At 43.0% G+C, this 143,735-nt stretch overlaps 3 protein-coding genes across 4 annotated transcripts; all 3 read left to right on the plus strand.

Moving 5' to 3' along the window:
• Positions 1–16,221: 16,221 nt before the first annotated feature.
• On the plus strand, positions 16,222–57,817 carry CPEB4 (cytoplasmic polyadenylation element binding protein 4). Its single transcript, XM_027643138.1, has 8 exons — positions 16,222–17,931; positions 27,794–27,875; positions 46,081–46,254; positions 48,592–48,681; positions 49,175–49,293; positions 50,156–50,270; positions 50,460–50,641; positions 53,406–57,817. Exons 1-8 carry the CDS (start codon positions 16,810–16,812, stop codon positions 53,631–53,633), a joined length of 2,112 nt encoding a protein of 703 aa, XP_027498939.1. The 5' UTR covers positions 16,222–16,809; the 3' UTR covers positions 53,634–57,817.
• Positions 57,818–65,898: 8,081 nt separating this feature from the next.
• CUNH5orf47 (chromosome unknown C5orf47 homolog) lies at positions 65,899–72,590 on the plus strand. 2 transcript variants are annotated; one of them, XM_027643723.1, is made up of 5 exons: positions 65,899–66,159; positions 67,510–67,601; positions 69,044–69,146; positions 71,334–71,380; positions 71,747–72,590. In XM_027643723.1, exons 1-5 carry the CDS (start codon positions 65,985–65,987, stop codon positions 71,771–71,773), a joined length of 444 nt encoding a protein of 147 aa, XP_027499524.1. In that variant the 5' UTR covers positions 65,899–65,984; the 3' UTR covers positions 71,774–72,590. The 2 variants fall into 2 exon arrangements, with proteins under 2 accessions (XP_027499524.1, XP_027499523.1); XM_027643722.1 differs by lacking the exon at positions 65,899–66,159 and adding an exon at positions 66,524–66,818.
• Positions 72,591–82,298: 9,708 nt separating this feature from the next.
• Positions 82,299–118,022, plus strand: NSG2 (neuronal vesicle trafficking associated 2). The gene is made up of 5 exons (XM_027643553.1): positions 82,299–82,429; positions 83,039–83,189; positions 96,273–96,392; positions 114,423–114,533; positions 116,086–118,022. Exons 2-5 carry the CDS (start codon positions 83,061–83,063, stop codon positions 116,275–116,277), a joined length of 552 nt encoding a protein of 183 aa, XP_027499354.1. The 5' UTR covers positions 82,299–82,429; positions 83,039–83,060; the 3' UTR covers positions 116,278–118,022.
• Positions 118,023–143,735: the final 25,713 nt, after the last annotated feature.

The raw sequence follows: 143,735 nt of genomic DNA on the forward strand, positions 1-143,735 counted from the left end.
AACGTTGCACAAGAAGAAATAAGCCAGTGGATTTTTACCGACCTGACAGGTCACATGTAACACCTTTACTGTTCTGAAGAACCATTTATAACTCTCCCCAACCATCACAGCTTGTTATTTTGGGTGCTGGCAGATGACCCGGGGACACTCGAATTGCTTTGCTACAGATTTATTGGGTGAACTGTGTCCAAGTCAATTGGGTCAAGGTACTAAAAGATGTTTAGATGCTTGAATACTGTTGATACCAAGACAAATTAGATTCCCAGATCCTTTTTAGGTGCTCACCTAATCTGCCTCCATTCTAGCTTGTCAAATACATCCTACTTCATTTCCTTGCTCGTTTTTCATAGGGTGCCAGGGATAAAAGACTGTGAGGCACCTGCTTCAGGGGTAAACAGTCATTTAGAAGATGTGTGTAGGAAAGTAGGTCTGATAAGTCTAAATTGATACAGCAGGAGATGATAAAACCACAGGTTAAACTGGGCTGGCTTAAAGTAGATTGGGACATAGATATTTTTCCTTACTAGTGTTGTTTTGTACTGTATAATCTGTTGCTTTATTTTTCTTTCTTTTTTTTTTTTAAATTATGCTTTCAATGTCATGATTAAAAGATTATTTTCAGAAGGCAGATTAATTATATGCAGTGCAGTTGGCCTGGGTATTGTGAGAACTGGAAAAACATCTCAGAGACATGCCTATGGAATAGAGTGTACATGCAAAAAGTACCAGAACACCCATCTCAAGGATGGTGCAAGTACCCTGCAAGAGAGGACCTGCCTGTAATATATAAAATCTTGTTGACACTGAAGCTTAGCAAAGGTATTTGTAAACCTGTCAGCGTGGTCAGGCTCATACGATTAACTACTTGTCAGTGTGTCCTGCTGTCACCTCGCTAAACTTCGGCATTTACTGATAATTATTGATTTCCATATATTGTTGAATTAACTATATTCTGCAGCTGACAAGGTGGATAAAAGTGGAGGAATGATTCAGATGCAAGAAGTCAGCAGAGTCAGCTGTTCGTAATATAACCTGGAAACACAATACAGCTCAGAAATGGACTCGTGTGGCCCGAAGGATATAGATAGAATCTTTCATCTCTGTCAGATATAGGCCAGAGCAGCAAAGTTCAGATCTAGTTATGGATCACTGAACTAGTTCAATAATATCCAGCAGGAACTTGACCCCACCAGATACCCTGTCTGTTTTGGGAGTTTTGGAGATCTGCTTCCCTTGCACCCTCCTTAGGCCAAGCTACATCCATGTAAAGCCTAAAACTGGGTCTAGATCTGCCATCCACAGAACCAGCGGACACAAAAGAGAAAACTACAGGGAACATCTGCTGCCTTTTTAGTAAGTGGAGTTTAGACTGCAGTGATGGAAGACTCAGTTCTGTCAGTGAAAGATTTAATCATTGCATTTCTGTTTATTGCTAGTGGCTTTTAGGACATCTATGTTGTGGGTTATGTAGAAATATAGGGGAAGAAATGGTCTGGAGAAAGCAGAGGGGAAAGAAGGGTTAGAATGAGTTTAAAGCTCCTCCAAGGTAGAGAGGACACCATGGTTTGCAGGATGGGTGATTAGTTTGAGAAATGCATGACACTGTGGTGGAGGACACTTGAAATTCCAAACTCTAGGACTGCAGATACTGGACATTTCATGTTTCTGATTTTTTTTTTTTGTTCCTCTCCTTTTACATGGCACGTCTTCCATTTGTTTTTCAGAATTTCAATTGTAAACTTCTAATTTTCCTCCTCATCCTGCCTTTATCTTATTTACATCCCAGAAGATTCTGTGCTTCTCTGAGAGCTGACATGCCCTGGCTTAAACTGGAGCTGCCCTGAGGATGATTTTATATTTAGTAGCTCTTTATGAGCTGCTCTCATTTGAAGCAGCCCAGACTGCCTGATACAATATTTACTGCAGAAATCTCTCTCACCTCTCCTGATTGCAATGCAATGATAAGGCTGAGCTTGAGAAGGGGCCAGGGCCTTACCCACAGTATGCCAGGGTAGCAGAGCCTTGCAGGGCACAGTGTCTACCCCCTTTATGCCTTCAGAGTAACCCACAAGATCTGAGGTAAGAGATGAAATTCTGTCCCACAAAAACTGCTGCCAGGAATGCACAGCTATCACCTTTTATCATTCAGATTACACATGTAGGAAAGGCCTAACAAGTGCAACCTCTGATATTCCCCCCTCATAGGCTGATTTTTTTTCAGCATTTATTACAAGTTGGCCCCTTCTTAGAGTGGCATATTAATTCAAAGGGCTTAAGATAAAGATGTCTTCTGCAGGAGTGGTACAAACATGAAGTCACCTGGCTTCTCCCATCCTTCAGGTGCCAACTTTTTAACAGAGAGCTTTCAGGAATCCATTTCTCAATTTTTATACAAAGCTCCTGGCCTTAGGATCCAGATATGACTATTGCCAAGTCCTTGTGATAGCGACGGAGTGAAGCTCTGACCTGCAGCTTTCCTCTTTCCAATGGAAAAGTCAACACTGAAGGTTCACGGGACTGTGAAAGACCCTCAGCTCTCTCCAAACACCCCACTGGGCTCCAGGCTGCAGCAGACAGGGCAGACCCTTTTAAAATGGTCCCTATTTCGAGCCTATGATGCTTTAAGTATGAGGGCATGGGTGGGAAGTGATGTATCAGATGGAGCACTGCCTCAGCTCTGATATTGTGAGCCTGTGGAATAAAGGAACAGCACAATATTGCCTCTGGAGAACAGCCTTTCCTGGAACAGTTGACTGAAGCAGCAAGGTGGTAGCACAGACTCTGGTCTCTCTCGATTGTGTTCCTGGAAAAGCTGTTCAATTATTGATAAGGGTCGCACTGACATCGCCAAAAGACAACGAGGTTCTTGCTTGCCTTCAATAATTTCTTACACTGCAGATCTTTCCCTTCCAGCTCAGCAAAATCAGCATTGCAGGCACATCAGCTGAAACACAATATCCATGCTGGAAAGACAGACAGGAGACTGCCTGGCTGTTTCATCTGCAAACTAGAAGGGAATACAGAGCTGGCACCCCGGGCCGACCCTGCTCTGCACAGGGAGAGCTGCCATTGTGCAGTTGGCACTACCAGGTTTTCTTTCCTGCTGATAACGTTTGGTCCTTGTTCATTGTTCACAGCTGCTCCTGAGTTCCTCCTCCCCCACTTATCACTCATGCTGGAAAGGAGGATTTCCCAATAAAGGTAAAGGGAAGGCATTGATACTAATGTTCCAGATGTAATTCAATTTAACAAGCACTACTCTAGCTAGTAAATCTGCTGCTGTTTTGTTCACAGTATAGTGCTGACAGCTAATGCAGGGAGGAGCATTAACCCCATCTGTTCCTTGTAGGAGGTTTAGTATTCCAAAAGAACTTTTTTAATTAAAGAGGAAGCTTTAAGCCTAAAAGCCCCTTTGAGACTCAGGACTGTCCGGAGTTTGTTTCTGTGAATGCGCCCTACAGGATCAGCACCAAGTGGGAAGCAAGGGGAAGTTTTGGAGGGCCCTCATGAGATTCTGGTACCATAACCTAAGCCCATAGTAAGTTTGGGTCAGAAGTTGAACTGCCACCTAAGATAAACGCATATGAAGAGTTTCTTTTTTAATCTGTTCTTTTGTTCCTAGACATTTCTGAGTGTCCTGGTGGCTGCCATTCACCTAATTAATGGGATCAGTAGCTGCCTGTGACATAAGGAGGCTAATGATCGAGGCTCATTAGAAAATGGAAGAGAGAGGCTCTTGTATCAGCAGATCTGAATGTCAAGTAGGGCTTCCCATCACTTTAAAAACGTGAGACCTGTAACTTCCCAGAAATTTCAGGTGGTGCTGCAAAATCAAAACCGTGCACCAGCGTCACGCCCAGGGGAAACATCAGCCTGGCCATGGAATTTCACTTCAACACTTCCACTTTGTCTGAGGTCTCTGCAGCCCCAGGAGCTGCAGAAGATCAAACCACCAGTTTTTCCACTTCCACACAGTTTTAACGGTACATGGGTGTTTAAGGAACCTATTTACTCCGCACAGGTGAAGTGTCGGGTTCCATTTCCACAATTACCCCTGTGCTGGAGGTAGATGCAAACACTGGGTTGCCAGCGCTTCTGCGTCACAGATGCAAACAATTTTCATCAGGGTGAAAGCCCGGATGATACCACCATGGCAACCAATTTTAAATAGAAACAATAGGCCAGCTCCTTCACTGAAATAAAGGCACAGGACCCAAGGATCTGGTTCCATATTCCTACAACAGCAATACAATTTTTGAGCATTCATATATTCTGTGTTTTTATTGCTTTTTTCCTCGGAGCATCTCAACATGCTGTTTGCAATTTATATGCAGTAAATACTAATGGAATGAAGCCATCTCTGTGAGGCTAGAAGTAGTCAGAGAACAGCATGGTGGATAAAGCAAGTTCTTGCCAACTTCTTTATCTTTCCAGTTACAGAATCTCTAAGTCCCATGCAGAGAAGTCAGTCCAGTTTTTCCCTTGAAAATCTTCAAAAAAATAAACAATAAATCATTAATGCTGAAAAGTTGAAATGCTGAATCATGTCTCCCACATTTTAGAACCTGTGTTCCACTGAGTCTAACTATTTCTCACTTGCTACCTCAATCTTTGAGCAGTCTCTTCCAAGAATATTCACGATGAGGGCTGGAAAAGAAAAAAGTTCTGATGAACAGTCTAACATGGGGACAATAGTTCTGGTCAAGCTCCCTGGAACCTAATGTTGGCTTAACTCATAGCAATGGGATTTTATTTGGCCCAAACAACCTCAAGCAAACTTGAAACTGTAGTGAGGACAGTACAGTCAATGTGCAGCTGATTGAGTGAACAGAAACTGCAAGGAAATGTTGAACATATTTTTAAGCATTTTAACCAGTGTCGTTTGAGTATCTGAAATGAGGTGAAAATACATTAAAATCTAACCAGATCTCTCTCTATCCCTTGTTGCAGCCAGCACATCCTTAACAGAGTCAGTGGGTGCAGAAATAAACAAAACTACCTTTTGGTTTTGCTTGGGCATTGGGGATTTACTATTTAAAAGATAAAAATAAAAAAATCACTAACCTACAGCACATTCAGGAAGGGCATGTATCAAGTATCCTCAGCTCTTAATCTAAGAAGGAACTTCAGTGCTCTGGCACTGTTCTCCCCTGTGCCATTCTTATCTGACATGTAGCATCAGCTGCCAGAAACTATATAGGTTTATTCTGTACTTTGTATTCTAATATAAATGGAGCTGAATACTTGTCATAGTCCTTTGGGCAGGGCTCCTTGCTGCTGCAGAGTTTAATACTGAGATTGGCAGCACTAAGGTAGCTGATGTAATCTGTTCCATTACAGATATTTACGGTCCAACATATTATAATACAAAGGCAGAGGTTTAGAGACTAGGAAGATGTGACAAGCCAAAAAAGCCAACCCATTCAAAACCGAGGCTGACTCTGCAGGGGTCAATTCCCCTCATGGGATGTTCACAGAAATTTCTTCTAATGTCTTTAGGAGCACGTGTGATGCAAAATTCAGATCAGGCATAAACCAGAGGGCAGTTTCACTGATGGCAAAGTCCCTGTTTCACACAGCACATCTGACTGCAGGTCTGCCTTTAACATTAGCCAGTGACTCAGGATCACCAGCATGTGTTGTCCAAAGTTGCTCTGGGGTTTTGCCACTCTTTGGCCAAACATCACAAGCCTTGGAGTATTGTAGGGCAGGGGGAAGGGGCAGCACAGAGGACTGTTTGTTCCTCTTTCTAGCAGCCTCCTTGTACTCCTGCAGTAACCCAGGAGCTGATACAGTGAGTTATTACAAGTCAGAAAACTGTGCAGCTTATTTATGCTTTCAAAGTCCAGGATATTTCCTCCTTCAATTTCTTGCTCACCTCCAAGTTTCATCAAACCTACAATTTCCTCATGAGGGGCAGCAGAGGGGCAGCACCGATCTCTGCTCTCTGTGACCAGTGACAGGACTCGAGGGGCTGAGCTGTGTCAGGGGAGGGTTAGGTTGGATATTAGGAAAAGGTTCTTCCCCCAGAGGATGGCTGGCCACTGAACAGGCTCTCCAGAGCAGTGGTCACAGTCCCAAACCTGCCAGAGCTCAAGGAAGATTTGGACAACACTCTCAGGTACATGGTGGGATTGTTGGGGTGTCCTGTGCAGAGCCACAGGTTGGATTGGATGATTCTTGTGGGTCCCATCCAACTCAGGATATTCTACGATTCTATGAAAACTCCTCAAGCAGCTCTTTCAGATTCAAGGGTGGAAGCTGAGTGACTCCCTACGTGTTTAAGAGCCCATTTCTCTCCTACAGCTCTCCTGGAGGATCTGCAGCATCTCTCATGCAGAATCAGCACTTCATTAGTCTTAATGGAGACACTTCTTGTGGAAGACACTGGAGAGGTTTCATATGTAACAGAGGAATTTCTATTCCAGACTGTTGAGGACATAATGCACCCCCCACTGCCTGGTACTTGTGATTTGATGTAAAAATAATACTGATAGTGTGGTATGACTGCAGTGTGGAGTTTCCAACACAGACGGGTCCAACCCAAGAGCTTGTTTCCCCGAATTTCTTAAAGTTCAAGAGAGGTTGGAGCCAACTGAGCAGTCTAATTTTGTGTTTTATTTGCCATGGAAGTGGTAAAAATTGACTTTATTAAACAAATGTTGTTTGCCATACCATTAAATCAGTTTCTTGCCTTTTGCAATGGCTTCTCAGTGCTATTGGTAAAAATAATGTTTCTTTTCCAGTATATCATGTAAAGTGATTTCAGCTGTGTTTTTTCCACTCCTGACCTCTGCAATGCTTGCATTTTAGACAGTTTTATACACTTATTGATTACATGAGGTACTGTTCTAATTTCTAGGAAGTAAGAACATAGCCCTTAAATCATCCAAACTCTGAAATGTTTTAATTTCCTCAAGTAAATACAGCATATTTTGCCAGGAATCTTAAATGTATGATACATGGATCTGATTCCACTTTTACCCAGGTCTTGTATAACTCCCTTCACTTCAGTGAAATTACTCCTGATTAGCATCGAGAAACAGGTCCAGAATACAGGGAGGAGAGTGGGTTAATGCTGTTTTTTCTGACATTGAGTGCTTTAAAAGCACTCTGAGACTGTAAACCATTACCATTTCTCAGTAAGTGCCCTTTGAGAGGACTGGGAAGGACTGAAGAGTTTTTAACCAGTAAGTCACCTCAGTTCTTTCACAAAAGAGTAGAGATTTAGCCATTTATAGTTCCTGGCTGTTTGGTGGTTATATATAGGTGGAAAGTCGGTGGTTTCAGTCAGTGGTGGACAAGTGTCCATCCACAACTCCTGCTATCAAATTAGTTCCCTTCCTGGCAGTCTGCTTCTCTTCCCAGTCTTTGCAACTTTTCCTGTCAACCGGGAAGGAAAAGAGTTTTATAAAAATGCTTTCAAAAGCGTCTTTTTGCCTCATCCAGGGTTGTCATGCTTCAGCGCCCAAACACCAAGGCTGTTATTCTCCAACAACGCCGTCAAACTCCCACACTTCGATGACTGCTACAAGTTATAAGCACTCCCAAAATAGGGCTGGATTTTCACAGTGATAATTGAGAGCCATAACTTTCCATCAGAGAGGCTCTGTAGGTGGGAGCACCAGCGGAGACAGTATCTACAGAGTCAAGGCTTTTTACCAGGATGTTATTTAATTTTATTACAGTGTATGCCCCATAATCCTATCAATGTATAACCTTTCTTTAAGGGATGTCTCCTGTACACAGTTTTGGAACCATCTTTTGCCTGTGTGAGAAGAACCCCATGGGAGCTAAAAAAAAAAAAAAATCTTTGTCCATATGACTGCCCTAAACCCTGGTTCAGGAAAATGTTCATATTCAGGATTGGGCTTATGGAGACTGTTGAATAGTTCTGGATTCCGTGAACTGATGACTAGAAAAAAATGTTCATGCAGGGTTTTGTTTTCCTTCAAAAGAACTTCCACTGCTAAGTTAGCTCAGTTCTGATGCAAATATCAGGATATTTAAACGCAAGATAAATAACAAAAAGCTAAACAGAGCAATATTCTCAGTCACTGTAAGAAATGATTGTTCCTCTTTTTGGGCTATGTGGCCAGAAAGACTGAATCAAAGAACACTTGTGGGTCACATTCTAACCTGGTTCACTGCCACCTCAATCAAATAACGCCAGAGATGCACTGCGGCAGTTGCTGTTGAGATCAGAATCTGCATATAGATATAAATATTCTGTCTCTCAAGTTCTAAAAGTACTGTTATATTTCAAGTCAAAGAGAAAAGAGAGAACAAATAACACAATTTATTGCTGCAGATTATTTTTATGCCTGTGTGCTCCACTTAAGAGAATACTCTGTAAATGACTTATTATCTAGAAAAGTTATTTGTTTGCACTAATCAAGCCTTAAACTTGGAGGCATAATATGGAACTAATTATTTTTAACTAACTAATCAACATGTTTCATTCATAAGTTGGGATTTATCAATATAGCACATGAAAGGAGAGAACATATTATTATTTCAATTTAGATAATATGCAAAAAGCACTGTGTTTGTAATGACCTGCTTTCACTGAATATAATCAAGCTCCAAAGCTCTATTACAGGCTGGAAATAGCAGCAGCTTACTTTAATGAGATTTCTGGCTCTGGGCCCCAGCTGTTCTACGCAAGGCTCTCCCTTTGCTCTATGACCTACCAATATGTGCTGTCACCAGTAATGAGACAGGACCTATTTCCTAACATGGGGAAAAACTGGAAAGCATGAGTTCATTCTACTCTGCTGGTGGAAACACACCCTCTTTCACCCTGCAAGGCAGGAGGAGGGGAACATGGAATATGCAACATTCCCCCCTCCCTTGCCAGTGGAAATATGACATGGAAGCCATCAGGTGTGGAACTCAAAGGAAAAACTGGAAGTCTCTTCTGAATTTGTTCCCTCAGCACACTGAAACCCAATATTCATTAAGCAGATGCACAATATCTCTCTTCCCTGCAAAGACCCCAACAGAGGACTCCCCATTATCTGCAAGGCACGGGAAGGGGGAACAGTAGCAGACTTGGGCTCTGAATTCTATGGATTTTGTGGAATTATACTCATCTCAAAGCCGCGCTGGGAATGTGCCAGGAGCCAAAGAGCTGCACTTAATTTACCTAAAATGGAGCAGATTGCCACTGTTCTCCTTTTTAATAATGGAGATGCAGCCTGGAGACTACAGATTCCATCAAGCAATGCTCCAAAAGGATCCAACTGCTTCAGGTGCTGGGGGTACTGTGGCTCCCAAGTGGAAAAAAAGACCTACCTCATTTTGGTCACTCTGAATTGGAATCTTAATATTGTTCACTTTGCTTTTTCTGTTGTATATTCCACACTTCTCAGAAATTCCGTTCTAGAAAATGTTTGATTAGCTAACTTTGGGGGGTGAGGGTTATGCTATATTTATCCTTAAGCTGTCACTTGGGCTCATTAACACTTTGCACGTGAATCTGTTTTTTTTTTTTTTTTTAGGACAAGAAGCCAGTGTTTTTCTCCCCTTAATAGCATTGTTAAGTATTTCAGGAATCTAAAATCCATAAACTATTTCTGTGCCCTGAATACAAACCTCTTTGGAAAAAGCCAACGAACATTTTAGTCAGAAAATTGGAAGGCGTGTGCTTAATGCACTTTCAAATTAAATGACTTGATGCTTTTCAATTTGTCTTTTTGCCCTTCCCAAATACCCAAAGGCACTAGCCCACTTTATAAATGAACGGGCTATGAAATCTTACTTTGAGAAATGAAGGTGTCACCGAATTGCAGTAAAAATTATACTCGGCACCAAGTATACTTTGCAAGCCCTGACTAATTGCCCCCTGCAACAGCCCAGCATTCCTCCTTTATTAACAGGAATTAAATAAGCAGTTATTTATCTTCAAAGTGGGAAAAACTTCCTAAACCCCAAGAGATTAAAAAGCTAAGTCTCCATAACATAAAAGGCCTCTTTCACTGAAGACCACTGAGTGGCCATTGCTTTCCAGATGCCTTTTGGACAACGGGTGGTGCCCCTGGACAGGCTGTCCTGGCACGTCTGAGGATGGCTCATCCACTGGGTTCAGGTTCAGCCTCTCAGATTTTAAGCAGCCTGGCTCAAAATTTAGGAACTTCTAGCTCCAGGAATCCCATCACAGCACAGAGATATGCCAGGCTCTCTGTGAAAGGCTACAGTGGGCAGGCAAATACCTCCCCGTGTGCTTTTTTCCTTCTACAATTTCAGAAAGAAAATTATAAAGTGAGCCTTCAAATTGGCCTTTTAAAACTCCGTGTCTGTGTGGAATTTCTTTTGTCCATCTTGAGGAAGCAGTATCCTTAAATGGAAAAATTAAAACGGGTTTGCAAAGGTCACATTAGCGGATTTTGAAGCACAGTGGTAAGAATGCCTCTGCCTTTGCAACACCACCTATTTCCTCTTCTAAATTATTTACGTATTTATTGTATTTTACATGAGCCATGGAAGCTAGAGGCATTTTTGCAGTGTCAGGTCATTCTGAAGTACATTCCATACAAAGAATAGGCCTAGAAAAAAATTGTATGTAATACTGTTCATTAATATTACATAATTACTGCACACAAAATAGTTCTCTGGGCAGTGATAAGGGTTTTTTCATAAAGACTAAAGACTCCAAGGCAATGTATTCCATTAAGGGGTTGCTTAACATACGAGGGTATATCAATATATAGTACCTTCACCCAGCTGCAGCAAAATGACGAAGCCAGCTTAGTCAAATGAATCCATTAGCATGTATAGTGTGTTTTACACAAGAGTTAAAAGGTTTATAAAATCATACTTTGATATTGCAATGACCAAGCTGAGATATGATCTAGCAAACAGCAGTTGCAGCTGCATCAGCACAAAAATGAACTGTCGGATTTTCTCTGCAGCCTAGAGAACATTTTCTGCAGTCTTTGAAAATTGCTCTGAAATTAAAAATTTTTCTGTACGTGTAGGCTAATATTAGCTACTGACAGCTTGCCTGAAGTTTTTAGCTCAGCCTTCCTGGAGCAATTGTTTAGGATAAAATGTTGATGCAGCTTTTCAGATCTGTTGGCTGTTTTATTACCACTGACTGTGAGCAAGTCCTGTGTCTTCTGTGATACACTAGACCTAAAGTAATGTAGAGGAACATCTAAGTGACTAACAATCCCATAAATGATCCCTTTGAATTGCAGCATATCCCACTGCACTCTTCCTAAAGTCCCTGTGCTGTAAGTGTAGTGTTAATTTTGAATTCAAATTTGATTTACTAAACTGTGTTAATATGCCATAGACCATTGTGTGGGCAAGACACAGCAACGATTTTTAGTATAAAACTGGAGATCTGAACATCCTAATAGGCCTTTTGACATTCAAGAAAACAGCAGTTACGGTTTTTAATAAATAAGATACAGCTGATAATGCTGCCCCTATAAAAGAGATTCTCATTCTCTTTCTGCTCCCTTTTTTTAAGGCATATGACTTTAACTGCACAGCAGTTAACTGAGACTTGAATTCTCAGTTTCCCCACCAACAGTGCAAAACAGGTGCATCAATGTGATGTTCCTCCAGTGTGTGCAGTGCTAATGTTTGACGTTCGTGTGTTGAGTCACCGAGGGCTCACCTTTCTCTCTGGATGACACTGTGACAGCTGCAATCAGCAGATGCATGAGAGCTGACGGTACTTTGATTTAAAAAAAAAAAAAAAAAAAAGAGGGTTGCTGGCAAGGCATTTCCATAAGGAGTTCTTCTCAGCTCTGCAAGTCCTTTCACTTCTTAGCTCAATGGGACCTTGATTTGATAACATTCAGAGTGTTATCACAAACGGCACATCTGCTCTCCTAGATTCTCCCAGGATGAGTCGTGTGACTGAGCTGGAGAGGCTTCTTGGGGATTCCATTTGCTTTCAGGTTTAGTTTATCTGTGAGCCAATCTATTAAATTATCATTAGCAATTCCACATCTCATGGGGTATATGACCTTACCAAGACTATGCAGCACACCTGACAAAATTGAATACGTTCCCCTTTGCTGTGTTTCACTGTATGTAACACTGAAAGACAGAGCAGGCCCTGCACCAGACCCCAGCAAATCACATCTCAAGATTATTTCTGACTGAGCAAAAGTGAGCACACAGATTTTTCTACACCAGTTCAGCCATCCTCAATCTTTCCTGTGACCTGAGTCACAGTCAAGAACTTATTGCACGATGTGTTATGGTGATATTGTCAGAATAAAAGCAGGCTAAGAAATCTAATCCTCAGAGGAGAGCAATATGTTCTCACTTGTGATTTAGTCTCACAGTGAAGAGGTTGTTAAGGGTTTTGTGACCCTGGAGATTGATTCTGGGGGAGCCTGCTTAGTGCACAGAGCCATTGGCAGTCATCAGCTAAAGCTGCCTAATGATGTCAGCTGGAGTGGCCAGAGGAATCCTCTCCTCTAAGGTACCCAGAAGAGTTGAAGTGCTTCCAGGAATGAATCCATTAAATGCTGGTAGTGATTAGTGGAAGGTACCATGATGATTTAAAGCACTTCAAGTGTCATTCATTCTGAAACCTCTTTCAGGTGAAAAGTGTTGGATACATCAGGACTGAGCTGCAGGGACCTACTCGGTAGATGTGGCAGCAAATCTGGGCATGAATCTCATCACTGTGTGTAAGTAAATGCTACCGAGAAAACTCTGCCCTTTCCTTCCCACTGAAAAATAGTCTTGGATATTTATTGTTGTGGTAAAGGGAAATTTAAGATTAAATTTCTAAATTAGCTAGATTCACATTACTTCGATGCCCAATGATTTGGGGTTTTCTAATTATTTGGATCTCATGTTTCAAGTTTCATCCAAAAGTTAGGTCAAGGCATAAGCTACAGGAAAATCAGTGTGTAACTCACTATGTGATAAAGGGTTAATTTGACTCTACAAGGGCTCAAGCTTATGGCTTGAGTGATTAAAAAAATTGGAGCAACCTGGTCTAGTGGAAGGTGTCCCTGCCCATGGCAGGTGACTGGAATGAGATGATCTTTAAGGTCCTTTCCAACCCAAACCATTCTGTGATTCTATGACACTGTCATGCTTTGCATTCTTTGAGACTCTAGTTACATCATCCAGCCACCAAAGTGGCAACTCCCTCACAGGTTGTCTTATTTATAGACAGTTCTGACTTTCTTTGGTGATTTATTCTTCTGTGTAACTATTACAGTGGCTGCAATCCCTGCACACTGTTCAGGCACTTTTTCTCAGAGGTTGAATAAATTGACACAAATGCTGCTGGGCAGTGATACCATCCCAGTGTGGAGCTGTTAAGAAACCTCCCATGGTTTGAGCAAACCATGTTTGTCAAGCGAAGTGATTACAGTCAGATTTTGGAAGTTGTTCTGCTCGTATCACTCTAGTGGATCTGCATCTACCCTAATGCATTGCAAGGGTGTGTCTGAAATTAAATTAAGGCCATCTACTCAGTCTTTCCCAAACTATTCATGGAATAGCAATCTGCTGCTAGAGACAAGTTCATGGCATCCTGACAGAAGTGCCTGTTAACCCTGAATCTGATGATAATGATGATAATAACAGTATGACTAGAAAAATACAGAGAAAATAATACTTAGTATCAGATGGGCTCACATAGGTTGCAAGCAGTAAACAAAAGGGGAAATTATAACCCAGTAATTATATTTTCACAATGATGTTTTCACCATATGTAAACAAGTCCATTTTCACACAATAAAACAAGGTATCTACGATTGCAAACAAAAAGCTTATTTAATAAAATTGTTGGGAAATACTTGGTTTGGTAAAAGATGCAAAAAAAAAAAGACACATCATCCAAACCTACGAGATGACTGAGTGGGCAGAAATGTCTTGGAGCAAGTAGTAGTGGACACCCCACTACTAAATGAAAACTATTGAGGGAAATTTTCTGCATGTTTCCTTTTACAGTTCATTTTTCTACTGATGTATCTACATATAGTTATTTTAATTTCACTAGATCTTGTTACTTATTTTGAACTATATTTTTATTAGCATATTTTAATTTGCAAATGTGCAAAAAGAGCGCCCATCCCCAAAATGAACTCTTGTATAAACTGGACCTGCAGTAGATGGAACAATATGGGCTTTAGGGTCCCTTCCAACCCAAGCCATTGCAGGGGCTGCAGTCCAGGGGTGCTGAAGGATGTTACAAAAAGGCAGCCTTTCATGGAGTATTCAGTTTTAATATTAGCCATGAGACTGAGAGCAGCCCTGAAGAGAAGGACTTGGGTGTATCCTGGGTTGATCCCACAGTGTGGGCAGCAGGGGAGGGGATCCTGCCTCTCTGCCCCGCTCAGGTGAGACCCCCCCCGCAGAGCTGCCTCCAGCTCTGGGGACCCAGCTGGGACACGGGCTTGGAGTGAGTCCAGAGGAGGCACCGAGATGATCAGAGGGATGGAGCACCTCTGCTATGAGAAAGGGCTGAGGGAATTGTGATTGTTCAGCCTGGAGAAGAGAAGGTTGTGTGGAGGCCTCACAGCCCCCTCCAGTATCTGATAGGGCTACAAAGAAACCAGAGAGGGACTCTGCATCAGGAACTGGAGTGACAGGACAAAGGGGAACGGCCATTCCCTCTGAAAAGGGAAAATTTAGGCTGGATATAGGGACAAATTCTTCCCAGTGAGGGTGTTCAGGCTCTAGCACAGGTCACCCAGAGAAGCTGTGAGTGCCCTATCCCTGTAAGTGTTAAAAGACCAGGATGGATGGGGCTCTGAGCAACCTGGTCTGGTGACAGGTGTCCCTGCCCATGGCAGGGGGGTGGAATTTGATGATCTTTAATGTCCCTTTCCAACCCAGACCCGTCTATATCACACCACTGTCAGCGCGGTGACAGGTGACGCCCTGCCCTGCACAAACATGGCGGGCGCTGCGCTCCTCACTCCAAGATGGCGGCCCTGCCGGCATCCGCCTGACCTCTTGCCCACACTCAACATGGCGGCCGCGCTGCGGGCGGGCGCACCGAGTGCCGGGGCGGCCGCCCCAGCCGGGGTGTTCCTGCCCTTACCAAACATGGCGGCGCGCAGCGGACCCCGGGCGGGCGGAGCCGGGGCCGGGGGCGGGCCGGGGGCGCGGCCGCCACCGCCCCGGAAGCGCCGCGCGGCCCCCGCCAGCTGGTTGTCATTTGGTGCGGCCGCTCGGTCCAGGCGGCACGGGCTGGGCAGCGGCCGCGCGGGGACCAGCGAGGCACCGGCTGCGGCGGACGCCGGGGGGGTGGGGGGCGGGGGAGGCGGCAGCAAACACACGGAAAAAAAGACGCGAAACGAGGCGGTGGCAGCGGAGGCTCCGCGCCGGGGACACGTCGCCGGCTACCGAAGGCTGTCGGTCTTCTGGTCCTTGCAGATCTTCGCAGCAGCGTCCCCGCGGAGAACACCCCCCCCCGGTGCGGCCGGTCCATGAGGGGCACGGCCCGCCCGCAGCCGAGCCGAGCAGCCGCAGGGCAGCGAGCGCCCCGAGCAGCCGCCGCCGGAGCCCCGAGCGCTGCGCCCCGACACAGAGCCCGCCCCGACCCCGCCGGGCGATCCGGGAGAGCCGCTTAAACACCTTCCATGGGGGAGAGAGGAGCCCGGCCGGCCGCGCCTTCCCCTCCCTGCCGGAGGCTGCTGCGCTGCTGAGGTAAAACCCCTCCTGCCTCCCCCGGCTCGAGCGAGGGCGGGGGGACACGCGGGGCACCCACGGCCCGGCCCCGCTGGACGCCGAGAGCCTGAGGAGGGAGCGCGTCTCCAGGGGCTCGCTGGGCTGCGGGAAAGCCGCGATTCCCGGGGAAGGAGGCGAGCCCCGCACCACAAAACACCCTCCCGGCAGCAGAGAGCGAGAAAAACCTCCTTCCCCTTCCTCCTGCGCTGTCCCCTCCCTTCCCTTCCCCGAACGGTGAATGCTGATTTCTGAGATGAAAACCTCCCTCCTCGGACAGCCAGGACTCTTATGAAGGACACGCAAATATTGGATCATAAATAAGAAGCGAGTCTGGCGAGCTCTGAAACCCAGCCCAGAAGGAGCAGCATCAAGAATCCACCCTTCTGCACAACTCACTCCCCACCCAGCACACATAGAATACTGATTTCCTGAGATAAGATCTTACCCCTTTAAACAACCACACACACACACATAGACACACACGGTGTATATTATTGCTAAATATAATAGGTTAAACCCAGCAGCACGGGGAAAAGCCTCTTCTGCAACTCACTTACCCTTTTCACCCTCTGAATGCTGAGATCCTGAGGTAAATTTTTCCCTTGTCCACAGCAAAGACTCTTTTTAAACAGGACACAAATATATATTAGATTATAGAGATGTATTAAATTATTCCAGATTTAAATCTATTTTTTGCTGCCAAGGGGTTGAGGGACCAGACGTCATTGTATTTTTTTTCTTCCCTCTTAACTCATTTATGGGCGAGTCAAGGCTGCTGAGGAGGAAAAAAACAGCATAGTTAGAATCTCTTTATCCTTATTCACCAGAAGCTTTTTCTCTCATTGCTGTGCATTTCCTTTCGAAAAAGGAAACCTCTTATTTTGTGAACCAAAGATTTATTTTTCCCTTCCTTCTGCCCAAAGGAAGGAAACGGACACAAATTGACACATTGAAATAGTTGAAGAAATCTATCTTTTGCAAAAAGTAAACATCTTTATCCAAATCTGAAACAAATAGCGTGGAGGGAGAAACTGGAATATCTAGTGAAAAACAGGATACTTGCTAATCTTGCCTCAGTAGAGGACAAGCTAAACACTAAACATCAACTTGTTCTTACAGGGAGGATTCAAACCCTAAATATAATAAATGGGGGATTACGGGTTTGGAGTGTTAGTGCAAAACAACACTGGAAATAAGTCAGCTTTTCCAGTCAGATTTCATCCACATCTGCAGCCTCCACACCATCATCAAAATGCAACCCCCAGCCCTGCTGCTTTTATAAATAATAACACAGCTGCCAATGGCAGTAGTGCTGGGTCAGCTTGGCTCTTTCCTGCTCCAGCTGCCCATAATATTCAGGATGAGATTCTGGGGTCAGAAAAATCTAAAACTCAGCAACAGGAAAAGCAAGAGTCCCTAGAAAAACAGCAGCTTTCCCCTGGTCAAAGTCAGGAAGCAGGCATGCTCTCTGAACCCGAGAAAGCTAAAACTGAAGAAAATCAGGGTGATAATTCTTCAGAGAATGGCAATGGAAAGGAGAAAATCAGAATAGAATCGCCGGTGTTAACAGGATTTGATTATCAAGAGGCTTCGGGGCTCGGTACTTCAACACAGCCCTTGACATCCACTGCATCTTCTCTGACTGGTTTTAGTAACTGGTCTGCAGCTATTCCTCCTTCTTCTTCTACAATAATCAATGAAGATGCAAGTTTTTTCCATCAGGGAGGGGTCCCTACTGCCTCAGCTAATAATGGTGCTCTGCTGTTTCAGAATTTTCCACATCACGTCAGCCCTGGCTTTGGTGGTAGCTTTTCCCCCCAGATCGGACCCCTCTCTCAGCACCACCCTCATCACCCCCATTTTCAGCATCATCACAATCAGCATCAGCAACAGAGGAGGTCTCCTGCAAGTCCTCACCCACCTCCATTCACACACAGAAATGCTGCTTTTAATCAGTTGCCTCATTTGGCTAATAATCTTAACAAGCCACCTTCTCCATGGAGCAGCTACCAAAGCCCTTCTCCCACACCATCCTCATGGAGCCCCGGCGGCGGCGGATACGGCGGGTGGGGAGGGTCCCAAGGTCGAGACCACCGCCGGGGACTGAACGGAGGGATAACACCCTTGAACTCCATCTCGCCCTTGAAGAAGAATTTTGCAAGTAATCATATCCAGCTGCAGAAGTACGCCCGGCCCAGCTCGGCCTTCGCTCCAAAATCGTGGATGGAAGACAGTTTGAACAGAGCTGACAACATTTTTCCCTTTCAGGTGAGCACACTCTGTTCTGTCCATAAGAAAAATGACCCCAAAGTGCATTAAAATGCTCTGGGAAGTGCAGTGTGTTGGAACAGCACAGCCTGGTTGTAGGATTTCTGTGCTTGCAACTTAAAAAAACAAACATATTGAACTTGAAATGTCATAATGGGAATGATCCTCCAAGCTGTGATTCATGTTGGTTTTTAATAGTGATGGTGATAAATATCTCTTGCCTACCAGCCACCTGTATTAGCCACTTTTCTTCAGTTTAATACTAACACACAGACAGAAATAGCCAATGAAGAAATTTAGTTACCAGCAGCAAGTATCTACAAAAAGGAATAAGGAAAAAAAGTGTCAGAGTATGAAACATCTGAGGCCTTTTAAAATACTCAAGAATGTACCACATGTGAGAAAAGTGTATTTTGTTTTTGAGTATCACATGGACTTGCAGTGCAACATAGTTTGTGTAGCTTTTTTTTTTTTTTTAAACTTTGATTTTTTTATACAGGATGGTAATTGGTGCAGTTTGCTCTCCTCAGTAATGGCAGCAAATTCTGGTTAAAAGCCATTAAATCATCACTAAAATTAGATCTGGACCAGTGTCAGTTGGTGGTCTCCTATATTTTTGCTATGGCCTTCTCCTGGCAGGAGGCAGTGGCAGTTCAGCCTCTCCTTCGGGGCTGACTTGTTATGAATTTGAAAAGAATTGTATAATGTTGAACCTAATTTACAGTAGAAATTAAACCAGAAGTACTCTTCTTTTCATCTGACCACTAGTTAAACCGAGCTTTTATGTGTGTGTGTGCCTTTTGTAAACTCCTTTAGGGTGAATTAAACAACCCAAGAGCTCTATTACATTTCCAGGGTTGTTTTTCAAGCTCTTCAAATGAGGGCAAAAGTAAAAATCTCAACGTGATTGCAGTATTTCTGGCCATGCTGCAAGACACCCAGGGTGACCTACTTTAAAATAATTTTGAAGATAAAAGCTGTGCAATATGTCTCATGGTGTAAAGAAACAGAAATACGTTTAATAATGACTGTGGGTTTGTGGATAGTTGGGTTCTTTGCAAACTGTCTTTTTTTGGTGCTGTGCAGGGCCTGCTGACAGCACAGCAGCTCTGGCAGTAACTTTCCTTTAGGGCCCTTTTTTCTACTGCAGAGCTGTTGGCTGGTTCAGTATCAGGTAGAGCCCTTCTAAATTTAGAATGCCTATAGTAATAATTGATTTTAATGTCGGGATTTGTAATGAATATAATCAACCTGTATCCAGCATATGGAATTTATACACTGAAACCATCAGAAAAAGGGCACAGCTGGAGCTGGTCTTTTTTCAGCCTCACTGCAGCGAGACTTGGCTCAGGGTTTGATTCACTCTGTACCCTGACACGTAGCTGATGTTCAGAGTGACAGAATGAGATCAAGTGTGTCCTTGCTGCTGTGTATGAGCCCCAAATATATACACAGGGATAGAAACGTGCTTGGATCGGCATCAAGGAAATTAGAGAAAACTGGCAACGTCTACCTTGACTTGTGGATGGTGTTCCAGACACAGAATAGCAGACACATGTAGTTTGATCATGGTAAAGAAATGATTTTTGTTTAGCATGTTGGTGTCTGTTTACATAAACACTCAGATGAAGCTGTACATGTCAAGACCAAGTCTGACACTCCTTCGTGCCAAGAAAAGGAAAGTGTGGAGTGAAGTGCTTTCCAGTCCAGTACTGTCACTTCTGTGAGGAAAAGGGCAGGGTAGCAAAACAGGACTTCAGCACTGCAGCCCTAGAAAGATGCTGATTAATTTTGAAACCGTCATGGACAACTGCTTTTTATAACTTTCTTTTTTTTTTGTATAAAATCTTTAGCTCCTTTGGTCACTTAGCTGAGTGTTGAAAGCACACTGAATTCTTGAGTTACTGGAAACAAATGATGTAAAATTTGACCTTTGATGTCTTTTTATTTTTTTTCTTGATTATGCTGATTCTATGCCTGCCTCAAAGCAGAATAAGGACTTTAGCATATTATATATTTGTGTTTATGCATCTGTCTATCTTTTTATGAAGTATGCTTCATGTACTAGACGAGGTAGCAATCATGTACTGGACAAGGCTATTTTGTTACTGGAATATTCTTAGATTCCTGTTTAGGAAATAGTTGAAAGCTGTCTTTGCTGCAGCAACATAATGGAGTAATTTGATACAACTATCCCTTTCATTTAATATTTATGTTTTGCTGCTTAAATCATTAACGAGTGTTGCTGCAATCTAGTGAAAATTAGTTTCTTTGGAAGGCAAAACGCAAACCAGCAACTGCAAATATTTGGGGATCACTTTCTTTTTTTTCACAGAGGTTGTCTCTACTCCAGAGCTTGCTGACACACAGAATTCTGTCTGTTTTGATGCAAATCTTAGGGTAACCAGGAGTAAATGCTCGTTTCCTCTTTGAAGAGGATGATGTTGCATAATATCCCTGTAAGCCACTAATGTGAATTCCTGCTCACTTCAAACATTTCTGCCCGTGGCCCTTCGATTCTTGGGATGAAGTGGGTGCTCCAAATGGTTCAGATGAAAGGAAAATACTGTGGTGATCTGTTAGATAACCTTGCAATTTGATGATGCCGTGCTTAGTATGGAGGACTGCATGCAAACCCTGTGCTTTCTGTCCTAAGTGTTTTCCATTTGGAATTCTGTCTCCTAATGTTTCAGAAGTAGCATGTCTGTAGGAATGCCTTGGAACTGAAAGCAAGGTCAGAGAAGACTTAACCAGATCTGTTAATGAAATTAAGTTTTGATGTTGTGCTTTAGCCACTGGGCAGGCTTCCCCCTTCAAAGGTCTTTTGAAAAGAGAAAAGCCATTGTTCTTTGTGTGTTCGTTTGAAAAGGAAATGGTCTCCAAATGAAAAAATGGTTCCTGAATTAAAATTAAAAAGAAAAAAAATGGAGTCTTTTGGCTCTGACAGGCTTCCTTGAGATTTAATACATGAAAGTGCTTTGACTGTGACTATTGCATCTTTCAAAGTTACTGATTTTTAAAATAATTCCTTCTACTTGTCTCCCAGCAGCACTGACAAACTGGGTGCTCAGTAATTGTGTTTTAGGGCAGCACTGCCTTCGAGATTGTTTTGGCTTTCCTTTTGCTGTGTACTTGCACTTCCTCATGAGTGGAACATCCTGCCTGTTATGCAATGCATAAATCTTGCTTTGATAGGCATTTCCAGGTTTCCAGATCTCATCTTCAATGTGTGACGATGTTTTTTAAATTGGTCTCTGAAGACACAAGCAAGTGAAGCAATAGTGTTCTGTAAAAATGCTTAAAAATAATTTGTGTTTCTTCCCGGAATCAGGCTCGAAAATAACTGCCCATTTCAAAGAATTTTGTACATGAGAGCAGTTCATTATATCCACTTGTTCAAAATGTTTTTTCCTTTCTTCTGCAGTGGCTGGTTTCCAGGTATATAACCCCTTCCAAATCCATCCAGGGGCTGTGCCAGAGAGACTTGCTCTTCCCCCAGGCAGATATGGAATGTTTGAGAAAACACATACGTGATTACAAAATGTGTTTGAATTCTGAGCTGTACGTCAGCAGTTGTTTGCCCACAGAAATGGGTTGGTTTAATAAGTGCATTAAGCAAATTCACGGGGAACTGGAATTAAAAAATAACCTCTTGAATGCATTTGCTAAACTCTCCTCTTGAAAAGATTTTGCAAGTAAATTTCTTTACCATGCCCCTTTATTTTAATAGTTGGTTTTGAGGAACCTTTTCATAACTCACGAGAGCTGGTTGCATAAAAAGAGGTTATTTGTTTTGCAGAATTCCATTTTTATTCTAGCAACAGCAATTATTCCAAGAAATCTCAAGCTATCATTTGAAAATAGAACAAATACTTAAAGTTGGATTTTTAAACCTGTTCACCCATTTTTCTATAACTACATCAGTTGTGTAGTAATTAGTGTTTTGTGTGCTGTTCCCCACAGCTACTGATCTGTGGGATTAGCAGCACTCTAATGTGGTATGACATGCACAAGTTAAGTGCTGTGGAAGTTAACACTGTTCTTGTTTTATAAACTTACTACTGACGTTAATACTTGGGCTTTGGCCCTCCTGTGTGTTTTTGACCTCAGGGTTTCTGTTTAAAGAGAGCTTTTGTTAGAAGCTATTTGAATTATGTTTGTCTTTTCCTAAGATTAAAAGGAGTACTCTTATTAAGCATTTTGCTTTGAAAGTTGCAGACTTAGCAGCCCAGCATAAGGAGTGAGAACACAAGATATTATGGGAAGTATTTTCTAGAAGATACATAGAAAACTTAATTTGTGGCTAAAATAGAATCAGACACGTTACTGGAAATGTATATAAAGGTCTGTCATTTCTAACACTTTAAAAGTTCAAGTTTGGCTAAACCAGAACTGTGCCCTCCCCAAAAAAACTCCTGTCTGATGTGCCACTTAACTTTTCCAGCTCCTTCTTATTGTTCCCTGCTGAAGCTATAAAAGATGATCCGGGCAGAATACAGCAACATCCTTTCAGGAAAAACCTGTTTATTCAAAGCTTTTAATTCACTGGATACTGAACTGGAAGCTGGAATACAGCATTTGCAGGGTGGTGGGAAGGAGGAGAAGCTTACCCAGAAGCATAATCAAGTCCAAATTTGCTTTGCAGTTAAAAGAAAAATGTGGAACTTGTATTTATGATGATAAATATGATGATATTGCCTCGCCCTGTACACCTTACTGTGCCTGAGACACACAGCTTTTGAGTTATGGGAAACAGGAACAAGGTTTCAGAAAGTTTCAGGCTTCTTGTGCTATAATGAGAGTACAAATGTAGTTGTGAGTTTTTTGATTTGCACAAATAATGTGGTTTGACAAATATTCAAATGTATGAAACAAGCCCCACTTGCAGCTACTCCATAAATACTCCTTAGTCCCCTTCAGTAAATCACTTGGTGCAGTGGCATCTCTGGCATTATTATTGATGCCCTGGACTTCAGATAAACCTTATTTTAAGAGATCAGGCCCAGACTTAGCTACCAGCAAGAGCTCATACCTTGCCAGGCTTGACTTTTTGTACCTTTTGGGATTTAGCCCTGGGAGGCCCTTCATGAGAAGTGCTGAATAGAAACTCTCAGGTTCTGGAATCTTAATTGTTCAGGTGATGGTAGTGCTGTGGGTGCAGATTAAACATAATAAATCTGCACTTTCATAGTTAAGTTGAATGTACATCTTTCTGACATGCAAGAGAATTTAGGCATGAGCTTTTAAAGTGCAAAGTATAGTCTTCCTGTGCATGAAAAATTCATTTAATTTCTTTTGCATGGGAGGATGTCCCAGTATATCTTGTGTGTGCTTTGCACCAAGTGACTTTCTTTTTGGAATGAAATGTTTTTTGGGTTGGAAAAATAAAATTGGAATAGGGATTAGATTTCAGTGATTTCCTCTGTACCAGTGGCTCCATTTCTTACAAGGTCTCTAAACATAAAATAATCTGGGTGCCGGGGGGAGATCACTGTAGTCACAGAGGTGAAGTGGTTTGCCCAGGCTGCAGGAGCCCAAGGACAAAGTCATGACATGAAAGTCCTGAATTCTTCTCTTTTTGCAGTGAGGTTGCATTATTAGGAACAGTCTACGCACTTAGAAATTATTTCTAGACAGTAGAAGAATCAGAATAATTTTATTTTTCTGTAGAAAGAGATGGCCAGTTTATTGTCCAGAAGTGTTTTGTTTGTTGTTGTAGAACATTCAGAGTCTCAGTAGCTCGTTCTTAACCAGATCTGCTGGCTGTCACTTCTTGTATATTGTGAAAACAGCACTGTTTGTTCAAAATGATGTGTAATGAATGTCTTTTGAAATGTTGGCTGAAATTTTAAACACAGTCATGTATTAAGACTGCAGGTTTCTTTCTTCTTGTTGCTCGGAGGTGATGGTATTTGTTTGATTGGTTTGTTGTATGTTTGGTTTGGTTTTTTTTCTTTTTTTCTTTTTTTTTATTTTTTAGTGGCCTTGCATTTAACACGATGTCTTTCTGCCTCAGTTCTGTTTCCCAGGTCTAAATGTGAGTGTCCTTTGAGCCCTCTGATAAAGCAAAATTTTAGATGCCCTAAACAAACTTGTGTAAAGCCCAACTTACTGTGATCAAGCCAGGGAAATAATACCAGGCCTGTGGTAGCCACATTTTGTTACTGAAGTTTGCACACTCTGCTTTAGCCCAGGGTAGTCATTACCCCTGTTTATTTTCTAAATAAATAAATAAGTATCCAGTGAGCAGTTCAGCTCCATGGAAAGCACTGTAATTTTGTGAACTGATTCATTAAAACCACCACCATGTTGTTATTAATTCTCTCTGCATGAAGTCTTTTAAAGAAAACATCAGGTTTTTTCCTGGGCACAGTATGGTTTATGTGCTTTATAACTCATAAATAAAATGTATCACATCTAGTTACCAGTTCATGATCAGTATCTTGACTGTTACAGCTATTTTTGATGTTGTGGAGTGAAATGTAGAGTTAGGCATTTCTTCAGTGATATGGCCACTACCATTAGCCTTTACCAGCCTTTAATTTTACTTCAGGTATATAATACATGGATAGATTTCAGATGTGTTTCTCATAAAATGCACTGGCCATCTTGGAAGTTAAGACTGATGAAATCTGGGCTACTGTTTTCAAAACATTTTTGCTATAAAAGGACTTGAATTTGTATAAAAATTCTAAAAACTACCAATGGTGACTTTCAATATCTGGGCAAGTAATCAAATAAATTAATGGATTTTTTTTTATAAGCACGGTGCAAACCTCTGACCCAATTGATCTTAGTGTTTTGGCTGGTCTTAATTTAGGACTGACATCTTTTCATTGCCTAGATGTACACAGGGTTACTGACATACCAAATTCTTGAATTTCTCTGCATTTCCAGAGAGGGGAACTGCTGCATTACTTTCAGGAATATGTCAAAATTCAGCAGTTGTGTTTAACATGGTTTGCTCTCTCCTGATTGATAAGCAAAGACACGGAGGAGCAAACTCCAACAAGCCAAGACTAAGGCCGATGTTCCCAGGGGCCATTCAGCACCGTGCATTGATAATGATGATTAGAAATGGAAAGTTGGAAAAATAGGCAAGAGACAGTAACATGGCAGCATTTTGGGGGTGCTCCAGCCTCTGGAAATCTCCAGTGCTGTGACAAGTGACTGGAACCACCAGAGAGTGTAAGTGTGGGCCATATTTTAGCTGTTCCTCCTCTTATGGGATTGCCAATAGCTGCTGACCAGTTAATCTTTTGTATTGGTGCACAGGGTCATGTTTTAAAGTGTTTGCAGTGTGATTTTGCAGCTTATGGACCTTACACTGAAAAAGTGACACCTTGCTGCTTCCCTCAGAAAGGGAAAACTGTAAACTCCTCACCACAAAAAACTTCTACTGGAGAACGTGATGTCCCTGTTAGCTAACCAGTTCAATTCCATTTTCTCCCCTCAAATATTTAAATTCTCTGTTCTCAGTGTTGAAAACTTACCATTGCAGCAAAGCCTTTGTTTACAGCTCAAGCCAACACAGACGTTTTAGGGAGAAGAGACTCGCTTTGGCTCACGTGTTCCAGCACATACACGGCACAGTAAACTGGAAATTACTTGGCCTGGAGTACTCCCTTCATGTCTCTCAGACAACTGAAATGTCAAGTGCCACAATTCCACAAAGACATGGGAATACTTAGGTTCTGCACTTTGTGAAATAAGAATTTTGTAGCTGTTCACGGGGTGCACTTGATGTTAATACGATGCACTGAAAGCCAGAATGCAGGAAGGAGAAGCTACTGAGGGATGTCAGGTTTTTTCCAACCTGTGTTTTAGGCTATTTTCTGTTGTCCTGTTGTGAGGACTACTGGAAATGCAGATATTGTCTTCTAGTGCCCGTTCCTGAGTTTCCCAGCTGTTGAATCCTAATGGATCCAAGACCCCAGGACTTGTACTCAATCCTGCTAAAGGATTTTAATGTAACTAGAGTGTGAAATAAGTTATGAACTACAAGAAGTCAAACCAATAAACTAAATACTGCTTATAAAGGAAGAAATGTGTAAAACACTGAGTTTTAGAATTTAAATGCTCGCGATGGTTTCTCTAAGGTGCCTCAATTATCTTGTAATAGAAATGACCACGGAAATAAATACTGAGGAGAGACAGGGCAGTGCTTTGCTTTTTATAGTAAATTTGATATTTGCTAGACTAATAAAGCAACTGGTTCCAAACCCTGGGCCTTCTAATGCTATTTGAAATGCAGCACATCCGGGTTGAAATACGTCGCCTGTTCTGTCTCAGTAATAAACTGTTCTGAAGAGAGGAAAAATACCAGGAAATTTAATTGAAAACCAGTGGTTTTTTTAGTGGTCAGAATGTAACTTACAACTTGGAAATGGATCAGGACTCTAGGAGCTGGTGTGTCATTGCTCTTCAAACAGTATGAGATATTTAAAGCCCAGAATGACTGATCATTTTGGGTCTGATCTGTGTGGTATCAAGAACCCCCCTTGCCACACGCAGTCGCTGCTGCTTCAGCCCTGGAGTAAAGGCCATTATAACCTGATACACAACAGCCTGTGCAATACCCTTTTTCACTTCACCACTGCTTTTTAAAAATGTTCCAAGCGGGATCTGTGTGCTTTGGAGAAATTTCAGCTTCACAGCCAGTGATAGGGACAAAAAACATTATTTGGAGCTGTAATAACAATAGTTGTGGAGAAGCAGCTTAAAGCAAAAAATGTCTGTTTTGAACTACTCGCATTTTGTTAGAACAGATACTTCCTAATGCTTGATCTTGGTTCAGAGGGGATTCCTTAGAACAGGAATGAAATAAAATCTTTAGAATTGATGTTAGAGTGCTTCTTGGACAGAGAAGAACTAAATTAAAGTTGGATTAATATAATTGTATAAATTTTTTTTCCAAATCCAAATGTATAAATACACAGATAACATGGATAAGTGAATAATTTTGGGAACTATGGTGACTTTTTGCCTCCCTTTCTTGACCTTATGTGGTACCGTAAAGATTTCAGACTTTACAAGAAATTTCAGTTATTCTGAATTTGCCAATTAAAATAAGGCAGTGCCAGGATGTTTTATGTTGCTGTGACATCAGATTTATAGGATGTGAAATTTGTTGTTTGATTGAGAAAGTGTGACCCATGTGTTAAATGATGCCTTTGGTTAATAGGAAGCAGAAATATGTGGTAATACACTTCAGGTGGCTGGAGGTAATGAAACAGTAAAGTACAGGAGACATTGTGCCTCCCATCTGTTGAGTCCTCCTTTAATTTTAGAAATGCTTGGAATACCAAACTTGTGAATTCACAGAATTAAAAATCAAAGCAAAGTTGTCACCCAGTAAATGAGACTATTTGGAACACTCCTGCTTGTGTAGAATACCTTAGAATTATGTAGAATTTGAACTGACTGCACAGAATTCAACTATTTCAGGTGTCGAGATAGTTGTTAAGGTGGAGGAAATTCTACACGTTTCTGGAATTTAAAATTTCTTAAATTTGGACTGAAATACCTGTTTTATGATTTGTCCTTGCAATTCTGTCTCCCAGGATATGATCTTTACTTCCTAACTGTGAAATGACTTTTAACAAAATTTTGCTGTGTAGAAAGGAATGCAAACTAAATATTGAATTGGGTTCTTAAATGATTGGTTACAATAACTATAGATCAGATTTTTATTTAAGAATATTCTAATTTTTAATATTCCTGTATCAGCCTGCCTTTGGTGTATGGTTTTTGCTTCATTCTGCTGTAGTAATGTAGAAGAAAACTGAAGGTTTTATGTTTCAGATGGTCTCGTTTAACGCTGTGTGTTGCCTAAACTGGCTCTGTTTGTGTTTGCTTGCAGGATCGCACGAGGACTTTCGACATGCATTCACTGGAGAACTCACTAATTGACATAATGAGGGCTGAAAATGATTCACTGAAAGGTAAATTTAGAAAGAGACTATTTCCTGCAGTAAATAATTGGGAAGAGGTGCTGACTTAGAATAAGAAACTTTGGTTTTGATGAGGAAAGGTCACGTTGTGCACCTGTTGCATGGTCAGCTGGGGTGGGCACCCTCTTTCAGTTGTCTGTGGATGAAGCTGTTGCAACACAGGTACATTTTTTTTTTCAGTTCTGTGCTTGCAGATTTTTTTGGTACCATTGAGAAAGGAAAAGGGAGGTCGAACTGACATGCATTTGGAATTTCTCTCTTTGTATTTTTTTTTAGTTTTTTTGGCAAAGGTAATCTTGCTTTGGAAATACCTCAACTTACAAAGTATTCAAAGTATTGTCTGTGTATAATTTTGTCTGAATAGAAACTGCTTGTGGTCTTACAATTCAGAACTCTAGTTTCTTGTTCTGTAGAATGAGTAATCCATTTCAGTTCAGTGGTTCCTTGTATGAGTAGAGAAGTCAAACTCTCACACACACTTCTTATCTAAGATTCAGTTTTGTTACCAGTCATGAGACCACTAAAAAAACAAACCTGCACTTGTGGTTTCTGCAAGTAAATTTCTTTTGCTATCAGGGCTTGTGGTGATAATGAAATCTGACTTGTTTTAATACTGATTCTTGCTCAGAAGACCAACCTCTGATAAACTGGCAATAACTTGTGTTTGTTGCCTTTGCTGTGGTCTGGAAAGGCAGCTTGAGTTTCCCATCCCCAGTGCTGTGCAGCCATTCAGGGTGATGAGAAGCACCACAAAATACTCTTTCCCATTGAAAGACAAGGGGAGCCTGCTGTACATAAAAGTAATGCCAAATGAATTAAAACCCCAAAATACATTCCCTCCTTACGTAGTGGGAACCAGGATTTTATAAGTGACACGTATTAATAGCTTTCATTTGGTTTATATGCTGTCTTGGCAGCATCCTATGCCTCCAGCATTGTACAGAGAACCAAGAATCAGGTGCCCTTCCTTGACTGCAGCACCTGGGATTTGCCCCAAGACCTTCTATTCAACTGCCAGGCCATCCCAAACCAGGTTACAGCTGCTGAAATCTGGCCCAAGGTGACATGGCCATAGAACAAATAAAATTTCCCTTTAAATTTGAATTTAACAAAGTCAGCTCCACGTGTATTTATATTCAGCAACTAAGCAAGGGGAGTTCTGTAAGCAGTATGACTTTTCGTTTAAGTGCTTTGAAAGGATTCTTTGCATTGGAAATTTTTTTTTTTTGAGTGCTTAACATGTTTTGAGAATGATGGAATAAGTGTGTCAGCAAAGAATACAAATAGTTCTGATACTCGTTAATTCCTGCTTTAGCTTGGTTGTTAATCCCCTCTGCAGAGTCATCTGTGGCTTGGCCAAAGTTTTCTATGTGTTGTCTCAGACTGACTGAAACACAGTGATATCAACTAGGTCCTGTTCTGGGAATTATTTCTTAGGTTTCTTGCAAATTACTCTGTATCAAGGTTAATAGTTATATAACTATGTAGAAAAAAGTCTCAAAACTGAGATGAGACATCTAAGTGATCCTACGTGAAATACTTTGTTGTGAAGCCTCATTTTCAAGAGTCTCCTGGGCAAGAACATGAAGTTTGCTTATAGTGAAATGTGCAGTACACTGAATTTGACTGCTGCTGCTCTGGCAGAGCTCACAGTGCCTTAGTTCCTGTAATATATTTAGGAATGGATCTTTATTCAAACCAGCATCCGCTGTGCCGTGGTAATGCTGCAGAGATCATCCCTAAGTAGGGTGGGGTTTGTAAGGAGAGGAAATACCTTTAGTTAAACCAACTGATACAGCTGGAAAAAAATCGTGACTTGCTGGTACAAAACATTCCACATCAAGCCTGAAGTGGGGCTCGTGATCACAAGCCTTTTGTGTTTATTTTCCATCTGTGTCAGTGGCTGTATGATTTGGTCTTAACACAGATCCTGTCTCTCCTGTTTTCGCTTTTCTTGCCCCATCTTTATTTAAACCTTGGCTCTAGAAATCTTAAAATAGGACAAATGATGGTTGTCAGCTAAATCTTGCTTGCCATTTCAAACACCTGCATTTAAATAAGCAGAGCCATAAGAAGTTTTTCGCTTTGCGTTTTAAATGGCTTAATCAGTGCATGCAGTGCTTTGAACTAAAGTTGGATACTCTCAGAAAGGAAAAGCTTCTGGGTTTGAGACTTTAAAAATAGCCTGGGCAAGACACTAATAAAACATACTGGAGAGAGCGATCTCAGAATGGCATGGAAATAATTTAGATGATCTAATAGGTCTCACTGCTATCTTGTGAGTCTGTGAGAGGCTTTAATACTGGCTTGAGATGAGTTTAGTGTGCAGCACTGACAGCACCCCCTTCATGCTGTAATGGACTTCAAGAGAAAGAGGTACTATGTTAAAATGTGGCTTCAAAACAAGCCAGAGTATGGACATGATCATAGACATCAGTCACAGTTTGGAACCCGCTGTCTCTTGGAAATAATTTCTGTCTTTCAGTGATATGTTCAGAGCAGCAGGTTCTGAAATAAAATCATAAATAGGAATTCTTCAAAATGTAACAAAAACCATTTGCGGTGTGTTCCTTATGGCTGAGGTGATTAAGCTGTGCTATAGCCTTGGATTTGTTTAGGACAGTAATAGTTATGTTCTTGGGTTGTCTTGTTTTATGAAATAAATAGCATTTCCTGTGCGAGGCTAAAAGGTGAATCTTAAGTATCAGTGATTCACTACATTCACTATTACCTCTTAATGCTTTGGATAGGCATTTTACCATTTTTTCCCTCCCTCTTTTAAGGTATATTTTTATCCCTGCTCAAATCCTCTTCCTTTGCTGAGCAGCTGCCATTTCAATATGTTATTTTTATCCACCCGAGTGAGTGTGCTGAGTGCTGCACAGCCAACGTCAGCCTGCAGAAGCCCTTCCCCGGAGACTAATTGCATCTTCTTTACAATGTATTCGGCCTTCGTGAGCTGAGCCTGCAATCCAGAGACTGATTTTTGAATCTGGGTCTTCCAGATGGCAATTTGAGCATTACTGTAATAGTAGTAGATTGACTAAATATTTCCTTGTTAAGTGACACTGAAATGTCTTTAAATACTTTATGACCGCAGGCTGCTTTGTGACTGAAATATCCTATGTTTCAGTTGAGAATATAAGGTTATTGCCTGGAAATGATGCAAGGTGGAATGGATTAAAGCAGCAGGCCAGTCCATCTGCTTCTAGCACTGCAAAGCACTCCTGTAAAAATGTGGGTGTGAACAGCTCAGTGTCTGCATGAGTGCTGAGAGTGTGACAGAGTCTTAAAAACTAAACATACTTGTGCACAAAAGGAAATGTTTTACAAGCAGACTAAGGTCAGAGTTATACACACAGACACTGAGAGAGAGGGTCAAACAGCATTTTTAACTTTTTTTAGCTTTTGTTCTAGCTCTAAATTTTGGAGCTGGAAAGCTAGAATGATGAGAACCATTCAGGATTTCTCCAAGCAAGTGTATAGTCTGAGCTGTATTTTTAAAGCATTCATCAGCCCCTTAATATGGATCTGAAAAACTATGTCAAAATTGAAGGAAGTATGTAAACCTCATAAAGTGTTCTTGGATGACAGGAATCCAAATAGTTTTGAGAGCATTTTCTGAATGGTGTTTAAGAATCTGAACTAGTTGCTTCTTTTCTAGTCATATGGATTAGGCAGCGTGTTCATATTATTTGAGTAGAACAGACCATTTGGTTTTCTGTATTATCCAGAAAATTAATGAGAATCTGATGAGAATCAGTCCCAATTTTTGCCAATGGACAAATAACATTCTCTTTAGGGAAGTGATCCTTAATATATGCACAGGACAAAATCTGACCTACTTTAAAATGTAATTCAATATATTTTGGGGTTTATCATAGGCTGCTGTGGTGGTTGTACCTCAGACTTTAGGGAGCAGCATCAGTGGTTGTTCTGACCAAGAAGGTCAGTCTTATCTAAGGGTTCTTCATCTGCAGCTTTTTAATGTGTAATGTTTTAATCCAGCTTCAAATAAAATGCACAAAAACTTTCCTTTCTCCTGCACCAGGCTGCAGACAGTTCAGGTTTGCCCTAATTGTCTTTGGAAGCTGTCATGAATTACTGTGCGAATGTTTCCTGCTCAGGATCTTCCTGAATTTTACCTCCTATGCCAGGAAAGGCTAATGGGATTTGCAGACTTGAGTGCATATTAATTAAGAGGAAAACCAATTGTTCTGCTATCTCAAAATATTGCTGAACTGGGTCTAATAGCACTAAACTGCAACCCAGGCTGAGGGAGCCAGGATGGGGGAAACAGTCAGTGTGTGTTTTATTTGAAATCAGCAGCTCCCACTCCTATTGCTGTCCACTGTTTTCAGGTGGATTAGAGTAGATGTATTATAATTTCTACTATTCTATATCCTAGAATATTAACAAGCGAGGGCACTCTTTTTTCCAAATGTAGCCAATGCTCAAAATTTTGGGGCAATACTCAACATTTTAATTTTTTGATCTTTTATGTTTTTCCCTTCCCAGTCCTCTTGTGGCAATTGAAGTGTTTGTTGAGTTATCCCTGCCTTTCCAATATTTGGGGTTTATCAGAGCTTTTGTTTAGAAACAGCCAACAATCTTGTAAGAAAACAAAATCACCTGGGCAACAGGAAGAAACACTGAGATCAGATTCATAGATTGGATTCTACCCTGACACAGAAGTAATGGACACAAGCCATATATAATGTATGATTTTACACTCATTAGCCTTTACCTCATAAACTGCCAGCTTTCTCATTTAAATGGATATGTGGGTTTGTGGCTTGAACTAAATTCTTTGGAAGAGATGCAGAATTTGGAAAATTCAACCCCCCTTCCCCCCAGCTCTTCCTGCCAGGGCACACGTTTTCCAGCCGGTCCCTCCCAATTCCCAGCTCACCTGTGGTGCTCAGGGACCTCAGCTGGTTTTGGGACCAGTGGAGCTGACAGGACTTATGTTGTAGGTGGGAGTGGGGAGAGGAGAACACCCCCAGGTACAGTGAGTTTATTTGGAACATGCCATCCCTGAGCTGGGATGGAAGGGTCACCAGGAGTGTTGTGCTTCCCAGAGCTGGCGTGTTCCTCTCGGTCTGGTGTTAAACTGCGATGGAGAGACTTTGCCATTAGTGGAGAGTGTCCAGCAGAGGCCACAAAGAGGGTGAGGGGTCTGGAGCAACTCTCTGATGAGGAGAGACAGCAGGAGCTGGGCCTGGTTGGTCTGGAGAAGAGGAGACTGGGGGGGGATCTCATCAGTGCATACAAATATCTGCAGGACGGGTGTCGAGAGGATGGTGCCAGACTTTCTCAAGGACAAGGAGCAATAGCCATAAACACAAGAAGCTCCACCTCAAATAAGGAAGAACTTTTTTCTATGGAGGGTGGCAGAGCACTGGAACAGCTGCTCAGGGAAGTCGTTCTCCCTCTCTGGACACATTCCAAACCCACCTGGATGTGTTCCTGTGTCATCTGCTCTGGGTGCCCCTGCCTTGGTGGGGGTGTTGGACTGGATGATCTCCAGAGGCCCGTCCCAACCCCAACCATTCCGTGATTCTGTGATTCATAAGGCTGTGTTAAAACCCCAGGCACCTCCCCTTTCCATAATTCAGGCTTCTGATTCCTTACCTACAACCCCCCACTGGCAGTGTGAGCTCTGGGTGTGGGTTCTGTGTGTAGCCAGAGAAGGAATGTGGAGCTACAAAGGGTATTTTTGGCAGTGAAAGCCTTGGAACTAGACTGACTGCTAAGTTATCCAGTGATGGGCTGGGTTTGTGGTGCTGTATGCCATAAGAAAATGGGGTCAATTAAAAAAAAAAGTCTTAAAATTTATAGCAGTCTGGAATTTTAAGTGGATATAAATGAAATGAGAATTTGCTGGTTCTTTGGAAAACATATGGACTGAGATACAGGTTACCCTGAGGCAAAGGTAGAGTGTAATTTAGGTTAATACTTTAGAGAATTTTTTCATAGAATAATACAGTCATTTAGACTGGAAAAGACCTCCAAGATCACTGAGTCCAAACTTTGATTGATCATCACCTTGTCAGCTAGACCAGAGCACTGAATGCCATGTTTATTCCTTGACTTTCCACCTTAATTTTCTGTTACAAGTGACAGGAAAAAGCCAAGACCCACTTACACTATTTTAGAAAACATTGTGCATTCCCAGTAATTGCCAATAAATAATTTAAATGCTTTGTATGCATGTACAGGGATGCATATTGGAAAATAAAGCAGTAGTTAAGTTTTTGTTGTTAGTTTTATTATTTCCTGCAAATTCCCATATTACAATGCAAATTAAAAAAATCCCAGGATAGGGAAGTGACATTTAAGGTATATTAAAATATTTTTTCAATCATCTGGAATAATTTAGTAAATAGTAGCACAAGCCAAGTTATGTACTGAAATGTGGCAATTTAGTATTTGTTTTCAGTGGTGGAAAACAGCTGGAAGAGGTGAATTGCTGTTGATGTTAAATTATTTTACCAAGATTTACCGATATTCTTAATTTTAAGTGCGTGGGAAGTAGTTTGTAGATTATGGTGCTGTTCAGAGTTTGAGGAATTTTTCAAAATGCTGACATTTATGTGCCTTTGGAACTGCATTCAGAACTGGGGTTTGACTTATGTTAAATATATACAATGTTAAATATAGTACTGGAAGAAAACAAGGTAAGGAAACAGATGCTGTTGGTTACCTATGCTGGGGCTACCTAAGTAGTTTAAACTTTCTGATAATACCTGTGAGAAATGCTGATTATTATAGAATGTGGGTCTTGATAATGCAGATATCAAGTAACAATCAAACAACTCAATGTTTTTCCTTCACCACTGCAGGATTTTGAGGTGGGCCATTAATGGAAGAGCAATACTTTGATCTTTGCTCTGTCCAAAACTGAACCATTGAGCAATAAACTAAAGGGTATTAATGCAACCATGCTTGGAGGCCAGGAAATTCCTTCCCCTGCCACCACAGAGCAGGACAGTATCCCAGGGCTTTCTGATCTTGATCCCATTTGGGAATCAGTGTTAGGATGCCTGTGAACTTCATTGGAGTAGACCTGACGAGCTGTCCCTTCACCAGAGGCCATGTGGAAAATTAAATGCATTTTGTACTCCTTAGACAAGATATTTCCTAAAAATGTATGTGCTGTAAATGATGTGGCATTTAGGGATCTTTAAAACACAGCAAAACATCGAAATACTGCTGAATATTTTCATGTCTAACTCAGTGATTTGATCTTCAAGAGTGGTACAGCCAACAGAATCGTTCTGAATGCCATAACAGCAGCCTTGCTAATCTGATTAAAACCTTTCTAAGGTTTTTTTGCTTTCTTTCTTTTTTGTATTTGTGTCTGTGAAATTAATTCCATCTCTTTTTTTAGAAGTGTGTTTAATCTTCTGCCTTGTTTAATATCAGTGTCCACTGAGTGGGTTTTGGGGTTTTTCTGTCTTTTCTGAATTCTTGCTTTGATAATCCTTGACCATTCTGGATCATCTTCAAAGCAGCCTTTAATTTGGAGCTGTATTTCATGAATAGTGTCTGTTCTTTGTTTTAAAAGACACAGAACTTGCCTGCCTCCCTTCCCAAATTGCTCAAAATACCTGTCTTTTTTTCTTTTTGCTCACTTTGTTCACTTTTTGCCTTGATGTTGAATCATTGGAGTCTTTTGTTAGCCCCATTTTGCATGCTCTCTACTGTCATGTTTATGAGGCTGTAAATGGCATGAAAGAAGCAGAAAGAAAAGCCTGATGTGCTTTTCTTAAAACTGAAGAAGTGGGTATAGTGAGAACGGTGCTGAGTTTTGTGGAAAAATGAGGAGGTGAGTGCTGAGGTGTGAGTGTAAAGGGGAAAAATTTGCTCCTAAGACAGTTACAACAGAAACACTTTTTTAGTAGTGGGCAGTTATTGCATATACCCAGAAGTGACTATGCAGCACCCTGAAATTTGATTTTTGCATCAATTTTAGATGTGTTTAGAAGGAATTGTGAGGCATATAGAATTTGTGTATTCAAGATCTACTTATTTGAATTCAGCATTAGGTAGAATGATAAGAACTCTTGCTAAGGCAAATTTGAAAATACATCTCACAGTAGATTTATCTGTACTTGGTTTAATGCAGTGTGTGTTGGAATGCAGATTGGTCAGCTGTTTTTTCCACATAATGTTGATAATTGGGCTTTCAGGTGAGTGGGGTAGTGATGGGCTCTCTCTAGATATGCACATGTCAAGTGAAGTGCAGGGAGTGGTATTTCAGCTTTACTTAGAAATCCCATTAGCAAGAATCCCAGCTCAGCAGTCACACTGGGTGGGTATGAGGAAAGGATAAATTTTGTATATGGAATGTGGGGATACTTATATAAATACTGCTGGTGCCTGGTCCTGTGCACCATTTTTTTTAATCGAAGCAGAAGAAATGAAGTGGTGATTCTTTTAAAGTATGGTTTTCTCTTTATTTTCCCATTTGGATTGGGTGTGGGGAAGTGTATGGTACATTTTTTTTCACCTATGTAACTGGAAAAATTAGTGTCTTACCTGTGCTATTTACTGTAAAAATTAAAAATGGGGAAATGTTGTGCTGGAGAGTGCTTGATCATAGAATCCCACAATGGTTTGGGTTGGAAGAGACTTTAAAGCCCATCCAGTTCCAAACCCCTGCTGTGGGCAGGGACACCTTCCACTAGCCCAGGTTGCTCCAAGCCCTGTCCAACCTGGCCTTGGACACTTCAGGGATGGGGCAGCCACAGCTTCTCTGGGCAACCTGTGCCAGGGCCTCCCCACCCTCACTTTGGTTTGAAGCCATTCCTCCTTGTCCTGTCACCCCAGGCCCTTTTAAGTAGTCTCTCTGCATCTTTCCTGTAAATTCCCTTCAGGTCCTGGAAGGCCACAGTCAGACCATCCCAAAGCCTTCTTGTCTCCAGGCTGAACAATCTCGATTCTCTCAGCCTTTCCTCATAGGTTGATGTTGACTTGCTTGTGTTACTGTTCCTTTATTTTTTGGGAGTGAAGTAAGAGGATGGTTAAAAAAAGGAACAAAGCCCTCATGTTGCATTCCAGGCTGTCTTGTGATCATTCCTTCCATAGACAAAAATAAATTGCGTTGAACCTATTCCTGTACTTCAGGAACCCCAGGTTTAAATCTTGTGGTGTAAATCCAGCTCTTGCAAGTCACATGGAGGTGATTCAGTAAAGCACAGGCAGAATTCCTGGTGTGGGAATTGGTGGGATGGGGTAGGCAGGTACCAGCAGCTCTTGGGGTGAAATGCTACGTATGAAGAGTCTGGGAACACAGTGATATGAACTATGACTATGAATGGGAGATGTGGGAAGTTTTTGCAGCTTTTCCATATGTTTTCATAAGTTCTTCAATAAATTCTATAATAGGTGTGATAAATTGTTTTGTCACTTAAAAAATACATTTTTTAGGATATGTCACCCCATTCTTCCCTTTCCTTCTGTCAGAAAGTCCATCATTAATATGTGTTTTGGAATTTACTGAAGTTACCACCTTTGAAGTAGTTTTGTGGCTGAGAAGCTGATTTGTGTAATGCTTTTCCTTCTCCCAGTTGCAAATTCTGCCTTCATTTTTAAATTTTAAAGTGAATGTAGTAACACTTTAAGTGTTCAAAAGATAAATGCTGCCAGTTATTCCATATCATAAATTGTAAGATGTATTGAGGCAAAAGATTGGATGTTTTTATAACTTCTTGTCTATTCTCCAGCAGTCATACATGAATAGAAAATAAAGCTCAGTGCCACCAGCAGTAGGGTGCCTGCTTTCCTGAAATACAGTATAATTCCAATGAACATCCAGTCTCCAGCTGAGGGTTGTGCTACATGATTTGTTCTTCTGCTTTTGGTTTCTTATCTCAGACCCTGTGGGGGTTCCTGGAGAAGAAAATGTTCAAATACATATGATATTTAAGGGTTTCACTTAAATTGATTTGCAGTATTGCACTGTAACATAACTGGAATTAGGGAAAAAATACTAATACCTTGTAGACAAAGCTGTAATTATGTTTAGGAATTGTTTAGGATTTATAGCAGGTTGGTTTAGGAGAGGATTTCTTTGTATTCTGATAGCAAAGAAAACTTCAAAGTTGGCTTTGAAGCTTTTGTATTTTTGAGATGAAGGAGACTGTATTTGGTTTGTCACCTCTCAGGAGTAGTTAAGTGGTTGTTGAAATGTAGGAAAATCACGTCTTGAGGTTCAGCCCACATGGCCCTGTGTTGGTCTGACAGACCTGAGAGCATCAGCAGCAAAGCAATAATAGTGGTGGTGGGTTTTAAAGCCCTCACACAGACTGAATTTCATAGTTAACCTTTTTTTTTCCCCATTTCCCCTTCAGACTTGAGTTGTGGAGTCCCCACCCCTGGAGGTACTCAAGGAATGACTGGACTTGGCACTCAGTGCTCTGGTCTAGTTGACAAGGTGGTGTTTGGTCACAGGTTGGACTCGAAGATCTTGAAAGTCTTTTCCAACCTCAGTGACTCTGTGGTTCTGTAATTACATGCTGGAATCATGTCTAGGATTTTTTGTCTCAGTTGCCCAATCAAGTTCACTTGAGCTCCTGACAAAGGTGGATTTGCAGCTGGGCTGGGCTGGAGTGGCCGAGCTGGAAGCAGGTTGTGCCTTCTTGTCCCTGCCTGCCACTGCAGCTGGGATGGGCAGTGCATGGGAATCAGGGAATCCCATTGGAATTGTCAGGGTTGGAAGGGACCTCTGGAGATCATCCAGTCCAACACCCTGCCAAGGGAGGGTCACCAGGAGCAGGTGACACAAGAATGAATCCAGGTGGGTTTGAAATTAATCCAGAGGGGGAGACTCCACACCCTCTCTGGGCAGCCTGTAAAGAGTGAGAGCCTTTAGTGTGGTTTTTTTTTCCCCCAAAGATGATTCTTTTCTGACTATAACTTCACCATCTCTTCAGTGAGGCAGTTTTGCTTTAGGCAGATTAAAGTCCCAAGAATTTGAAGCTCATTGCACAAGGCTTGGGAACTGTAGTTTTCCCTTTGAGCGTTTCTCAGCTTCTCTCCTCCTCCATCCCCCAGTTATTTGATGTATAAAGTTGTCAACACTCACTGTTAGCAGTTATTATGCTGAGAATCTGCTTTGTGCCATTCACTCACATTCTACCTTTTTACCATGTGAACCCAATTAATTCAACATAATCACAGGTAAAGAGTGTTACTTACCAAATGATTGGGTAGGTAGATTCTCTTCAGGGTTTTTGAAGAAAAAAAACCTGTTTGCTTTTTGTTTGTCAGTTGTTTTGTGACAGTGACCTGTAATTTAAAATTAAAGATTCTAGTCAGACCTGTACTTGAATGCTGTGGAATAACACAAACTTCATTTTGTTACTGTTCTCGACAGAAGGAATGGTAAATACTTGTCTTCAGGCATCTGGCTTTACTTGAAATAAAGCATAATATTTGCATCTACAATAGTACTCTTGTTTTTCAGCATTTGTTTGGACATTTTGGACATAAACTAGAGCTATATTTCTTATAACATGCTTTAAAAAATTTCTTTTTACATTGTATTTCTTTAAAAATATGTTAGGAGGAAAAATACAGGTTTTGGCACCTCTGCTGCTTAATTTTGCAGAATCAGTACTTCCAAAGGTGCTAATCCTTGATTTTACTCTGCAGCCAGATTGAGGCTGCTTTGCTGATTTAATACTGGCTTTGACATTGCTAAAAGTGTGACAAATACACATTCTTCAGATGTATATATAGAGGTGCTTAATTTTCTTAAGGTTGTTTTAAGATTAAGAAAGTACTATTGGAATGTTTTTCATTCTTTGAAGTTTGGTAGTGTTTGAAATCTACCAAAAAAAGGGAATTTCTTATATTCCCTTTTAGTGGCTTACTTTGGAAAACAATTTTTAAAACAGGAATCTCATTTGACAGTGTCAAAGATGGCTGTGAGTGTAAGATGCAAAGGTCTGACATGGAATAAGTCCAGTGTCAGTGTAGATTTGTTAAAAATTTTGTTCAGTTTATTCTGTATTGATGGAATTTATGCTGGATCAGGTATCCTGGGTCGGTGCCACTCTCTACCATGCATTGGCTGTTGCTCCACAGTCACCATATCATGTGCTTGGGACAGTTTGACTGGAATGAGATTAAGGGCTTGAATGGGGCAATGTTTTTGCACACAGGCACAAGGCTCATGTTAACAGTCATAGAACTGGAGCCTGATTCTTTTGTCCATACTATTTTAGAACTAAAAGAATGCATAAAAAAGAGTACCTTTTTTGCCTGCCTTTGAATCCCACAATGGTTTGGGTTAGAAGGGACCTTAAAGATCATCCCATGGACAGGGACACCTTCCATCAAACCAGGTTGCTCCAAGCCTCTCCCAACCTGGCCTTGGACACTTCCAGGGATGGGGCAGCCACAGCTTCTCTGGGCAACCTGTGCCAGGGCCTCCCCACCCTCACAGGGAAGAATTTCTTCCCAATATCCACTCTAAGCCTACTCTCTGTCAGTTTGAGGCCATTCTCCCCTGTCCTGTCACTACAGTCAGTCATCTGCTTTCATGTTGAAAATGTCATCTAAGACTTAAGTTGTAAGGCTCTATTAAATAGAAAGAAATACTTTTGCATGTAATGTAGGTAGATAAGATTTTTATGTTCTAATTTAAGAAACTATATATACCTCTCTGCAAAATATCTGTTTGGGTGTCTAAATTGCACCCTCATATAGAGATAGTTTAACCAAAGGTATGTTAAAAATAGATGTTCTTTAGAATTTTTCTTTTTCTGCTCTTGGTTTGGTTAAGGAGATGTTTATAGAGATGTGAAATTGGGCTGGAGGTGACCTTATAGAACCTCTTGTGAAATGTGCTCTTACCTGTGGTAGAAACATGTGATCCATGCATGACATCTGAAAGGCATTGTGAAACATGAAATGATGATAAAATCTCTCTCTTGAGTTACAGTCAACCCTACCTGCCCTCAGGGAGTAGTGGGGAAAAAGGTAGTAAAATATTATAGTTCATATTTTAATGGCCTTGTGCACAGCATTGTAAATCTTGCTATGATTGCAAAACGTAGTTCAGTGAAAAAAAATGTGCAAATAAGGCTTTGGTGTTGTAATGGCTAAACCAGATTGTATTTCAGTTATTTTTCTGTAACTTAAAAGTAAAACTAAGGCACGTGTAAATGTTTTCTCTAATAGATTCAACAGATATCTAGCTCACTTTCAGAAATAATCCTGTGGAACTTTGATACTTCTGTTTCTGTAAAAGTTAAGTCCTAAGTGAAACAGAAAACAGCCCAGCAACAAGTCACCTTCCCTGCTTCTGCTTAGGGGCAGAAAATGCCTCTCAGAGTATGAACAGTTTGAGTGAAAGCTTGAAGCTGTGTTTGGTGTTGGTCATATTTGCTTTTCAGTATAAGCAACTTGTCACCTATGAGCAGTACCATTAATAATACAGAAAGGTTTCAGTATAAAGAAAACCTTATTATACCCATTTAAAAAAAAAAAATCTGGATTCATACACTTTTCTCTATTTATATAATATTTAACCATCAGCTGATGGTGGTATAGGTATAAAATACACCTAAAATCACTCTGCAGGTGGGAAGGCAGCAAGAACCAGGTGCTCAACCTGGGCACACTTAGTGTAGGTCAAGCTTGTAGGAAGTTTGGGGTTCAGGATGTGATTTAGGATTCCTGCAGATATTTTTCATGCTTTTTCAGCAGAATGTCATTGGGATGTGGGATTATACACAACATCCTGACAGTCTTTTCAGTGCTTCCTGTAGAGGGAAGAAAGCTCAGCATATTTAATTGGAGGTATGTTAGACACAAAATATATGATTTTTTAAAAAGAAGGGAGCAAGGGAAATGGGCTCAAATGAGGAGCAGACACAAAAATTTGAGTGGGTTTCTTATTCATGATGTTCCTTAAAATGACAGACAGTAAAAGCAGCAGATTTTTGCAAAAGATCATTGACTTTCTGCATGACTTTATTTCTGACATAGAAAGGAGTGTTGCAGGGAGGGCTGAGGGGACAAAGTAATTGTTATTAATGAGCAGATGAATTAGTTACACACTTTGTGTTTTTTAGGTTTTGTAACATAATTGTTGCTGAAACATCTTGTGAGATAAGTAAATCTGTCCTAGGCCCTTTATGCAATTATTTGAAACAGTGAAGAAATGAGAAAGGGAAAAACAGATCTGAGGAATCCAAACCAACTTTGTAGTTGTCTCATTTAGGGGATGGGCAAGTGTTGTGGTATCCTGAATTAAATCTTTTTCCATGGTTGGTAGCATTTTAAGGCTTCATTTGTGTAGCAGCTGAGCTGGGTATTCCTGTAGCAAAGATTTTTCTTAATATGAAATTATGAAAGCCAGGGACAGAAAGGGGAACTCAGCTGCTTTCCTGGCTTGCCAAAAGAACATTCCTTCACTTCAATGCTGTTTGTATTTCACAGAGTTTCACATTGTGTGAAATTAATGGCGTGTGATGAACTCTGCATTCAGTGAGCAGAGAAAGTTTGTATCTGTGCTGTACTGGGGTAGTTTATAAACTGTGGCTCCTGAGAAATGTTTTGAACTGTCAGATGTTGGTATTTTGCGGGTTAGATGAAGCAAATGCAGAAAATAAGAAGCAAATTAGGTAGAAGAAAAAAAAAATCTTAGTATTTGGTTCTCAAAACCTCTTCAGTAGTATTTGGCACTGGAAATATGTCCTAGTTGGTGGCTGAACCTTTTTTTGTTGGTTTTGATTCTGGTAGAGCAGAAAAACCCTCTTGCCTTGAGTGCCACAGGTGATGAAGGTGTGAGGAGTCCTCTGACCTGAGTGGTGGTCACAGATCCGCAGCGGGAATCGGGTCTGTGCTCCGTGCTCTGCTGCCAGGAGGGGTGTACTGAGTGAAGGAGGCTCTGTGGTTTGTTAGTAATTTAGAAACCACAAGCAGGATTTTTATGGCTTCATAGGCAGAGCTGGTTTTGAAAGTGCTTGATGTTCTCTAAAACGTGCAAAGGCTGCTGAGTTTTGTCAGGGATGCAGGAAGATTGTGATTGCTTTCTGTGAAAGAACCTTAAACTTCTGCTTTGAGGACTATATCAGCATCCTGGATTTGTATAATTCAAAATTACCATGGAAAAAATTATACTTGTAAAGGCTCTCAGCCTTTAAGATTCTCCCCTAAAACCTGTGCCTCAAGAATATGCTCCAGTCCAAAAACTGAGGCTTCATCATTTTGTGTTCTTGGTGTTGTAAGTGCCTCCACCTGCAAAAGATCAGAGGAGTGAAATGATCTTACAGATGTTAAATAATCATGAAGTAAATTGGACTGATACAGTTTTTATTTTGAAAGAGGAAATGACTCCTGTATTGTTGTGGTTTACAAATATTTAAATGCTTAAATTGTCAGCCTTGGTTTTGAATGGGGAAGCAAAATAAAACACATGATGTGCTCAGAGTTTCTCATAGCACTTGCCAGGAGAATCCAAGTTTTGAAAACACTTGGCCTGCTTTCAGAAACAGATTTTAATGAGATTAAAAGAGAAAGAATGTGCAAGTTTGATTAGAAAGTTTGGCCATGCTCTGACAATGGGTCCTGGAAGCCAGCACAGAAAATGTTGTGGTTTTTAGTGGTAGAATTGATTTGTTCTGAAACATGAAAAGTAGGAACCGGTGGGTAACTTGAATTATTCCAGTAAAGTGTACTGAGTTAATATGAGATAATCTGTACTGTTGTACACAGACTGCAGAGGGTCTGGAAGGCAATTTTAGTGGCCCAGACATTTTCTCCTTTAACTTGTCAGTATTTCAGCTGGTTATTTGCCAGTAATAACTTAACCAAGGATTTTGTGGGTTGTGCAAAGCTTTTACATCAACCTAATTTCAAAACAGAAAGTAACCCAATAGTCTTTCCCTTTCTTTCTGTCAGGGCTTTTCCTCCAGCTCAGATGAAGATCAGTGTTAGAGTATTCTGAGCCTGGCAAGGCAGAGAACTTGGTGCAGGAGAAAAGATCCATTTGCTTATAGACACACACCTAGACATAGATTAAAATAAAGAAATAAATAAAAATTAATGTGCAAATTGAGGACTAAGATCGTTTTGAAAAAGTCTCTTTCATTATCCATATCCACTTTGTCAGTCTCCTGTCAATGTGTTTTATCAGTAAGTAACAGAGATGGTGTGAGGAAGTCATGGGGGGTGGGGGGGTCAGCTTGTGAACACCATTTTAAATGACCTGGATATGAAAAGGCTTGAGAATCACTGAGTCAGTATAAAGGCGATAAAACAAGGTCTTTTGGTCCTTATAACAATGATTGAAAGGCTGTTTTCTTTCTCATTTAACATGCAGCAAGGACATATGGGAGAAGGCGAGGTAACAATATTCCTATTTAATTTTCTAATGTTGACAATGTCTCATGGGAGAAATAACCTTAATTTGTTACTAGAGGGCAAAGTCCAAAATTTCAGATGATAAAGGAGCAGTTTCACATAAGTTTACATAGTCTGCATGCCATAAATCAACATTTTAACTGAATTAGGGAGTACTTGGCTGAAATGGTCACAGTTCTCGCAGTGGACATCACCTGTATGATTTGTTACCCCGGGGGGCTGTGTTGCTGTTTGTGTGTATGTTATGAATGCCAATGCTGGAGAAGTTTATTTTGGGTGCTGATGGAACATAGTCTATAGTGAATGTGTGTCCTGCTGGGTTCAGTAACCACATCCTGCAAACAGCAGCTGATGAACCTGAAAAGGCTGGTTAGGTCTGGGGAGTTGCTCCCTCCCACCGATACCTGCAGGACTGAGACCTTAAGACATGAAAGAAATGACATGTGCAGCAGTTCATGAGGGAAAAGCAATGTTTAAGTCAATATTACAGTATTTTTCTCAGAGCAGGGAGCAGGTTTGCCCAGCTACAGAAATAGACCTGATTATACGTGACTTTTATTTTAATTAAAGGTGTATAAAATATTATTGAAATTGCAAATAAAGCAACCTGATCAAGCCTTCCATTTTTTATTCATGTAAATTCTATGGACAGTGGATTTTATTATATTTTTTTTCTTTCACATTGTTAGCTGTTTGATTTTTTGCATGGCAAACATCTGGATATTGGTCAAATTTTCTGTTCTCAAGATGTTTTCTTTTTTAAAATCAATTTCTTTCAAAGGAAGGAAGCAAGAGCAGGATAAATTAACCTCACCAGTACATTTCTGTGGTAGATTGTGATGAATCCAGAAAAAGCAGACATAGTATATCCCATCATAGGCAAAAGGAAATGTATCCTAAAACTTGTAGCACACCTCATTGCTTACTTTCCCTATATATATTTATTTCTAAAATGCTCCTTAAATGAGTAGAAGTCTACTCAGTTTGTTGTGTAGCTCTTGAATACTGTAACTAAAGAGGGAATTCATGGAAGAGAACAGCAGGTGCTCTATTTATGATGTTATGCAGTTGCATTTATAATAAAAGGATATTATTTGAAAGTAACAAATATTATTAGGAAATCTGTGATAAAGGATTATCATAGAGGGAAACTGGACTGTGAGGGGAAGCTTACAACATTTTCTCTTAGAATGATTCCATTAATGGAACTCTGTCATAACATCAAAGTGAACTTGTAGGGGGGACAGTTTTGAGTCTTTGCAGTAAGTGACAGTGGGTCTTCCTGTTTTTCTGTTATTTACAAGTGGGTGGTTTATGATATGCTTTGATATCAGTTAATTTAAATGTGTGATGTATTTAGCTGGTAGAATTCTTGTTTTCCCATTTACACCATGAAATCATATTGACTCACTGTAAGAAGCTGTTCACTGGAAAATGTGATATATGGCTTGACTTGCTTACATTCCCTTCTCTTCTTACACTTGTTAAAAGAAATCTAATTGGAAACGTGAAATACAGAAAATGGTCAACTTGAGCATCTGTTAGAAATACCAGTTTGTTTCAAGTCTGTCTTAGCAGCAGTGCAGTTATGAAGGAGGTAGGAAATAATGCATTTGAGCTGCTGAATGCTATTGAAAACCAAAAGGGTCACATGAAATTGAGACCATAACTGCTCGTTCAGAGGGCGGGTTGCTCACAGTTCTGCTGATGCAGCAACTGGTGCATTTTTTCCAATTATTTAAACAGAGTCTGCTTTGTTCTGTTAGTATGTTTTTTTTTTTCCTGTTTTTTTTTTTTTTAACCCCCTCTTCAGGTCAGTCTTCACTGTTTCCAATGGAAGATGGCTTCCTGGATGATGGACGTGGGGATCAGACTCTGCACAGTGGTTTGGGATCTCCTCACTGCTTCTCCCACCAGAACGGAGAGCGCGTGGAGCGATATTCCCGGAAAGTCTTTGTCGGGGGGCTGCCACCGGACATTGATGAAGGTACACCCAGAAAATCTCACCCAGAAAAGCTGCTTCTGCCTTAATGGCACAACTGGGGTGTGAAACCTTTTGTCTGTTAGCTCAGGAACGACTGTTTTCCAAAGTCTTTGATACGGAAATGGATCTTTGCATTCTGTGCCAAATGTGAGATAATTCAGGTCAGTTTAGACTGTAGTGTTTCTGCCATTGAAGAAGAAAATCACGTTACCACGCATTTACCTGACTTCAGCAGTATGAAAAGTATAAAAGTGCAAAAATAAACAAGCAAATATCACCTGCTGAAACTCAGAAATCCATTGCAATCATTTTACAGGCCCCCGAAGTCAGTCGTAAGAAAAGTATTGCTCAGGGTTCTATAAAATTTGTATGGGACAGTAAGTCCTAACTCTCTGTTTGGTTGCTCATGTGTAGCTGTTGAGGTTGTTTCCAGCAGTGCTCGTGTCCTGTGGTAGCTTCAAACATGTGCATGGTGAGAACCCAGACAGGAGTGAATCTGTGCAGGGGCATCCTGTGAGGCACCAGGAATTTGTGGTGGGTCCATCAGACAGACACAGGTGGCAGAACATTGCAGTTGTTATAAAAAAAAAATTAAAAAAAGTCATGCACACATGTCATAAAGCTTTGTTTCACCAGAGCTCTGTGTTCTGTATGTCTGATCGTGCTGGGGTAGTGGTTAAAAGAAATGCAGGAATAAATCTGAGAAGTTGCTTTTTTTTAATCACAGAATTGTTTAATTATGTCAGAGAGCTCCTGATGTGTGGCAGTGTGCACTACTGTGACATGGCAACCTGAATTTCACATCAAACATGAGAGCTACTTTATTATTGAAAGGTCAAATATAACATGATGTTTACAAGAGGAAAAATGACCTTGTCGTCTCTCCTTCTTTGTTGTTGTTTGGGTTTTGTTTGTTTCTTAACTTTGTCACCTTTGTGGGTTTAAAAGCAGAGGAGTATGTCAATATTTTGGTCTCTGGACCCCAAATATTGAAGAACAGGATCTTCCTGTACGAGGAGAGTGGCTTGAATTTCTGAGTTGCTTCTGTCAGGGCTCATCCTGTTAACTGCACAAGTGTGAATTAGAATAAGGAGTATCCAGTTTAAAATCTGCACCACAGTTGAATTTTTAAGGTTTTTCTGATCCTGTTTCTAGAATGCATTTCACGTATGTGCTTTGACATTAAATTTGGGTTAAGTGCTGCTCTGCACTGAGATTTATTTTAAGAATAGATATGTAGTGCAAGTGTTGGTCTTCTTGGTTTCTATCTTCATCAGTGTGTAACCCTGGCACACAACATTGCTGGAGGTGTTCCTGAGGATCTGAAGGGCACAGAGAAGCTTGTCAGTCGTTATTTCATTAGCAATGTCATCAAATCATGTAACCAAACTGAAAAAGACATAATTGGCAACACCTTTTCAGCTTTCTTACTGCATATGATGGTGAAAATCCACTGAATTGTGTATTAGGAACCCCCACAGTGCTGGTACAGAAAGCTGGTACAGAAGCAGAGTAGAGCTGAGCAGTTGACAGCTTAGGTGATGCTCCAGCAATGTGAAGTTTATTCCTTTTGTTTCAGTTTTTGAATGAAAAATTTATGTGCAGAGAACTTTAGGTGGTGCTGCTTCAGCTGTGTCTGTGGAGAAGGAAAAGGGAATAATTACTCAAATTCAAGAACAAAATCCCAAGTAGGAGGCTTCTGTGGAACTAGCATATGCAAATTTCTACCAGGAATCTGAGGTCAAGGGCAGAATTGAAATGGATACAAAAATTACTCCGTGAGCCAGTAACATGTTCTTGCCATTTCACCTATAAAATTCCATAACTGTCCTCCAGGTTCACTCTGCTTTAGTTTGAGGCCAAGCTCAGATGGTGTGTGCACATATGGCACTGGCATGTGATGGGAACAGGCATGGCTGGGTCTTGGGATAGGCCCTTTATTTGTTTCCAGTCCTCCACAATTATTTTGGCAGAGCTGATTGCTTACTAGCAAGTCAGCAAATTGCCTCTAAACTCTGTGGGAGAATAGTTGAAGCTGGATTGTTATAACTGTATAGATCCAGGGACTCCATTCCTGCGAATTAGTGGGTTATGAACTTTTATTTGTAATTAAAAATAGAAAGAAAAGCCTGATCTTTGGTCTGTCTTGTTTCACAACGGGTGTTCTCTTGGTATAAAGATTCCTCATCAGCTACTGATCATTGCTTTGAGCAGCTGAACCTCGAGGGTCACAGAATGTTTGTTTAGAGAATGAAGCTACCTGAAATCAGCGTTCTTCAGATGTCTTAAATTCAATTTATTTTGATTTAAATTCATGCCTTTTCCTGTCTCCTGTTACAGATGAGATCACTGCTAGCTTTCGTCGCTTTGGACCTTTAATTGTAGACTGGCCACACAAGGCAGAGAGCAAATCTTATTTTCCTCCTAAAGGTAAATAACTGAAAACCAACAGCATATGAGCATTTCAGAATAATTTTTCTTTATAAGACTCCATTTTAGACAAGACTGTTTTTACAATGCCACAATGTTTAGGGGAAAAAATCCAAACAGTTAGTCCTTGGGATTGGTATAAACTGGTGAAGTTTAGAGTGTGGCTTTGCAATTATTATTCACTAAAAGAACTCTTCCTTAGCTTCCTGTTTTTATTTTATTCCATTTTGCTTTTTCTCCCCCTGTTGTTCTCCATTTTTAACCTAACCCTAAATAGTTCTTTAAAGGGACTAAATGGCTTCCACAGAAGCTGGGAAAGATTTTGTCTCTTATATGATCAACCAGAGGGCTGTAAATGTGTGAGAGCACCTTGAAGCTCGTCCCTTGCTGTGTGACAGTGTGATGACATGGTGTCAAGCATAATTCTGGGTTAAATTATTATCCTATAGGCAAATAGGCAAAACCAGTTATGTGCCTGTTTTCCCTTTGGTAGGATATGCATTTTTGCTGTTCCAAGATGAAAGCTCTGTGCAGGCACTGATTGATGCATGTATTGAAGAAGATGGAAAGCTCTATCTCTGTGTTTCCAGCCCCACTATCAAAGACAAACCGGTAGGTGGAATTGTCAGGGCCTGCACAACTCCTGGGTGATAACCAAAAACTGGTCTCTTCAAATGCATCTTTTCTGTCTTCAGAATGTTAGTGTTTAAAATTTTTAAGGTGTCAAATTAAGTTTTCAAAGAGAAGAGACCAACTTACTTATTTTTGAACTAGACATGAAATTTTTTAGTCTAGTTACAATGCATATTTTGGTTAGAAAAGGATGTATTTCCAGACAGGTATTTTATGCATGTTATTAATGAAAATGTAGAATTCATAATGTCTTTGAGTGTTGTAGGTAACATGTTTTGACAGAGACAAATCCTAAAAAGCACAGCGTGGCATTGAAGTATAAATTATTAGTACAAATGGCTTGGGGGCTGATGGAAGCTTGTTAAGAGTTTGGAGGGAATTCTGCTGTATTCCTGTGCTTCAAATTTGACCAGCTGTAGACAAATATAAAGCAGCATAGTAAATAAACAGGCAACTCTGAAGCCTGTTGCACTGAGATAAGGCTGGTCTAGTGCTCGCATTTGGCTGGGACAATATGAGCAGGGTAGATCTGTGAGCACCAGGGGGGAGTTGTACAGAGCAGTTCAGTCATGATTAAGTAAATGTATAAGCAGAGGGTGAGCTTTTTTCCCCTGAAATTTGGGTAACAAGGAAGTGTTGAAATTTAGTACGGTCAAATGGTCTGTCTTAAGAGAGCTTATTACCACTTCATTTTGAGAAATGATTGCTGAACAAGTAGAAACTGAGTTTACAAAGTACGGCTGTTTAAGAAGTTTTCTTCTTTGTAGGACACTGTTTTAGTTTATATTACTGAGATACTTTGAATTGTGAATGGTTAAAAAAAAAGGCTTTTTGTCCATAGGTTCAGATCCGGCCTTGGAACCTTAGTGATAGTGATTTTGTTATGGATGGTTCACAGCCTCTTGACCCAAGAAAAACCATTTTTGTTGGTGGTGTTCCTCGGCCTTTACGAGCAGGTACACACTGCGTGTTCCACTGGGCATGTTGGATGTGCAGCCTCGTTTGGGGAGCAGTGGGGGAAACGAGTATTTCAGCAAGGGAATCTTGAGTGGGGGATGTGAACGCAACCGGACTGACCGATTTGATGCTCTTAGAAAAAAACCTGCCAATTCTACAGCGCCGTTTGTTTTTCCTTTGTGGTTCAGTGGAGCTGGCGATGATCATGGACCGGCTGTACGGAGGGGTGTGCTACGCTGGAATCGACACAGACCCCGAGCTGAAGTACCCCAAAGGAGCTGGGCGGGTTGCATTTTCTAATCAACAGAGTTACATTGCTGCTATCAGCGCTCGCTTTGTTCAGCTGCAGCACGGAGAGATTGATAAACGGGTAAGGGCTGCGCTCCTCCTGCCGCGCTTCCTCTGGAAATGCTCTTCCTTGTAAACACGTGTCACTGCGGAGGCTGTGAATGTTAGATCAGATTAATTGCATATTTAGGGCTGGATTGTGCCACTTAGATACAACAAGGAATAAAGATGAAGGAGTGGTACAGAGCTGCTGGTTCTGGAACGTGGGAGGCAACTGTGAAACAGACTTTCTCGAATTGCTGAGCACAGTGGGAAGCGTGTCAGCTGCCTTGCCCTTTTGTAAGAATATTGCACTCATCATATGCTCCCACTGCAAGTATTTGTAGTGTTTGTGTAATGCAGGGAGTGAGGTATCTGCCAAAGATGGAGCAGTTCTCACTCCTGCTCTGCATCTTTTGGAAGAAGGGCAGAACCACCCCAGGGTTACACAGTGTGTGCTGCGTGTCCAAGACCATCATGGTAATGCCTTTTAAACTTGTTTGTGTTGCATTGCAGCCTCACAATCATCCCCCACAGCTTGTGTAAAGGCTGTGTTGAGTTATTTTATTCCTTTATTATTTTATTCCTCATTTTTTTAAATTAGAGCAATATGCTAAATGGATCTGCAGTTTGCTTCTGCCCTCTTCATCTCTATAAAATGTACCTGCCAGTTGCAGTGATCTTCAAAGCACAATTTTGAGAAACTCAGATGCTCACATATCCTGTTCTGTCTAATTCATCCTTTGTCCCTGGATTTTTCCTACATAACTGTCACTACTGATCTTAATTTTATAGTTAATACAGCGGAAACCCTCCAAACTTGGCTGATTAGCTCATTATCATTTCACTCCTGCTTTGGCTATAAAGCTTGGGTAGAAGAATTGTAACAACAATTTGACTGTGGGCCTGTGAATTGGAATGTCTTTGTTCTAATCTTGGCTCCGAAATAAGTTCTGAACAGCTTTGAACAAATAATTTGGGCTGCCCTTGTGCAACTTGTGCTTGCATAAGCAGACACTTGGGTGAATAGGTCCATTGAAGCTGGTGGGACTACAAATTTAAGTGCGTGCTTGTGAACTCTAGCAAAGATTTTGCAATCCATTTCCCCTTCCTTCTCTCCTCCCACTCTCCTTATTTCCTCATTTTTTTGTGTAGTTCAGAATAAATGTGTGGAGATAAGTGCTCAGAGGATTCATTGCAGGAGGGATTGGGTGCATGAGGAAGGTAAAAGTACAACAGTGGCAATGCAGCTTTTTATTAATAAGGTACTATTTATTAAGAATTTTCTAATAATATTCTTCTGTAAAAATAAAAACAAAACTAGTAACAATAAGGGATTTCCTGTAAAATTGGGCAAGGAGGTGCTGCTGAAGGGTGTGCCCTCACAGAGATAATGCAAATGAAGTGTTCCGTGGCCTGCACTGCTGCCAAGTGCTGCCACCCTAAGTGGACCTGATGAAGCTTTTTCTCTGGAGCTGAGAAATCTCTCTGTAACCAGCTCAGGGAGCAGTTGCAGCTCCTGTCACACTCTGAATAAATGTGCTGAGGACACCTGTGCTGTGGTTTGGCCTCTGAAGGTGGCTGAGCAGAGGTAAGAGGAGAATCACCACGTGAAGGAGGCCTGTGTAGCATCTTCGTCCTTTTAGCACTTGGAGAAGCCAACACTCCTCAATACATTCCCAACCTCACACTACATAGCAGAGTAGGGGATGGAGAATATTTGTCTGCTTCTGCTCTTCTACAAATTCGTTCTGAGCTGGCACAAAGGGGTTTTGGGAAATGCAACTTGAGCATTGGAAGAGGAGAAAAACTGAGGTCATTAAAAAGGCTGCTGTGCTGTCTCTAAGTAGCTTATATTTCCTGTAAGCACAAATGACATCAAACTACTTCAGTCTGGACTGTGATAAAATTGGGTAAGTTTTAAAACACAAGAACTTGTGAATGTCCTTATTTGACTGAGGTGTTTCAGAGGCTTGTGAGGTGCAGAGAGGAGCAGCCCCAGGGCAGATGCAGAGATAACAATAGAGATACCAGTTGAAGTCTGGATGTTTGAAAATGTTTGTGAATACATCTAATTAAATGGGCTTCAGAGAAGGGTCACAAACACTTCTAGAGCAGGAAGTTGTACCTATATTTGTTTCTGTTGCACTGAATTACAGCCCATCACCTGGCCCTTAATGCCAACAGCGTAGGCGGGAATCAGTTCCGTGTTAAGCTTCTCATTGTATCCCAACAAGATCAGGTGGATTTCCTTTGCTGAGAGGACTAAGTCATGGAAAAAAAAATACAGACATGAGCTATTTATTTAGATAATAAATGACTTTTTTAATGTTGGGAATTCCGACATTGACATTTGCAGACCACATGCATATTTAATGTGCAGTTACAGTGTTGTATAGTCTCCATTCCTGCCTGAATGGGGAGGATCTTAATTGGGCATCACCATGTTTAAAAATAACCCCTCAGGATTTTCCAGGGGTTTGATAGCAACCTGTTTATCAGCAATAGGTTGATTGGACCTTTCTATAAATCAATGACAGCATGTGTGATGCTGATGGTCAGCATTGGTTTCTGGGTTTTTTTTAAGGATAGGGATTGGGAGCAGAACTGTTCTCAAGTGACTGGAGTTTTGGGTGTTCAACAGCCATGATCATGTGTAATCAAGGTGGAAATTCTTGAGTGTAAACTCCCTGCTACAGAACTCTGATGGCCATCCTGCTGCAACACAGAGAGTAGGTGCTGTGGAATTGTCATTATCTACATTGTAATTAAGCACTGTGAACTTTCTTCTCGTTTTCTGACCGCAGGTGGAAGTTAAGCCATATGTCTTGGATGATCAGCTTTGTGATGAATGTCAGGGGGCCCGTTGCGGTGGGAAGTTCGCTCCGTTTTTCTGTGCTAACGTTACCTGTCTGCAGTATTACTGTGAATATTGCTGGGCTGCTATCCATTCACGTGCTGGCAGGGAGTTCCACAAGCCCCTGGTGAAGGAGGGAGGAGATCGCCCGAGACATATTTCATTCCGCTGGAACTAAAGGATCACTGCAGTGCTCATTTGCAGGCCTCCAATTAAGTGCACTCTTCTGTTCTCCCGACTGCCCCCAGCCCTCCCCGCCCTGTCTCTTACTCACACAGCATGTCCTTTTGTAGTAGTCTGTAATTTAACAATAGTATAATGAAAGAATTACCTATAATATGGGTATTTTATAGAACCTTGTCGTTGAAAACTGTATTGGGAACTCCTTTTCGTATCGATAACATGTTGCAAGTGAGTTGCATTCTCTTGTCTTTACTACCGAGAGAACACTTAATTTCCTGCAACGTTTTCTTAGAGGAGAGAAAAATATTAAGAAAAGAGAATTGAAACAATAGAGTATTTTGGTTTTTTAATTAAATTATTGTTGATAAAGAACATAATAATACTTTTATTAAATAACCATGTAACAATAACACTATCAGTCTGTTCTGACACTTTTCCCCCAGGGAAGCCTGTTTTTGCCTCTCTTTTTTGTTTGGACTTTGGATTTTTCCAGCAACAGATGAAGTTAGCATTTACCTACCAACAGGAAAGAGCATGTTTAAAGCAACAAAAATGCATGAGCAAAGTTGAAGCAGCGCTATAATAATGATTTTATTTTTTTTTTTTAAATCTCTTAAGGGTTTTGAGGCTGAAATTTTAGCTCGGTGTGTATCTGACCGTGCCTCTGGCTACCACCCGCATCCAAATTACTAACGAGATAGGCAGAGCTTACTATATTTTCATCAAAATGATTACATTTTAAGAATTCCTGAATGTAAAAGTTGAGTAAAGTTACTACTGAGGGGGGAGTGCACTTTTTTTTTTTCTTTGAGAGAACTCAATTGTCTGGTTACAGCCCTAGATATTCTACCAAAGCTAGAGTAATGACAACTAGTGAACTGGCATTTCCTCTCCTGAAGGATAAATATATAGATTTTATTTTTGATGGCTATATATAACTCTATATCCTAATATACTAACATTCATCAGGGGCCAGCTTTTGCTCTCCATTTTGACGTGAAAAAGTAGAAAACCTAAAGATACCTCAAGGATATCACTGATTTTTACTGAAGTTTTGATATTCCATCGTGGCACACAAACTCAAATTGGCTGTTTATTGGTTTCCCACGTAAAGTTAGTTTAAAATCCCCTCAAATTTATCGGTAACAGACGGCATGAACTGAAGGAGTTTCAAATCTTGTTTTGCACTATTTTCTGAATTTGTGCATGGAATGGTGCAAGTGTGCACACGCCTTTCTTACTCTCCCTGTAGAAGGATCCCAACTAAGATTCCACCTGTTCAGAACTAACTATGGGGAGATAAAGACACGCAGGTATTTGAAGTGCCAACCTTGCGAAGTTAATGCCGGCTTTATTGTAACTGAGTTCTACCTTGAGAAGCATTAACCCATCCATGTGCAGGGGGTTAGTTTGAAATAGGCAAATGAAGGAGTAGTTCTGAAAATTATTTTTATTACCTTTGAACTAATTCCCTGGCCAACTTCTCAAATGATGATGTAGCAGTGTGCAAATAAACTGATTTATTGGCAATCTTCTGAGTGGCCTGGGACTATCCCAGAGTCTCCCAAACCAAAGACTTGCCTCAGCACTGCTTGGAAAACATCTGCTCCGTTAAAAGCCCTCGTGGGCCCCCCTCATCCCGTTCCCCCAGCCCCGATTATCTGTATGAGAAGCAGTTTTTATTTTCAATACAGGCTTTAATGAACTTATACCTTACCAAGTTCCAAAGGTCAAAATGGAGACATTTGCTGTCTACTAGTCAAGTATAGCAAGGGAGCTGCTTTTACTGAAATCCCTGAAAATATTGACAACAGTAATGCAAATGCAGAGTGCTCTTGTGTAGATTGTCAGGGACTTTTTTTTCTCTGAAGTACATAATTATAGTTGGAATGTTCCTTTAATTTTTTTAATGCTTGTAGGTGGCTTGGGGTGTGCTATTGTGCCGATCCTACCCAGCAAACAGGTGAGGTGGGTTTCCATTACAAGAAATAACACTGTTTGAGAACTAGCTTTGAATAATAATTTTTTCCCTTTGTACATGACCTGCTGAATTTCGGTACAGTGTTTTTGTAGCTAACTTATTTTGTCATGCACATAATGTATATTTGTTATGCACTACTTTTGTATATCTTGTTTTTCCAACAGTGAGCATTTTTAGGCACACTTTTCACTGACGGGATATCTCTTTATGCAATACCTCAATTTTTCATATTGCAAAGAGTAGCTTTTTGTACTTTTATTACTGAGAGATCTTCATATACTTCATTTTTTAATATAAATAATTTTAATAAATTTTATTTTCTTATATTCTGCTTTTTATACATTTCAGTGCTCTGCATACATTTTGAATTATGGATGTTGTGCACTGGCAATGCTATTTTAGAATCTGCAGAGAAAAGAAAGCATGTTGCTTAAACATCTTAGCCCAGCACCAGGTATTTGGTGTACATATAATTTAAGAAATAGTATATGTAAAGTTGAGAATTAAAGAAGAAAAGCATGAAAGTGACAAATGACACTTGTCTTTAGACCCATGAAATTTAAATGCATAAATATAGTGTAGAAATTTAAAAGTCAAGAACCATCAAAATTGTCTACCGCTTCTTACTGAGTTTTTAAAAATTATACACAAATGCAGACGTTTTTGGTGAATGTTTAGCCATTTTTATTATTAATAAAGAATCGATGTTAGGTGTTTGATGCAGAAATGTGTCTGCTCTTTTAAATTATATTTAAAGAATAAAAGAGAGCCTGCTGGGTGGCAGGCATGTAATGTTAGTATGCATGACTAATGTAAGAAATTGTTATTCTACTAATATTCACTTGTGATTGTGTGACAAGCGTGTTTACAGATCCTTTGGTTACACTTCGATTTACAGGGCATAAACAATTATATACATTACTCTGTGCTTCAATAGTGATGACATGTCCTTCTGATTCCATGGGGTTTGTAGTTTTGGGGTTACCATGTAGCTCCAGACGTGATTAACGTGTAATTAGGTACCAGTCGTGGGGTATCCCTTCGATGAGCAGCGGGGTTGGGGAGCGTGGAGTCGGATCCCCCTGGCCTGGCACCGCCCAGGCCTTTCCAGTGTAGTTACAGAGTAATTACATGGTTATTTTTGCAATGTAAAATAAAGTGTTTCTGATTATTTTATATGTAAAGGAACCCCACTGCCCCGTGCTTTTTGGTATAGTCTCTACTTCTCCATACACAGACCTCTGCAGAATGCAAATTTCAACCTTGCAGTGACTGAATTTAGCGTTTTATAAGGATGCTGTTGGAAAGACTTGATAATTCACCCCTTGTGTTTTTGAAGAGTTAAAACCTTCTGTTCAAAGGTGATTTAAAACTTGAATGTGATGAATTGTGGCAAGTTAACTTCAAGTTATGTGCAATACCTATTTCAGACTTCTGGAAGATCTTTGCAGTGTAATTCTTTGTTTTTAATTGCAGACATTTAAAAATGTCATTTTCTACTGTTCTAGTAAATCCTCTTTCTTGCTGGTGTTTCTAAAGAAAAGAATCAGAAATCAATCTTTCTACTAATGTAAATTTGAGATTATTTTTAAAAAAAAATGGAATAAAAGGTTTTGGTCATTTGCTTTATTTTATTATCTTATTTTAAAGCTACTGTGATAGCATTGTAAGAATTGGGACAATATTGTATTCAACTGTTTTATTTTTTATATTTTTAAATTTTAAAGTATAATTAGTTTTTATAATTTTCATCAGATTTTTTGTTATATTTTTTGGAAGTGAAACTTTTAGCAAGTGGGTGTCTAGTTTTTACTAATCCCTAATATGTTTTTCCCCCAATGTATTGCTCATATTATCAGAAGGAAAAGTTATTTAAGTATGTCAGTTAATTGTACTACTTGGCTGAATTTCCATATAGTTTTTACTGTGTATGGGGAGGTTGTAGTATTTATTATAGCATTTTAAATAAGGGTAATTCATTTTTTATTAAAGTCATTTTCACGTTTAAGTTCATATTTTTGTATGTTCTACTCTAAGTTATATAACACAAGTTACTTTTTTTAAAGAGTTCATTTGTTGAAGTGCTAGTGAAAATTAATGTTATTAAATAGTTTGCAAATGACTATTTATACCAGTATGCATATAATTTTTAAATATTTGTAATGTGAGATGTTGAATGAATAAAACTTTTAACTCAATGTTTCTCCTTAACCTTTTTATTTTGATCTTCCTGTAGACACTTGTTCCTTTGTGGCTGAAGCTCGTGGGGCTTGGGGACGTGATTTTGACAGAGGTTATGGTGCCTGTGTGGCTGTGTGAGGTGAAAAGGGCTTTAGGGGAAGTTCTGGTGCCCTGTTCTGGTCACAAAAGTGCAGTGAGGTTTCCTTGGGGAGAGGAAGGAGGGTGAGAGATGCCGAGAGCCCTGAACGCTGCACCCAGTCAGTACCAAATCCATGGGCAGAGCTGTGCACTGGGAAGGGCTGTGTCTGGAGGGCTGTAGAGCTGCTCTCTGTTGAATCAGGCTCTGAGAACCCTCTCTACTGCTTGGGTCCATGTGTTGCATGCTAAGTGTTTAATTTTGTGAATTTGGTGCTTGTTAAGTGTTCAGTAGAAACCTCGTGGAGCTTTGGAAAAGCCTTTCAGCAGTTCCAGCACTGCCCTTCCTATTCTTTGCAGAACCTGGCCAGGTAATTGTAGTTGGGTCACTTGTTTGTGCTCAGTGTTCTCTGCAGCTCATCCACAGAGGTGAAACCCAAAACACAGCTGGGAGATCCAGGTAACTGGGCAGGTGACTGTTCAGTGAGGAGAGAACCCCTGAGGCACAGGTAGTGCCAGAATGGTTTGGGTTGGAGGAGACCTTAAAGATCATCTTGTTCCAACCCCCTGCCCTGGGCAGGGACACCTTCCACTATCCCAGGTTGCTCCAAGCCCTGTCCAACCTGGCCTTGAACAATTCCAGGGATGGAGCAGCCACAGCTCCTCTGGGCAACCTGTGCCAGGGCCTCACCATCCTCACAGGAAAGAATTTCTTCCCAATACCTAATCTAACCCTACTCTCTGTCAGTGTGAAGCCATTCCCCCTTGTCCTGTCACTCCAGGCCCTTGTGAATGGTCTCCAATTTCCTTGTCGGCTCGCCTCAGGTACTGGAAGGCCACAATCAGGTCACCTTGAACCCTTCTCTTTTCCAGGCTGAACAATCCCAATTCTCTTTAGCATATCAATCAGAAACCACTGTGCAGCTGGGATAACCAGACTGGGGCCAGGGCAGAGCCCAGCAAGGCATGGACAGACAAGGATTCTTTTTAAATTGTCTCATGGTTGTGATCTGATAGAAACAGAAGGAGGACAACTGGCATTTTAAAGAGCTTGCTAATTTCAGTTTTTAATTTAAAATATCTAAATTTTTAAATTCTGAAAAGTTCTGTGAAGTGTTACAACCTTATGTGTTTGCTCTTCAAGGATATTCAGCAGGAACTGTGCTGAAAGAATTCAAGAGTTTTGTCACTAATCTCATGTGCCATCACAGAAGGAATGGTGGTGTAAATGTTAAATAGATGGTGAGTATCATTCTTTTGTGTGGGTGCTCCAGGAAATGCAGATCTTGCAGCTCCGATGGGTTAGTTCTGCCAGAGGCTGATTGCATCACTTGCCATTGGCTTCAGAGGATTCCCAAGTAGGAGCTAATGCCTTTAGAAACTAGTTTTTAATGAGAATGAAAAGTTTCCCTGGTGGCTCGTCCAATCCCTTAAAATGAGAGTGTGTAAACAGAAAAGCTGGGATGCTTTGGGTGAGAAAGAGAGGCTGGATCAGTGCTGCCCTTTGTGCCAGCCAAGCAGCACCAGACAGCAGTGACCAGTGAGACTTGGCTGGAAAGAGTTATCCCTCTGTTCTCTGCATCGGGATTGTTGGGAAATAGTCACAGTTCAGCCTCTCCGATGTGTTAGCAAATTCCTGACATTGTTTTCCAGTGCAAATGGTGCTTACCAGAGGCTTGTCTGATGTTTTCTAACAAGTATGATAGACTTGAAATTTGGTCCTGGAATATGGAGGGTTTAAGTCTTTGGATGCCATGGTGGTGGAATCAGCAATGTCCTTCACAAACAAGGCACTCCCTGGCTGATTTCAGTTCAAAGTGCTGTAAACTTAGAAGTGTTTATCAGGATCCAGTATCTGATTTACAGCTGAGGATGTGCATATTCAGTCTAAAATTCTTTTGTTCTGAAGATTGCAAAATACTTTGTGAATGTTTAATAAATGAAATTTTCTTATATAGGCAGAATCTAAAACATTCAACTCAGTAAGGTGAAATGCCAAAGCTCTGGAGCATTCAAAACTCCAAATGATCACTGTTGGTAGTGATCACATGATGGCCTTTGCTGATTCTGAATTGCTGGGAAGTAACTTTCTAGGACAGATGACGTAACAAATCCCTTTTGGGTTCCAGTGTGTCCTGAAGCTATAAATAAATGGTACAGGCAGACTCCAGAAGATGGAGGTTGGCCTGCTGGGTGAAATTCCAGTATTTCTACGGTATGGAATCCCAGCTCTTTCCTTTCAGCAGAAGCTGCCCCAGCACAGTCACTGCCAGCTCTCCCCGGTGCTCCTTGCACTAAATGAGCTGCCACATTCCACATTGGTTGGAGGTGGATATAACCCATCTCGTGCTGATTTAAAGGCTGAGGTGTATCTTCCAGACAGTCTCTGAGCTGTCAGGTTGTTGCTGGACAGTTTCTTCTGCCAGTCCAGATTCTCCAGCTGCTGTTTATTCACTCAGCCCCAGCCCAAAATGCACAGTGCCTGGTTACAGGAAATCTAGGACAAGTAATAGCCTCAGAAAGGATAGATGAGGAAAAACACTGACATCTCTTCCTCTGTGTAAAATAAGCTGATTCAGTCTGTCAGTATGAAAAACAGCCTGTGGGATAAGAATATACTCACAGCTGTCTATGCAGTCATAGAAACTGAAGGGGGTGAATCAGTGCTCTGAATACATCACTGAAAGTCTTCCTGAATCCTGATGCTCTGATGGATGCCATCAGATATCACCTGTTTTCATGACACAGGAACTATAATTTCCTGACTTCTTGTAGAGCTTGTCAGAGAGACAATTTGATACTAAATGTTGATTTATTTGAATATATCTATCACTAAGGGAAGCTTTCTCAGTCACCTTGTTTATGGAGCTTGGGAGACCATGTTCTCTTAAGGTTCTGTCACAAAATCTGCTGGTCAAAAGTTCTCAGTACTCCTGGTATATATGAAACATAACAATATATAAAGTCTGTGTTTGACTATGCTTCCAGAAATTTATTTCTGGTAAGTCATGAAAGCTGAGATTAAATCCTCTGAACACAGTGCAGGTAAAGGGTAACTCTGAGGACACATTTTTGGGTTTCCATTATTCTTAATGTTTAAAATTGACTTAGTTTTATTGCTCTCAGCTATGTGGTATTTTTTTATTCCAGAACTGTAGCAGGTTGAATTGATTTGCTTTTCATGGGATTGAAGAACACAGTTTTTAAATGGCAGAGTGATGGAGTAGATGCAGTGGACACACACTGTGTGCCTTCATATCAGCCCAGATCTGAAATCTGTGGAAGGGTAGCAATGCACTAGTAGGGCAGTGCATTTAAAGAAAAAAGAAGTCTCTGCCAGCCTTCTCCAAGCCAAGGCTTGAAAAAGTGTTTGCTCACTGTAAATCACCATCTGACAGTGCTGCTGACTCATGGACCAGGATCAGTTTGCTCAGGGATTGTTTAGGCCTTGCTGTGCATTAAGTTGTCCATTTAGGAGTGTCGCTTTGCAAGACAGTGCTTGTGGCTTTAAGCTCATGCCCAGTGCTGGTTTGGGTTGGAGGATGCTCATGCCAAGCGTTTCTGAATTTTCTGTCAGTGACTTAAATGCAATTTCTTAGGTTTTTGAGGAATTCTCATCACTAAGCAGCAGGCAGTAGCCCCCAGCTTTGCTTCAGCGGGCCAGCTGTGCACAGGCAGATGTTGCTCTGTATACACTGGCAAAATCAACTCAGCTCTTCAGTCAGTGGCAAGAAAATTTGCTCAAGCATTGCTTTTACAGGAGGGGGTGTCTTTGGGAGAATGTGATGGCAGAACAAAGCAGTGACTGCTTCAATTTTCTCTGCAGAGTGAGCAATCCATGGAGACAGGAGCCCTGCTCAAGTTCCTTTTCTGGCAACATCCTGATCCCTGCGGGTATGGAGGCAGGGAATGTTCAGTATCTGAGTTCTGCAAAGGCCCCAGTGCTATCACAGAGAGGCCTCACTGCTGAGAATCACAGAACTGAGATTGGAAAAGACCTGCAAGGTCATTGAGTCCAGCCTGTGACCGATCCCCACCTTGTCACTGAACTTTCTCAGCCGTGTGTTTACACAGAGTCTGACTGCTCATTCCCCAGAATAGCAGGAGTAACTTTTAATATTTAATTTCATAGTCTCTGCAGCCTAAAATATGGTAAAGTTTTCCTGTCTCTGATTTGGAAACAAAGGATGTCATCCCTTAATACCGATAACTTGCACATTTATGTGGGAAAATGAAATCAGAGCAACTGAAATCCTTTCCTGCTTTTTGCTTTATCCACTTGACTACAAACCTTTCCTGGAAATCAGGCTGTTCACTTCTGGTGTTATTTCAGGGCTTGTTTTGTCTTTTTGAGTTTTCCCCATAGTTTAATTTCCAATTGGCTCTATTTAAATATTGTAACATGAAATTCTTCTAAGCCAAGGGTTTTGGTTTCATTGACTTGGGTTTTGATTATAAAGCCCATGGATCTTCTCAGTGATTTGGAAATCTCTCAAGGGGAGGCTCAGGCTTTTATGTAACAAACTTAGTTTACAGTCTGCTAAATAATATTATACACAGTATGAAGAGATGGGAAAATAGGCTTCTCCATAGGAATGGTGTGGAGGAAGTGATTCCCATGTGTATGGTTTGTAAAGCAGTTGGAGATGTGCAGGTTCATTGCTATGAAATCCAGGTGCATTCCAAGGGCAGTTGGCCATTTTCTCTCTCTGCTGCCCAGTCATTGCTCACACCATTAACTGAGAGCCAGGGTAAATGGTGAAATTCTACAAGTAAGCAGAATCTGAAGGCAAATGCATTACTTTGACTTACCAGAAGTGGTGACTTTTGTTTTTATAATGATTCCTGGTTACACTAATAAATGGTCCCCAGTGTCTTCTGTAAAGTAACCACATTCTAATGAAATACCTCACGCCAGTGACTCTTATTAAATACTCTGTGAAAATGAAGGTGATAGAATAATTATTTGTGCTACTGCTGAGGGTATAATTAACAAGGTTTGAGTGTAGCTGTTGTCAGAATAAGCACACTTTTCATGTGAAAATCCCTGTTCACAGTGCTAGATTCCTATTTCACATGTATTCATTTTTGCAGTTGATCAAGATAATGTAACAGTTAATGAGCAATTGGCCTTGCCTGAGTTATATTGAATTTTAGGGTAAATTCAGGTTAGATGTATGGAAGAAATTCTTCCCTGTGAGGGTGGTGAGGCTCTGACACAGGCTGTCCAGAGAAGCTGTGGCTGCCCCATCCCTGGGAGTGTTCAAGGCCAGGCTGGACAGGGGTTGGAGCAACCTGGGATAGTGGAAGGTGTCCCTGCCCATGGCAGGGGGTTGGAACTGGATGGGCTTTAAGGTCCCTTCCAACCCAAACCATTCCCTGATTTTATGAATTATGTTGAATCATGTGAGTACTTTGTTGAATTCCATTGCAAAGAATCCTCAGAGAAACCCAAATCTCTACCAGCAGCAGAAGGATGGGGTTTATTCAGGGAATCACTGACTGTGTGTGCAGCAATATCCCATCAGCTCCTTTCGTCCTTCTCCTTAGCATGAGCTGTATGTTTGCTACCACCAAAACCTGCCTCATTTTGAAACCTTTGTAAGGGTTCACAGATGAAGGCACATACTTGGCCAAAGTAAAACTGAAACAATGGAATTCAGGAACCAACGTAAGTTCTGAGCTGGAGGAGCTGACATTGGAATACAAAACAAACTCGATGAGGTGCAGACTGAAAGCTGGAATCTGAGCTATTTTTAACTAGACAGTTGCAGCTGTGGTGAAAAGCTGAGATGTTTGTTCAGTGATAAATAGAGAGATAGTGGCCAGCTGGTAGTCAATTCACACGTGTGGAAAGGTGGATGAAGAGCAGCGTGCAGTTAAAATAGCTGAACTTGACAGATCTGCAGATAGATTTTAGGTGACGTTGATTTTTCTGAGTAGCAACAGATCCTAAAAGGGATCTGAGCTGAATTTGCATTTGAGATCAAAGTCCTGGCAATGTGCTGTTGGGAAAAGTGGACAAAATGTGCCACACGAGGCACGTGTGTTTGCATTAGCAGGGTGGAAGCATATTCTATAAATACAGGTGCTGAGAAAACCACTGATTTGGCAGCTGTGATGCCCTGACGAGGCCGGAGGAAGGAAGCATCCTGCCAGCTGGCAAAGGCAGCTCCTGCCCGGGAAGATAAAGCAGCAAGTGTCCCTGCACAGTGTGGGGACAGTCAAGGAATGAATATGGGGCTGGTCTGGTTTATGTGTGAGTATTCAGTGGGGGGTTGTGGTGTGAACTGGGTTGTATTTCAGCTAAAGGAGGGATTTCTTGGCCAGGGCTGTGTGAGTGAAGGACTTGGGGAAGTCTGTACACCAGGACTGGTTTTTAATGAAGGTTTTGGGTTGCTTCTCTCTGGGTTTAATACCCCCAAATTGAACTTGCTGGCTGCCACCTCACTGGGACAGTTGGTTAGTGCAGGTCTTTGCAGAGACGGAGGGAGTTTTGGGATTGGGGAGGGGTGGAGTTGAGAACTATAGAAGCATAGAATATCCAGAGTTGGAGGGGACTCACAGAGATCTTTGAAGTCCAACCCCTGACCCTGCACAGGACACCCCAACAATCCCACCATGTGCCTGAGAGTGTTGTCCAAACACTCCTTGAGCTCTGTCAGCCTTGGTGCCGTGACCACTGCCCTGGGGAGCCTGTTCAGTGCCCAACCACCCTCTGGGGAAGAACTTTTCCCTAATATAGGAGGTCATAGTTGATATTTGAGGTCACAGTTGATCTCAATGCTCCTGACAGTTGATCTCAAGGCTGTGTCATATCTCTAACCTCCTTTTTAGTCTGTACCCTTTGGAGCCTGCAGGAGATGCCCTTTTATAATTGGGAAATAACAAATTACTCAGGCGAACTGTCAGGCCGTGCCTCTGCGAGTTGTTTTTTCTCTTTTCCAGCTGCATACACAACATGCCTTTTTATGACAGTGTGTACAATAGCTGGGAATCCAGGGATACTTGGCAGGACGGTGCCCTGGGATTTTTCCCGGCCCGGAGCTGCGGGACCGGGACAGCGGCGGGTTCCGTGGGAGCGGCCGCCACCTGGCGGGGCCCGCCCGCACTGCACCCGCCGGCCGGGAACAAGGGATCTGGGAATCACTGGAGCAGCAAAACACCTCCGAGATCATCGAGTCCAACCTGTGACCGATCCTCACCTTGTCACCCCGCCCAGAGCACTGAGTGCCACGTTCCTTGAACACCTCCGAGGATGGGGACTCCACCGCCTCCCTGGGCAGCCCCTCCCAATGCTTGACAGCCCTTTCCAGGAAGAAATTCCTCCTGATGTCCAACCTGAACCTCCCCTGGCACAGCTTGAGGCAGTCTCCTGTTGTCCTCTTTTCTGCTTCCCTTGTTCCCTGGGAGCAGAGCCCGACTCTCATCTGGCTCCCCCCTCCTGTCAGGGAGTTGTAGCGAGTGAGAAGGTCTCCTCTGAGCCTCCTTTTCTCCAGGCTGAGCCCCCCCCAGCTCCCTCAGCTGCTCCTCATAGGACTGACTTTCCAGACCCTTCCCCAGCTCCCCTGCCCTTCCTGGACACACACAGGGACCCTCAGCCTCCTCGAAGTCTGGAAAGGACCTCAGTTTGCCTCGTGGTCCCTTTGGATCCATTCCCAAGGGTGACACATTGTCAGCACCATTCATATTGCTGGTGCTCTTACAACAATTAGAAAAAAAGCGTTTTCATAGAATTTATTGTTTCTAATTCGCAATGCTGCCCCTCCTTCGGGCAGCCAAGGGTGCTGAAACTCTGGGAAATAATCCAGAGCAGTATTTCAGTGTCAAAGAAAATGTAAGTGGGACTTGATGTAAATTCTTTGCTGTGAGAGTGGGGAGGCCCTGGCACAGGTTGCCCAGGGAAGCTGTGGCTGCCCCATCCCTGAAAGTGTTCAAGGCCAGGTTGGATGGGACTTGGAGCAACCTGGGATAGTGGAAGGTGTCCCTGCCCAGGGCAGGGGATTGGAACGAAATGATCTTTAAATCTTTTCCGACCCAAACCAATCTATGACTTGTGCTTTTAAGTGGTTTCAGAAATCCAGTTGTCACTGTCCATCCAGCAAAACCCCACTGCTGCAGTGGGACACCTCTCTGCCGAGCACCTGCATTGGTGGGCTGACCACGTCGGGCGTCCTCTCGGTGTTGCACAGCTGCTGCTGCCTGAAGGACAACACAACAACAGGTATTTAATATTTCATTACTGTTCAGCAAGCGGCTGGAGCAGGTGGACTGTCTGGGGTGAAATTCACTCTATCAGTGCAGGATCTGCGGCAGCACCCGCACCAAGGAGGTGCCGCTGGTTCCTCTGCTGTAGAGACCAACAATGCACCAACCAACCCTCAGCCCGGAGTCCGCCTGTCACTGGCAGGAATACATCAATATCTTGCATGAAATGTATCAATACATGGCTTCGGGCAGCAGCACTATGTGCTAAACCCTAGCGCTGGTCGGAGGAGGAGGGACACCCACTCCCCCAGCCCCGGCTCCCCTCACCGACCCCCCGGCTCCCCTCAGCCCCCAACTCCCCTCACCACCCTCAGCCCCGGTTCCCGTCACGGACCCTCAGACCCCGGCTCCCCTCAGCCCCGGCCCCCTGGCCGCCCCCGCCGCAGATGGAGCGCGGCCGCCGCAGCCGCCCTCCCGTGCCCCTCGTGTATGTGAACAGCTTCGGCTCGCACCGCTGCGGCTCCGTGATCCGCCTGGGCCGGGGCTCCCGGCGCGGCTCCGGGCAGAGTCCCCCAGGCTCGGCCAGGAGCCCGAGGGCCGCCCCGGAGCCGCAGGACGAGCCCAGCCCCGGCCCGGGGAGCTGCCGTGCGGGGAGACCCAGCAGCCGCCCCCCCGGTAGGTATCAGAGATCCCGGGCCCGGCACAGCACAGGGCTGTGCCCCCCGTGTGTCGGGAACTCCTTTCCCAGGGGTGGGCTTTGGATATTGTCCCACCGGGGCTCCCCTCGCTCTCTGAGGGGTGGAGGTGGCTCAAGCATTGTCTTATTGTCTGTATCAGCAATAGTGGGACTGCCTCAAGCTGTGCAGGGGATGTTCAGGTTGGACATCAGGAGGAATTTCTTCATTGAAAGGGCTGTCAGGCATTGGAAGGGGCTGCCCAGGGAGGTGGTGGAGTCCCCATCCCTGGAGATGTTCAAGGAATGATTGGATGTGGCACTTAGTGCTCTGGTCTGGGTGACAAAGTGGTGTTTGATCAAAGCTTGGACTAGATGATCTTAGAGGTCTTTTCCAACCTCAAGTATTTTGTGATTCTGTAATTTAATGTGCCCAGCACAGTCAGACTGGGTGTTAAACTTAACATTGGTGAAAAATTTAATAAGAATGTACAATCACAGAATGGTTTGAGTTTGAAAGGGACCATAAAAATCATCTCATTCCAAACCCTTGCCATGGGCAGGGACACCTTTCACTAGACCAGGTTGCTCAGAGCTGCATCCAACCTGGCCTTGAACACTTCCAGTGATCAACCACTTCCTTAGGAATATATTGTAAGTACTTAAAAAATGCTTTCTGATTTCTCTTTCTAGGTGACCAAGAGGCTAAAGCTAAGGCTCACACCTTTGACTTTCCCATCCCTTCAAAACATGTTGATAAAGTCATAAAACGAAAGAAGAAAAAGGTATAAAATGGGGGAGCTGAATTAGTTGCCTTGGCATTTGAGAAAACTGCTTCCTGCTTGTTCTGTGTGTGAGAGAGCATGAGGGAGATTAAAAGATGGAATTGGTAGCCTGTTACTGAAATCCTTACTTACAGAAAAGAAAAAATGGTATTATTTTCCCTCTCTGGAGGCTTTAAAATCCTGGCTCTTATTCAATAAAGCACTTAAGTGTGTGCTTACCTTGAAAAATGAGAGTATGCTGTTGACTTAAAGCCTGTGCTGAAATGCTTTGCTGGATTTGGGCCAGGGCACTGCACACCTTGTGGGTGAAACCCAGCAGGAAAAAGCTCTGCAGCTCTTCTTCCTCTCATGTTTTAAACAAAGAATTCCCACAGGTTACAAATAAGCGAAGGCAGGAATCAGAGGTATTAACACCATCCTTGTAGCAATGCAAAATTGCTTTCTGCTTCACAGGTGTATTTCTGTTCCTGTTCATTAGTTTTTCAGATGCTTGAAATTTTGAAAGGGACATTTATTAAACAGTAACTTGTTATGAGATTTTGTAATGTGTGAAGTACAAGTAATCAGCCAGACTGGAATAGAGTGATGTCATTGATACTTGATTTGAAAACAGTAAAATGCTACTGACTGCAGAGGAACAGCTAATAACATCCTAGAATATCACTCTGCTGGTACATCAAATAGTCTTCAAAAAGAATGAGGAATATGTGATATGTTTTAGCAATAAATGTCCACAAGAAAGGAATTATCTTTAAACTAGGTTCACAAATGGGATCCAGCAAAAGTTCAAACTTCAGTGTATCAACAGCTATTTCTGTTTGTTAGGCCACCTCTGTCTGGGTGCCTTTATCAATGGTTCCAATTTAATCTTTTCAATGCACAAGTTTGAAATGTGCCGACTACAGACAGAGCTTTATGCCTCTAAAATAAAGGTTATCAACATCTATAAAACAGATTAATATGGATTTGATATGAAATAAGCAACACCATTCTGGAAGCTGAGCATGGGGCCTGAGTTATGCTGCTGTTGAGGGATCACATGGGAAAGGTTTTGCTCCTGGAAAAATAAACAATCTTATTTTTCCCACCATTTTGGATGGCTTTGAAGAGAGCTTAATGGCTCTACACACATTTTCCTAAGCTTTACTTATCTAGAAGGGTACTTCACAAGTCCTGGATAAACACAGAGTTCTAGGCAAGAAAGGAGGAGGAGATCTCATGTGGAGATTTGTGGAGGAATTTATGGCTTTAACTTATACATAGAGGCAATTCTTCCAGTATTCCACATATGTAACCGTACTTCACTTCTCCTCCTTCCTAATCCTCAACAACAAAACAAAAAAACAACAGCTGGGCTTCATAGTCATTGTGTAGAATTTAAAGTTCTGCCCAATAGATGTTTTAATGCAAACTTTTTATATGCTTCACATTTTATCCTTCAGTCCAAAGTCTGGCATAAGGTCTGGAAAGTCATTTTGAGAATGCTTGAAGAAAATGAAAGGTTCAGAAGTCGACTGTTGGCCTGCAGTCAGCTGGATGGAGAAGGTAGGAAATAAACTGATAGTGTTTTATTTTACTAGAAAAAACAAATTATTAATACAACTGGTTTGACTCAAGATCCCAAGGTTTAAGGTCCATTTCCATTCAGCTCTTTGTTTTGGGTAGTAGGTTTTACAACTCACAAACGGAATTCATTGCATACTTTAGACACTTCCAGCCTTATTTGAAAAGCCCCTTATGTTTCATTGAGGGTCTTTTATGCATTAATTTGGAGGAAGGATGGTGGAAGTGTTTGCTGCAATCTGACATTAAAGACATGAACATAAAACATCTGCAAGTTTTACTGAACTTGTGAAATGTGTAACTGAACTTATTCACAGATTGGTCCAAGGCACTACTTGTGTGAATAACAATTTATTTTTCCACGTAGGAAAATAGCAGTTGGTTTCATACAGACAATAAATAAATGAGATGCTCCCCAAAGGCTGCTGTAACACAATTTAACATAACCATCGAACATGTTCTCACACTGTGCACTGAATTCAGCTGCTTCATTACTAGAAAATGACTTGGGAATTAAAACTGGTGCTGTGCATTGAGCCAGCTTCAATTATAGACATTGTAGTTGCTGCACAATTTAAGATAATACAGTGTATGCTTACAAATGGAATTGGAATTTCTGGCCTCACAGTCTGATGAATTTTTAGGAAAAAGAATATGCTAATCCATGAAGAGTTACCAGGCAAGTTACAAAATGACATGTTCACCCACAACACTTCTGCTTTGCTTGCGTTTGTGTTGATGGAAGTTTTCCACATGGAGTTAGGGTATATCCCAAAATGTAGGCCAATTTCTGCCAGTATCTTATCTTGTAAAATGTTAGATTAGATTTCCATGTAGGTGACAAGAAAATATTCCCTCAAAAATTTTCTTCATGAGAACAAAAGAAGTGCAATTCTGGTTCAGAACAGAAATCTCTACCCCAGTGAATGTCCCCTGCAATCCACAGTGGATGTTGTTGGAACAGGTGAAGAAATTCCACAGTACTTCGACAATGTATTCTGCATTTATTTTGCAAATATTCTGCATTATGTGGAAAAGCATTTCTTTTGTTGGCTTTAAAACCTATTCCTGATTAATTCTGGAATTATGACATGCTGGGTGTTCATTATGTGCTATTCATATTCTTTATATCAGTTGAGATTCCATTGGCCTCTGTCATATTTCTATGCTAAGAAGTCCCAGTCTACTAAAATCTCTCCTGGTATGGAAACTGTTCCACATGCTTTCTCCTACAGCTTAGATCATTGCAGAAGTGTTTGTGCACAGCTATGAATGTATATGTTGGACAAAGACATATATGTAAGACACACACATCTATGGATATGTAGGATAGTGAATTTAAAAAAAAAAAATCTTCCTGGATTTTTGTTTGTTTGCTGTCAAGAAAAAGGAGAACAAGGGACCAGGAAAAAGGAGGAGAAATCTTCAACGGGTTATTGCCTCAAACATTTCAAATTATTGTAAAAAAAAAAATCCAAACCAAAATTCTGCTTATATATGACATCCTGGGTGGATTTACCATCTTACCATAATGGTTTCTCTGTTTGTTATGGATACAAAATGTGCTGCTTAAGCTTGTATTTATGGACAGGGCCTGTTCCCTTCTCAGACATTCATTTCTTTTTCGAGGGAGAGCATTTTCTTTATAGATAATTTCCAGTGACTTAAAAAAACCCCCCAACCAACCCTTTCCCCTCTCCACTTACTCTGTCCTTAATTGTAATTGTAATTGTAATTGTATCTCCTTTTCCTGGAGCTTCAGCTGAGAATCTACTATTAAGCCCTATTTAGGTGAAAAGCATCAAGTCTAATAACTTCTTTCTAATTAGCAGATTTTGCACAACATCAAATCTAGGAGATAGTTCTCCTATTGATCTGAATTTTTCATTAATCAAGAAGCAAATGGAATCATACGAGCAGACATTTAGATATGGATCAACACATTTGAATAAAGTGGGTTCATTTTTATCTTTTTTTTTTACTGGATTAATAATGCTTGGAAATTAATGTTGCATTTTACTGTCTATATAAATGGTTTTCTTGAGGACAAAAAAAAAAAGTCTACTTGAATTCTAATGCTCCCTATTTACCCCTCGGAATGTTGCAATTAAGATTAGATTCAATGTGACTGAAAATGATGATTTACCTCCACATAATGTTCTCCCACAGGCTCTGGTATGAACCAAACTTCACAGAATGGGGCATACCTGGACAGGGTATGTATACAGTCCATTAACTGCCAAGCAAGCTTAAATACTAAAAGAAATAAATTGATATTAAAAGAGATGCATTGATCTTGTTTAATGTTATAATAATAATTGCCAGTTAGAAAATTAAGTATTATTGACGTTGAACTCAATTTTTTTTTTCAAGGTTTTTTTGGGGACTAGAACAGCTCCATCCTCACAGGAAGGACTGTATGCTTTGCCAAGGGGGGGAGATGGATTTTGTCCTATTATTGTGCTAAATCCTAAAGTAAAATCTGAGCAATCTGAATATTCTTTATTTGACACACTTTAAATAGAGACTTTTTTTCTATTGAAGGGAATGCACCACTTCACTTCTGTCACTTTTTTCCCCAGGAGGAGTCCATCTTTGGCTGGGTGTAGCAAGAAAATAAAGGAAGATTCAGTTGAAAAGGAAATGTAAAAGTAGTGAAAGCTCTTATTTTGATCTAGTTCTTCCTGAAGTCAGTGGTGAGTCTTCAAGTGACTTCAGTGAACACAGGTTCTCTGTTGTTTGGTTGGTTTTTGTGCTTCTGCTGTTTCAGAGGTTTGTTTTTACAGTGGCTTAAACAGCTCTGTTGCAAGATATTTATTTCAAACCATTAAGTCTAGTGTTTCACTGAGCTATTATTTTTCAAAAGCTTTTTAATGAGCATAATATTGTGACAGTTTTCTTGCAAAAGAAAAGATACACATTTAGTGTTGTCTCTATATCTTTTATTTTTGTAGCTTGTCAGAATAATAAACAAACACAAATTCAGTAAGGCAGAACTCCACACATGATAAAACCCTACTTTTTTTTCTTACTGATTTGAATAAATTTGACTTTCTTAATATTAAAATATTACACAATAACCCTCTCTGTTCATTCAGCCATTTATACATGAATATGAAACCAGGTGAATGTTTTCTGTGTTACTGTTCACTGTGAGGCACACAATGGTATCATCATAATCAGAAGATGTTGTTTATCTATCTGACTTCAATAACACAATATAATGTTTTTGTGTTATGCAGTTTAGTACTTGAGCTCTTGACTGACTGTTAAAGCCTTTTAAACCAGCAATTTGTGTAAATGGAACATGAAAACTGTATAAAAAAAGTTATGTATATGAATTTCATCTCTCGAGATAAAACATTCACCTGTCACAATTAGACATCCTTAGTTTCAATAAAAGAATTGTTTTCTCATGGCAAAATATCTTGGTGTTTACAGATATAAAGACTGGAATGTCAGAGTGCTGAGCTTTAACAACATGCTGGTGATTGTGTCATTAAGCAGTAAAGCATTTGGAAGGGTTTCATCTCTGCTTTTTAATAGTAAAACTGAAGGTGTATAACTGAATGTGCCTTTTTGAGGACAGCTCTGGCATCAAGGTTCTTTTCTGATTTGTGGTTGAGTAATATTCTGATTTTACTTAAAATAGTTGACATTTCAGCTTGGAAAAGGAAATGAGAAGGCAAAGTATTCAATCAAGATGTGATCATTTTTCTGGCAGAGCAAAAATGTCATAGTTCTTTGGTATTTTCAAAATACATGTTTGGAGTCACACATGGGGTTTCGGTGTTTTGGGGTTTTTTTTGACTAAATGAGATGGTTTCCCTGTCCCCACAGTTCTATCAATGAAATACTTGTGTGGGGAGTTTTTAGTTTATAATCCTGGTTTGTAAATTGGAGAGTTGTTGCTCTAATGTTTCTTTTCTTGTAAACCACAGCTGCAGATGGTACTTTTACTGGCACAGACTTAAGGGGCCTTGGAAACAGAGCTTTTCTTCCAGATGCATAATTGCTACTTTAACAGGATAGATGAGGTGCATTAACCTGAATCTCTGAATGAAGTTTAGCAAACACATTAAGATTCTTTGGATAAATACAGACCTCTGTCTGTGGGACTATGCTAAATTATTTTAAAAGGAAGAAATTATAAAAGATGGATATGGCCCTAGATCATCCCTATCCATTTACCTCTTGCAGTCTAAAAAGGTCTGTACAGTGATGATGATATAATTAATTGGTTTGGATCTATTAATTGAAAAGAGCTTTCAGCTGGCAGTACTTTGAAAGGACTCTTACATTTCAAATCACTTTGGGCCACAACAGCTGTTTGCAGTGGAGCAAAATGCTGATTCAGGTTCCATTTCTAACTTGTGCAATGAAATGCAGCTTTCTACTGTAGTGACCAGATTTCAAAGGTGCAGTTGGGAACAAGGGCAGTCAGAGCAGTTAAACTGCTGAAAAAAGGGTCTGGAGAAGAACCCAGTTCAAGCTTTACAAACCAGCCAGCCATCCCCATCCACCTGGACCCCTGGGCATTCTTTTATTAATTCATGTGACCACTGAAGTGTAAACTGTGAAAGAAAAGTAATTGTAATGTAGCATTAAAATATCCTATATGGTCCAAGTAAGTAACATGGTTGACAAGGAAAAAAAAAAGGTTGTTTTATACATGAAAAACTTTATTTAAGCTCTCTTTGTTAAAAGGAGTCAGAAATAGATAAGAGAACCTGAGGGCACTGGATCATATAGCAGAGATTCAGAAAACAACTGTTTCTCCTCTGAAGTCCTTAATCATCACTGCAGAACCAAAAGAAAGTGTCACATCATACTGTCCTGCTGTGGTTCCTGGGCAGCAATTGTTTTTCCTTCACATTCTTCAAAACACAGATCAGTCACCTGAAGTTTTTAATAACAAATCTCACTTGGAGTGTGAACTGAAGCAGATGTGCAAATACAGAGGTCACACTTTGTCTTTGCCTTGCTCTCAGTGCATAATTTACCTTTCTACAAGGAACACAAACTCTAGCTTATTCTAAAAGTTTGAAATTTTTTCATCTCAGCTCAGTGAACAGTTACCAAGAGATCTGAGGAGGTTCCTTGTGGTACAGAGTGGGGGAGGAAATAGCCAGGGCACACAGAGGAGCTGAAGGCATTGCTGCTGAATTCTTGCTATCCATAAACAATGGTGTAAGTCACTTGTCTCAAGGTCTAAAAATTGGTCTGGATAAGTGCTTTCTTACCTGTGTTTCATAAATACAAATGACTCTGTATGAAGGTAAGCAATGGAGAATAAGGCCTTTGGGGTTTATATCCCTTTTCCCTGCTAGTTAAAGATTTATTGGTCACAGTTTAGCTGGAAATAGCACATCTTCTGGGCTTCAGATATTTTGGTTGAAGTTATCCCCTTTGGGGAGTTCTTGCCAAACTGAGCTCCTCTGGTTCCTGGAGCACTTCTTGGTAGGTCAGCCCAGGCAACTCAGTCTTGGGGTTCTCTGTCCATTGTCACCAAGGACTGTCCAGGGCTTTTAGGCTTGAAACTCCAGCTGGTGGCCTTGGGCTACCACTTCCAACCTGCTGTAAAGATTAAACCAAGAAAGTCCTGGGAGCTTTACCTCCGTGCTGATTTCCATGCCTGGAAGTGGTAAGAGGCTTGGCTGAAGCAGGACTGCAGGAGCTCCTGCCCTCCCTGACATGGAGCTGTGACTTTGGGCAGGCTTCCCAGGGTGTCCTCAGCATCCAGGCTGCACGGGAGCCAGAGAGGCTTGGGAGCTCCCACAGCTACTGTGTGGAGCTGGTGTTTGCAGATGCTGCTGCTTTTGCCAGAGACTATGTCACTGATCAACCACAGGCTTGGGAACTTGGGAATTGTGTTTTGGAAGTGCTTGGATGTTTCTGAAGTGACCTTTCTGGGAATTTCCAGTTTGTGGGCATTTTCAAAAGGATTTGTTTCCTGCTTGATTTGGACCAAAGCCACCAATTCAGATAAAACCACGTTTCCTGCAGACTGGAGGCTTGGCTTGCTGGGCAGTTCTTCTGCTCATGCCCCATCTGCTCTGGAGTTGGGATGAAACAGATTTCTCTGCCCCAACAGCTGAGGTTCTGCCATCCCATGACCACTGAGGTTATCAGAACTTGGCCATTACAACATAGTCAATCACCAAGGTTAATAATATTTCCCTGCTGATTCCTTCAACGAAAAGATTTCAACTCTTAAGCAAAACTGAGAACAGGATGTGGAGTTTCCAACATGGTCAGATTTTTGGGAAAGTATAAAGTGACCTTTGTCTTCACTGAACATTTACATCCAGTAAATGTCTTTGTCTTTAGGGCCCTCTCTGGTAGTCAATGTTCATGTTTTAACTTCAAAGCTTCTAATACAATTTTGCATGGACTCTGACTAAAGAATAGCCTTCAGCAGGCAGTTGAATTCTAGTTTTCTTTTTTTGTGGGGGAAGTGGCTGAAAGCAAACTTTGGGCTTATATGACATTTTGTGTGTGCAGTAGGTCCTTAAATATAAAGCAAAACTGGATGAAACTTTGATTTATAGCTCTTGTAAATAATTCTCAGTGACATGAGCAGGTTTGTGTATCACGTATATTTTTATTGCATAAGCACTTATATAACTGATGGTAGGAATCTGCATAAAAACCAAAGCAGCCATACTTCGAGGGGTTTAACATGGGCTTTCCAGCAAACTGAAGTATCAGGAGAGCCTATCACTTAAGTGGAAGTTTACTTTAGGGGGAAAAGAGCAAATTTTATTGAAGTATATTAAAGCCACAGTGGATTTTTAATAAATAATCACAGGAAGTTTCTCATTTATTAGTGAAAGCATCAGGAGCCTCTGATCTGATGCAGAAAAATCCACGTTTGAAAGTTACTGCCTGGTGAAAATTAATGTGTGAAGCTGCACTTTCATTTTGTTGGAAGCAAAAGTTATGGAGGCCCCTAAGGAAAAAGGGAGGATGCCTTGATCCAGGGAGGCTGAAGGTGCTGAGTACTTTGACCTCCCATTGACTGTGGCACCTCTTAGACTGGGCTGGGTCGTGTCTCTTGTGCTGAGCTTATGGAGCAGATTAATGAGAGGATCTCCTCTTCTTCCACTAAATGTGGAACCCACACATGTGTCTCATCCGAGTGTCTCAGCTGAACTGTGGATGTTGCTGGGCTGCTTGTGAACATGTCTGATTTCTGTCATCTCCCAGAACTCATTTGTGCTCTGACTGTGTGAGATTTATTGCCTCCTGCATCCAGGAGGAATAGAGGCAGATCCAAAGAGCTGGGCAGGAAGGTTCAGTAAGGCACTAACAAATTCTCCTTCTCTTCCAGAATCTCTGTAATCTCCTGTATTCTGAAATGAATAATAAATTAACATGGCTTTTTTCTTTTTTTCTCCCCCCTGTTCTGCTCTATGATTATTTTCTTGTTCCTAATGAGCGTGTGACGGGAAGTCAGTGGTGCTGATGTAATTCTGTAAAATGGATGAGCTCCTCACAGCAAGGACTATGAGTAGTTAACCCCAGTTTAAAATGGACCTGATCACTTTTTACACCCCTGGATATTCTAAATTCCTTCAACTACATAGAAGGTGAAAAATTTTGACTATGATGTTAATTTGTCTGTGAAATGATCTGGAAAAGAACATAAATGCCCTCCTCGCTTGACTTTTTTGTCCTAAACTAAGCCAAAAATGGGGGATGAGCAGTAAGGAGCAGTTTGGAACATGGACAAGGATCAGAGACTTCTCCTTTTACAGCTCTGCAGTTCCCTCAGGCAAACATTTTAGTGGCAGTGGTCTCATCTTTTGGGTTTAGGTTGAGGTTGTGGTGAGATTCATTCCCATGTTACTGTGCTCTGTCTAAAGTTACTTTATATATTTATATTACTGTATATATTTGTTAAGTCACGGAATTAAGAGCAGGGCTGGATTTGGCTTAAACCGTCTCCTAAACTTCTGTTCTGGTTTTCACTGTTATATTAGACTAATTTTGAAATTAATTACTGTGAATGTTTGCGGAACAAACGAGATTTTTGGGGTAGAATAGGCCAAGGTGGATGATGTTACTCCTAGGATTGCCCTACCTCAATTATTGGGACTTCCTGAGACTTTGTTCTCACCTGGTGTCTTCAAGTTTTGTAGTTGCCCTTCTTAGTAATTCCTACTTCCTGTTCACACATTTTCCAATTCTTTCACTGAAAGCCTGATACCAGTTTTTCAATATATCAAAACAGACAAAAATATTGTTTCTTATAATAATGAACAGGAACATTATAGGGAAAAATGCATAGTGTGCAGGAAATGTATTTTATGAAGTGAGACTGAACATAAGAGTCTCATAGATCAAGGAGCAGGTAAGGAAAATAATATTCATTAACGCTGAAGAGAAGTTGATTTATGTGTTCAGGCTTAGAGTGGGGAGAGGCTGAACTCCACTTTGACTGACATTTTGTTTACAATAGAATTGTAGAATTTAAAATACAGTGAAATGTTGTACCCAAACCCTGTTACCCTCCATTCTTCCTGTGCTCAACTTCACTCCCAAATTCACTACCTTCTCTCCCCCAGAGGCACAGGGGGACAGAGAATGGGGGCTGTGGTCAGCTTATCACACTCTCCTTCCTCCTCAGGGGAGAACTCCTCACACTCCTCCTTCCCTCCTCCAGCGTGTCCTTCCCACGGGATGCAGTCCTCCCTGAACTCTAACGTGAATCCTTCCTGCAGTTCTCCATGGACTGATCCAGCATGGATCCCTCCACAGTTCAGGAGGGTTCAGGAACAGGCTGCTCCACTCTGGGTCACTCACAGGGTCACAACTCCTTGCCAGCAAACCTGCTCCAGTGTGGGCTCCTCTCTCCATGGGGCCACAGGTCCTGCCAGGACCCTGCTCCAGCATGTGCTTCCCATGGGGTCACAGCTTCCTTTGGGCATCCCCCTGCTCCAATGTGGGGTCCTCCAGGGGCTGCAGGTGGATCTCTGTACCCCCATGGACCTCCAGGGGCTGCAGGTGGATCTCTGTACCCCCATGGACCTCCAGGGGCTGCAGGGGCACAGCTGCCTCACCAGGGTCTGCACCACGGGCTGCAGGGGAATCTCTGCTCTGGCACCTGGAGCACCTCCTGCCCCTCCCTCTCCACTGCCTTGGGTGTCTGCAGGGTTGTTCCTCACACATATTCTCACTCCTTTCTCCTGGCTGCAGTTGTGCAGCTTCTTCCTCACCCCTCTTCTTAAATCTGTTATCCCAGAGGTGCCAGCCCTTGGACCCGATCTGTCAGACATGGGGGAAGCTTCCAGCAGCTTCTCACAGAAACCACCCCTGTAGCCTCCTCCCTCTGGCCACACAAACCCAATGCATTAATATATTGTAGGAGACTTATTAGAGGAATAAAGAGAGGCATATATTTTTGTTGACAGAAGAAATATATTGTTTATTCCTCTGGAGTCTCATGTTGCTCATATTGCTGCTGTGTCTTATTGCCTGTCACCGAGCTGTGCTGTGTGGGCGGAAATGTCAGACCCTGTATTGGCTCTGCAAGAAAATCTGTGTGTTACTCTGATTTCTCATACTCAGTTGGGTTTGCTTTAATGTTGTCCCTACAGAATGTTCACTTTTGCTGGCAACTTTAGGCATCTCTTTTTTCCACAAAGCGTCCTGCTACGTAAATTTACTCCTGGTAGTTTGTTAGTTTGTTTGTTTGTTTGTTTGTGAAAGAGGGATTTTGCAAAGAGGTATTTTCAAACTGAAATGGGCCACACTGACCCTAAGTAGTCACAGGGCTGGTTCAGTTTCATGGAGGAAATGGAAGTTACTGGATGTAAGAGGCTTTGAGAGTTTCAGTATCTCCCTGCACACCTCCCTCCACCACACTGCCAAAATTGTCAGATGGTGCCACTGATACACGTTTCTTAAAATGTGCTTCTACTGTAAAAAGTCACAAGGTAAAAGCAGCCCCTGCTCATCTCTTGCAGGTTCTTGCTGCTGGTACTCAGAACTAAAAGCCTTTTAGCAGGAAAGTGGCTCCAAGTGCCAGTGCTTGAGCTGCTTTCTCTGGGTTTTGTGGAGTATCTCCAGCAGAGTTAAGCTCTGTTTAGTTATCAGTAGATTTGGAGCTACATGAAAGGTATTTTACAGTGGTAGCAATGCACAAGAGGGAAGGGGATTCACCTCATTGCCCCTTAGCTTTGTTACTCTGAAGAGTATTCAAGTATAACCAACAAAAGTTAATATACTAACTCTGTGAGCATATCGGTGCATTCAAAGGAGTAGGGATGTGGAACAAGCAGGTAACCTTATTTACAGCCTTATTTTTCATTGTGTAACCACAGTTTCCATAGGTTTGCACAGGTGATTCTGGAAATTTCACATCAGTGTGTTTGTGAATTGTTGCTCAAGATCTCATGTCAAAGGATCTGCTTAGGTGTCACTAATGTAATATTTTGGCTAAGCAGGATATTCATTGCCAGTGTTGATGTGGATGAAAATGATTTGGTTTTCAGATCACAGATGCACCTGCAAGCTATGAAGGACATCATTTTGTTTTTCAACAAAGCACTCTTTTGGTAATTACCAGATAAAGGTGGAAAACCACAATGCAATTTTTATGGAGTTGCAATGCACAGATAGCGATAGATCTGTGATTCTCTTTGGATGGTCAAATCACTTCAGATGATATAATCTGCAATATATTGAAACTTTGGGAAAGAGTTGCTGCAATTGCTTGGATCTGGAGAGTTGACAATGCCTGGGATGAAACTGGGCTTCTGTCATCATTTGCAGAGTCTGTGCTTTTGGATTTTCTTACAGCCTCTGCATTTTGAAGGTCCTAATGATGACTCTGAGCCAAACCACCATCTCTGTGCAGAGCACAAGACAAGGACTTTGCAGGGTGTATTTGCACAGATCCTGGCCCACGTGGGCATGGATGGATGATTTCTGGTATTACTACAATATTAAAACATTATATTGTAGTAATTTAATCAATAATTTTTAGTGAATGGGGTTTTTATGTAATTCCTCAGACCTACAGAGCACAAGTCCTACATTTTCCCATATCTGTGGGATGCAACCTGCCACCTTTCTTTACAGGCCTCTACACCTGGTCTAGTCTGCAGCAACCTGGAATTGTAGTTTCAGTGGAAATTTTGTTGAGCTGAACACACCTCTGATGGATTAGATCTGCAGGAGTTCCTACTACTGAGCTAAAGAAATCTTTCCTGGATGTGAACTCCCAAAACCTAATGACATGATCGATTTTTTTCAGATGATTCTGAGAACATCAAAAAGGTGCTTGACAAAAATTTATAATGTTCCAAGAAAAAGTTGTTCAAAGTTGAGTTTTATATATGGCAGAGCCTTATTCTTAATCCCAGAAAAACTCTCTTGGATGAAATTTACTGCAGAGGTTTGGTCTTAAGCAGAAATGTGGCAGAGAAAATTCCAACCCATTAAATTCAAAGCATTAAAAACTGGCAAAACTATTGGAAACAGGATCTTTAATGGACCATGTAAGGTGATGTTAGTAGCAAGTAGTTTTAGCTGCCTCTCAGCTCTTCCCTCTGTACTGTGGGCAAGCTTTATGACTGCATTCAGCACTTCCCCTTGCTCTGCCAAAATATGGCTTTAAATGAGTTTTCACGAGTCAGTTCTAAAAGGCTTTATTATGGAAACAGTTCACGCCTTAAAGGAGTATATTTAGGTCTTGTGAAAGATGCCAAGTAGCAAGCTCTGGAGGCAAATTCTATATTTATAAACAAATCAGGCTAAAGTCATCCCAAAGTATCCTCTGTCTCCGAGTGAAGTGTTCAGCTTCACACTGCAGAGGCTGGTGTTTGGGGGGATGCTGGTGGTGGGACTGTGACTGCTCATGGTGATGTGACACCAGTCTGGCTGCTGGAAATTGGAGGGGAATCCAGTACAAAGCTGAGCAGGGCTGGGGGCTTGGTCCTGTCCTGCTATTCCATCATTTGAGAATCACAGAATCATTGGGGCTGGAAAAGACTGTCAAGATCATCGAGTCCAACCATTAACCCAGCACTGCCAGTTCCACTGCTAAACCATAAGTGCCACATCTACATGTTTTCTGAACACTTCCAGGGATGGTGATTCCCTGGGCAGCCTGTTCCAACGTTTGACCAACCTTTAAGTGAAGAAATTCTTCCTAATATCCCATCTGAAGCTGCCCTGGTGCAACTTGAGGGTATCCTCTTGTCCTGTCTCTTGTTGCCTAGGAGAAGAGGCTGATCCCCACATGGCTCCAACATCTTTTCAGGTGTTTGAATGGGCATCAGGGAGAGAGACTGACCTTTGAGTGGGCACTTGGGAGCCATGACTGAGGGCCATGAAGTTCCTAAGGGGATTGGGGAACCTTCTCTACAGGGACATGGGGCTGTTCAGCCTGGAGAAGAGCAGCTTGTGTGGAGACCTCACAGCCCCTTCCAGGATCTGAAGGGCTGACAAGGAAACTGGAGAGGGACTGGGCATCAGGAACTGGAGTGACAGGACAAGGAGGAATGGGTTCAAAGTGAAAGAGGGGAAATTTAGGTTAGCTATAGGGAAGAAATTCTTGGCTGTGAGGATGGTGAGGCCCTGACACAGGTTGCCCAGAGAAGCTGTGGCTGCCCCATCCCTGGAAGTGTCCAAGGCCAGGCTGGATGGGGCTTGGAGCAACCTGGGATAGTGGAAGGTGTCCCTGCCCATGGTGGGGGGGTGTGACTGGACGATCTCTAAGGTCGCTTCCAACCCAAATCATTCGGGGATTCTATGACATCGAGTGATGCCCCAGTGAAGCACACAGTGCTCGTTGTCACAGGGGGCCAAAGGGCAGCAATGGGGATCCCATCTCCGTGCAGCCGCCCGGAGTCATCTCCACCCTCAGTGCTCTCCCTGCCCAATCTCTGTGCCCGAGCAGCGCTGTGGAAGTGTCCCAGCTCCCACTTGTCCCTCTCTCCATCCTTTGTGCCACCGGGACACGACCCGGCCCTCACGTCCCCCCCTCCCGCCGGGGCAGCCGCGGCCCCTCGCGCGGCCTGCAGGGGGCGCCCCAGGCGCGGTGCGCGGCGGGGCCGCCAGGGGGCGCGCGCTGCCGCGGCGGGCGGTGCGGGCGGTGCGGGCTGAGGGGGGGGAGCCGCCGCCCCGCCCGCCCTCAGTCGCTGCCGGAGCCGCACCGAGCGCAGGGCGCAGCGCTGTCCCTTCAGCACCGCTCCCCCCGCGGGATCACCGCACGGGAACCGGCCCCGCCGCCGCCTCTCGCCGCCTGCTTTGCAGTAAGTAGTGCCCGCGGAACCCCCCGCCCCGACCCCCAGCCCCGCCGCCCCTGGGGGGAGCCGGGAGGGGGGACCCCCGAGTGCCCCGGGGCGTGCAGGGGAGGGGCTCGGCACCCTCAAAGGGCTGCAAAAACTGGGGGGGGGGGTGGGTGGATCAAACCCACCCCTAGGGTCAGTGGGGGATGGCGCCCCGTCCCCGTGTGCCTGTCTTTCCATGTGCCCTGTCCCCGTGTCCCCGTGCATGTCTGTGGCAGTGGTGGTGCTTGGTGGCACTCCTGGCAGTGCTGGTGACATTCCCGGTAGTGCTGGTGACATTCCTGCTGGTGCTGGTGACATTCCCAGGGGTGCTGGTGGCTCTCCCCGTGATGCTGGTGACATTCCCAGCAGTGCCGGTGACATTCCCGGTGGTGTGGGGTCCGCCGTGTCTGTGCTGACAGCTCGGGGGGGCTCAAGGAGTGTGTTTGGGATGTCTGTGTAAGGCAAGTGTGTCGGTGAAGTCCTGTTCCCTGGAACCCAGGGACCGATGCATCACCCCACAGCGAGCAGGGAAAGGCAGGAATCCTCCCCTTCCCACTGCCCCTGTGACATTGATCACCTTCCTGGTTTTAGGTCTGGAAAGCAAGGTCCAAGGATGGTGAAGCTGGGGAGTAATTTGAACGACAAGAACAACAAACAACCATCCAACGAAGATGGTTTTCAGACAGTTCCTTTGATCACACCTTTGGAAGTAAATCACCTGCAGTTCCCGGCTCCGGAAAAGGTAAAGCAGAATCAGATGCTGCTCCTGCATGGTTGTGCACACATATGTGCCCCGTGGTTTTCAGTGGGCTCTGGTGATAGGAACTGTGGCATATTTATTCAATAAATAAAAAGGGGTTATCTTTCATAGTGTGTTTACCTGTTTTTACATGGCAAATAAGCACACAACTATCCCCCAACTCCTTCCCTCCTCAAACTCTCCCTCCCCTCCCAAATATTCTTAAATACAGCTGGAAAAAGCTTGGCGTGTTTCTCTTGCAAGTGCTGAAGAAGCTGAGGAGCAATTTAAAATGTGTTATTATCAGTAAGATTAATGGCCTGCATTGAGAGTAATGTGATAACTCTTCCGAAATAAGCAGCTGTTTTAATTATCTCAGTTAAGCTCCGTTTTCTTCTCCGTGGCTTTGCAAAGCTTATTTGGGCACTGAGGATGCTGATTTCTCTGGGGAGAGTGGTTGAGTTCCTGGGGAGCAGCCCAGAGGTTTGTTTGGCCCTGACCAGAGGACACGGTTCTCCCCTGCCCTCTCAACTCTCTCACACCTGAATGCAGCACTAAGATGTCCAGGAATGTGTGTTGGCAATTGGCTGTGGGTTGTGGTTGGGATTTTTTGGATGCAGCATGTACTAGGAAATCTTTTGTCTCTGTTGGTGCAGGGATGATGCACATCAATATAACCTGGTGAGGACATGATGAGACTGTAAAAATCCATATGCCCCAACAGTCCTTACCAAAACAAAGCCTGTCTGCAATGTAGTTCCCAGATACCACAGAGGTGGAGCCAATTCACCCCAAAGTACAGACAGAATGATTAGATCTCACAGGATAATGGAATAACAGCAAAATTAACACTGATGTTTATTGAACATATATCCTGTTTTTACGGTGGTACAAAATGAATTTTCCCTAAATAACATTAGGAGAACATGATGATGGATGTGATAAACCTGCCTAGGTAGACAAACTGTGTTTATTTTATGGTAGAGCTGAGTCAACTGCCTTGACATCCTGGGAACCAGAGCTGTGCCAGACAAAGGAGCTGGTTTCGTTCTCCATGTGCCTCATGACGATCAGGTGCAACTTTGCTGCATTCAGGGGAGTTAGATTTCCAAAGCCATTGTGAATGAGAGGCTAAACTAGCCCTTACCTATGACTGATAAATAAGATTAAGCAAAATAATTCAGGCAAAGCAGTATGATTTGTCATAGATGTCTGAAAACCTCAGAGGAAACTCTAGGTGTGTAAAAGTAGCTCCTTTCATGCCACTACAAATGGTGCACTGAGATCACCCAGTGTCACAGGGTGTGAAATTTAAATGACTCGAGGATCAGGTGAGACATGGATTACCCAACAAGAATTCTTTCAGCCTGATAAAGTGGTAATGAGTGTTCTCACAACCACCATGTTCCAATTGCCTGTTGGTGAACAAACACTGGAGTGTATTGGTCTGCTGTGATTCCTTGCTGATTTTTCTGTTTAAACATGCCTACATCAATAATTCACGTGTTGTTAGGTTACATTACCTTCATTAGCATACATTACTGTCAATGCATCTACTGACATCCATATTTTTCTTTGCTGGAAGAGTGGGATGTATCTCCAGGCGTGCTGAGCATGATTCAGAACTCATTAGAGTCAGAGGTATTGATTTCTGCAGGCTGTGGTTCAGCTCCTGTGTGCAGCAGGCCTGGAGTTAACGGGCTGGAGATCCCTTCACTAGGAAGAGAGGTTATTTATGATAAAAGCAAAATAATTCACAATCTGTTTCCTTTGCTCTCTGTAGAACAGGTTCTGTTGGGGTGAGTTCACTCCAGGGCAGAGGGGCTGTTTAAAGACCTGCTAATAAGGAGCTGAGCCTCAGGTGAAAAGCTTGGGCAGAGGTTAAGTGAAAGGGGGAAATTGCAGCTTTGTACTTAGGAAAGCAAAGCTGCTGCTGAATTCAGTCAGGCTGTGAGTCTGAGGAGGAGTCGACATGATTTCAAGTATTTCAGGGTGTATTCTTGCTTGGCAGTCAGGAGGCAAGGTTAAAAAAACTACCTAAAATTGACTTTTTTTCTGTCTATTCCTGAAACCTGTCAGCAATTGATTTTTAGCCTGGGAGAGTGAGAGCATAAGGTAAGGTGTTTTCTGTGCCTCCTGCATGGGATGCTGCAGGAGTGACCAGAGCTAAACCAGCCCTGGCGTTGGGGTCTGTGGGTGACAGCTCAGCGGGGATTTAAAGGCTCACAGGTTTTCTGCAATGCAAACCCAATCCTGCTGACAGCAGCCACAGGGAGGCAATGCTGCCGGCCAGCTCCTGCCTCGGCACTCAACAAAGAGCTGGGCATTGTCCTGGCATTCTCCTGTGAGTGAAACCTAAAAAGGACCCCAATCCTGCTAAATACTCCCCTTTCTGAGCTTCTCTTTGCCCTTAGAAGGGATCTTCTTTTATGAAACTGTGAGCTCTCGACCTGGATCTTAACCTTGGGGTCAGGGCAATCCAGGGTGCATCAAAACCAGGGCAAGGAGGTTTGGGGCTCTGTCCTTGCTTTGACTTCAGTCTGTCATAAAGGAGGAGTAGTAACAGCTTCAGATAGTGATCCAAGAGTGTACAAGGTCTATGCTGAGCAACCCATCTGCTGTTACTGCCAGTGTGCAATAATGCCTTCACCTGCTGTCTATTTGCAAGCTCTGTTCATTTATAGACTTTTTTTTTTCAGTTGAGTTTTAGACAGCTATATGCAGGTTGAAGAAAACCAAACCTGTTATTTGTCAGATCCTTAAAGCACCCCACAAAGCCTATGGCATTTACAGACTGAAAATTGTTGTTGAAGGGCTTTAAATACGTAATTTTCCATCATTTTAAGGATATTTCTGTAACTTGAGTGACTCTCAGCATTAACCTCTGTAGGTGTTTCACCACAGCTTCCATGATGTCTTTCAAAGTGTTTTCTATGTCTGGCTCCCCTTTCAGAGAAAGGATAGGGAGAAAGAACAAAAATAATGAGGCTTTTGCTTATGTGATGTAATCCCTGAAGCCCATCTGTTTTCAGATAGTTCCTTGATTCTAAGAAGTGGGGGGTGAGAGAGCAAAAACACTTTCTTAAAGGTGTGCTTAAATTTACTGTCTGTCCTTTTGGAGGTGCTTTCCTGACAGGCTTGTTTCTCAAAGCACTGTGAGCTTAGCAGCTCCCTCTGACTTCCACCTTGATGCTGCTGGAAAAATGCAGGGAGGAATTCATGAGGGTTCAATTTGGGAATCTTTTGGTTTTAAATTAAGGGCCACTGGACTGTTTCTTTTTCCACCAAATGAGGATGTTCCCTCCCAAGGCTCGTGCTGTTCCTCCTGCAGCATCAGCATTCTTGTCCTTCTGTCAGCAGTTGTGTGGCTGCGAGGGGAGAAATGTACCCAGGATTGTAATTTCCTCCCTAGGGTGCTAAACCTGCTGTGTATTTATATTTATTGACTATCTTCAATCATTTCCCTTGTCCCCTGTTCTCTTGCTGGGGCAGAAGGCAGAGACAGGTGCTCTTAAATAATTTTTGCACGGCCTTTTTTGCTGAAATCCATCCGTGTAACACCAGTGACAAGCTCTTGACCTGGCTTTTTATGTATCTGAATCTCATTTCTTCTGATTCAAAAAGCAAAAAAACCACCAAGCCTTTTATCTTTTAGGACCAAAGGGGAAAAGAAGAGGTGTTGCCTTGTTTTCCGACAAAGTGCTTCAGCTGTAATTGTGTCTCTGCAATGATAATGCTAAAAGATGTGCAGCTTTTCAGGGACCTTTCTGTTTAAATGAGACCAACAACTGGGAACCCCTTGGTCTCTGGGCTCCCTTCAGTGTAATCCACCAGGAAATGCCTCAGTTCTGGCAGAAAAATCCTAATTTTACATAACACAAAAGTGCATGAAAGCTATTGTCAGGGCTGGAAAAAACATCCGGCATCTCTTTTGTGCTGAAGACTGCAGAAGGCTTATCATGTGGTCCATTGTTCTTTATTTTGAATGCATCAGGAGGCTCGAGAATTAATTTCTCCAGTGGTAAATTCCTGCCATCCAACCCAAGAAAGAAAAAAATAGATGTGACTGCTCTCTTCAAGTGCCTTTCCCACCCTGTGCTCCTGCCCTTGGCTGAGGCCACACGTTTACACAGAGCAATCAAGAGTTCCTGAAAATCAGGGGGGTCCCTTGTGTTCACAGCCTGTCCCTGTTGGTTTAACAGAAAATAATGTTTGGTCCTGGCCAGTTGAGCAGGAATAATTAATAGTAGCTGGATGAGTGCTCTTGTACCTCGGGGACTGCTTGGAGCTCTGTCCTGAAACACTGATGTCAGCCTGCCCTCTCTGAAGCCCGGCCAGGCTGAAGGCACACGTGGTCTGGGCAGTGTGGAGCTCGTTTTGGAGTGTGTGGGCTGGTTTTGGGGTGTGTGGAGCTGGTTTTGGGGAGCTGCTGCACATGGTGGAGCCAGAGGCAGCTCAGCCTTCCCCGTCAGTGTCTGGGAGGGCTTTGGAAATAGCTGGGGACAGGCTGCTGTGCTCCTGTTCATCTGCTGGTGAGGCTGGAGGGATGGGGCAGGGATACTAATGTGGCAGGTGGAGAAAGGAGGAGTGAAAGGGAGGAGGAGTGAAAGGGAGGAGGAGGATGCAAAGGGAAAGAAAGTGTGAATAAAAGAAAGGAAGGGAATAAAAAGACAGCATTGCAAATATAAAGGAACAGGCAGGCTGTCTTGCCTTTCCCCATCCTTTCCTTTCTCCACTTGGGATACTCTACCTAATCCCCACAAAGGCCAAAGTCTGAGCTCCCTCTCCCGTGACATTGCCCCCCTCCTACACTATGCAAATCCATTTGTCCTCTAAATGTGTATTTGAACGTAAACACCACCTCTACTCGTTAAGCTCCAATAAATATTTGCAGCATCGCACTCTCTGGCAGAGCAGCGTTTCTGGGGGAACCTTTTTGATGTTGTTTGCGTGTTTTGGACAGCCCTGCTTGTGATTCTTGGCAGTTCATGCTCCTCTCTTTTGGATATCGCTGCTGCTGTTCTGGCTTTCCCCTCAGGCCCCAGCCCCTCCGCTCGCAGGTGATCCGGGGCTGTGCCACGATCCAGGCACTTGCTCACAGGCACCTGGGGCAGCATCCGGAGGCCTCCCGTGCATCCAGATAACATGTTGCTGCTGCACAGCTTCACTTTGAACATCCCAGGATTTCTGTAGCCTGTGCAGAAATCTCCCTCCTTAACTGCACTGCCATCAGTGTCTGAGTGAGGGGCTTTAAAGCCGCCTGGTTTTGTGAGCTCCATTGCCTCTCTTAAACTCAGTTATGTCTGCACTGCAATTCCTGGAGCTGCATTCTGCACAAACAGCAGGATTGGACACGGAAAGTGTGTGAGGGTATGGAGGTTTGGCCGAGCCTGTTGCAGTCTATTCTTTTCTCTAACATGAAAGCCAATTACTAAGGGTGGAAGCATTTCAGCAAGACTGTGAAATGAACCCCACATACCAGTTACTGACTGGTCTGGAAAGGGAAACTGGGCTGCATCCTTGACTAGTGTAAATCAGGGCAGTTTAGAGGAAATCAGTGGAGCTCTGCTGATTTACCCCAACCAATTTGCCCTCACTACAGTTGAGAGATTGATTCTTTTGTCTGCTTTGCTAAACCTTCTCCTGGATGAACCTACTGAAATCAATTTTCGTCACCCCTTCCCAGCCTCCTGTGGGTTCCTGCTGGTTACAGTCACCTAGGGATTTGCAGGGAGACTTAGCTGGATAAATTCCAAGCTCCTTTTGTGCTTGGAGCCCTGCCTTTCCCTTCTCAGCTCCTATCAGCTCCCAGTGCAGCCTTTGCATTCTGTGCTGCCTTTCACTGGTGATGCCAGGGCTGATTACATTTGCTGTCTTTGTCCTTTTGTGATGTTCCTTATGCCTGGAATATCCTCCTGGCACTGATTCAGGAGACCACTTTTTTCCTACCAGCCTCTGTGAAACTCATTTCCAACACAACACCCATTAGATGAGGAGTAAAAACAGCAGAGTACTGACCCTGGTTTTCTCTATTGACTAAGGATTTGATCCAGGGGACCTTTTTCTTAAATTTTCTTCCTTTTTTTGCCTTTCACTGCTTGATACTTCAGACATGTTATGTATTCAGATGGTGACTGGGATGCTGTGGGCACATACATCCCAAATGCCAATTTTAACACTAACCTTTGGGAAATCTGCCTGCTGAGATGTGTCCATCCTATAGATTTGGAAGCATAGCTGTCTATCCCATGGGAAGGGACATGACTATAATTATTTGGGAAAGCTTTTAAAGACCTGATTCTCTAAAAATCTGGGATTTTGCAGCATGGTGTTTGCCAGGGAGTCTGAGAATACTGGTTCACCTTTTCCAGTGTGTCCTGTTTCTAGCAGTAGCCAGGGCAACAGTCAGAAGGAGGTACAGGAGATGCTACATGGAGCTGCTCATGCCTAGCAATGTTTCATCCTAAACCTGCAAAGAAAAGGATTGTTTTAAGCCCTGAAACATGATTTTTCCATCTCTTCTCCTACATTCTTTTACTGCTAAGTATTTTAACTTAGCAGCATTGTGTACATCTCATTTGCTCTTTGAAGCTGGCTCTGTGTGAGGATTAAGGCTTGCAGGTCACTGGAGAATTCTGTGTGAGCAGGTGGTGAATTTTGGCCATTCCTTGTCTTGGAGCTCAAGGGCAGAGAACTTGCCTCAGTCACAGTGGGGTTAGTGCCAGACTGGAGGTCACATTTTGCTGTCACCAGACACCTTGGGCAGGTGCTGCATGGGGGACTCAGGCTGAGGTCCTGCTCAGCTACTGATGCTCAGTGGGATAACAAAGGCAAAGGAAACCATGACATTGGTGCCAGTGAGGAGTTTATATTTTTCCTTCTCTCTCTGCAAGGAATGAAGAAAGGTGTGGAAAGGAATGAAGCTGAGTCTTATTTTCATTTAAAAGAGAGCCTGACTAATCCACATGGATTCTGAGTGGGGGTGTTACAACCATTTTGTGGGACTACAAAGTCCAGCTTTGAACTCAGAAGAAACCTTTCTCCTTGGTAGCAGAAACACATTTTGTTTATCTCTTCTGTCAATCCGACAGCCACTCCGAGTGAGAGACTCTTCATTATTAATAATCCCAGGAAGTAGTATTTTAAATTTTTATGGCTTGTGCTTTGCAGCACCTGAACCACAATATATTACATGCACTGTGGCAGTGAAGTGGGAATTACAGCAGGGCAACGTGTCCTTTTCCAAATGAATAATTTAAAGTTTTCACAATGCCTGTTATGTTAAATATTATTACTCATTTCTTCAGGGAAAACCATAGAGCTCAAACGCAAATATAAAGTGGCAATAAATGATGTTAAGTTTAGCCAGTTGAACACAAGACCCAGAATTCATATCAGTTCATTTTCTGAAACACTTACTTCATCCCTTTGCAGGAAAATCCTTTTTAAGGTTCCATGCTTAATGCGATATTTTTCCATTTGTCACATTTCACGTCTACTCTGCTCCTTCCTCCTCAAAGCAAATGCTTTTAATATAACCCACTTGGTTAGAAGCTTGCTTTCTTTTTCATTTCAGAGTCCCAAATCTCTAGACTTCCCAGCACTCTCCTACTGTTTACCTTCTCAAGGTTGTCAGTGATGGATTTCCTGCTGGTGTAGGCAGACTCTCATCTGTTGTTTCTCATCTCAGCACACCTATAATTTTCCAAAGCATCACTACAGAGAAGATGCCTGGTCCTGCATTCATTAAAGCCAAAGAAAGGTTTCCTATTGATTCCAGTCATGGCACTAGCATTAAGCCTGGAATAATAAGTGCATTTAGGTTTAGGACTCAATAAATGTATTAGCAAACAGTATCATTACAAACGTCTTGCTTGTGTGGAGCAGTGTGATGGATATAGCTTGTGGTCCTGTCGTGTTGGGGTTTTATAGCTTTCACAGGCCATTCCCTACAGACTGCTCTGAGCTCTTCCAGAAGAATGAGGGATTGGAATGAGGAACCAGAAGATGCAAGAAAAAGAACAGAAAGTCAAAACCTTTCCAGATATGGGGAGTGTTATTACATCTGCTGACCTAGGATGGCTGAAAAGGACAACTCTGCAGAGAGCTGCCATTTTCCATAGAGCATATGACTTCCTTCCCACTCCAGTCATACTTTGCTAATCCCAAGAATGTTATATTTGCATGGAAAATCTGCTGGAGCTACTATTGTCAGTCATTAATGAAAGCCTGAGAAACATGGTGCACTGTAAGTAGCAGCAACCTGTGGTCTGAACTCCTGACTCTGCCATCAAATGCTGGTGTGACTCAGCACATCATTGAGGTTCTTTTTTTGTCCTTTTTTTCCCTCCTCCTCTGTCAGTAATATGGGATCTTGGGGTCATGCTGGTGTGCACAGCACCTTGAGCACTTGACTAAGAATTCCCAGGATCCCCTGCCAGCAGCATTGGAACTGGCTGTGGGATGGTGCCTCAAGCCAGTTGAAGCTCTGATCAGCCAAAGAACTTAAATGCACAGTTAACTTTAAATATCCAGCTAATCCTGCTGATGTTAATAGGACTACTTGCATGCTTAAGTGCTTTGCTGAATTGGTAATTAATTAGTTCAAATACCAGATAAACCTGGTTAAGGAGGAAGCTTCAAGGACTGCAGTGTGGATTCCTGTCATTAGATTCCTCTTTTTGGTGGTCCATGGAAGCCCTTTTCTCTCCTCTTGTATTCTTACAGTCACTGGGCAAACCTCATCTCGGAGGCAGCTTTCAAAGAACAGTTTTATATCAGATGTAAAATGAAGAAAGTCACAGGTAATTTATTTGTGTCCCCTTTATTGCATCTGCCATAAACAGCACAGTCTCTACAACCTAAAGGTAGAGGATCTCTGAGAAATAGTGTGAAAACTTTTAAGAACAGGTCACAGCAGCAAGTTAATTTGCAGGGAGATCCCCTGAGCTATATTCACCTGGGCTCCATCCCCAGTACAGACTGTAAAGCACTACAGAAGGGCTGGACTAAGCTGGCAGGGAGGCTGTTCTCTTTGATGGACAATCACAGCACACCAAGTGGGGCACAGTTATGAGTGGTGCTGAATCAGAGCCCAGATAACAAAACACAGAGGCTGACAAGTGTCCAGAAGGGTTCTAAGGGGTTTTATCCAGCAATCACAAAGGCTCAGACAATTCAAAGAGCTGTTGGGACTGCTCTTGCTTTTTAATATTCATTTGCAGGTGTGCAGGTTGCTTCAAAAATAATAATAAAATAAATAAATAGTAATAAAATAATAATACAGTAATTCTCTACTCCCATAAGCTTATGGTTAGGGGTGCCAGCTTAGACCAGCCAGACCCTTCTCACCAGGAGGACTGAGCTAAGACAAACCTGGTGGAGCTGGCAGCAGGAGCTGAGAGCTGAAGGAGACAAGTGCAGAGAATGGGCAGAGAGGTGTTTCTGCAGTGGGAGTGGAGAAGGGGCTAATTGTCTTTTCTGTGAGTATTCTAGAGATTTCTTGACCATTTAAGCACCGGTTTGATTCAGTTTATTGTCGGTACTCAGGAGGCCTGAGCACAGCCAAGCTGCTGCCAATTCTGGAAGTTACCCCCTTACAGCAGCTCATTTCCAACAGTGAGAGCATCCCAGGGAAGGGAACGAGGAGATGAGCATTTCTTTCACTTCAGTTGGAATTGCAGCCTACACAGGAGCCCAGTTTTATATTCACTTCCACTGCTTTCAATCCAGAGTGACTCTGCCCAAGTCAGCAACGCTGCAGAACCCACAAGGAGAGGGAATGGGGGTCAGTGTGTTTGCTGTGGCTTGTAATATAAACGCCAGTAGCTCTCCCAGGAAGCCTGTCCTGGTGTGAGATGAATGTACCTTGTTTGCATGGAAACAGTGGGATCCTGGGCTGGGCTGGAACTGCTCCGGGGCAGCCGGTGATGAATGAACGCTGATCATTGCACCGACTGTGGAGTCAGGGGGGTTTTATTACTCCACAGTCAACAGCAATTTGGGTAGCATTTCTGGAACTTTACTGCTAGGAATTTTTTTCTCACTGACAAAATGGAAAGAAAAGGTGAAAAAGGAGTGATGGCAGGGAACGGTGAGGGTGGGGAAAGCAGAACCTTCCCACCCAACTCAAACAGAGAACTGGAAAATGAAAACAGATCAACCAAAAAAATAGTAAAAAACCCCAGTAATGCTTAAAATACAGAAAAGTTTCTTTATAAGATTATTATTATTCCTTTTCTAAATTTGCACTTTTAACTTTGCAAGAGTTTGCTCAGGGTGATTTATTTAGGCTACAGGGGACTGAGCAAGAGTTCTGTTCTTCTAAATGTACACCCAATGCCCTCAGCAAAATTGCATTTTTGTCATTACTGGCACAATATTGAATGCTTTCCCCCCCACACTGCAGGTTTTCAGTTTTCTCTTTGACCTTTGTCATTTGATTTCTGTGCTCTCCTTTAAAGAGGAAACCTCACTGACTGCCCTGTCTTTCTTCCTGCTGAGTAGTTCCACCAGGTGTCTGACAAAGATGCTTCTGGAGAACAGACTTTTAGCTTTTGCAATGCCAGAAGGCATTTAGCAAAGGTACTTCTTACCTCTTCTACTAAAGGTTTTTGATACCTCTGCAAATTTCTCTGAAAAACACTGACCAGCAGGATGACTCTGGCTCTGTGCACACACATTTCGCTGCTGGCACAGTCAGCAGGTTGTGTTTCAAGTAGCTTCTGATCTGGCTGGGGACTGAGCTTGGTTATTTATTCACAGACATGATAGAATTGCTACTGGACCTGAATCAGATGCCTTGTGAAGGGCTGTGTAGGTTTATTTTCAGTCTTGTGCTGTATCCCTGCAGACAGCATAATTCAGGCTTTCCTGCTTGTAGGGTATTGGTTGAATGTAACAACAGTGGAAAAAATATCCATAAAAAAACTGGTGTTGATGGCAGAGAATGGCAGAAAATTAAATTGTATGTAGAAACAAGTAAGGTTTTAATCTGATTTTCTTTCTTTTATTCTGGCTTCATGGTCCTTCCTTAAGACCCAGTGTTAGAGTTTGTGAAAAAGCCCTCATGTAAATTTAAAAATTATGTCTGCAGCTAAGATTTATACCAAGCAGGAAGCATGAATTTGGGGGAGTTGGATATTGTTTGAAAACAGAATGACTGCAATTTCTAAACACTGGTTGGCAGGTGTTGTTGGCTGAGACTCTGTAATTTTCTGTACTGGGTTTACAAAAGGCCTGCAAGAGGACTGGAAGGCTGGCCAGCTGCATGAGTCCTGAGTGCACTGGCCTCCTTTTGAGGGAGAAAATGAGGTTATTGCTTGTTTGAAACTCGGAGCTGACCTGGGCCAGATGGTCTTGGTTGGAGAGTGAGCTTTGCCTTATTTTGGCTGCAGCGTGCTGGACATAGTGGGCAAAATGGGGTTTGATTCAGTAGTAGGTTCAGAGTGTAGTGCTAGGATTTATCCCAAACCTGTCAAATCAAGCTTGTCCCCATTTGTCATTTCCCATCATCTGTGTTGTGCCATCTGAAACCCTGAGCTACAAAATGCTGATATAAATGTATTTGAGTGGCTTTTTGTCCCCTCTTCTTCCCAAGTCTTAATATTGCAAATGCTACTGTAATAAATACTGTTGAGAGAGATTCACTGAAGGATGTAAATATTCATCAGTCTTTAATGATTTGCATTTGAATCCAGAAAATTGGCTTATGACTCCTCACTGGTTTTCTGTCACTCTGATTTTCACATGCATTAAGTGCAGGAGGATTAAATACCTGGGGTTCTCTTTGGTCCAAACCAGACTTTGCTGTCTTCATTTGGAAATAAATCCTTGATTAGCTGGGAACTCAACCTTGTGCTTCACTTAATCTTTTTCAATCCCTCACAGTGTTTTTGTTTCTAAGTAAGGGCTTTAGGATCACTCTTGTCACTAATGTGGACCAGCCACCACTCCTGGAGTATTTAATTTTCACCAGGCTGCACATCCTGCAGCTCAGAATGGGGGGCCAAAAAGTGGAAGTGTTGGCCCTGGGATTGAGAGCTGCAATGTTCTTTCCATCCTTTTTTAACCTCTCCAAACCTTGCAAACCACACCAAACCATCAGCTGCTTTGTGGACCTTTTCCCTGGGTTGAGAATCCCAGGCAGAAGCTCAGCAGTAGTGTCTTCTCCAGGGATGAGCTCCAGGTCTTGGCAGTGCTGAAGATGAGCCTGTTTTGTCTTCTTTTGCATTTCCCAGCTGGAGTGAGACCATGTGGATCTGCTGGAATGCTCTCCAGACACTCTTTAGCTGCATGGGCTCATGGATGGGTGGTCTTTCAAGATTCTCCTGCATAATGGGTTGGATACACTCACTCCTCTGAAGGGCTGTTTCTGAGTACAGCCCTGACACTCATCCCCTCTGGGAGCAGTTGGAATTAGCTGTTACCTTCACCGTGTTTGCAGTGGGTCCATTTCACCAAAAATATTTAGGGTCATTCTAGATCACAGTTAAATTCAGTGTAGATTGACAATGCAACAGAGGTAATTTGACCAAACCCTTTTAAGAGCCATTTATAGTTTCTCCATTGGCAGAAACCACCTCATTTTTAAAAGATTAATAGAACCTCGATTAATCAGCAACTGACACAGATCTTCAGGGGAAAACCCAAGGTGATAATATCAGATTGATATTGATAATCTGGAGCCCGAATGAATGAGACATCAAATGGCCTAAATTTAAATTGGCTCCAGTGGAGCTTGATAGGTTGGAGCTTTTAATTAGTGAAGCTCTTCTTTAGGATGGGCTGTTACTGTGCCTGTTGAACACGATATAAAAATTAAATGCCTAGTCCTAAACAAAAGTGGGTGTGAAACATTTTGCTGTCAGCTATTTTAAGACTCAGTGTGATAAGCTCACTGTCCTAGTTCTGTGTATCTGCCTGACTGTTTATCTGTCGCTCTTATTCCTGAGGCTATGATGAGTTTGTGTTAATTTATGGTGCTTGTGTAAATCCAGGGGATGGTTTATATAGGAAAGCTTAGATAACAAATCCAAAATGTTTTGTTCTGTGGGCAGAAACCTTAAAAGTGTTGATATTTTCCAGGTAATTGTGAAAACAAGAACAGAGTATCAGCCTGACCAGAAGAACAAAGGAAAACTCAGAGTGCCCAAAATTGCTGAATTCACAGTCAGCTTCACTGATGGTGTAACAGAAAGACTAAAGGTAAGAAATGGTTATTCTGCTGCCTTCTGATGCAAATGCCATTCATTGTAAAACAACTGAATCAAAGTGACAGTAAAGACATAACAAATTTAACACTCCACTCATCACCAGGGTCAAAGAGAGGTTTATCTGCATGAGTATAAAGCTTTTTTTTTTTTAGGATGGGCATAAAAATACCTTCTTAACTACATCCTTTTCTTTCCCAGGAAAAATTATAAAAATATTTACAAGCCCAAACTGAAAGTAAAACAACTTCGAATCTTCTTTCTCCTCAAGCTTTTGTGTTTAGAAAGAATTTAAAAAAATCACAGTGAATGTTGATTGAAACAGTTTGTTTCACCTTTTAATTACAACCCTCTTCACATTTAAAAAGTTATTATTAGAGATTTAAAGCCACTTGAGACTGCATGGAAGAAGAGATATTAGAGAAGTATCCAAGCATAACCTGCCCTGTAAGCAATTTTGATTCACAGGAATTGGAATTTTCTGATGGAAAATGTTTCCTTGAGAGGTTTTCAACAGGCTCTACTCAAACGTGGAAAGAAACTCATGAATTATTGAGTGCCCTGAGTTCCTGTTGACTGCAGCATATTAGAATGGCTCAGTTCCTCCTAAAATTAGACTCCAAGTGTGTAGCTGCCAGTATTATCTCCCTTTTCACTGGAAGACCTGATGCTTTTCCTAAACCCAAGAGCATGGCAGTGATAAAAATGTGAGACCTAATTTTACATTTTCAAAGTCAGAGGAAACACCAGTGATTTGAGCAGAAAACACAGAAAGTAGGCAATGCCTGATTATAGTCCTGCTCCTTGGAAAGCTCAGATTGGGCTTAGAAATTTTTGTGAAAGGGTGTCATTCTCAACAATTAATAGGAATTGACTCAAGTTTATTATAATTATTTTCTAGTCATTTAGAAGAAAACCATCGCTTTTAAAATTGCAATGTGATACAGGAAAAATTGTTCTCATTCATCTTTAATAAACTTCAAGATAAGGTTTGTTCAGCTTATTACAAGGAGAAATGTTTAGCTGCTCTCTCCTGAAACACTACAGAATTGTACCATTTCTGTTTTTTCCAGAAATTCACTTATATATATTTCACAAGGATTACTCTTTTCCTTTATCCAGCATACTTAAAGCCATAATTTATTCTTAAAAAGTGTGTGAATTAAAATTTATAGGTTCTTGGCGTTTTTTTAGTGGATATCACATTTTGATTTAAATTTACTTACCAGGGCCTTACATGCCCTGGTAATTTTGACTGAATTCTTCACTGATCTTATTGTGTGTGTACTATCAATTTACCACCAGTGGTAACTCTCCATTGGTGTCACTAGGAAAGGGAACAGTGAATTAACCACAGTTAAATCCCAGTCTTGGAAACCACAGCAGACATTTTCCAGTGTGAGCAACAGACAAATCAAAACCAGACACAATGTGCCTGAGAAACAACAGTAAATTTAGAGTCTCCTGGAAATGATCTGTTGGTTTGGGAGCTCCAATAAACAGCATTGTTGATGTTGTAAGTAGTGCTGCCTCACTGGGTGCTTAAAACTCAATCCTGCAGCCCTGTAATTTTAAAAAAGCAATCAAGAACATCTCATCCTTACACACTGAGTTAATATATAGCTCATCCACTGCTACGGATAAATCTCATTTCTTCTTCTATAGAGTATCTTATTTTTCCTATTCTTGCAATGCCCAACTTGCTGTTCTATTCAGACCTCTGCTTTCATGTATTTTTTCCTCTCCCCTTCCTGTTTTGGGTGCAGTTCTCCCACTGCTCTCTCCCAGAGGCTCCAGCTGGGAGCACAGCCCTGGCAGAGGTGTGAGCTGCCTTCCCCTCCCTGCACACTGGGAGCTGCCAGTGGGAGCTGGGCCTCTTCCTCTGCAGCCTGGCAGCATCACAGTTTCATTTTTAAACTATTTCCTTTCCCTGAAGTCCATATGATTTTCATTCTCTGCTCTTCAATGTCAACTTATTAATCAGTCAGCCTCCTGTCTAATACTGGATAAGACCATAAGCCTCTCCCAGCCTGCTTTTCATAAGGCTTCCATGTATCCCATTAAGTTTGTAGTATTATTTCCTGACAAAAGTGAACTAATAGGTAATATTTATTACCTTTTGTACTTTTTTTTTCTTACTGCACCACATTTTTGTGCCAGTGCATATTGTTAGTGAAGTTATTAAAAAATCCTGCCCCCTGGTTATAAGCTGGCCTATTAGCTGATACTGATGAAATCATTTTACATTTGTTTTCTGTAAGAGGGAATTATAGTAAATACTTAACTTTTATGATCTCAGTTTGGCTATACCTTTAAAAGCTTTGAAAAAGATGATATAACTGTGATCATCAAACTTGCTTTTTTTGGCTGGTTGCTTTGTATAGGCTTCTAAGTATGTGGTGTGTTGGAAATACCATCCACAACATCTTGCTTACACACTGAGGAAAGTTATGAGCTGGGCTGTTGGTATCTGTACACTGGCAGAAGCAGGGAAACCATCCCATTCAATTTTGCAAGAGAGATGATTTCAGAGAATTTCACAGAATCACTGAGGTTGGAAAAGACCTCCAAGATCATCGAGTCCAACCTGTGACCCATCCCCACCTTGTCAACCAGACCAGAGCACTGAGTGCCACATCCAGTCATTCCTTGAACAACCTCCAGGGATGGGGACTCCACCACCTCCCTGGGCAGCTCTTTCCAATGCCTGACAACCCTTTTCATGAAGAAATTCTTCCTGATGTCCAACATGAACCTTCCCTGGCACAGCTTGAGGCTCTTTCCTGCTGTCCTCTCACTGGTAGCCAAGACCAGAGCCTGACCTCCACCTGACTCCAGCCTCCTGTCAGGTAGAAAATGCTAGAGGGAAAGGCCAACAGTCCATCCAAGTGTAGATGAAGTATAGATGGTCCACTGGTTTGGTGCATTCCAAATGTGTGAGACCTGTATGGGAAATGATGTACAACTGGTGGGAGTCCACAGCAGTGATTAATTAAGGGTTTTCCTGGGGAGCTGTTTTGCTTCTACAGCTCTAATGATCTGTGTGTGAGAAGCAACATCTCAGAACATGCTAGTTGTATGCTGGGAAAAGACAGGACAGTAAAGGGATGCAAAGACATATCCAAGAGGTCCTCTCCTATCTGCTACTGGAGAATACAAAGTGAGATGTCTCGTATTTTATTTTTCACCCAAACAATAGAATTATCATCAATTCAAACAGAAATGTGGCAGATTGAATATCATTAATGAGTGTGTGTGTAAAAATGTTGCTGGACTACTTGTGCCTGTGCTCCCCACCCACTAGTAACATCTGTGGAGAGGTTTTTAACGTTTTTGATTCAATCTATGAATTGCCTTTCTCTTCTCTCTAGTTTTTGTCAACTGGTATGGGAATATTCTCAAGGAAGCAGGAAACTCTCCCCAAGTTCTTGGAGATTTTTTTGAGTCATGTGGTTGGTGACAAGAGGCAGGATCCAGGGAATGGCTGAAGCTGTGTCAGGGGAGGCTTAGGTTGGATATCAGGAAAAGGTCCTTCCCCCAGAGGGTGGTTGGTTCCCCAGGGCAGTGGTCACGGCCCCAAGGCTGACAGAGCTCAAGGAGTGTTTGGACAATGCTCTCAGGCACATGGTGGGATTGTGGGGATGTCCTGTGCAGGGCTCTGATGATCCTTGTGGGTCCCTTCCAACTCAGGATATTCTGTGATTCTGTGATATGGAAGAGCAGGATATCTGGGGGAAATTTTGGGACCATGTGAACTTGGCAGAAAAATCCACAGATGCCCTTTATTACTTCCTTTTGGGTATCTTTTATTGAAGAGACTAATGAATTATTAGACAACTTTCTCACATGAACAAGCCAAAGCCAGAATTTAAGCTTATGCATGCATATTTTTCAACCATCCAGAATAGCACAGATCTGAGCTCTTTAATTATCATAAAGAAGAGACTGTCCCTAGGCAACGGTTCTTATTCCACACTAGCTCTTCCAGGAATTTGAGATAGCTCCTGCATCTTGTCACATCTCCTAATAGATGAGATTATGATTCTCTATAGCTCAGCACACAGTGTCCTGAAATTTTGACCAATTAGGCTGATTCTTCAGCTGGATGAGTCACCCTATGCATACTTTATAACAAGTGTTTAAATAGTTGTGTGTAGATGGGTTACAAGAAACTGATGTTAAAATAGCATTATAGTTGAGCCATCCATACATAAAAGAAATGTCTTTTATCGTTTTACTTCTCCACAGAGAAGCAAAGACAACATTTTTTCTAAGCTGACTGGCAGTGATTTGTAGACCTTGCCTTCTCCAGAGTGTTTATACCTTTAGAGTGTGTTCCTCTCAGAAATTTTTGAACTGCAAAGATCTTTGCAGTCATGCTATATTCCGAGGCTTCCCAGTCTGAAGGGGAATGGTGCCTGGTGTTTGCCTTTCATTCTGCTTGCTTTGAAGGCAGCTCACGTTCCTCCTATTCTTTGCCATCCAGTGACAACACCGAGGTGCTTTAGAGAAGGTCTGCAAATGTGATGACTCTCTCTATGATTCCTTTGTGGGATGACAGGTCTAACCCTTTGCATCTGAGGTAGGGCTTACTGCTTCTTTTCGCCAGTGATATCCTATTTTACAGCTCATAAGAACAGTCTCTCATATGTGAGTATCATCATTCCTGTGAGTTTCTGCCCTTATTTCTTTCTCTCAGTACTGAAAAGAGATCAAATGCTCTTTTGCTTTTCAAGCAGATTATCCATCAAATGGAGTCGTGTTACTTCTGGAGAACAGGATTTCCAGGGACTCCTTTTCTCTTCCAGCCAGTCCAGATAACACAGAAATCAACCAGAAGCATTTATTTATTCAAATAGCAGCAGAAATGGTACTGGAGTGGTCTTTAAGTGTAGGCTTATGGAGTATTGGGTTGACACGTGACTGCTGGTCCATTACTGGTTTTGCATAAATTGGTCCCTTTATTACACAAGTAAGTGCACATACAACCAGTCTGAGTCCTTTATCACTAAATACCACAGAGCTGTTCATTATTTTCAGGGAGATAATGATTTACTGGCTGTTAACTGGATGATAGTTACCTACCGTAGTTACCTGACTTCACAAGTCTTCAACAGTTCTTTCCTTTTCATGGATCATTTTTCTAAAGGAAGTTGAAATTTTCAGTCTTTTGGAGTTGGAATAATTAAACTCTGTACTTGTCTTTAACAGAACAAGTTGGGTGTGGGTGTACGGGGGAGAAGTTGAGATATTTAAGATGTTTTCTTACAAGCAGTTTATCTACCTGGAAAAATCATCTGCAAGTATTGATCATTACTTCAGTGAAGAAGGCTGTGAACTTCATTCTTCTTGCTACAAGTTGGCAAGATGCATTTTCAGAGTCACCAGCTGTGTAATCTGTTCCTGTTGAGTGTGCAATGACAGTCTATCTCTTATCATTAGATCAGCCCTCTCCTCCCTCCACTCTGAAACTGCTCTGACACATGCAGATCCAGGAAACAGTGGATGTAATTATTCCCCACACTTCATCAGGTTCTTAAAATATAGCAGAACCCATTCAAATGTTGCTGTTATTGAAATGCTCATTCTGAAACAATTATTCTCCTCTGACCTAATGTGAAGGATTTAGAAGAAAATTGGTTTGTGTCCAGCCACACCCTGCAAACCAGACATTGATGCAATAATTGTTCATAATCAAAACCAAGCCAATATCTAAACACTTGGCTCCTAACTGAGAAGGATTTTTCTGGGCCAGGGCCAGGCCTTCATGTCCCGTTGGTAGCAGCTTTGCTCAGTGGAAGATGCTTCCTTTGCTTCCCCCACTGGAAGGTGACCCAGCAAACCCCCAGGTAATTCAGTTAGATCTTGTGGGAGGACTCTCATATGACAATTTAGAGGAAAGGAAGGTCCTGGGCATGTGTGGAGGAAGGTGGGGAGCGGGTCTGGATCATGTTCTTCCCATCGGTAAGGTCTGGGACATAAGCACAAGGAGTCTTGTACAGTGTCTTGTGCAGTGTGGTGAAGAATTGCTGTGTGACCCCTGGCCTGCCAAATGCCTGCACCTGAGCACAGCTGTGGGAAACACCTCCTTTCCCTCAAATCCATGCATTTCTCTGCCTTCCCACCGTGCCCTTGTTTTCAACAGGCACATCATTGCAGCTGTGTGGGTGGCAACTGTCCCTTTGCTCTGCTGCACACACACACAGAGCCCCAAATTTGGCATTCCTCTCTTCCTGCTCCTACTTCCAAAACTCCCCTTCCATGCCCTGGTTCCTGCAAACTCCTCCATGGGGTGTTGTGTTTTCACCTGTAGACTGTTGCTGTATTCTGATAGTTCTTCCTCTAACCTGCAAAGAACCGAATCCAGGGAAAAAAGGTGTGGGGCTTTTCACTGTGCCCATTCAATAGCCAGATAAATTTAAAGTCTCCTATAATTGTTGAGTTACCACAGGGCAGGAGTAACTCATGGAGAAAGGACTCCTCTGAGTATGAGCAGGACAATTTTCTGTACTGCTTTTTAATACTAACAATAACAGTGTTACCATGGCGACTGCCACATCACATCGGTTATCTGGGAGATGCAGAGTGGCTGCTGAAGGATCCCATTACACTCACTAATGTGAGTGGTGCTCCAGGGAGGGAACATGGGCTCATGCACAGAGATTTTTCTCACTTTCATGATAATTGCTGCTGTGGCTGAGATGTTGTTTCCAGGTTGCACAGCACTCGGATGAGCCAAGTCGGGAGAAAAAGGGACAAAGCAGAGGAAACCCAGAAAGGTGGCAGGCACAGGGGAGCAGTGGCAGTAGCATTGGGGCTGGTGCAGTGCTTTTCTGTTGAAACTTGCATTCAGAGAGGGGCTTGGAGAGGTGTCAATACGAAAGGGTTAATTTGAGTCCTCAGGGAGTGATTTGGAGGCTTATTCCCTCCCTTTGGGAGTTCTCAGCTGTCACCAGGAACCTCCTTTCCCACGGGCTTGGAAGCAGTGGGCATGTTCTTGCAGGGGTGTCAGTCAGCTCTCACTGCACCAAAGTCTTCTTAAGACAGTGATGGAGTCCCTTGTTTCTGGAGCCCAAGCTTTGCCTTATCTTTGGAGGTTGAATATTTCCCAGTGCAGTGCAGAGGGTCACAGTTTCTCCTTTCTGAAAAAAACACTGCTCATCCCTGCCTGGCCTTCTGTCTGCTTCTGTCTAATGCAATGTCACACCTGTGTGGATTCAGACTCTCACTTGTGGTGTGTATGCAAGTGAGAAATGTTGCTCATCATCTTTCTGCCTGAGCTCAGAAATCATTCTTCTCCTCTGGCTGTAATGGGAAGAGAAGAGAACAGGTCATATCTGTCCCACTTGGCCTCACAGGCTGCATGGAGGCAGATTGATGGAGCCATTTGTGATCATCAGTGGCACTTTGGAGCTGTGAGGGTGAACCGAATGTGGATTTGTGGCTCAGCTGCCGGAGAACAGATATTTCTGATCACATCCCCAGGTATGACACTATAAACCCTTCAAGGTTCCCCCTGTGGATTCTGTAAGAGTTCCCAGCTAATACCTGGCTTTGTGGTACAGGCAAGGCCCCAAGAATGTTATGTCCATGTCTAAAACATATGCAAGAAAAGTATATTTTGATATAACTACAATGCTCTATACAACTGGCTTAGGGACCACCTAACAGAGCAAAGAAAAAACCCAAAACGTGGTTTTTATATGAAATGGATCATTCCTTACAGTGCATTCTTGTTTTATATTAGATTTTACAGAAACACACACAGACATACTTTTTTGCAAAGTCAGGAAAACCCTCCAAAATATATTTTATTTCTGCCATCTGCAAGCACTACCAGAGTAATCAGCTGAAGAGATTTATTTGTGGGTTTGTTTTTTGTTTTGTTTTAATTTAATTGATTTTTGGAGAGAAGAAGAAAGTTAATTGTTATGCAGAAAATGTCTAAAAATGGAAGTCACAGAGAATATTCAAATGCCTATGGGTTTGTGGGGTAGACCTGCTGGAAACCCTGCTTGTTGGGTAATTTACTTGTCAGCATTTGAGGTGAAAAGAAAGATGCTTAATGCTGCTCTGGCTAAAGGGACTGAACAGGATAGAGGAGGAGGAAAGAGTTTTCAGCTGATGAAACCAAGGCAAAGTTTATTGAGTGTTGTGAAGTGTATTTTAAAGTGCATTTGTAGCCAAACCACTGAATGCTAAAAAAATAAATAGTCAGGGAAGTGAAATGCTTTACTCATACGTATTTTTCCATGTAATGTTTCACTCTCCATTTCTAAAGCAGCACCAGCTGTGATTGAATGTTAAACAAACCTGAGCTCCCTCTTGTCAGTACTTGCAGATGTATTAAAGCCTGTTGGGTCAGATCCACAGCTAATGGAACTGGCCTCGTGCCTTTGAAGGCATCATAATCAGCTCGATTGTTCATTTTTGTTGTTCGCTTTTAAAAGAGTAGATCTTGTCAGTCATTTGCAGCAATAAAGCTTCATATTTCTAATTCAAAATGGAAAGGCTTTTAATTCTCAAGTTACCCAGGGACGTTGCTCGCCAAGTCCTCACTTTGTCCTCGTATGAAGCACCCACATAATAAGTTTTTTAAGAGAGATGAATGCAGGCATATTATTAGCTCTGTTTTCTACCCATGATGGTGGACACAGATGCTGAAATACAGGTGAATTTGTTGGCCCTCTTGAAGGAACAAACTTTCAAGGGATTTTTTTTTTTTAACCACAAGACTGCACTGAACAAAGAGGTTTTAATTTGCGCAAGCCTGACCCTTGATTTTATTTTATTGATGTCCAAGGGACTGGGGATTGGTAGGGGAAAGATATCTTGTGCCTTGGCATATAAAGAGCTTAAATTATTCTGGGCATTTTTAAATCCAGTCTTCTGTGGTTGATGGTTCATGAGGAAAATGGAAAATCAAACTATAAGAAAATGATGGGAGAGGCAAATACACAAAAAACAGGGCTGGAGGATAAGGCTGTTACATCAATACTCAAGTTTGAAATTGTTTTGAAAATTGCCCTGCCTGTGGAAGAAGGTAATTTCACAAAGCAAACTCACCTCAGCTTTTCCCTAGAGCCAGCCTGATCCTTGGCTGTGGGATGGTGTTGGTGTTTGGGTGGTTTTGTCCTAGAAAAAGCCAAGATTTGGGGAACTTACATGCTTGCAGCTTTGGGTGGCTCTTTCTGGAGTGTCTGTGAAGCTGGACTTGGGGGTGTGACAGGTGTCAAAAAAATCAGTGGCAGAGCAAGGAACACAAGCTCAGGTGTGTCCTCTGTGCTAATCCCTGAACCATTCTTATTCAGGGCTCCTAATGCTTTCCCCACACCAATTCCAACATGAGGAAAGAGGGAGAAGGGAGGATATTGTATGCAGGAGACTCTTCAGGGGGTTGAGTCTTGCAGGCAAAGGGAGAGACTTTACTGATGACTTGATTTATCTTGTATTCCTGTTAATGCATTTAAAAAAGGCCCTTGATGAGCCAAGGTATCCATGGTCATGTCCCACGTGGAGTGATTGGAGGAAATGGCAGCATGTTCCTCTGGAGGGGTTGGAGATGATGTTTCTGTCTGCTGCAGTCCCACTAATTGCAAAACCATCACAAATTAGTGATCTGGGAGGAAGTGTCTCCCAGCATTGCTCATCTCCTGAAATGGTATGTCTGGTGTTCTTAGGGCCGTGGGTTTGGGAAGAAAAGCACCTTTGTAAGCAGTGTTCTTGGGTTCCCCCACTTTAATTTGGGGTGTTTGCTTCTTTTCTTTTGAAGGTAGCAGAGTCAGACATAGACTGGCCTGGGTTGGAAGGCACCTCGAAGATCATTTAGTTCTAGAGGGAAGGCCTGGGACAGTTGAAAAAGGAAGAAAAAGACCCTTAAACACCTGTATGGTCTGCCAAAAAGGTCGTCTATTTATTTGGTGTTGTTAAAACCAAAATTATTCCATCTCACTATACCAACCTATTTGATGAAGGAATTTTTTTATGGCATTAAATGGCAGAAAAGAGGAAGCAAACCAAACAGAGCTTTTTATTTACCCAAGTGGAAATTCACTAATATTCACTGGCAAAAGCATCCTTATTGAAAATGACATTTAGAACTTCCATAAGGAACGGGGGCTTGGAAACCAAGCCATGAATTTTCCATTCAAGGGGTTTGACTTGGCACAGAGAGACGTCATGCAGACCGCAGCTGGCACCAGACACAGTTAAAAAGATCTGAGGCTATTAGTGCCTAAACAGCCACTAGAAATTATATTACATGATAGAGACTGGCTAATATAATTGAGCCAGCTAGTTATTGTGTGCATAATTTAATTATTTGACAAATTGCTTAGAAACACGGTGTTCTCGTTCCACACTCGAGCTGCACTCACAGCTTTATAAGGCACAGAGCAGAGGAATTGCTGGTGGGTACATGGTTATCTCAGGAAATAGATATTTCTTTTTCAGATTAACAAACTTGGAGAGGTTCACTGGTGTTGTCATGGTGGGGTGGTGTGTGTAGGAAGGGTAGAGCCAAATGGGACATGGCTGGGAGAGCAAACTGGCTCGGAGACAGCCAGTTCTGTTACAAGTGGAAACCTCTGAGTTGCTCAGAGCTCCATTCAACCTGGCCTTGGACACTTCCAGGGATGGGGCAGCCACAGCTTCTCTAGGCAACCCGTGCCAGGGCCTCACCACCCTCACAGGGAAGACTTCTTTTTCTAATGTACCATCCAACCCTACTCTCTGTCAGTGTGAAGCCATTCCCCCCTGTCCCGTCACTCCAGACCCTTGTAAATAGTCTCTCTCCATCTCTCTTGTTGGCTCCCTTCAGGTACTGGAAGGCCACAATTAGGTCTCTCTGAAGCTTCTCTTCTCCAGGCTGAACAATCCCAGTTCTCTCAGCCTTCCCTCATAGCAGAGCTGCTCCATCCCTCTGATCATCTCGGTGCCTCCCCTGGACTCACTCCAATCCCGTGTCCCAGCTGGGTCCCCAGAGCTGGAGGCAGCTCTGCAGGGGGGTCTCACCCGAGCGGGGCAGAGGGGCAGGATCTCCCCCTCACCTGCTGCCCACAATGTGGGATCAACCCAGGAGCAGATGTAAGATGTGTCTAATCCCATCCTCATGGATGGTGTTCAGTGTCCTCATGAGAATTGGGGCCAAATTTTTTAATGGTTATAAATTCTAAGATACAGGACCAAAAACACCCATCCACAGTAAAGCTTCATGTAAGAAGCCTCTCAGCACTATGGAGCATTTTCCCATAGCCCTGAACATTTAGATACACGACTAGGGACATTTCCCTCTCACAAAGCATCACCTTAAAATGCTTCTTGAGAATCTGGACACCATCTGGAATAGAGCTGTGCTGTAATAATAAAGAGCAAATCCTACATCTTCTTGAACAGTACTAAGCAAATCTGAAGACCCAATTGTGTCACTTTTTCTCAGTTAGCTTTTCAAAATTTCAGAGGCAAAGCTGTTGCCAGAAGATCAGCAAAATCAGCAGCTTATTACAAAACCATTTTTAACAATGGGGAGTGAAATGTCATGTTTAAAGAAGTGCAGTCAAATAATTTTTACCATCAGGATGCGTCAGGCTTTTTAACAGGGTGCTGGGCGAGGCACTGCACCAGTTCTTTGGGTCTGAACAGTGGGGCAGCTCTTCCTGAGATGTATTTCAGACTCCTCATCCCCCTGCTCCATCCATCTGAGTGTCCTCTCAGCCTGTGGCCCCCTCCCTACCTACATACCAGGGTTTTCTTGGAATAGCAACCTGGATTCAAATGATGGGGTGGTTCACACTTGGATTTCATCCTGGAATACAGATGGGAGGCAGCCAGGATAGCTGGATCTAGGAGCTGGGAGGTGCTCCTGAGTCTTTCACTTTAGCTGTACCTTTCCTGTCGAGAGCTAATGGTGTTGATCTTACATCTGATTATCAGCTGGAAGAAGTTATGGGATGAAGGGGAGAAAATTACACTCCTGAGTTTTCCACTGTCAAGCAGAAATCCTTAAAATGGACTCACAAGTGTATAGATGTATATTGGGATGCTCTTGGGTGATTCTGTGGGTTTTTTTTAGCTTGAATGCAAGTTAACTGGGTTGTCAATGGACTGAGAGGCTTCCAGGTGTGATTGCATTGCTATAAGCTATAGAAAGAGCCTTGTTGCCAAGCACAGCTCTTGTGCTCGTCTCTGAAATAACCTTGACAGAATTTCTGCCAATTTTGTTCATAACAAATTTTGCCTCATTCTTTGCCTTTCTTCTTCTACCAAGAGCAAATTAAAACCAAGGGAGTTTCTTCAACTGAATTCCCTACTAAAGGTCACAAAATTTCCCATTACCCAGCAACACTGAAGGTATCTTGTGGAACGAGAGGTGGCATCAGCAGTGGAATCCTTTCCTGACAAACTGGAATTTTGTGAAGAGGGTGAGACTGCAGTGCAGGAGCGGACAGAGGTGCCAGATGCCTCTGAGGTCCCTTATTCACATTACAGCTGCTGAGACGAGGAAAACTGTGCAGAATTTTGTAGGGATTTTCCCATGGTAAATGATCTTTACCTGGGAATTAAACTCATCTCCTTCACAGTAACACAGAACTCTACACTCTGAGAGCATTAGCTTTTCTCTGGGTGCTGCTGGCCTGGCTGGTTTTCCTGTAGGCAGCAATGCTTTTCCTGGTTATGGCATCTTCTTGGCTGTGCTCCTGTTTTGAGTGTATGTAAGTGTACAGATTGCGTGCTCTGAGCGGTGGGAAAGGTGTCCAGAGTCAAACATTTATTTACCAGGCTTAGAAAAAAAATCATGCCTGATATCTAAGAAGTGGCACCCACACTGACCTGAGCATGGAACAGGTAGTCTGTGCTGTTTCAGACAGACTGATGGAGATCACATCCTCTGTTTGGATCCTGAGAATTGCTCCCCTTAGGTGGCAGATGGAGGGTGGTTTCAAGCCCCTGGGGAGCTGGGGTTTGCCTGATCCACAAATAGCAGGTGGTACTTGTCTAGTTCCTCCAAAGCTGTACTGAATGGAGTGCTTTTCCCCCCAGAGAAAGGTAAGCACAGTGATTTTCCAAAGGAATTTTACACAGCAGAGGATAAGGCTGCTACCTGAGTACAAACAGGGACGGGTTTGAGCTTTAGCAGGGGAGCATGAGGATTGCAGTTGTACCAAACTAGGTGATCACCTCATTTAGAAACCATTTTTAGTGACCCAGAGGCAGAGCCAGAGCAGTGAACACTGGAAGTGCTCAAACAGGACTTTGGGATATGGTTTAGTGGTGAACATGGGGGTGCTGGTTAATGGTTGGACTCGGTGATCTCAGAGGTCTTTCCAGCCTTAATAGAGAAAGACTTTACAGGGACATGCACTGACAGGACAAAGAGCAGTGGCTTCAAAACTGAGAGAAAAAGAAGAAAGAGAGTAGGGATAGATTGGATATTAGGAAAAAATTCCTCCCTGGGAGGGTGGTGAGACACTGGCTTGGGTTGCCTGGAGAAGCTGTGGCTGCCCCATCCCTGGAGGTGTCCAAGCCCAGGTTGGTCAGGGCTTGGAGCAACCTGGTCTAGTGGGAGGTGTCCCTTCCCATGGCAGGGGGTTGGAACTGGATGATCTTTGAGGGCCCTTCCAACCCAATGATTCTATGATCAGGAATAAAAATGTAAAAACCTTGCAATGGAAAAGGATATTAAATAAATGCCCTGCTGTTTGGATGTGGCTTTGTTGCCTGGTTGGCTTTTAAATATGGCTTTGTATTGTAGTGAGAGAGGGAAAAAGGGAATCTTTGATGAAAAAAAATCTTGGGCAGTTGATGAAATCAAAGAGAGCAGGAAGGATGCTTCCATGGGCAGCATGAAGGCCAGGTTAGCTGCAATTAGACATATCTCCCTGGCACAAAAGTTAGTGGCAACTGATGTCCTGTTGCCTGATGAGGATGGATCTTTTTATTCATCCGTGCTGTTGTGATAATGCAACGTGTTCTTTATCTGTGGGGAAGGGGGGAGGAACTAAGGCCAGTGTGCTGCTGTTGATGGCAGGTTGACATCATTGTTCATGAATGTTAAGGGCCTCTCTCCACATTTTGGGGAGTATGGGGAGTTTTTTGGTGTGATAATGATGTTCTCTGTTCTAGCAGACACACCTCTCTTAAGGGAACCTTTGGGAATCATGTAAGATTTTGAGGAGAGGGCAGGCAAATTCCCCCCTTCCTTTACCCACTCGAGCAGTGGCACATGACAGATTCATGCCTGCAGCACTTCTAGATTTTATCTGCTCACTAAATTTTATTTCCCCTCTGTGAGTGTTTATATTGCTTAGAGACTGCCAAGGTTCGTGTTAATCATAAAAAAAAAAGTGGAGGTTTATTAGGTATTGCAGCTCTGTGATTCTTTGGTTTTTGAATGTTAATGAAGCTTCGTATGCTCTGGAATAGCTGGAGAGGTGGATCTTAGCTCTGGCATGGCAAAATATCTGAGGGTGGATTTTTCTTCCCTTTCCTCTGGGTTTTAACATCTTACATGACATTTCATCCAGAGCAATTTTACACCATTTATCATCGTGTGTAATATTGTCATGCTGTAATTTTGCAAGTGTATGAAAGGCAGGAGGAGGGTGAGGATGGGCTCAATTACACCCTGGAGGGAGGGGAGGGCTCCAAGGAAGGACCTGCTCCTGGGACAGAATGGATTGGATGTCAGCACTTTGCCAGAGCAGAGCGACAGAACAGAGGGGAATTTATTATTTTTAGGGACTCAGTGGGCAGACAAGGAGAAAGGAACCCCTCGAAATGCAGTTCTAATGGTCATTTCCATAGGCTGTGCATGTACGTGGGATTCAACAAAAGAACAGACATTCATTCTCACTCCAGACAGCTCAGTTCTGTCTTCTGCTGAAGGCTGGGTTTCAAGCAACATTTCTTTTTTCGTTGTACATTGTATTTGGGGCAGAGTAGCCAAACTGGAGAGCTGAGCATTTCTTTTTTTTCTGAATTTCTAGCCAGGGCTGCCCTTGAGCTTTGGCTTTGGTAGAACAAGATGTACTTCTGGCTTCAGTGCCTCCAGACTGACCTCAGAGGAGACTCGTGTCATTGTCGTCGTTGTGTTGGTACCTGCATTGTAATTTGAGGAAGTACCAGGCCTGACACACTCCCCTCTTAAATGGAGAAGAGTTGATGGACATGTGTGCTGTGCTCTTCCACATTGGTCTGCCAGAGCAGGGGTGTGGTGACTCTTTATAGGGAGGGGCCTTTTTTTTCCAGTTCTCCTGTTGGAAAAAAAGTAGAGAGTGCTGGCATTGTTAATCCACAAAGTCTTCTTTTGACTATACTTTTCCAAAGTGACTTTTAACAATTTTTTCAGGTGTAATATTATTTCTTTTGGGGATGAGAACTCGTGAAATTACATTTCCATCTTCCTTGAATCCAGCTGAGACTTGGAATCATGGAATCAGCTGGGTTGGAAGGGACCTCCGAGATCATCAAGTCCAACCCTTGATCCAACCCCGCTGTGGTTCCCAGCCCATGGCACTGATGCCACATCCAGTCCCATCTTAAAAACCTCCAGGGATGGAGAATCCACCACTTCCCTGGACTTCTTCCTCTTTATCACCATGAAAAGAGACATGACTTCCCCAGGTTAGGAACTCAAGACTACCATAAAACTGGTCTGAAATATTTCTGTTCAACCATGTGGGCATTGATAGAGTGGAGGTGGATCCCAAAGTTTTTTGGTCAGAGTAGTGCAATTCATACAACTGTACTCCTTTTCCACCAGATCCCTCTCCAACACTCCAGGACCCTCTTACACATGTTCTCTTACAAGATCCAGCAGTAAGTGCTTCTCCCTCTGCAGCTGCCTTTTGCTTAATTGACCCATTTTGCAGCAGATTAGGCCCCAAGGAGGGGGTTAATACAAGCAGTAATTCTAAAAGGCAGTTTGAGGCTTCAGTGAACTGTTCATCATTGGAAAAGCCTGTTAGCCCCTTTCTTACCTTTTTACACTATAATACTCTGACTTAACAATGAACTTAGGAATGTCTCCTGCTAGATAGAGTCTCCACACCTCTCTCTTTCCTGAGTTTTGACCTGGACAGGATGGGCAAGATTTAACACCGTGCATACAGATTTACCTTCTTTCTTCCTTTTTGTCTTAAAACAAGAATTGTAGCCCTGGACCTTTCAGTAATAGTCCCAGTGTGCTGTGTGCAGTGTAGGAATACATCTCACCAGGCAGTTCATCTTTCTGTGGGGTTGGTTAGAAGACTCTTTCCTGCCCTGCAAGCAATTACAGTGGCCCCTTGAGTCCGTGCAGGATTGCATATCCCACTGCTCCCAGCACTGCAGCTGCTGTAATCATCGAGGGGCAGAATTAGAGCAAATTTCAGTGTGAACCAATATTAAGCAATTAGTTCATATTTACTGATACAATATCACATAATATTATTGTTATAAAAATAACATTATATTGGTGAATTCTGAGATGTGGCCAGCTTGCTGTTTATTAGCTGCTATTCCTGTCAAGCCTGTCCACTATCCTGTAGGAATTATCACTGTGTTTTCCCCACTTTCTACCATCATCTCTCCTATACCTTAGGCAAGGAACAACTTCTGTCTGTACCTATTATTCAATTACCTTGAACACCCATACCAGAAAATACAGAAGATTGTAACATAACTGTAACAACAACAGGGTGGATGAAACCTGAATGACTGGATGGAGCTGAAAAATGTGTGGCTTTTCCTTGCTGGGGCAGTAAATGATACCAATGCCTTTAGTGCAGGTCACTGCTGATACTGGAATGGGGGCATGATTTGGGGGATGAGCACACACATGGAATGGTGGCAGCATTCCTGCAGGCAGGGGCATTAGCCAGGGTCAGGCACACAGTCCCTGCCACATCCTACCACTGAAGTTCTCTTGGTGGATGGATTTTGGTGAGACTGGGGAAAATTTGCAGCACTGGGCTCAGCTTCTGGCGCCATGGTGAGAAAGTGGGATTCTGAAGGAAACAGATTGAGCCTGTGGGGAGGAAAAACATCCTGCAAAATCCGTGCTGCTGGTGCAGCCACCTCTAATTTAGGCACTGGAAGTCCAGAGCCATTTATGCTGCATTTGCAGAATTATGGGACCAAGAAGGCTTTGGGGAAGGGAAGAACGTGAGTGCTTTACAGACCCTTGCTCAGTCTTTAGGGAATACACAGCTCAGCAAAAATCAAGGGTCAAGGCTTTAGTCCAGACACGGAATAGGGACAGAAAACTTGCTGTTGAATGAACTGTTTAGGAGGGAGCTGGAAGGGCTGGAGAGAAGGGAGCTACAGCAAAGAAACAGAATGGTGCAGCGAGGTAACCTGCTGGGAATGAGGAGAGGGGGAATTTTTGAGCCCCAAAGTGGGTTTTGTGTCTGCTACCTCCAACACCAGCATCTGCTCTTGGACATGCTGTGAGATTTCCATGCTGGGTTTGTCGGTGGTTGGGATATTGTCCTTTTACAGCTTTGAGAAATAGAGAAGGATTCCCTTTCTCCCTCCCTTCCTTCTGCAAGGCACAATTTGCCTTTGTTTAATCACCCAGAAGGCAAAAACAGATATGTGCTACAAAGGCCTCATTCCTCCTCTCTGCTTACCTGCAGGATCTTCCAGGGCTATAAGGCAGTTTGTCCACACAGACCAGACCCCAAATGAAAATTCTGGCTGCTGGAGGGTCCTGTTGGGCCAGCAGATGATGACACTGGTGCAACAGCTAAGAGCATGGGAACACAAAGCCACTGAGGACAACAAATGCTTCAGCAAAATCCATACATTTGCAAGGGGTTAAACATAGGAATGTGCAATCCTGAAAGTGTGTGAGAGAATGGGAATAAAGTGAGAATTCAGGGCTGTTGGATCCAGCATTCATTCAATTACCATGCTTAGTTAAGTAGTGCACAGTGCAGTGAAGGCTGCAGTCTGTTAGAATGTCTGTTCCTATAAGTCATTTAATTATGAGGTTGCTCATATGCCATTTTAACATATGTAGAGTAACATTATCCCTCTTTTGTAGGTCACTATTCTCATCAGCCTGGCTCTTGCATTCCTTGCCTGCATAGTGTTTCTTGTGGTGTACAAAGCCTTTACTTACGACCACAGTTGCCCAGATGGATTTGTTTATAAGGTAAGAAACTTCAGATGGATGAATTGCCTGAGCTAATGACAGACTCTAATTGACTACATGGTTACAGTCCAGTCTGCTTTTTTTGACCAGGCCAAACAGAACATTTGGCAAGAACGTGTTGAAATGGAAAAAGTGTTATGGGAAATGTGGATGTGCATCTGCCTCCATCAGCTACTGTTACACTGTAATTGCTGGGATTAGCATTTGGTGAACACTACAGACAGATGTTCAGGAACAATCCCTCATATTTGTGAATGGATTTATTGCAGCTGGAATCCTGCCTTTGCTTCCCACACTTTCAAGTAGCTGAGGTTTACTGGCATACATTTTAATGCAAAGCAAACTCCTGGAGTGCTGACACATGTGTCCTTTGTGAAAGAAATCCAGATTTGCCCAGATATAGTTCACTTTTAGGTGCTTTCAAGCCTCTGTCAAGAACAAAACCGTGTAACAATTGCTAAAACCCCACTGCCCAGTGATTTTCTATTGAATATTCACAGAGAACTATTTGCCTGGTCTGTTGAGATAAAAAAAAAAAGTTTGCAAAATAATTCACTGACTCCTCACTGTGAATAAACTCATAAACTCACAGGAGTCTTGACCACACCAGGGATGATCTGTCGGCTGGAAAATAGAGTAAGATGTTGGTGTATTAGTCATTGTGAATTATTCATTTAAGTTATATAAAAAGGGAGAATTGGGATTGTTCAGCCTGGAAAAGAAAAGGCTTTGGGGTAACCTAATTGCAGCTTTCCAGTACCTGAAGGGAGCCTACAAGAAAGATGGAGAGAGACTATTTACAGGGGCATGTAGTGACAGGATAAGGGGGAATGGCTTCCCAATGACAGAGAGCAGGGCCCCATCCCTGGAAGTGTTCAAGGCCAGGTTGGACAGGGCTTGGAGCAACCTGGTCTAGTGGGAGGTGTCCCTGCTCATGGCAGGGGTTTGGAACTGGATGATCTTTAAGGTCCCTTCCAACCCAAACCATTCTATGGTTCTGTGATAAAAATGAAGTTTGGACAGTCATGAATTTCAGAATCAGATTCAAATCTGCACTTCTGAGCAAAGCTGGCCCATTGGGCTGTGCTTGCTTCCATTCCTGACCAAGGTGCTCGTCCCACAGGTCAGGAGAACACCCTGCAACAGAGCAGCTCATAAGCTGCTTGCTCAGCCTCAGCCTGTCCTCTCTGCTTGTCTGAGGATTAATGCTGGACTTGAATCTATAGAGCTTTTGGTCCAGCACATGAGCAGAGCTGCTCAGCCAGCCCTGGCTGGCCCCCAGCAAGGGGCCTGAGTCTCTGCTTGTCAGTAACACACCAAACCTTCACTACACAGCCCCCATTTCCCATCCAGGGCTGAAACCAGCCTGCCATCAGGGTTGCCAATAGCAACAGGTTTTGAAGGCTGCTGCCCGACTTGGCGCATTCCCAGGGGCACCGAAAGGCAACTGCAGCAAGTCTGAGTCAAACATCCTCCATGCAAACAGCCAGCCAGGAGATTTTGGAAAGAGGCCGGTGGGGTCACTCTGCTTTTGCTTTCTCCCCCTTCCCAGCACAAGCGCTGCATCCCGGCCTCGCTGGACGCCTACTACTCTGCACAGGATTCCAACTCCCGGGGCAGGTTCTACACCGTCATCAGCCACTACAGCATGGCCAAGCAGACCAGCTCCCGGGCCGTATCGCCCTGGATGTCCTCGGGATCCGCAAACCACGAAGCCAAGGCTGCCAAGACAGAAGGTCATTAAAGGGAACGAGCGGTGGTTGGGCAAAGAGGGAGGGTGGGGGGACAACACCGTGTCTATACTGCTCTAGCTGAGCGTGCTGTGCCACCAGCACGGCAGGAATAAATAAAACCCAAGTGCAGGAGTCATCTTAATGGATATTTCTTTTCGTGCATTGTTCTCGTTGATTTGTAACCGAGTCGAGCTCTTGTACAAAGGCATGTTTGATGTTGACTGTACCTTAACAATGTAAAAATATTTTTAAATCATTGCTTAACTATTTGTTAGAAAAATAAATTAAAAAACAAAAAAAGCAAATTAGGTAAACAGCCAGAGAGGATAAAAGCAGCAAAGAGAATCGTGCAAAGTTTTGTCATCGCTGGAAAGCTGCGACAGAGGCTCAACATGCAGTGAAGGAAGAGCTGAAATCCTTTCAAGAGGGGTTGGAAAGAACCCGGTACAAAGACATTATGATGTTGTTTAGTTGCCAAAGGGGGCATATTTTGCTGTCAAATTGAATTTAGTGTCAGTGTTCATTCGCTGATAGAGAAATAAGGCATCCCCTCATCCCCCAAACATAGACACGTGCAAACACACATGTGCCCACCCCCCTGTGCAGTGGCCCAAGTAAATCCAGAAAGATCTCAGCATTCCTAATGAGCCACCACAGTGCTGGTGATCCTGGCTGGGCTCTGAGGCTGAAATCCAAGTTGCTGTTTGGACGTGGAGCAGGATGGAAGCAGGCAGAGGCTGCTGCAGTGAAATCATGAACATACTTTTGAGCACAGGACTCAGAGTCAGGAGATCAGGGCCCTACTGCTTCTGGCATACATTTTCTGCATGACCTTTGGCAATTCCATGAGGCTTTGTCCTTTGGGACCTCTCTCCTGAGGGTTACCCAGAGACAAAGAAATGCCATTATGATTTGAGGAGCCTCTCAAAAGTGGTGATAGTATAGAACAGTATTAAGCCTCTGACTTTCAGCCCCTAATTTTCTCTCACCCATGAAATGGGATGCTCCTGCTTCCCTCCTTCAGCTTCAGATACTTCAGCATTTAATGTCATTCTAGGTCACTAGAGAGGGGTGGCTGTAGCTCTCAGAGTACAAGGGTCTATCTGCTTGCAAACACAGACCAGATCCCAAGCTTAATCCAGTCCTGAACAGTGTAAAACATCATCTCCCACAAATTTAGTGGAGACTGGTGGGATTTTAAGAAACCCCAAGGATTCTCTTTTTTTCAGAGCTGCAAGCCTTTGCTGCAGAGCAGCTCTGCTCCTCAGGAGCACAGGCAGGGAGAGCCGAGCAGCAGGAGCAGAGTGCATAGGTTCACATTTGACTAAGGCTGCTTTTTCAGATTTGTGGCTAGACTGGGATGGAAATTAGGAACTGGCCCCTTTTCCCCCTGCATTGGGCAGTTTTGTCCTCATTGTCACGTACATAGACAGTAGGCAGTGTGTGAGGGCAGAACTCCTCAGTCCTAACAGGCATCATGATAAATAACTGTATAGTGTAGCTAAAAATGTAGTGCCAAATGCCATCGTCTGATCTCCTCTCCTCCCTTCCCTTTCCACCTGTAAATTCATTTCTCACTCAAAATGTACAAACCACCCCCTCCACCAACAACCCAAACTCCAGCAGAACCACTGAACAGTTTATAATTTTGTGGTGTATTTTTTGTCAGTAGGTAGCAGAGACTGAAGTATTTTTTGGTGTAATTCTTGGAACTTTTCTGACGGGATTAAAATAAAGCTAGATGTGACTGAGCGTCTCTGTGGCTCCAGCAGGTTTGTTTGGCTCCTCGTGCCCTGGGCTGGGAGGTGGTGGGTGGTGGGAGGTCTGTGTGGTGCTGAGCAGAGGCTGCACCCTTGCACCAGAACAAAGGTGACTCTGGCTTTCAGGAGGCATATTCTTGAGGCATTTTCATTCCCTGTGTTCCTGCCCATTTTTCAATTGCAAACAGAAAAACAGTAATGAAGCTGATCTGCTGCTGGTGATTTTTTTGCTTTACAGTGGACCTTCCCTTCTTTCCCATTTTAAAACCAATGGATGATAGGAACTTTGCCTGGGAGCAGTGTCTCTTTTGCCACTTGGTCCTGGTGCTGCTCCGTAGGAAGGGCTGTTAAAAAAAGGAGCACTGCAGGGAAGTCCAGCAGAAAAAGAGCCATGGCTGAACTTTGGAAGAGTTGAGCTCTGTATCCAAACTCTGCAGCTTGGTTTATAACAAAACCACAACTATATTCATCTCACATGGTTCAGAAAGCAGATTGTATTTCCTCAAATCCTTCAACTCTTCAAAATGAAATGATACCCTGGCATTAAATTGACTCATTCCCAAAGGCTAAAGAACATTTTATAAAACCTTTGGATGGCTTTCCTTCCAAAAAAAAAGTGTATCCAGATTTGTGAAATTGAGCTACCATAGGAGAGGAATCACTCTGGTGTTAGAGGTCACTGCTGAGTACTTGTAAAATGTATTAAAAAGGATCCAGTGCTTTGCAGGATTGAGTCACAGGATAATTTGACCATGGACTTCTATTGCCAGTTTCCCAGTAATACTCTAACTGTATGTTTACTTTAATCCAAAAAACCCAGGAATCAAATAATTTGAATTAAAAGGTTCTAGCTATTATTAGATAAGTGAGTCAGTGGGGATAACCATTCCTATTTAATAAGGGAAAGATCAAAATCTGTATGGAGCAGAATGAAAAAAAAAAAAAAAGACCCAAGAAAGACTCATGGGAGAGCAAAAGAAACCAAACAACTCAACTCCAGCTGCAAATTTCATCACTGTGAATGTTCTTATTACAGTTTCTGTACAAACTGCAGAAGAGCTTCCAAGATCAACCATGTATTTTAATCACAGTTACAGAGAGAGAGAGAGAAAATTGGAATTGTAGTACATCATCTTATTATTTCAGTCTTTAAAAGCCTCCTTCAAAGTTGATCATATGTTTCAATGCTGATTAAAGCAGCGTGTTGGTGATAGCACAGACTCATCCTGGCTGTCATCTCTCTGTGGAGTCTAAAGCTCTTGATGGGCTCTAGAGAACAGTGTTTTTGTGAGCTGGTGTCTGGGTGAGGGCTCAGGCTCAGCTCTGAGTGGTACTGATGAATAAGAGCCTTCCCTGTGCTTTGGCCAACATTTATGTGATGGCCAAGTCCATCAGCTCCAACCTCTCCATCTCTGACTGACCCTGGTGAAGCAGGAGTCCCTTTGGGCAATCTTCTCCATTATATTAGAGTGCTACAGTGGGCTCAGAGTATGAATTCCCTACCAAAATATGCTTGTGGAGCACTGGGACTGGAAGAGTTGACAGTCATGCAGGGGTGGGTGCCTGGGCTGTTTGTTTGTCCTACTGGAGTGGTAGGAAGGGTGGAACAAGAAGTGTCAGCACATGGAAGAGCTCATCTTGTGGGGAAAGGGCATCCTGAACAGGCAGCAGTCCTGTGGAATGACCGGCAGAACATGTGGAAAAAACCCCCAACTTTACTAAAGGTGTGGTGATGCCATAGTGGGAACTCAGCTGCCCCCAGTCTCGGCTTGGGAAGTGAAGGAAGAAACTATGGCTGTTGGAGCCTGAAAAAGACTGGAAGCAAGAGAAAACGAGATTGCCACCAGCCAAGGCATGGAAGCGAGAGTTGCTTTTCTGCTGTAACCCAGTGACCCTAAAACACTGCATCCTGCTTGACTGATACAGACCAGCTTGTTTTGGAAAAGCCACCAATTGTTGCTCCAAACTTCTGCTGACTGCAGGGCCTTGAGGGGAATTCCAGTCAGCTTGGACTGCCTGCAAGAACAGGGTGAGGAAGGGAGGTACCAGTGACAGGACCTCAGGGCTGGTGGGTCTCACTGCCAAAACAGGGTTTTGGAGGTGACTTGGGGCTTTGGATCTAAAGACAGCTCAAGGTGCTGCCAGAGCCTCTGATTCCAGATCAGAAAAGTAACAGTCCCTGTCCCTTTACATGTGATTTTTTTTTATTCCCTTTATCCCCCTCTGTGCTTGCCAGCTGTTTCTGGTTTGTAATAATACTTCCAGTGATAAGTGTAAGGGTCATGCACTGAACTGTCTACAATCACATTTTATACGATTAGTCAGGGGTATTTTAAAGCACCCTAATTATTACAGTCAAACCGGATTAAGCTGTTCCTCTAATAGATTTTCAGTTCCTGTAAAATAGGCCAGGGAAAATGACTTATAGGAAGAGATGGGGAAGAAAAGGCTCTTTTCTTCCATCTCTTTGGCCTTTGCTTTTTTAAAATGCCAGCAATGGCAGGGGCATTGCAGGGATCCCACGGGGAACACTGAGTGCCCAGCAAAGTTTGGGGTCTCTGTCACTCAGCTCCCCTGCTCACCTGGACTGGTGCCCTTTGAGGGGCAAAAGAGGTAAAATCCTTTTGTTTGAGAATGTTATTTTACTCAGGAGGGTGGATGACAAGTCATTTGAAAGGTCTTGGGTTGCTCCCTCCTGGAAAATAATCCACGGTAAGCACAGGAAGGATGGGAAGTGCAGTGGTGTTATGCCTGACCCGCTCCTCGCAGGGAAAGGCTGGGCAGGATTAGTGCTGAAGAGGCTTTTGTCCTGCAGCAGCCAGATGATGATTGGGAAAAAGAGAGAGGACATGGAAAAGCCTCTTAACAGCAGGTTACACAGTTCATCCTGGCTCGGCCAGTGCCCTGACATGATGGGATTGCCCGAGCCTGATCCCACTGCTGCAGCAGGACCCATCTGCTGGGGATGTGGGATGTGCATCACGGCCCTCCACCAAGGGCTCTTGGGGGGGCAGAAACAACCTGCCCTGTGGCTTCCCTTGCTGATAACACAGAGCATGAGCACCACTGGGGTGAGCAGGAAGGGAAACGCTGCAAACTGAGCAGCCAGTGATGAAATATTTGCACCACGTGGGCAGTGGTGTTTTAGACGAATGAAGGTGTGGAGGTTTGCCCCGTGGCAGTCGGGGATGGATGGTGGCATTTTCCTCACTGCTCCCCAGCCCTCCTCCATCAGCAGGCCTTGGGGAAGGCCAGTGTTTGCCAGCTGCAAATGGCCAAGGAGAATCAGCCCTTTGCAGTCCCAGGGGCTACAAAGAGCCACACTGATGCCACGAGGGGCTGCGAGGTCACAGCGAGCCCAGCTCTCCTCTGGAGCCTGCAGGTCCAGGCCAGCAGGTTGCTTTAAGTGGTTGCACAGTGCAAATCTGAGGGAGGATTTGCTGGAGGAAGAGGAGCAATTCCAGCAGGAATTCCAGCTTTGCCAGCAGCTTCCCAGCCACTGCTGAACGTGATGGTGGCACTTGGTGCCTGCAGGGGCTGTTTCTGGGGCTCCACCAGTGCCATGTCTCTGCTGGGTCAGTGTGCAGCTCCCCATGGCCTGTGGACAGCCCCCAAATCCAAGCTCCCAAGCCTTGCAGTCACTAAATATCTTCTCAATATCTCACCTGGAGCAGGGCCAGCACAGGTTGCCTGTCCCTGTGTGGTGGAAGCAGCTGCAGCAGCCCAGGGTTCTGCAAAACACTCACTTGCTCCCAGCCCCTCCAGTTGTGGCCACATTTCAGTGGTGGGTAAATTGATTTCTGTGTATATTTTGTATGCCAGGTTATTGCAATTACTCTTCAGGATCCTTTGGGATGAAATGCTATTATAGAGATGAAAGCTCATTAACAATAAATATAAAGGGTCAAAACTCCCCATAAAAATGTATTAGAAACAGATTCTAGTTTGGAAATGTAAATATAGGATTTGGCAGGAGTCCGGACTGGCTAGTCTGGTGTGCAAGACAGCTTAATCCACTGGGAAGATGGGGCTATTTTTATAGCAGCCATTTGAATTACTGTGTGAATTATGGAGTTTTGGCTCACTGTAAAAACAACTTCTGCCTACCATCAATAAAAAAAAAAAGGAATTGTTGCAGGGTGGGGGGAGGAGGAATAAGATGATTTCTTCTGCTAAAAGTAGAATTTTTGTAGTAGAGCTGGAGAATCCTTGGGAATTTACAAGTTTGAATGCTAAAGAAAAAGAAATATAGGTGAAGGGAATTTTGAAATGACAGTGGTAGGAATGAAGGTACCTAAACAGTGAAACACCCCCCCCCATCTTTTCCAGATATGTTTTCATAAATTCAGTTAATTATGGGCTCACCGTCCACCCAACACATGGCTGGGGGGAGGCACCATGGCTGTTTCTGTGCTCCTACCACAGGAGTGGATCCATAGGGATGGCAGTGGTTTGGGGATAAGAACTGCTCCACATGTCTCAGCAGGACCAGCATTCAAGCACCCCCTCGACAGCTCTGGGGTGACAACGGCTACGAGCAGGTTGCAGGGTGCAGAACCTCATCTGAGTGGAGTTTTAGTTTGATACCTCAAGCAATGGGTATTTCAGGGGAACCATTTTCCTCAATCTGATCCCCAGGCTGAAGGTCTAGAAAAGAACAACAGAGGGAGAGAAGTGGGTTTATGATGTTTGCTGAGGAAGAGGCATTGTCAGCAGGAGTGGCTCCCGTGGGGCTCCAGCACCGCTGTTCAGGCTCCAGTTCATGGAGGTGTTGCAGTCACTTAAAGATGTACCATTCCCTCCTTGCTCCATGTTATCCCTGGAGAAGGCATTTTTCTGATGGTTTTGATCAATTGGCATAATCACTGAGACCCTAAGATGAGTAATTAAGATGTTAAAGTCTTTGATTCATATGAATTACATTAATCTCTGCATGCTCCACATCCACCCTGTCCCCCCTCCTTGCAACCTACCCCACAATCTCCTCACTTCTGTTTTGACCTTGCTTGGAAAAATATCAGTGAAGCTTTTTCTTAAAAAAAAAAAAAACGAAACAACTAAGACATGCCACTTTAACCTCCTCAAACCAAATAAATAAAGAAGGGGTGAAAAATCTATTCCATGCCATATTCAGCTCCGGGTTTACTGCTTTTCCCTGCTGCATTCAATCTGCACAGCAGTGACTGCCTATAAAAAAGGGATGCCTGGCTGTCTATTCAGCCCTTTTATTTCCATGATGGAGAAGCTGTTGATGTTTGTGCAGGCACATATTAATATGTGCCATGGGCAGGGACACCTTCCACTAGACCAGGTTGCTCCAAGTCTTGTCCAGCCTGGCCTTAGACATTTCCAGGGTTGGGGCAGGAGAGTGTGAAGGGTAAAATCTTATATTTCATAAATATATATATATACATATATTCATATATATATCATTAATATTATTATCTCTTGAAGGCACATAGAGCCATAATCCACCTGCCAGAATTAATTCTGATTCAATGGGGATTTACTGCTACAAAAGAAATGGGCTTTATATGGGGTCTGTGTATGTTTTATAGCTTCATAGAGGAAAACATGACAGGCTTAACTGAACTCAGGGTTTCCCTGTGCAACCTCTGTTAACACACTGCCAAAAGGCAGTGCCTCAGAACAAGGGGACTTGCAGAGGTGGGTGGGTCCCTGCACAGAGGGAAAATAACTCACCCAAGGGCTGAGTGATTCCTGAATACAGTAGGACTGTGAGAAAACAAACTCACAGCATGAACCAGACACTGGGCAGTGAAAAGTCCTCTTGGAGGTGAACTGGTTTTAAAGCCCAGAGGATTTGTAGCTGTACAAAGGGGAGTTGTGCAGTGAGAGGCACCATGTGTCCACACCTCTCGGTTTTTCAGGGAGTCTCAGCAAGGCTTTATTTATTTCAGTCCTTTTCTTCAGCAAATGGCAGTGACTGTGGTGGTCAAATACTGTAAGGAGAGAATGAACTTTGCAGGAACAATGAGCCCCACGTACCCGAGGTCATGGTGTGTCTCTGGGCAAGAAGAGAATGGAAGTGTCAGTTCAGAAAGCAAAGGGTATCCAGGACTATTTTCCTTGGTCATCACCCTGCCAGCACAGCTAATATTGCACCCGATCAAAATGCACAGAACACAATTATTTGAGGGGAACGGCAGCTTTTCACCTCCTGACTTGGCAAATCCTCTGCACTTCCAGTACCTTTTGCCTTCCCATTTGTTCCTCAGGTTATTTCATCCTTTCTGTCCAAGGCAAATGAAAAAGTCTGTGTGAGCCAGGGATTGCCACCAGCTACAGCACAGTGCACACAGCATTGGCAAAGCCTTACTACCTGTACAAGGGGGGGGGGGGGGGGGGTCTGAAAATGCTGCAATTCCAAGGCATCCCAAAACCTGTGTGGAAATGGGTGGGGCTGGACCCTCACACCTGCCTCACCAGCCAGGGCTGAGCCTCAGCACTGTATTGAACAGCCAAGCATGATCTGGGTGATTCAGTGGTTTCTCTTCCCTCCCTCCCTTCCTGCCTCCCTTTAAAGTGTGCACATCTATGAAAAAAGGCTCTATAAAATGCTCAGACAGCAGAGTCCTCTGTTATCTAACTCCATCTCAAATCCCACCGAAACCAGGCCCTCAGGGAGAGCCCTGCAAACAGAAACCACAGCATCATGAGGGGGAGAAAGGCCGTTCTGAGAATCTGAGCAGCAGCTTCGACTGAGTGTGTTTAAATCTGCCTCCATTCTGCCACGGGTAATAAAATTGTACCTGGGGGACCCTTTAAAATCGACATAAGACAGCAAGATGCAGGAGAGTGGTGGTAAGGGGGAAGTTTACGTGGAGAACAACCACAGGATGGTATTTAGAGCTTTATATCTCAGCACTCCATACGTTGGTCAATACAGCCTGAGCAGTGATTACAGAGCAGAGCAGGCACAGCCCTGCACTGAGGGGGAGTCTGGGAGCAGCTGCTGTCAGCAAAACCCCCATGCCCAGAGCTCCCCAGGAAGGGGGAGGATCAGGCTACCCCCAGTCAGGAAGAGCTCTAACAATTATTAAATACATAAACCAGACAAGAAATTGTGTCCCACCCAACCAGCTGCCTTTTATTTTGGTGCTGTTGGAGGTCTACTTTCTGTGTCCTTGAGGCTCAACTATGAAGCCTGAGAACTTCAGCTGGGCAACCTGGTTGTGTGGTGGGAACCTCAGGTGTGATGTGTGTGGGTGTTTAATCTCAGGTCTGAACTCAGCCCACTCTCTCCTTTGCCTGGATTCTGCCTTTAGAAAGGGGTTCTCCCTCTCCTTAAGCTGACACGAGTTCTTAAGTCCTGAGATGGGAACAAAAAAATGTCAGTTTGTGCCATTTGTAAGTGAGGAATGGTGGTCACCCCACAGCCTTTGGCTGGGTGGCTCTGACTCACATTTGCTGCCTCTCATGGGATTACAGACATTTAAATGATGGTGTACTCATTTCTGGTGGTTTTTATTTTTTCCTCTTTTTTTTTCTTTACCAAATGGCAGTTGTCCTCCTTTGCTTATTAGGAGCTGCTGAGGCAGGGAGGTGTCCTGCAGTGTAAACAGTACAGTGCATTGAAGTGACATGTGCTTAAGCTTTGGTGTGTATTTAAAATCAAACAGTACAAACAGACTCCTGAAATGCACCAAGGCTGTAGTGAGGGTGCTTTTATCTGGATCTGCTGTGGGTAATTTCACCACTCACAGAAGTTTGAATCTCTCTGTAATCACTTGTGCAGGGACTAAACAAGACAACCTAATTACTTTCAGGGAGAGCATTTTGCAACATGTAATTGGGCAGAAAGATGAGAGAAAGCTGGTGTGGTGAGGCTGCTGTCCTGGGATCCCTGATTACCTACGATGCAGCTTTTGTCTGGGAGCTGCCTGCAGAGAGAAATAAACCACAGTCATTTAGGACAACAGCCTGATGCCACAGTAGTTCTTGATTGGTGAAGAAACACACCTCGAGGTTAAAGGGAGAGGTAGAGGCTTGTGCTGCCAGAGGGATTATTGTTTCTGGCTCCCAGGGGCTGTAAGACCCTTTGGAAAGGCAGGGTGGGAACACAAGCAGGATCTGAAGGCCAGCAGAGCCCATGGCTGACCCCCCTCCATCCACAGCAGTGGGATCCTCAGTGTGCCAGTGGGGGATAGAAAATTTCATTTTGAATTATATTTCTGTGGGCTGACTGAAGACCACTCAATTCAGCTTCCACTGGAAAGAAGAACATTGTAATTGAGATTAAATGCTCCTTCTGTTTTATTTTCTTTCTTTCTTCCTTCCTTTTTTTCCAATTGATTTTCCTCCCTAGCTGCAGCACGGTTTCATTTGTTTCAGCAGAAATCACTTCTGTGCTGCCCTTCCCTTGTTTCCTAAGTCTGTTCTTTTCCTTTCCTGTATTAGGACTTTATACAGCCCAAGGAACACAAGGCAAAGGGCACCTGTCAGTCCCAACCAGGTGGCCTCCTGGCCACCAATTCCTTCAAACACAAGTGAAAAAACACAAGTGAGAAAACATAAACAGAAAATCTGTGGCTCATGGAGATCCCACAGGGTTAAGTGCCCTGGAGGGGGCTGAGTGCTCTGATCAGGGGTTTTCCTAAAGCCAAGCACAGGGATGGCATCTTTTCCCTGGTGAAGATCAGGAGTAACCCGCTGAGTGATCTCACCTGAGACTGGATTTTTTTAATTTTGACTTAATTTTTTAATATTTGCAAGACATGAGATAAATTCATAGGGACCATTTCTATTTCCATTTCAACCCACATGTCCCCTGTCCAGGCTGCAAGAGGCATCGCTTTAGTTCTGAGAGCTGGTGAGGGCTGCTCACAGCAAGAAGCTGAAGGAGAGGGATCTCTCACTTATCTTTCAGCCTGGGATCCCATCCACTTGGACTGGGAATGCCACCACCAGCCACAAGAACAAGGCTTGGCTCCAGAGTTGAAAAAAAATCACATTTAAACCTCTCTTACCTTTGTATCATTTTGCATTGACTGTAAAGTCTGGCTGAAAGGAGCTGAGGGAAGCGTAGGGGAGCTTTTGTTGTTGCTGTAAGACAAAGAGGTGTGTTAATGGCTCCCTGCTCAGCCTGTGTGCTCCTCGGAGATAACAGCAGACATATAGGCATTATCGGATTAATTATCAATGTAATGAGTGTGTACTATAGAAAAGACCAGATACTCTATAACCCAGAACGATGTGAGCACCTGCTGACAAATGGCTCTGTGGAGAAATAAGAGGATGTGACTCTCTGATCCCCCTGGATACAGAGTTTGCCAATGCTATCAAACGGATCCCAAACTAATCCCACCTCCAAATTGCTCTGATGGCAAAAGGGTGTGTGGTGACTGCTGAGGCATGAGAGGAGTGTTGCTGCCCAGGGATTTTTGGTGACAGTCCTTACACACTCCAGCAGCTGGCTCCGTGCTGCTTCCTAATTTGAATTCAGCCTGGCAGCTCCTGGGGAGATTCCTTTCCTTGTGTGAAGGCAAAGCCCACTGAAAGCTTCACGGAAAACAGGGATCAGTCCCACCCCTCTGAGTCCCCGTGGCTGGTGGGGCAGGAGTGCCTGCCCATTTCTACAAATGCTGTCATTTCATAGAATTATAGAATCATGGAATGGTTTGCATCAGAAGTGGCCTTAAAGATCATCTTTTTTCACCCCCTGCCATGGGCAGGGACACTTTCCACTAGCTCAGGCTGCTCCATGCCCCATCCAACCTGGCCTTGAACACTTCCAGGGATGGGGCAGCCACAGCTTCTCTGGGCAACCTGTGTCAGTGCCTCACCACCCTTTCAGGGAAGAATTTCCTTTCACCAGGGAAAGGGGGAATTTTCTCCAAGAAACCCCACTGTAATTCCAGGCAATTATTCCACAGCTGTCCTCAGTTATGAAGGGGGTATCCAGATTTTCAGAAGACTTGAACAGCCACAATTAGGCATGAAAGCATGGGGGAACTGAACTCTTTGGAATGAGCTTCCCTGTATCTCCACAACAGTGGGAAGGGGAGAGTCTCAGCTTTCTGAGTAGCTACTGTTCACTTACCACTGTGCCAGGTCGCCACAGCAGGGAATGTTACCTCAGCACAGTTCTTGAATGTGTGGAGATCAGAAGGAAATCTTCCATTGACTTAAAATCCCAGAGTTTTTCTTAGGTAATTTAGGTACCAAATGACTATTATTAAGTAATTTCAGGTGTTTCAAATGCTTTTCTTTGATTTCTGCCTGATGCTAAGAAACCTCACTTTAGGGTTTAGCAGTAAATAGCACAAAGGATGTATTTTTAGTTTTCGAAAACATTTTTAAAATTGTTTTTAGTTAAGCATTTACCACACACAATTTATATGACAGAGCAGAGTGGCTGAAGAAAATCTTCAGCTTGTTGTAATAGTCAGGGTGATTAACTCCCAGCCTTCCCAAAAATGAATACTAAGCTCATCCCAAATTATAATGAGAGAGTTTTTGTCTCATTCTTGTCTTGCCCTTCAAAATAGTCTTGCTAAAATCCCTTTTAGTTCTCTATATATCATAGCAATGCTAAGGACCAAGCAGATTCATATTAATGGAAGATCTGGCCCTCTGGTTTTTAATAATTCACACCACTGGTTTTTTTTCCCCTGTCTGTATTCCTGCAATCACCTGCAGGTTTTGAAAATTACAATATAAACTGAAACTGGGCTGCACTAAGATCTGTTTGTCTAATATAGTCCCATCATTTCTCCTCCTGAAGGTCTGTTTATGCCAGTTATAACTCTCTTTAATAGTCTTGTCCATTTTCAGCACTTTTCCTGCTCAGGAGCAAAGCAAACTGAAAAGAAATGATTTAACTTAGGGAGGTTTAGAATAAAGAGCAATTATTCCTCCTGTTCATTAAAGTATTTTATTCTCTACTCTCAGCACCTACCTGTTGTCAAAACACCAAGGTACCAGAGTAAACACTTTTATCCCATATTAATTACATTAATGTTTGAGGTTAAACGTCTGGCATTCCTGAGGGAAAGTGCACTTAAAGGATTGCTGATGAGGCCTGAAGTGACCTGAAATGACACATTTCCCCTGACCTTGGGCTATTTGCCACAGCCATGGGAGTCTCAAACTGAGCTTCACCAGTTATGTTCCCCAGAGGAGAATTCCCAGTCTGCGGAGCCTCCTCTTCCCAAACCCTGCTCCCATGGCAAACCAGGATGTGCAGTCCCAGCCTTTGTGCCTGGTGCCACAATTTTGTGGGAAAACCTCCCACTACTTCTTTTTGAAGCACAGTTGATTTTTTAAGTCTGAAAGTTCTCAAAGATTGTGCTCAAGAGCACGTGTGTGGGGAGGAGGCGGTGGAGGGGAGTACAAAGTCGGAGGAGGAGCTGGAAATGGAGGATGTTTCTTTGACACTCTCCTTTTCATATCACCATTTCCCTTTTTCCAAGTACCGGAAAGTTTAGTGCTTTCCACCCACTCCCAGCGGGGGGTTAGGAATAAGAGAAAGATTTTTTTGTTGTTGTTGCCTTTGTTCTGCCACGCAGAGACTGTATCAGCCCTAATGTCCCCCAGCTGTTAATCAGAATGAGATACAGGATATTAAAAAACATTTGTGCTTCTCTGAAGTTCGGGGGGCTCCAAAAATACCCTTTGTCTAAATGTCGGGGGCTCAGTGGCAGCCCCAGGGCAACCCGTTGATGGAAGAGGAGTGGGCAGGACATGGCCTGGGCTCTGACTGGGGTACAAAGGAGAATCAAAAGAGCAGAAGATTCCTGCCCTGCTTTGCCTATCCCTCTGAGGCTGGACGTGACCTTGCCTGTGGAGGTTGTACTGCAGCCCTCGGATAAGTGGTGGAATCACCCCCCAGAAAAGTCACTTGTGATGGGGTTTGCGTGCTGGGCTGTGACACTGCAGTAGATCGAGGAGGAGGGACAGGGAACTGTGCCATAACTTGTCTTTAATCCTTCAAACAGTGTGAGTCAAATACAGAGGGTTTTTTAGAGGGGATCAAGTGCTTCCATCCTGTGTTGTTGTGGAAACCTCAGGAAGGCAGAAAGAGCAAACAATAACCATGATCAGAATTTGCATCACTACTTCTGGGCCTGCAGCACAGTGGGTGGAGGGTGAGAGGACCCCTGACCACCTGAGAGACAAGAGTGAAGGAGGTCTGGCAAAGCTAAAGGGCCTGGACATGGCTGTGAACAACATCAATCACAGAATCATAGAATCACAGAATCATTTAGGTTGGAAAAGACCTCCAAGATCATCAAGTCCAACCTGTGACTGATCCCCACCTTGTCACTCAGACCAGAGCACTGAGTGCCATGTCCAGTCATTCCTTGAACACCTCCAGGGATGGGGACTCCACCACCTCTCTGGGCAGCCCCTTCCAATGCCTGACAACCCTTTCCATGAAGAAATTCCCCCTGATCTCCAACCTGAACCTCCCCTGCACAGCTTAAGACTATGAAATGGATAGGAGAGGGGGAGTGAATTAAAATCCTACCCCTAAATCACAGCCCCAGGACTGCAATTGAAAAAGCTGTGCACCCAAAGCTGAACAGAAAATGCACAGAGAAACTCTACTCCCAGAAGAATCAAACCCAAGCTGACCCCTGTGATCCTGGCTTTGGCTTTCAGTGACTCTGCGTGACAAGGTGACACCCTTTAAAGTGAGTCAGGCAGCTGTACCACATACCTATTTATTACCCCACCTTGCAGAAAAAGCTGCCAGTTTTATACAAGCACATCTATAATTTAACAGAGTCCCTTTCAGAAAGGGATGCAGTGGGAAGCCTTGACCCTCAAAGCACTCGGCTGATATTTATAATCCAAACAAAGGCTACGCAGTCACGGTGCTTTTGTTTATAAATCAGACATTTGTGCACCTTCCATGGGCTCCTAAATGTGGCTTTGAGGATAAGGCTGTAGTAAATTGTACCAGCCAGTAAATACGGATTGCTGAGCATGGCATTTCCAGATGCTGAAGCAGAGTCTAATCACCAAACTGGGAGCAAAGGGAATGGCTATAAATGTGCAGTGTGGAAGAGCAACATCCTCCAGTGATGCTTTCCCTGTTTCCAGTCTGTGTCACTACCATGACATACACATAAGTCACCATCATCAGTCCCTGACTGTTATTGGGATACAAGCACAGGGCAAAGCAAGCCAAGGAATCCTGCTGAAGGCTTTCCTCCAAGTTTTAGACACTCAGCCATCTGCACAGCTCTCAGAAAGGCTTGGTAGATCCAGTTTCTCCATTGTCAGATGTGATACCTCTTTCCTGAGAGCTGAGATGTGTGAAAACAAGTGGGAAAAAAACTGGAAGTGTTCAAGGTCAGGTTGGATGGGGCTTGGAACAACCTGGTCTAGTGGAAGGTGTCCCTGCCCATGGCAGGGGGGTTGGAACTAGATGTTCCTTAAGGTCCCTTCCAACCCAAACCATTTTATGATCCTATGATTCTAAGTGGTACAAATTTTATACTTTTCATCTTTTTTTACAAGCCTGTAGGAAATATTTTAAGAGAAGCAATGAATAAGAAATTCCATTATTCTTATCTTCTTATTTCCCTATCATTTTGTCAGGGTCACAGTGTATCACGTAGCTCATACTGGCAGAGTGTCCAGTGCTCAGTCCTGCCTCATTTGTCACATTGTGCTTCATACCTACCTCTAGCTAACTTTGCACATCCCCTGTAATACCACTAATACACCCTGGAGCATGTCTGCAGAGTTGGGATTACATCTTTCTACCTTTTATCTTTTCTTTTGCATATTGCTACAGACATGACTATACTTGTAGTTTCTTCTTTCAATCCAGCTTTGACAAGAATTTCATTTGCCACATTATTTTTTAACACTTTTTTTCAAAGGAAACACCACATTGTTCTGGTTCCCCCCCCCATCTTTTAATTGTGTATTTCTTACCATGGTCTGTGTCTTATTTACAACATAGTCCTCATTTGTGTTGGTACTAGAACCAATTAGTCTGTTGTCCATCTATGATATAGTTCACTATCCCTACACATTCCAATTCTGCAGCACTCACACATCTTTCCCACTGACCTTTCTGTCATCATAAAACATATCTTCATATAAATTCTCAACTGTGATTTTATACATTGTGAATTATTCCTAATCCTTCTGTTTGCTCTGTCCAGTTTACTCTTGCATCTGAATATCATACATATACCTCTTCCCTTGACCATACTGGGCATGTTAGACTTATAAGTTTATCTTATTAAGACTTAATTTTATTTTACTTAGCAGTTTTTTCCTTCTGGGGAGCTTCTAAATGATTATAGAAGTCAATTCTCTCAGTGTCTCCTAATATTCTGTTAATTGGTCCTCCACCACATTTGTGAAGGGTGTATTAGTACCCACATTGGTTTGTGGGTATTTCCTATGTATTTCAGAAGTTAAAAAAAAGAAACTGTCTGCAGTTTTAACCATTAGACTCACATAATTCCAGATTTGCTACTAAAAAGAATTGGGATTGGCCTCTTTTTTAGGAATTGAATAGTCCTTCTTTGTATGTATGAGCACTGAATCCAGTATTTAACTTTGCACAATTATTGTTATTATGAATGCCACTGCAGTTATCGTTTCCCTTAAGGAAAGTCATGAAAAATCCTACCCATTTCTATTCCTGGTATAATTTACCTCCCATCTGGTGAAAGCCCATTGCTATGGTGATGGCACCAGGAGGGATGTGCTGTGGGAAGGAGCTGACACAGAGAGGAAAAGGTGTGGTCATGGCACCGGTGGAGAGACTCCAGTGAGGGGCAGAGTGTCAGGACATTTTGGTCCTTACTGTATTTTGCCGTGTTAGAAAGTCATGGACAACAGTTTTGGGTGAAGACAAACAAACTTAGCATGGGGCTTAGGGGATGGAAAAGTGGATGTCCCTAATCTGCTGGTGCTTCTGCCAGGCAGGGGTGAAAGATATTGTATAAGCAGGGAGAACTCCAATCTCTCTGAACTATTTGGTGCAATGGCTGTTCATAGAATCACAGAATCACAGAATCACAGAGTCATTAAGGCTGGAAGAGACCTCCAAGATCATCGTGTCCACTTTGTGCACGATCCCCACCTTGTCAACCAGACCAGAGCACTGAGTGCCACGTCCAGTCGTTCCTTGAACATTTCCAGGGATGGGGACTCCACCACCTCTCTGGGCAGCTCCTTCCAGTGCCTGACAACCCTTTCTGTGAAGAAATTCTTCCTGATGTCCAACCTGAACCTCCCCTGGCACAGCTTGAGGCCATTTCCTCTTGTCCTGTCCCTTGTTCCCAGGGAGCAGAACTTGATCCCACCTGGCTCCATCCTCCTGTCAGGAAGTTGTAGAGAGTGAGAAGGTCCCCCCTGAACCTCCTTTTCTCCAGGCTGAGCCCCCCCAGCTCCCTTAACTCCTCCTCACAGGACTGATTCTCTAGACTCTTCCTCAGCTCTGTTGCCCTTCTCTGGACATGCTCCAGCACCTCAAATTTTCACTAATTGCTTCTGAATGGGGCTGTCCATTATGGAAACACCATTCATTCAAAACATGCCTTTGCTTATGACAATTCCTCTGGGTTAGGATGATGTTTTACCACCCCAGTTCAGCTGTTCCCTGCTGTTCAGCCCTCCAGAGCCAAGCACGAGAACTCTCCCTACAAAGAGAGGGAATGTCAAAATTAAGCCTGATGCAGAACGAAAAATGTAAACCATTCTGCTGCAACTTTCAGGGTGGTTAATGATGAGAGCATGGATTTATCTAATGGGCCACTTTGATCATTTACTTCACACACTGTCTCATCCTGCAAAGGGCTGAACTCACGGAGCTGAGGACACTCGACATCACACAGAAAGGGGTCCCCAGATCTAATTTGATCCTGACAAAGAATTCTTGTGGAGAAACAGTCCTATAGAGCTTTGCAGGCAATAAGGTAATTAACAGATCATAGGACCACTTGGGACATTAAAGACTCAGCAAACCCAATAGACCAAAATGGCTGTAAATTCTGCTAAGGCTAATTCAACCATGATGCATTAAAATAAGGGAGAGAACAGAAATAAATAGGTTCAGAGTCTCTCACACAGCAGCTCTGAACTATTGCTTTTTTTCTACCATCTGAAATCTTATTAACCTGCAAGTAGGGTTTTTTTATTATTATTGTTTTTTCACCCCCCTTTTTCTTGATTGCTTGGTTTGTACTACATCCAAATGACTCTGGGCTGTATGAATTCCAAGAAAGCTTTTGAAGTAGTTCATAAATGCAGCAGAAAATAGTTGTAAACAGTAATTGAAAAAGGTAAGAAGAAAGCACCATCTGCCTTTTTAAAAAGCATTGTTCACTAGGAAGATCAAATGTATATTTAGCTCGTTTTGCATGAAAGAATTAAAAAGAGGAAAACAAAAATCTTCTTGATCTTTGTTCTGCTTCTTGTGACAGGTATGGAGAGGACTGAGCTCTCATTGGTCTCCCTGGTCTAATCAGCTTCATTACAGTTATATAAGTGGAAAAGTAGCTGCCCAAGATCTCATCTTGCGGAACTGCTGCAGAATGAAAAGCAGGGGTCTGCCCAAGGCGCTGAGGAGATGTTGAGTGGGCACTGGCAGAAGCAGGGCAGGAGCTGCCAGGGGCAGAGGGCACTTCTCAGAAATGGTACCTCTTGAACCCCTATCCATCTTCTCCAGCTTGTCCCTTACCTCCTATTCCCCATTGCCTGTCCCTCCTGCTGTTGCTGTTTCCCCCTCCCCTCTTCCCAACATCAGGGCTGCAGGAAATGCAAAATAATCCACAGCATTTGCTGTTTGCAGGTCACTGTTGCACAAAAGCAGCATTTAGGTCACCAAGACGCCATGAGCTGGCAGCAACTGTTAAGAAGATATTTTGCAGTGACATATTATGGAAAGGTCAGCTAACAGGGGCTTTAAAATGAATGTTTGAAAGAGGTTAAAGGACATATTCAAAGGAGATCTCCAGCAGCTATAGACCTAAGCCATGAAGTGGCAATCCTGCTCTAGACCTAGATTTCAATTTGCCTTAGTTCTCATTTTTTTTAAGGATTAATGGCTCTGCTTATTTTCTAGCTCAAGTCCTTCCTCGCTTCTTCCAGGAAAACCAGAGAAACAGAAAGTTACATAAAAAAGCCTAGGAGGAAATATGTGGAGCTGTCTTCTTGTTATGTTAGAGCAGCACTGAAAAGATCCAAATTTGTTGTTGCTAGGAACTTCTTGTGTAATGTGATAAAATAGAGCAGGGATAGAGAAGAGTCATCTTGGTTATTCCCCATCAATAAAGCTGGGAAGCTGTGTCTAGAGAGATGCATTGGCGTCAAAGGGCAGACCAGGAGAGAGAACTTGTGAAGAGAAAAAGAAGCATTGAAGCCAGGTCTCCTGGGTTCCTGCTCAGGGATTTCAGTCTGTCACCCTGAACACACACTTGAGATGGATGAGGAGCTCACAGAGGAGATCTTGTCTCCTGGGATCTCCCCTGTATTTCCAAGGAAATTGAGGGGAAATGCTTTCTGCAGGTAAAGAGAAAAGTCATTTTTACCATCCCTTCCAACCCAAACCATTCTCTGATTCTCTGCTTAACCACAAGTGTCCTGCAAGCACCTTGTGGACTCTGGAAGCCAAATTTGGCAAAGCTTCCCTGGGCTGATGTTGCTAGCATTTCCACTTGAGCGAGGAAAACGAGTCCTTATCTCTTATCGTTCACTCAAGCTGATGTATTGCTATTTCTGTCACAGAAATATTTTCCAGCTCTTCCTCATACGCTTCCTCCTCACAACCGCGGAGCCGCCGGCGCCTGAATGCCCGTCAGATGTTTGCTCTTGAGTCTGGAGGCGTGAGGAATAGCTGCGAGGGCAAATGGATCATGGAGGAAATTGTTTTCCTTTCCTGACATCTCTATTTTCTCACAGGAGGCTCAGGCAGCTCGGTGCATTGGCTGAGGACATCTGTTTGTGTGAAATACTGCAGCACACACCTGTCCCCTGGCACGGGTGGGCGCACGGGTGCCACGTGGTGTTAGATCTGCTCAGCCACCAGAGATGCAGCTTGTCATCCCCCTGGGGACAAGCCATAACTCCCTTCATGTTAGAACATACTGGAGACTCGAGGTCATATTTTATAGTTTCCTTTTTTTTTTCCCCTGGTGTGGATCAAAACTATTCTTACTATTGCCAGTGGAGGGTTTGTCTTTGGCAATGTCAGCATTTGATACTACGTAACTTCCAAAAATGGGACATGGAAGAAGGGCCAATTGGCAGGAGAACAGCCGTGTTACCTTAAAAATAAAAGCTAAAGTAAAAATTTTGGCTCTTTCCTTGTTACTGGCTTTCCAGTAATATGATTGAGCATTGGACTTGCATGGTACAAGATGGAACAGGTAGTGCATTTTAATCTGATAAATAATCTGATGTCCAAAATTCCTTCCACAGAATGAAAATGAGTAAGACTTTTAGGAGCATTTCTAAATTAACATATTTAGCTTTTCTAAACCTCCTATCACTGTACTGTCTGGATGCCAAAATAAATAATGATCCTTTCTGCAGAGCATCTTCATAAGACTTCAAACATTTACAGAAGTAAAGAAAATAAACCTAGTTATTGTCTGAGTAATCATTTGTTTATTGATGGAGACAAGTATGCTCATTTTTCTTGCTCTCTGGTGATTAGATTATGATAAAATGTGACATTTAGTGATAAATTTGATATGGTTGGTTACATACAGCTTAAAAAAGTGGCTGCCCAATTATTCTTTCCTGTGATGGTGGAATGCATTAGCCACCTGTGAAGAATATTGCAACACTTATGAAGCAAACAAGACCCTCTTTTTTTAAGCAACTGTGACAAACACAAGGGTCACATATGTTCCCTGGCCCATGGATATAATTTTTGTTGTCTCCCTTCACTTTCTCTTGTTGTGGCAAAACCTGAGGCCTAAGCCAGGATTGTAATGAAGTCTGCATTGACTGAGTAGAGGATGAATGTAGGGACAACCAGAACCAAACTAGAAGGGCAAGAGAAAGCCAGTTTCACACAGACTAGTACACTATGCTGAGAACTAAACATCCACCCAGGACATCACTTGGAAAGAGCTCACTAATGGATCCCAAAGAAAAATTCTCCAAGTGCTTCCTTTATTTAGTCAGAGCTTAAGTTTCTACTTTCTAACCAAAACAAAGACACATCTGCAGTCCTGCAGGGATTGCAATGAGAATTGCTGGACATAAAAGGTACAGTGATTGAAACCAAAGCAATGTCCCTGTGAGAAAAAAGTGTCTCTGAGCCACACAGGGTCACAAGCGGCAGCAAAGAAGCTGGAATCCAAAGTCCTTCCATTGGGTATAGCCCCAAATTCTGGCCTATGAGGGACCACCAATGGTCTCCCAGATCTGTTCTCATACCAAAGATTATCTGTGCATCTTTACCCATATCCCTGACATCAGACACCCACCCCCTCGTGCTGGGATTGGCAGATTGTCGCTATTGGCAGATGCTCACAAGATGCTGTTTCCCAACAGCTGTGGAAGTATGACTGCAAATCCCCAGGAATGGAAAGGAAATGTTCCTAGACATGACTTTCTGTTTTACTTAGGGAACTTTAACATCACAATATAGGTCCTCTGAGAAAACAGGCATCCAGGAAGAGGCCGTTCTCCAGATTTGTGATCCATCTGACACTTCTCTTTTCTGTTGTTTGGTCCTCCTAATTTCCCAGTTGCTCTTGTTCATTGAGGAAAATCATCTGTATCATCAGGAGTCCTCTGTCATGAAACATGAATTTTAGAATGAAACAGCATCTTGGCAGAAGCAATAAGGCATCTGGGCCAGCCAAGGAGTTAAACCATCCAAACAAAGTGATTGGGATTAGTTTCAATGAGAAAAGAAATCAGCAAACCCCTGAGGGTGCAATGTATGGGACAGACTCAAAAGATGGCATGTAATTAAATTCTTGGCTGTGAGTGTGCAAGGTTTAGAGGAACATTTCCCTTTGTCCTTCTCTGCTCATTCCCTGGGGCAAAGAGCCTCTGTGAGAGTTTCTCTACCTTGACTGGTGCTCTGAGAGAGGAGAGTGGGGGCTGCTCCAGGCAGATCCAAGGCTTCTGGGGGACAGCTCCTTATTCAATGTGTTTGCTGCTTTCCCAGTTGTGTTTCAGTGTTTAGACCCTGCACAGCACCAGAAGGTTAAAGGTTCAGGATGAAATGCAGTTCCCTGGCTGTGCACTGCACTGTCCGTGCCTGGACTCCTCTCTGTGTCCCTGTCCCCCTTCTCTGCCTTCTGCAGGTATCTCTCTGCCTGTGGCACCGCAGCCTGCAGAGCTGTGGGAGTCCTTGAATAATAACTGAATAGACTCAGCTCCCTTGCTGTTCTGCCACCTGGATTCCCCAGCCTCGAGCCTGGCAACGGGAGGATCATACATAACCCTCCGACACAGGGAGCTGCCTCTACTCGCTCGCGTGTGCTGCTGATTGAGGCTTGCTCAGTTTCTGCTCCCAAAACAAGCTCTGCTTTCCTCTGCCTGCACATCCCCTCACTGTGCTCAGCTTGTCCTCAGCAGGTCACACATTTTCTTTTCCCTTCTCCTCTGTGGTGATGGGATGTGTGCTGATCAGCCAGGGCTGAACCTCTTGCAACTACAGCTGTTGCCTTTTGAGTTTTCATGTTGGTGCAAGGAGATAAACCCCAGTGCAGAGCCAGCCTAGGATGCCTAGATGCACTGAGGAGAACCAGCAGGACAGGGAACTGCAAAAGATCTGAAAATCTGCTTTGCTCCTAACTACAGAAACTCTTTCTGGCACCACAGACTCCAGTAGCAGGTGTGCTTGCTGTGGATGAGGATTTGAGTCCTAAAGCTCAGCAGTTCCCTGCAGTGAAGAATTGGTGTGTGCTAGAGCAGAACACACTTCAGATCATAATAAGGCACTTTCTCGTCCTGGGATAAATGTCTCTTCCCCTCATGCCCCCAAGCCCTGCAATCACATGGCCAAATGCAGCTCTTCTCTCCACACTGCTGTGTGTGTCATCAGCTCTGCGTCCTGCTGGGCAAGACACTGCTGAAGCAATTGGAGGTCCCAATAGGAGCAAGGAGCTGCTGTCTCCGTAACAGGAAGGACATCAACCTGTTGGAATGATTCCAGAGGAGGCCACTAAGATGACTAGAGGGATGGAACACTTCTGCTATGAGGAAAGGCTGAGAGAATTGGGATTGTTCAACCTGGAGAAGAGAAGGTAACCTAAGAGTGGCCTTTCAGTGCCTGAAGGGAGCCAACAAGAAACAGGGAGAGGGACTTTTTACAAGGACCTGGAGTGATCCGACAAGGAGGAATGGCTTCAAACTGAAAGAGAGTAGGTTTAGATTAGATATTGGGAAGAAATTTTTCCCCGTGTGAGGGTGGTGAGGCCCTGGCACAGGTTACCCAGAGAAGCTGTGGCTGCCCCATCCCTGGAAGTGTTCAAGGCCAGGTTGGACGAGAGCTGGGGAAACCTGGTCTAGTGGGAGGTGTCCCTACCCATGGCAGGGGGTTGCAAGAGGATGATTTTTAAGGTTCCTTCCAACCCAAACCATTCTGTGATTCTATAATGGGGTTCCCTCACAGGCGATGGGTGTCTTCTCTCCTCCTCCCTTGCTACATCCCTGAATATCCCATCCCTGCAGCTTCCACTACCCCACAGCACGTGCTACCCTGGAAATGTGTTTGAACATAAGGCACAAGAACTCCGTTACTATATTTACAGCTCATGCACTTTGGGTTTGCACATATGACATGCGCTGCTGCTCTGCAGCACAGCATAAGCTCGAGCCCAGCACAGAGCAGCACATCCTCCTCTCAGATGGGATTTTAACATCCATCCTGAGTTAGCTGGCATGGGTGGCACAGGCAGGAGCAGCAGTGTCTGCTCAGCTCCCACTGACAGGAGCACTGGAAAGGCACCAGAGCACTCAGGTACCTCACCTGCCACACCTGCACCTCCCGGGGTGACTCGATCTCTCACAGTGCTGTGGGTGGCACTGCTGGGGCTGGAGCCCTGGTTTCATTCACACTCATCTTGCAGAGGCAGAGCACGAAGGAGAAAGGGAAAGGACAGACCTGGTGTGTCAATACTCCCTCAGAAACCAATAATAAACATTCTCGCCGCGTATCAAGAACACATGAAATGGGCTGTAGAGTACAGATAATTTATTCTCACTCACTAGAATATTAACTCAAGTTTAAGACAGGGATATATTGTCTTTGATTTTTATTTCCAAATTTGAGGAGTTGTTTTCTTTTTGGCCTGTGCTGCTCTTGTTTTCCTTCAATTAAGTCTGAATTCTCCCTTTTCCCCTCCCAGTTTAATGCCTAATGTTTCATTTCTCCTTGCAGCTCTATTTCTTCTGTGTGTCATGCTTTACTGGTTTTTTCTCTTTTATTATTTTGGACTCCTCGATGCTGTTTTCTTTCCTCCCACCTTCTTTTTCCCCTCAGTCAGAAAATCCAGCAAACAATTTAAGCTTGTGATTAGGTGCTTCCCTTAAGAATAACAGGTTCAAATACTCATTTCCTGAAGGACATTCTCAGCCATTCTCTGGGGAATACTGCTTTTCTCCCTCACTTTCTCAGCTGCTTTAGTTTTAAGGCAGCTGGGGTATAATCACTATGCCCATGGGTGAGGATGAGTAGTGGAACCATAACAGCTCCTGCCAGGCCCAACAGTGAGGCACAGTGTGGGTGATTATAGTGCCCCAAGAAGTGGCCAAAGACTTTACTGAACACCAACAGCAACACTTTCCAGGGATCTTTGTTTGTCTGCCAGAGTATGGGAAATAGCTGATAAACAGTATTGTACTGTGTTTCCAGGCCATTGTCCCCAGAACTATGCACTAAGCTGCTGGAAACAATGATTTATCTCACTGAGTTTGTTAATTAGAAGGTGAATGGGCAACAAGAAATGTATTAGCAAGAAAAAAGGAAACCAATGTGCAGTGACATATGTTCCTGAAATTTATTCTAAATATTATTAAGCTCCTTGGAGCATCACATCTTTGACTTTTTGAATGTTTACAGCTGTTTCTGCAGTGTAAAGCCCGGTTAAGCACACGCCAAATATTAAACTCAAGAGCAGTTTCATTGATACCCTCTGAGTTTCTTGAAGATCTGCACCAAAGTGCAGTTTTTTGACCTGGCAACTGCTGTAATGTGGCAATTCCTTGGCAACTTGGCACCACTTACAGCCAGATTATAGGTTGTGTTCTCTGCTCTGTGGGGATGTGCACAACTGGGGAGTCTCCCCTTGACTACACAGAGGTAAGACCTTGAAACTTGTAGTTCCATGGACTCCCACCTTCTTTTCCATCAAGGCTTTTGCATTGAAAACATCTCCTGACGATAAATGTTTTATTTTGATGATGGCCCACAGCATGGCCTCTGTCAGTACATAAAACTGGTAGTGGAAGAGCAAGAGACATTTTTTGGGGGATGTATTTACGTTGGAGATTTAGGAAGCAATTAAGATGTCAAAGAGAAAATACCAATAACTACAAAGGATTCGCTTCTCCAAGTAATGCTCTGCAGAACTAAGAACTCAAAACCCAGCAACACCTGGAAGATTAGGCAAATGTGCTCATGGCAGCAATCAGTGGGAACACATAGAAGGTTAATAGTTGAGACAGTGACAGTAGTGTTTTCCATCTGTTCAAAGCTCACACAGATACTTTTTTCCAATCCTACCCATGACTGAAGCAGGAGGTTGTAAGTGCAAGGATTTGCAGGGAAGCAGATTCCCAGTGAATGTGTTCAAATCAGACATCCACGTGTGAGAGCGGGTGTGACTTCACATATACACTGACATTGTCACTTCTGACACCTTGGCAAAATGACTGACAAAGGCAGCAGAAGAAACAGCAAAGCAAAGCTCACATCCAAGCTTTAGCTCTCCATTGCTCCTAAGTTTCTCATTTGTTTGGTACCAGTATTGCTGTGAAATTTAAAATTGAAAATTTGGAGAGAATTTTGAATATTTAAAGTTTGGATTAAAAAAAAAAGTCTTCTAAGAGAATGGGAAAATGTCTGCATCAGCTGTGTTCATGCACAGTGAGCTCCCAGCCCTCCAGCCAGGCTGGGGACTTTCCTCTAGTTTTGATTCTTTCTCAGGAAAAATTTCTTCATGGAAAAGGTTGTCAGGCATTGGAAGGAGCTGCCTGGGGAACTGGTGAAGTCACCATCCCTGGAGATGTTAGAGAAATGACTGGATGTGGCACTCAGTGCTCTGGTCTGGTTGACAAGGTGGGGATTTGCCACAGGTTGGACTCAGAGGTCTTTTCCAAACTAAATGATTCTGTGTTTTAAGCCGTGGATGTGGGATTGATTGTAAGTGGAAGAGGTCAGCAGGCTGCTCCCCTTTCTAAAGTGTCAATAAAACACCTGACAAAACTGTATATCTGGGAACTACATATCTATGCTGAGCTTTGTTGTCTGTCTTGAGAATAGAAGCTCTCTTGATGTTTACATACCCTTCGATCCCATTGCTCACTTAACCTGAGATTGCAGAGGCAGGAACAGCGAGCGTTCGATGCCTCTGTGTCCCTTACAGTGCCAACAGAAACAGAGACTCTTGCAAAGGTCTCACAGGCAAAAAGAAGAAAAAGCACCTCCTAGTCCTTGAGGAAATGGAGCATAAAATACCAGGCATTAGCTCCTGCCACATCACACAAAACTCAGGATTATACCGTAATTCCAGCTCTGTTCTTGGCCCCTGCACTTCCTGGAGGCTCATGGCCCCTCTTTGACACACAGCCAGGGAATCCCAGGCAGAGGTGGGGAGGTGCTGGGGGCAATGAAATGAGCACCCAGGGGCTGGGCAGCATGGGAACATCTCCACTAGATTCCTCCTTTGGAGGGGCTCCTGATCCTAGGAAAGATGCTCCCACCTCTCCACAGGCCCATGGGCAGCATCAGCTGTTGGCAAGGAGAGGGAGCACTTGGCAGGAGCTCACCTGCTGCCAGGGAAGAGAAATAGCAACCTCTTAAAACAGCCATAAAGAGGGAAAAAAGCAACTATAATTTGTGAAAGTGATAATAGATAACCAGTCAGCATTTAATAGCTCTTGCAAGATATCTCTGAGGATATCTCCTATCCACATATCTCAGAATTCTTTCTATTTTTTCATTATTCAGATTCATTTTGAATTCAGTGCCAAGAGCACCTTGGCACCATGGAGGACTTCTCACGTTTTGACTTGTCATATCATCAACCTGCCTTAGAAATGAGCTTCAACTAAGCAGGCAGAAGAAAGATTCCTTGCCTCATATTTTGTTTTTATTTAGTAGAGGCCAGAAATAAAAAGAAGAGAGGAATTAGAATACTTTCCTGTGGCTTTAAGATTCTTAGGAAAATCAGTTATCAAGAGGTGGCCTTTTTTGGGAGATTCAACTGATATTACGCTGTTCATTTAAGCTTATTGAAAGAAGATTAAGAGACAATTTAATCACAGTTTGTGAGTACCTGCATAGGGAGAACATTTGATACAAGAGGATTCTTTAACAGGCAAAGGCATTAAATTGCCAGTTGAATTTAGCAAAGATTAAATTAGAAATAAAATTATTACAATTTATTTTTTTTAATGTCTAGGGCACTTCACCATTGCAACAAGTGATCAAGAATACTCAGTAAATCCTGGCTTTAAATCAAGATGAGATGAACTGATGTGCTGAATGCCCATAGTTGCTCAGGTTTAGGGTCAGAAAG

This window comes from Corapipo altera, unplaced genomic scaffold (assembly GCF_003945725.1).
Source record: "Corapipo altera isolate COAL_440 unplaced genomic scaffold, ASM394572v1 75, whole genome shotgun sequence".
In the NCBI taxonomy this organism is placed as follows: domain Eukaryota; kingdom Metazoa; phylum Chordata; class Aves; order Passeriformes; family Pipridae; genus Corapipo; species Corapipo altera.

Coding starts and splice junctions, on each gene's coding strand:
- CPEB4 (XM_027643138.1), top strand. CDS start 16,810: ATGGGGGATTACGGGTTTGGAGTGTTAGTGCAAAACAACACTGGAAAT. Junction 48,682..49,174: donor ATCTTATTTTCCTCCTAAAG/GTAAATAACTGA, acceptor TCCCTTTGGTAG/GATATGCATTTTTGCTGTTC. Junction 50,271..50,459: donor TCCTCGGCCTTTACGAGCAG/GTACACACTGCG, acceptor TTTGTGGTTCAG/TGGAGCTGGCGATGATCATG.
- CUNH5orf47 (XM_027643722.1), top strand. CDS start 66,590: ATGGAGCGCGGCCGCCGCAGCCGCCCTCCCGTGCCCCTCGTGTATGTG. Junction 66,819..67,509: donor ACCCAGCAGCCGCCCCCCCG/GTAGGTATCAGA, acceptor TTCTCTTTCTAG/GTGACCAAGAGGCTAAAGCT. Junction 67,602..69,043: donor TAAAACGAAAGAAGAAAAAG/GTATAAAATGGG, acceptor TTTATCCTTCAG/TCCAAAGTCTGGCATAAGGT.
- NSG2 (XM_027643553.1), top strand. CDS start 83,061: ATGGTGAAGCTGGGGAGTAATTTGAACGACAAGAACAACAAACAACCA. Junction 83,190..96,272: donor AGTTCCCGGCTCCGGAAAAG/GTAAAGCAGAAT, acceptor GATATTTTCCAG/GTAATTGTGAAAACAAGAAC. Junction 114,534..116,085: donor CAGATGGATTTGTTTATAAG/GTAAGAAACTTC, acceptor CCCCCTTCCCAG/CACAAGCGCTGCATCCCGGC.